Source organism: Centroberyx affinis, unplaced genomic scaffold (assembly GCF_046629955.1).
Source record: "Centroberyx affinis isolate AG114_WGS23_722 - 3 ecotype Tasmania unplaced genomic scaffold, CSIRO-AGI_Caff_v1 ptg000408l_1, whole genome shotgun sequence".
Taxonomy (NCBI): domain Eukaryota; kingdom Metazoa; phylum Chordata; class Actinopteri; order Beryciformes; family Berycidae; genus Centroberyx; species Centroberyx affinis.
This window is the reverse complement of record NW_027279075.1, coordinates 123,976-268,154: the sequence shown is the minus strand read 5'-3', so window position 1 is coordinate 268,154 and position 144,179 is coordinate 123,976. Positions and strand designations below refer to the sequence as shown.

Sequence of the window (144,179 nt, the reverse complement as noted above, 5' to 3'; positions counted from 1 at the left end):
TTGGCAGTTCTTCCCTGCCTCCATTGTCCTCTTCTTAGTGGTCTACACTAGGGGCCCCTCCCTGCTTCCTCTGTCCTTCACACCAAGAGAAAACAAAAGGCACCACTACACTGCACTACATGAGGCATGGACCAATGGTGCACCCTCTAGGTGTAAACCATGCACATTGCACACAATATACATGTTTGTGCACAAACATGTATGTGTACATATGCTCTTTCACAAATTTGATACATACAAATGCACAGCTGTACACAAACACACACACACACATGCTATTACAGCTAGATGTAGATGTGCTGTGCTAAGGGCAAGGGGAGCACTCAGGATTCAGTGTGAGTCCTAGAGACTTGCCAGCAAACGCACCAGCGGTGGAGGGACGAGTGCTGTTCCCTGGACTCCTCCCTTCTCTCTCCTCCCTTCTCTGATACTCTGATAGAAACACACACATACAGTACACACAATAAGCACACACACACACACACTCACAAATGCATAGATGACAACTCAAAAAAGACAACTCAAAAATGATTTTGATCCACTGTTAGAAGCGTATAAGCCTATTAAGGTATGCTAGCATGTGATGCATGGCATTCATTTTGTTGAAAGTTTGACAAGGATGTGGTTTGCTTTTGGTAAAGTCATGGCATTGCCTGATGTGTTGTGTGTGCCTGACTCACCCTGTGCAGCTCAATGGAGTCAATCCACTGGTGTCTGTGCTCTGGGTCCTGGGCTCTCAGGTACCACACACTGTCGTTCACACTGATGTCCATCCGGCACTCATCAAACTCATGAGGCTAAAAAAAAATATGCAAAGGATACAGGAAAAAAGGAGAGGTCAGTATGCAGAGAAAATAGAACAGCTTAAGGCAAACATGAATTACAACAAATGTAACATTCAAAGAGCAAGAATTAAAAAAACTGCATTGAATTTAAAAGGTTTTTGATTGTGTCAATGGAGATTCACAAACTTAAAACAAGTTACAGAGAAGTAGAGAGACAGATTTGAGGATGATCTGAAGCCAAAAGCTGGTATACATACAGGCACCTCTACAAGCATCAAATATCACAAGTTTTATTATTTGTTTACAGTGTGTGTCTTCATGTGGCAACATCTGTTTGATTTTAAACTGAGTTGGTGCTAGTTGGCCTAGTGGCTAGAGACCGTCTTTCAACCAAAGGAACTGGGTTCAAACCCTTGTGTCAGCAATGATCTGCTCTGCTGAAGTGTCCATGAGCAGGACACTGACTCACTACCAGCTCAAGAGGTGCTGGTCTGTAGCTGAGCCTGGCCTCTGACCTACTTGGAGGAGGAAAGTGAAAAGAGAATTTCTTTCTAGGGATTCTTAAAGTATCATATTATAATCAAATCCTCCCTTAACCCCCAAGAATTCACAGAATGTCTTTACACCAAGACATCTGTGTTAATGCTACCATAACTTTTCTCCAACAACTGCCTTAGGTTGCTGTCATGCTCATTTCATTGCAAGCGAAAAAGCAAATCTCTTTCCAAAGCAGGACGAGGAGAGAGGCAGTCGTCCATGTAAATGATTATTAAAATGACAGTGAAAAAAGCGGACTGCTAATCTCACTCCTGTGGCTTACATGGTAGGAGACAATCTTTTCCAAAATTGGCTTTGACAAGTGGAAACATGGCAATCCACCACAGTCACTACAGTGTGGATTTGAACTGAATATCTTCCATATAGGCCTATCTACAAATCTCACAGGGATAGAAGACAAAAAAGGGTGTACCAGAGATACTATAGCCTCCATTTTCAGCGACTGTCCCAAAGGAGAAGTGGCAGATAACTGGCCTTTTAAGGCAACTTGCAGGATGGAGCATATTCTTAATAGCCCTCCTGTGGACTGTCAGCACTGGAAAACTGCTGTGCTGGTACGGCCAGCATCCAGGCTTTGTGTGTGTGTGTGTGTGTGTGTGTGTATGCGTGAGTGTGTGTGTGAGGGGAGGGGGTAAGCAGCACTTACCAGCTGCATCAGACCTTCTGAAGGACAACTCTGCAGTGAAAGCTCAGGACCCCGATGCTAAATCACTCCCAAGGTCTAATCACAGTGGAAGAATGGGCAAGTATATACTGTATGTAAGGCTGCATCAGTCTAGCTTGTTCAAGGGTATTTTAGGACACAGCTAGAGAAGGACTGAGAATTGGGAAAGACTGAATAAGTGGAATGCCAGAGACACCAATGTAACTGTAAGGCAAAGGGAGACCATATCAGAGAAGAGGCCACTACATTTGCTGACCACAACTCAATTGGGATCCTTTATGTTTTGCAATACACTAAGCCAGAAATAGGCAACCATGTAGCATGGAAGGCCAAGAGTCATTTTAAACAAAACACTACAGCAGCCCATTTTACGGAGTAACACATTCAGCCAGACAGGAGGAATTAATGATTTAAATCAGCTGCTGTAGTGTTTGGTTGGAATGAAAACCTGCAGACACATGGCTCTTGATGGCACTTGGTTACCCAGCCCTGCGCTAAGCATTGCAGTTCAATACTCCTGTGCTATACTGTTTTCCTTTCATTTGGCCACAATAAAAAAGCTATCTACAAAATATCCTACAAGGTGATCTAAACCATAGTTTTGAGTAATAATGAGCATAACTGCTAGTTTTGAATAAAAAGAGTCCTGAATCAATTACTATGAAATTCAAGATCTTGCAGATTTTCCTAGCACTTTCTCTCTGGTATTTTCCCTGCTTTCTTTAACATAATTTGATAAATCATCACACAGTCTGACATTAATAGCCCTGAAATGTAAATAAAGTTATTGATACTTTGTGTCAGTGAATCAATACAATATTGTGAGGCAAAGTATTATAATTATACTGTATTGATATTTCTTGTCTGCTGACTTAATGCTATCTATGTAAGATGCAGCACTCTTAGAAAATGTTGTTGAATTTAGACAGACACACTTTAGAAGTGGGACTTTAAGACAACAGGCAAATATGATCATGAACCATTGCCAGCTGGAAATCTAGTACCACCCTATGAATGTAAGTGCCCAGAGTGACAGCCTGAGCCCACAACATTACTGAAGATTGTGTTACTTCAGTGCCTTGGCAGAGTAATAAATGGCCCACTATGGTGTCTTTAAACAGGTTTCATTGGAGGAGTGCGAGTTGGCTGTGTTGCCCGACACCTGGACAGCACTGAGGCCAAGACCAGATGCTCAATAGGGATAATACACAAGACTAGGCTGAAAGCTTTAAACACTGACTGGACTTGAATCTGCAATCAGCACACTAATTCAGAGACAAAAGTGTCACCTTTTGTCCTCTTGATTTTTTTTTATACACCAGCAAAAGTGGGTAAAAATAAAAATCTAAAAATAGCATAAAAAAGGAAAATGAAAAAACAAACTAAATTTGAGAATTCAAAGTGATTTCATAGGGCCATACAACCAAACCTAAACAATGTGAAATTACAGAGATATTATTGGAGTGTTCCTCCACACAACTTGTGTTTGGTGGGTGGATGGGAACTATTTGGGTGTGACTTGGTTGCTAGGAATGGGAGCAAATGGGTTACTGTGGAGCATCACTGGACAATGGGGTCATGGGTATACTGGTAAGCAGGGGCTAGGAATGAAAGTTGGGTTCTTCACTAAGCCTGTACTGGGTTGCGAAGGTTATTGGGACACAGGGCTAAAATAAACAAGAATCAATCATGAGAAGGGCAGCTCAGAAGCCTCACACTTGACAGTGTGGCATGACATGCTGACCATGACCTCTGCCTGGGCCCTATGTGAAAGGCAAGCACACGAGAGAACTGGAATGTATGGAGTGGTGAGTTTGTGTTTGTCTATGTGTGTGTCTGTGTATGTGTAGGCTGATGAATGAACAGCTGGGGAGATGGGTAAATGTGGGACAAAGTGGAAGGGGAGGGCTGGTGAATTTCTTTTTAAAACATTTCATGAAATTTCTGCTGCTTTACAGTGAACAGCAGAGAGAGAATCAAAAATGTGAGAAAGATAGGCCTAGGTGATGATAGGCAAAACAGATCCAAGAGCCCAATGTAAGCAAAACTTTTAAAAACATAGCTCATGATATGACACAAAAATAGAGAAAACATCTGCAATGTCTGCACTTGCACATCAAAACATAATGAATTTAGTTAGAGCAACGTTGCAGTCAAGGACCTTAATCAGGCATCAATGCCAAAAAAAGTGTGCAGGTGTTTTCTCTATTTTTGCGAACTATCATTCTTGTCTTACACACCTGTCACTAAGACTGCCTCCCAGGTGTGCAAAAGCTTTCTTTATTCACCAAGCTCATGATATGAGCTTTGCCCACTGAGCCACCAGTCTCACAGAAGATTGACTCTTGCTAGCTGATGTAACAAACTCTAAATGTAAGATGGAGCCTATTTTTGAGAAACAGAAGCAGTTAAAATTATGTTGTACCAAGGCTTTTGTACTTACTCCAGTCCCTTCGAGAAATGATCCCACCAAATAGGCTATGACTGACTGACTGACTGACTTTACAGGTCCATGAGTTGCTTCGTATACACAAACTAAAAGGGGAAACCGGAGCTGAATATTGAATGACATATCAGAGCATAATTGATATTCCATGTGTACAAGGCACAACACGGACAAATTATTGATTGTAAGTAATAATAACTATTTGTTGTAATTACAAGAGAAATAGATAAAGCATAAAAATGTAACCCCCCAGGTTGGATATCTTATATACCCAGCATATAGATATCTTTAAAGTATTTAGAGTGGAAAACACCAATAATTACAATGTGTAATGTCATAAAGTGATGCTTTATCGATCCCTGTAGGGAAATTTTCACTCAACCCCTCTGCACAGGGAGATAAGAGTCCAGGGTCAGCGACCGAACAGCACCACTGGGGCTGGTAGGGATTCAGTGTCTTGCTAAATTGACACTTGAGCTTGTCCACACAGGGGCCTGAACCCCAGTCCTCCGGCTCATGGACAGTCTGCCTACGTCACCTTGCTGCCTTGATCAACTTAATCTATACCTAGATGGACCTGTTTTGCCTCCAAAATAGCCTAAAATCTCTGAGGCATGGATCAACAAGGCGCTGGAAACATTCCATAGTGATCTTGGTCCATGCTGACTCGATAGCATCATGCAGTTCCTGCAGATTTTTTGGCGGCCTATTCATGCTGCGAACATCCCATTCCATTCGCAAAGGTGCTCTATTGGGTTACAATCTGGATATTGGAGGACACTAAAGTCATTGTCATGTTCCCAGAACCATCTTGAGACAAAGCTGCATTATCCTGCTGGAAGTATCCATTTGAGCAAGGGTAGGCTGTGGCCATGAAGGGATGCACCTGGTCAGCAACAATGTTTGGGTATGGTATGGCATTAAAGCAATACTCACTTGGTACTAAGGGGCCTAATGTGTGTCAAGAAAACGTTCCACAAACCACTACACCACCAACCGCCAGTACTGTTGACATCAGGCTGGATCGATTCATGCTGTTTATGCCAAATTCTGACCGTGCTATCAGCATGTTGCAACAGAAACTGAGAATAGTCAGACCAGGCAACGGTTTTCCATTCTTCAATTATCCAGTTTTGGTGATCCCGTACCGACTGTAGCTTCATCTTCTTGTTCTTAGCTGACAGGACGGTCAGTATGCACTTCGAAACCAAGACTATATCTGCACCAATGTCACCAAGACAAACTCTTGTACGGTTGTCTTGTCAGTTCAAGGGATTGCGTGGATTGCTGCTGTTGTAGCAGTTATGACCTTTCCAATGATCATGGGATAAAAAGGTGTCAATTAGAAAAAGTATGAGCAGTTGTAGGCCCTACTTATTGTGACAAGCATTACCTGCCAATACCTATTTCTGATATCAGTCCATCACCTCCTATCTGTTTTGTGGGGTCCAGCAGCAGCTCAACTGGTCAGAGCAGTAAATACCTCTTTATATGGTTATATCCCACATCCATCTCATCAGTGGCAAACTAATGATGCATATTTGTGCGCCTTGTTCCATTTGCGTAGTTTTCCACTGCATGGCTTGATGAGAGTACATGTTAGGGGGAGAGAATGGGATGGGGAGGGGTACCACACGATTTTATTAAATTATTTATCCATAAAAACACATGAATAGCTCCTTGCAACAGTTTAGGGATATTATACAATTTATCATGACCATACATACCAGACAAATTTGTTCTATTTTATCTGCTCAAAGTTAGAAATGTTGTCAACTGAATTTGTAGCTTCCAGCTGGATGGTACCTGGGGATGTGTTGTGCATTGTAAAACACTCAAAGGACATAGGTCACACTCACCTCTGATGTTTTCAAGCTTTTTCTGTACTTTTTCCCCACTATAGCACGTAATGAGGATGCCAAGTTAAAAATGATGAGACTAAACAGCTTACTTACTCTATTCTCTCCCAACATAAACGTCCTATCCTGCTTCAAAAAAAGATACTCCTCCCATCCTCACCCTTCCAACCCCTTTTTGAGCTGGTGTACGTGTCTGAAGTCACAAACTCCAGAACTGAGTGGAGTGGAGCCCCTCAGCTCCCTCAACAGCTTGACATTCACATCAACTCAAATATGGAGGGACAGAAACCAATATAAACATTTGCAAAAGCCTACAAAGCTGCAACAGACTATTTCATCACTTGTTTTTGCAAATCTAAACAAAACTAGTATGTGCTCTGTGCAGAGTACATTCAGAGGATTTCAGTGTCTTGTTCCTTCAACCTTACTATTGGGGGTTGGTGGCAGGAACACCTTCCTGCAGATAGTGGATCAGAATGGGATCCCTAAGGCCCTAGTATTAGTAAACACTGACTTATTGAGTGATCACAGTGAAAGAAGAGGAAAGGGCAAGATAAATCAAAAAGGCTGACAGGAAGAAGGAGATGGTAATGTCTGTCACTGCAACACACGCACACACACACACACACACAGACAGACTGGGACATGTGGCCCTTGACCTTTGCCAACCTTAATGACCCTCTACGTACAGGATGTTACATGCTATGAGGAAGAGACCCATTTCCTGGTTGAAGACATTTTGCTATTTCAACACAACCTCATGTCACCCCTAACAGACCTCAATCTGTCTATTTATCCCACCTCCTTCTCTTTTTTCGCTCTCTTTCAACACCACAAACGGTGCATTGCAACAATTATGGTGAAGAAAAGGAAACATTTGTGTAGCAATAAAGCTTCCAGTTTAACACATTTGCACTTAAGGGCACACCTCCCAACTCATACTGCTACTTCAATACAGTTGCAAAAGACAGGTGCCAGGAGCTAAATATGGAACCATTTCACTTATATAAATGAATATTGGTGATATGAATATTGGTATCAAAAGTCGAAATTATGGTGTCATGACAACACTAACATGGATATTACACCCCTCTGCCTCTGCCCCTATCAGATGTGGCCCTGAACCCTCCTCTATAGCAGGCCTCAAGAGAGGGCTGTAAATCTGGAGCTAATGCATGCTGGAGGGGTATTCAATGATGCTACAGAGAAGCACTTAGTAATTCCTAAAATACTACTGTTACACATATTAACCTATGGGCCTTTGCCAACCTCACTCATCAAAATGAATAACAGACAGCAGTGCCCTGTGAGTATAGTCCCAAACACACACACAAATCTACTGTTGGATTGGATTTCAGTGCTCAGACCACCCATAAAAAACATGGGAACACCACAAAGAGAGTAGACCACCAGGACATGTAAGCTTAGGCAAGAGCAATATAAGGATATTATCGTGCTACATGATATTGGTAGGCTACGATAATAACATTCAGTCCACTCCAATCATGAGACAATTCTTGAGACATCTTGAGACATCTTGAGACAATCTTGAGACATGATTCAGAACACTTTGGTTGTTTTGCAGTGAAAAATGACATAATGTCTAGCAGGGAAGGTCTACCCAATTTTCTGAAACTGAAATCTGTGCTGAATGCCTCAAAGTTTACAAAAGCCTCTCACTTAGGCTATTACATAAGTCCCTAATCCTAAACTGTGCAGCTCACAGGCTGCATATGGCTCTCCAAAACCATACATTACCAGATGCAGTTGACTAACTAAAAATCACATGGGCCTCTAGGTCTGTAGGCCCATCCACAAAAGGGTCTGGCTGCAGACCTCCGCTGTCAGGCCAAGGAGTCAGGCCGGCTCCACGCTCAGGTCTCTTCTTTTCTCATTCTAATGATGCAGCCCAACGTTCTTCATCCTTTTTTTAATTGCTCTTTACCTCCGCTGTCAGGACAGTGACACTACTATCTTTTTCTGATGGCTAATTTTAATGGCCCAATCCGATGTTGTTGTAGGTCGGTTAATCAATGTTTTTGTTTGCAAATTATGTGTCTAATGGGCTGCTTCAGCATTTTTTTTGTACGTGTGAATAATTAAGCATATGCATTAATGAATGAAAACAAGTAGTAAAAAAAATAATAATGAAAACATCAGGTAGAAACAGAGAGGAAGGATGAGATATCTCCTGCAACTTCTATTGTTCTGATATTTCATCTCTCCTGGTTAGCACTATCCCCAAATCATAAGACAGTCATGAAATAGCCTACACTGTCCCCTTAAACATTTTGCTAAATCATTAATTACGGAGATTTCACCACTCACAACCGTGTTTTTTTGTGGCAGCCTTGTGGGACTTTTATTTTGAAAAGAAAATGCACTTAGGCGACAATTGCCTGGAAATGTGACGAGTTTCACGGAGCTTCAGCTTGAGAGGGTACTGGGAGTTCAAAATAACTGATGAAGAGACCTGAGCGTGGAGTTGGCCTGACAGAGGAGATTGGCCTGACAGTGGAGGTCTGCAGCCAGACCCCCCTCCCCATCCATGCCAAATTCTGAAACTTCAAAAAATGCATCAAGGCAAATCAACATCAACTGATTCAAAGAGGGGCTGTGCATTTCATTATGTGAGAGGAGAAAGGATTTAGTGTGACAGATAAAACAGGATGGACAACTTGCTGAAGGGCAATAATGCAGGTAGTGTTGTGTCCGTAGGGTATTTGTATAATGGAGGAGGCATGAGAGGGCAGAAAAATTTGATATAGGAAAGTATGTGGTGCAGCTTGAGAAATTAGGCTGCCTATATTATGAAGAGACATGTTTGTACAAATGCACCTGTAAATATGATGTAAAGATAGTTCAAAAGAAAAAATGAGCTGCAGCTGCTTGGGATTTTTTTGAGTTCAAACCAATTGATAGTGCACGTGCAAATCTAGACAAAATATGCAAACCTTGTGAAAACCAAGATCACATTTAGTTGAAGCTAGGAGTGAACTGAATTGTTTTCTGGAACAGCCCTGCGACGTTGCATTTTGTGGAAGCGTCCCTGCCGGGAATCAAACACGGGTCTCCCGATTGAGAGTCTGCAATCGAACTCCCTGCGGCACACTTTCACCCACGTGACTAAAAGTGGTGAACAGAGCAATTGACCGAACGAACGACAATGCGATCCATAGAGTGATCCATAGAGTGTGCTGTCACGGGGCTAAAAAAAACCATAGTAGCGGCTGCTGGTTGTGTTTGTTCCTGTGACAATCCCCTCAAATTTTTTCTCTGTGAAATACAAAATAATTTCTCTCTGATAATTAATTGCATGAACATAACCAGATAAGCTTTGCCTTTTTTTTTTTTAACTTAGATAAAATTACAGAAAATCTTCACTTTACAACATAGTTTATTGCCTTAAAACATAAAATAAAACAATTTTTTTGTCTTTAGTAATCTCCAAGTAATTACAAATTAAAGAATCAAGATTGTTTTTTTTTTTTTAAATGGAGAATATATGTATTTGTAATCAATTTGTAATCATACTCTACTAATCATAATCAGACCCCTTTTACACATGGCATAACATGAACCTAAATGATTGTATTGTAATCGAATACTGCAAAAAACGCTTGCGTGGAGCATTTTCTTTCCAATTTGTCTTGGCATTGTTGAGAGAGAGATACAGCCGATTCAATTTGTAAAAGTTTATGTAGACTGTGTGGGCAGAACTTGAAAACAAATGGCACTTTGATGTGTAAAATCTTTTAAAAAAGTAACACAGATGACCTGCTTGGCTTTCAAAACAAGACCAAGCTCACTTACTGCTGCATCCATTGCTTGGTCCAAACGATGGGCGTCAATATTGATGTTCTCTATGTTGTTGTACATCAGGTAAATTCCAGGCACTTAGCAACTTAATGACGCTGCCTACCCTCTTGTGAGTGACATGTCATGCAACCAATAAAACTTTATGCTCAAAAGGTTGAGCGGATTCCCATTGGAGTACATTGTTCAGTGCCGTCTAAGGTTTCTAGACTGTCATATCCAGCTTCAGCTACAGCTGCATGGGAGGTCTAGTTCACTAGGCAACAAAAATGCATAAAATCTCTAATGTTGAAGAATCTTTCCAATCACCCAAAAAACCTCTGGGGGTGGTCAGAGATGCATTTGCCCACATTAACAAAGTGTAAATGCAATGCATTTCCAGTTTACATGTATCACTATACACTTTTGCACACGGATCCAACCAGGAGGTGCATGAAAATCAAACAGGTGGCAGGCAACTCAGGTTGTAACATAATCGTCAAAAAAGGATTGTTAGGATATTCATTCATGGAGAACAATTAAGATGATGTATCAGTTTTGAAGGTTGTAGAGTCTAAATATTACGAGGAAGCAACATGTGTGGCTGGCAAGTCAAGCATTTTCGCATGTAACTTTGTACGCAACTACAGGAAGGCAGCATGATGACTTTCCTTCCCTTTTGCAATAAGAAAGTCCATACGAAGATTGCTTGCAGACACCCAATTCCACTCTTAGACAACGCCCCTGTATTTTGATATCATATAGACCTACTGTGTCAATGCTACCATTTTAAAGACAACTGCAGTAATTGTAATAGTCAGTGAATCTTCTTAACCAATATAGAAACAATACCTCAAATCTAATTTATTTTTATGAAAGGCATATCATTAACAAGGGAATTTCAACACCATCCAAGCCTTTATGTATAACTTCCTACAATTTGCATAGCCGTCCTGAATGTTTGTATGGGTGCTAGTGACAATAGGACATGTGTCTTCTCCAAACATTATTTCCACACTCTGGCTGGCAGCCCATGTCAACTGTTTCAGTCTATGAAAAAGCTCACTCTTACAGAAGTCTCTCAAGCATGCTGCTTCATTCAGTCACAAGCACAAGCACAAACACAAGCACACACACACACACACACACACACACACACACACGCAGTAACATTTTATAGCATTGAGCTGACAGTTCAAATCTGAGTGAATGGCAAAGAGGCAAAGTGTCCAGGCTGCAGTTGGCAAACACAAACTCAAAAGCATCTCTCTCAGTTTCAGTTGACTTGATGCAGGGCCTCCAACACTGGAGTGTGTCAGTTAGTGAACTCGAGTTTCTCTGAGGAGTTTTGTGTGTGACTTTCTCCATTTCTTTGTGGATTGAGGATTTCTTCTGTGTCTTTTGCCAATTTCTGTTTTCTCTCATGTCTCTCTGTCTGTCTCAGAGCACTGGCACAACGCAAACAATATTTGCCTTAAATATTAGCACACAATAGGAGAATTAAACTTGACAGGTTATAGCATACTACAGTAATAACTAGTATAAATTCCATTGTTCTGTTCTAAACTTGTACAGACTCTTCTGCCCTCCGGCTTTCTGCCTTTGGGCCCTTCAGTTTCCTCTTCTGCTTTTTTAGCATCATAATTGAATGTCAAGTGGGGCTTGCACCAGGGTTGTTTTAAGATCAGTTTATCCCTGCCAAATCATAACTTTCAGGGAAGTACAAGAAAAGCCTGACGATTGTGTTTTTTGCTGACAGAGTTAGGTTTCCTCAGATAACCTCAGCGGGTGAACTGCTGCTGAAGTATTCCCTTGGTCATGGGGGGAATGCCACATAGGAACCCTCAAAAATGTAAACGTGTTGTATACCAAGTAGGCTTGTACCAAGGTCTTACAAAGCAGAGAAGTAGATTTCCATACAAATGCTATTAGCTCAGGGAAATGGTTCAGCCACTCTACTAAATGCGGTCACAATGTATGAGACTTCAAGCTGCCAGTTATTCTTTCTTGCCTTCTGAATGTTTCTCAAAAAAACACAGACATTTAATAAGCATTGTGTCTATTTGTTTTTACCATGGGTGTCGTGTGAGACTGATAGTCAGCGAGCATTTCTTTTTAAAGACAAAAAATCGTGGAGAAAAAAAATTGTTCTGTTCAAAGAAGGCAATGATTGACTGCGGATGGCTATCACCAGCCGCTACTCCTCAATATTTAGGCTACGCACGACACTTCTGAAGCATATTTCCATTGGAATGAGAAATGACTAAAGTGGTGCACAGCATGGAGGTTAATATTTACATAGGCTGGGAATGGATAAAGCTGAACAGAGTAAATAGCGAAGCCTGCTTTATGCCGCCTGGGAACAGTAACTCATTCATTCCCCTTGTTACTGTATGAGAGAGAGACAGAGACTGAGCTTCAGTCAATGACTGACCTGGGTTCCCACTGAGACATGACGAATGGTGGAACAGTGTGAACGTGTAACAGAGAATATCCATCATGAAACATTACTAGACACGTGTGTTTTCTCTGTGCTTGCCAAAGTATGACAGCTCTTTGAGTTTTTGAGATAGGGTATTATTAAAGGTCAGATAGGGGAAGAAATACACAGAATATGCTCCAATAACATGCTAATACCATCACAACATGACCTTTACCACATTTCTAATCTAGCCTGTTTATATTGATATGAAATTCTGTTGATGTGAACAATGAAGAAATAAATTATTAATACTCCACTCTAGTCCCCATAATGGCATAAAAGTGGGTCTTCATAACAGCTCTTCTAAGTGAATGATATTGTACAAAATAATAGGCTAAGCTTCATTCAGATCAGTAAATACCTAAAATCAACAATTTTGCAGATAAATTGTCATAATCTGGAGCTACCAACTGTGCGCAGTATTTCTTGGTCTAATCTATACAGTGACACAGCATTATGAGTCTCATGATGGAAGTTTCCCGTAAAGTGTTAGCACATAAGCATGTTGTTTTGTAACTAGAACAGTCACCTGACAAGCCAGCCACCCTCAAGCAAAACTTGGGACACAATCAGGAGTTCTTTCTTTGTAAAAATAGGCTACCACCTGCAGTTGAAGAATGAGCTTGAGAAACTCTAGAGTAAGGTTTCATCTGATTAGATCAGTCAACAGTGAGTCAGGGCTAACACACGGATCAAGAAAAGTCGTGGGTCCTTCTTTTTGGACTCAAAGAGAAACACATGGCGTTCTGAATCATATCTTTTAGCCTATATCATATGCCAAACTTCCCTAAAATAGGTGGCTATATTTAAAGAAAGCCAAGAGCCTGACGAGAGAGTGAGAGCGAGGTGATTTAGAAAAGTGCCCATGTTAGCAAAAACAGTAATGTCCTTAATCTACTCTCTAGATTTCTCCATATGTGATCCTCGCTTGATCAGCTTGTCCCATTCATGTCTTTCACAGAAGAGCACTCGTACTAAGTAAGCTGGCAAAGCCCACTGCAATACAGCGAATAATGGCCAATTCAGTGTGATCAAGTATCGGTTGTGAATGTCTCTTCAGCTTGGTTGTGGTGAGGAGTACAATCAAAACAGTACTCACAGTGATAACAGCCTTGCTAAGGCAGAGGGACCCCCGACAGCCATACTCTCTCTCATCCTGAGACTTGTAGTAGCTCAGCGTGTTGTTCTTCAGCACCACCCAACGGTCCTGCCAGCCGTGGATGTAGTTTGTCCACTGGAATAAAAGAACTCTTGTCAATATTTTTGCATATTACAAGCATAAAATGTATGTGCTAAATGTCGGATGCTTCTTCTGGGTAAACTTGAGAAGCAAGGACGCACGTGTGATGAGTTAGTTATGTAAAGTATACTCATTTATCCTCACAAAACTTAGCACGTGTACAGGGCTTAGTATGATTGAACAGGTGAGTTTTTTGGATCTGCATAATCTCTCACAATATGCTTGGTTAGCAGGTCAGCATGCAATCTGTTTAGAGCTAACCCTAGCAGTGTTCAGTGAGATTAATAGCCTACAACATAAGCTTGCCAACCGCTTAACTAATTAAAACTATGGTCAGTTTGGCCCAGTAAGTAAACTCATGGTAAAGTAAGAGACAGAAGCAGATGGCAAAATAAAACATCAAGACGTTTTGTAACTGTAGACTGCAATATTTGTTTACAACAGGAAATCAGAGGACAGATCAATTCCACAATAGCTTGCAATGCTTAATTATAATGTATGCCTTTCATCAACAGATACATACTCTGTAAACAGGCATAGTTAAGTTGTTACAGCACCTGGCAAAAATGCATTTTATAGTTCTGAAAGCAATAGTTACAGTGTCATTTTCAATTGGCCCATAACCTTGAGTAATACCATTTGCTGTATCCACATTCTTATCATTGTATACAGTATGTAGGAGTGTGCAGGGCTTTTTCAGCTTTTGAAATCAGTCATGAAGTAGGTAATTCAACCAAAGACCAGTCCACAGAACTCTTACTTACTTTTTGATAGGGAAACACTAATGTCTGTGCATTGTATAGACAATAATAATAACTCCCTCATTTATGCAGCCCTAGATTGACCTGTTTGATGTAAAAATATACAGGTATAAATTAAAATTTGTGTTCAGCTATATAAAGTATATTTACATTAGAATTGAAAGCTTTAGCTTAAACTTTAACCTTGCACCCTACCCATGTATCAACCAAAAAAAAAAAACACTTGACCAGCACTTAAGAGGCTTTTAGGAACTGATGTGACCATTAGGGCAGAAAACCAACCTTTCATCCACCGACCACAGTAGCAGGTCAAAGTGGCTGGGAGCGTACAATAACGTACCCGCCTGAGGCATCAACATTTGGCTCCTGGCTGGTGTTAACATTTTAGCTGAGCATTACACGTCCTTTCCTGGTCAAGGTGAAGGTGAGAGACTACAGTAAACCGGTCAAATTAGCTCTTCGTTTGGCTAAAATCAGCTTTCTCACAGCTTCAGTGGCTAATTTTGGTCTAAACAAAGATAAACTATTTGTGTAAAGAGAGACATCGATAGCACAGGTGCCATGGTTAGTCATGTTGTGAAACTGCACCAGATGTCTCACTTCACCATGACAGCCACCTGCCCAACACTGAGTGCATCCTAGTGTAGTGACTGAGTTCATATAATAGGCTAGTACTAAAGCAAGCTCGGTTGACAATGACAGTGATTGAGTTTGGTAGAGGTAATTCAGTTTGACCAAAACGTACCTTACTAAGGACTCCGCTGAGCTCGGCGATACCAACAGGATGTCCCGACTCCACTGGCTCTAAATCCTCTTCGGAACCCGAAGAGTTCCAGCTTTGATTATCTGACATCTCCTTCCCTGGCTAACGTTTGCAAGCCGAGTAGAAAAACAATATGAACTTAGCATACAACACTCAGAAGAATATGATTAAGCCGACCAGTAGCAGTTGAGCTGCATGGATGTGCGAGTCAAGCAAGTAAAGAGCAATGGTTCATTGGATCATGTTGTGTATTATCGTCTAGCTAATTGCCTTGAGAGAGCATGATGAGTTCATCCAAATAGCTGTGCGCTTGACAGTATCGATAGCTAGCTCTCGAAGCCGAAGTAACGTTAGTTAGCTAACGCGGTTAGCCCACATTACAGATTATCCAGTTTAACGTTAAGAGTGTAACGTTAGCTGTCAAGTCTACTCAACCGCCCCTTTCTTTCCAGCCTCGCCAGCGTACGTTCACAGTCCCAGAAGCAGTAGTGGATAAATCAAAATAAAATTACACGTGCGAGCTTCGACAGTCAACAGTAATCCGTCGCTAACTTTCAGAGAAGCGTTTTGGTAGGTATTGTTTTCTTCTGTACTGGTGACAGCTCTTAGCCAAACGCCATGTTCAACTGACGTCTGGAGCTGGTCGGTGAGTGAGCGCGTGTTTCAACTTGTGTGGTGCGTAGGGGCGCTGGCTCTGCGCTGACGTCACCAAATCCACTCCTAAATTGGAAACAGACTCCACCTCCTGTATTACAGCGTCCTCAAAATAGATGCCACGGAATAGATTCCCGGAGTAGAGAAGTAGAACAAGTGCGATGCTACAAAATAGCAGTGGTATACATACTGTATATATATATATATATATATATATATATATATATATATATATATATACACACATATATGTATATATGTATGTGTATATATATATATATATATATATATATAGGTATATATATATATAGGTCGGTGAACTGCGTACCCCCAAACAAAAACACATTAGTCCACAGACTCCAGATTTTGTCCCAGGGACCTCCATGTGGGAGGAGTTTTTTTTGTTTGTTTTTTTGTTATCAAGTATTGAACTGTATGACTAGTGTCTACGTCTACACTGTGTGTGGGGAGAGTGAACCCTATGATTAGAACAGAAATTCTTATACATTTTCTCACTGGAATAATTTATAGTGGATTTTGCTGGGGACCTCTGGAGCCCCCTCAACGACTCCTGGGGGTCTCCAAGATTGACTTTGAGAACCACTGATCTAAGAGAGCCACGGCAGAGCAGTTGAAGCCAGCATCAGCACTCAGTGTAGTAGACATTGATAAGGCCGATATAGTGGAGAACTATTCGTGTGAGGTTGAATTATTGGAAGGTCTCCATTGCAGAGCAAAGACACCATCCACTGAAAACACAATTATATGCATGGCCTTCATGATGGCTTTTTTCTCCATAAACCAATTATGCCCATTATTCCTGAAGGGAAGGAATTGCTAATGGAAATAAAATCATCAGAAAACCAAGTCACTCGGGAGGAAAAAATTCTCCCACAGATGGCGCTATACTCCGATTCCAATATGGCTTTAAAATGTTGAACACTAATACTCAGTGACATAACATGTTCCACATTCATTCACCAAGTATGTCCCCTCCTTCCTTCTCCCGCACAAGCTTTTACTTATGTTATGAGTCATGTGATAATCCTCGTGTAGTTTAACACACACACATTCACACACATCGCCCTTGCTATGCTAGTATGCAGTGATGGTGTGTGAGAAAAAAAAAAGGTTTAAAGGGATAGAGAGTAATGAGGAGAGGAGAGGAGAGGAGAGGAGAGGAGGAGGAGAGGAGAGGAAAAGAAATGAGAGGAAAGGGTGATCACAGCTTGTAGCCATGTCATGGGTTTTGTGGGTCTAACTTGGAATTGCAAGAAATCATGGGACACAGGAATGGAAACCACAAGACCTCTATTAGCTGAACAATTCAACTCCTGGTCTTCCCATAAAAATGCACACCGGATGAGTTTGAAGTGGAGATTTCAGAGCTAACAATTTATCTTTTTCAAATAAATGATAGAAAACGTACACAACACTTTTTGTCAATGATTAGGCCTACTTTATCCTCATGGTAAAGAGGACAAACTGCAGCCTTAGGGACAGAGGGGAAATAATGTGTCTGTTTATTGATTTGTAGTTTCATATGTGTTATTTCCAGCATATGTTTATTTTCAGTCTCCCAGGTTTGCCAAAGTAAGTAATCTGTGGACTGGCTGTGAGAAAGACATAAGGGGGAGAGGGGGGGGATAGCAGAGGACAAAGTACAGCATGCTTGTGATGCAAACACCATTAGCAGGTCAGAGAGGGGAAGAAAAATAGGTTCCCCCCTGCTCTCTCTGTCTTTACCAGGGAAGTTAGCTCTGGTTTAATCCCACAGCCAATCCCCTCATTTCACATTAATTCCCTGGGAATCGCTCGGCGGCATGGGTGTGGTGGTACGGCCTGGGATAGGCCTTGTAAATAACCTGTTGTTTGACATTAGACTGGATGGGATTAAGGAGTTGATTTAATCACAATGATATGCAATTTGTCCCTGACTTTGTGGATCTCTGATTCATTTAGAGGCCAGGAGTCAAGGGCTATGAGTCAAACTGGGCTGATCAAGTGGTAAGTTGATTAAATCACATCCTCTTTCAAACTGCATATTCCTCATCGGTCAGCTGTTGGGCTCTGAGAGGGCAAAAGGGAAGGAAGCAGCTGCTCCACCAGGATGGATGATTTTACTTCACTCTGGTGTCTATAGCTGCTGCACACTATAAGGTTGGAGTATATTTTAACAAGGATTTTTTGTTTCAAAATTGAGACATGCACCACTTGAAAAAAAGTGACCCCTGCTCTTACATAGTGATTGGAAGCAAGGGTAATTATAGTCATTTACAGTAGGTAATTTAAGTCCTTGCTTGACAAAATGAAGCTATAAGAAAAATGTATCACCAATAACAGGTGCTTGTACACCCAATCTGTGGATGGGCCTGCCAGAGGGAGTCTGACCTGCCTCACGTGCCTCTTGCGCCCTCTACTGGTGGCATTAGAAACACATATAGATTAGAATTAGAATTCAATGGGCTCACATTTTTGTTAGTGTGTGTGTATGTGTGTGTGTCTATGTCTATGTCTATGTCTATGTCTGTCTCTGTGTCTGATCTCATCAAGGTGCAACAGCTGTGGCACTAATCCTGGACAAGCACACTGACACCGTGACATCACTGAGCTGACGGCTTGGCAAGAGGGACCAGGAAGCATTATGTGTGCGCATATGAGCGTGTGCATCTGTGTGGCCTAATGGCCCAATTCGAAGGCACCAAATGCTACCCAGTGTGACTGCAAAGCGTCTCGTACACCCACAGTGACCACTGTGGTATTTAAACATTTAGATCCGTCAGCAAAACATCCTCACTGATTCTACATTGAAGGATGATTAACAATCTGCACATCATTTCTGAATGCTATAGTTGAGTTATATGACCTTCACACCACCTGAACCTATTGCAAACAATTATTCCAGTGACAAGGGAGATAATTCACACAGGCCTCTCTCCCCAAAGTCCCCATGGCTCTCATTCCTCAGGGCCATCATTTCTATCTCTTGGTGACAAAGCACCCTCTGTTGGCCTGGGCCAGTATAAACCTGCAGCAGTGACACAAATTTAATCCTACTTTAAAGCCCCTATGTGTAGAATATGTATCGGATTATATCATCCTTCAATTAATTTTGATACCATAAGAGTTTGTCAGTAGAAAAATGAGACCAGTCTATGTGTTGCTTTCAGTGTGTTCAATCTCCACAAATAATGTCTTCATATTTTTAAGTCTTCAGCATACTCTCAACTCGCAAAAAGATGACACACATAAAATGGTGCTTCCTTGATCACCAAGGTACCTCGTTTCTGATGTGGTGAGAAGTCCCAGAACACCAAAGAGCAGTGTGCAACTTGGCTCTCACTATAGAGATGAAGGTTATAATGACTGTTTACTGGCTAATGGGAAAATTCAACAGTGCACAAGTGACAACTTTGGCCCATTGCAGTCCATGATAAGCAGGGTCCTGAGTCAAATAATTGTATCCTGTCCACCACCAAATATAGTCAGACAATTTGAATCCCAAGGTAACTGATAACTGATTTATTGACCGTTCTACGACTGAAAAATACCATACATGCGGAAAGAAACTGTGCAATGCTATTGATGTCAGTCATTTTCAAGTCAAGTAATGTCTAAAAATCAGTAGAAACAATGAGTAAGCCAAAGTAACATTTATTTCTTGCTGACAGAGAAACTGTGTAGAGATATGACATTGACTTTATTTAGAAGAATGGCACTGATTTGAGTTGTGATTTGGACCTTGCATTGCAAGTGAAGATGGAATTTTCCCTAGTCATTGAAGGCATTCACAGATTCACAGAAATATCCAAACATCTAACACCCAAATTTGCTAGTTGCAGATGGTACAACCTTTATGAATATTTATTTTTTCAAATTCCATGGACTTTAGTATTGAATTCCATATATTTCTGATTAAGTCATTAATATTAGATAACAGATCAGCAAAATCTACATATATCAGGATATTTCCATCTGTCTCTAATTGATATTTTGTTCCACATAATAGACCATATAGTTAATTTTGTTACATCTCCAGAAAGCTTAGAAATCAACTTTTTTATTCGGTATACACCATGTTACCGAAGGATTAATATTGATGGTGTGAAACACAAAAAAAAGCTCATCAGAAAGCCTGAAAGAAGCTGTTGAATTGTCTCTACCTCTTCCAAGTCTCTTTATATGTTTCACAGCTTGACAAACACCGAGCGACTTATCATTCTATTCAGCAGCAGAGGAGAATAGCAGCTAAAAAAAGGTACAAATTAGTTTCTATGCTGATTATGAATAATTACTCTTCCCTGTTACCCTGACGTTTATACTGTATGTGGCTTGAGTATTGTGTTTGAAGGGGCAGTAAGATTTTTTAAAAAAGAAGAAAAAACTCACAACCACAGACACATATACGCAATCACTTCCACACACACATACACAAACGCAGTAGGCCTATTGCCTATCTTTGATGTCTCTGCAGCACAGTGAGCTGAGGATGGAGCAATATATAAGACGGTGGAGGTGGTTGGAACGGCTCGGGGGCGAGAAGCAACGAGAACACCTAAAGATTTCAATGCCTGTCCACACAGATACATCTGTGTGAGCTCATGCATTATGGATGCTGTCTAGGCGATTATTTCCTCACTGCTCCGTTGTCTAGACGGAAGAGAAATATTTGCCCAGTGTGACCCCAATTTCTTCCTCGGCAACAGGATAGGAAGCACTGCTGAATATGATTTGAATTGTAGCAGTGCGTCTCCTCAGCTCACACACATGCACACGTTAACTGTGAAGAATTCTGGCTAAATAACCAGTGTTGGGCTATATAGGCAACTCAAAAATATATATATAAATAAAATAAATACATATTACACCCCCTGGCATTAATACATTACGTTGCTTATTACTACTGCAGATTAATTAAAGGACTTGTTGTTATAGTTCTGTTGCATTTCTCTGAGTAGGCAAGTGCTCACATGACCGCTGAAAAAATAACTAATGTTTTACTTCAACTGGAACAGCAATTAGTTCTTATTTTCATAATAGTGGCATATGTTATGTTAGTAGACCTGTAGTCCTTGGAATAGGATGGTGTGGTTTTAATAATGCATAATTCCCTGTATCTGTTTATATGGCCGGTGAGGAAATAGTTTATCACTAGTATGTATTGTGGTTGTGGTTAAAGGTTTTTAAAGGAGTTGATCTGCACACCACTATGAAATGTGCACTTCTCTGAAAGGATTATGTGCTACTTGAAATTAGCAAGGTCCATTAGACTAAGAGCTTGGATTACAAAGCCTACTGAGATACTCAGTACTCATAAACCTCACAACAAAGTCCAGGCTTTTCTAGTGAAACTGACTCACTTGATGGTCAGAATAGGTCTCTCCTCGTCTTATTTCAGATAGCACTGTTCGTGGCAAAGAGTTTTATACTTATTCTTTCATGTTGTATGATAACAGCCACAAGACTTAATATCAACTCCATCCAAGTTCTAGGCAAGAGCATCAATCATGACAGTAGTCTGGGGACTCATCTCTGACTAACCAGTGTCCATGTCCTTATAGCACTCTACTCCCCTCACATTTTTTTGTTGTGTAAAGATTGCCAGATATTACTACCCTAAGTGGCAGTAGGAAAAAAATAAATGTTTTGTTTTTCCCAAAGTGAAGATTTCTCTTATTTCATCTTGGATTGCAGAATCAAACTATGTTTGTTGCTCAGCCTCCTGCATAGATAGACCACTCCTAAATGAGTTTAAATAATCTCCTTAGAACTGCTGGTCTTCTCTATTAGTTTATAGCAAAGGTCCCCATAGATCAATTTTGATAGAACTGTAGAGTACAGTATGTGAGCTCCCTTTCTAATCTGTTGTCTTTTGTCTTATTTTCTATAACAAACTAAACAATGGAAAATATACTTCTGGAGTGTGCAGAGTATATGAACCCAGACCCAGGCACAACTGTTAGTAACATTTAAAAGGCCTTTATTTCTGAGGGCAAAGAAGATAAAAACACACACCTACACATTTCAACTTACACTTTCCTCAGGGTGCTCTTAGTACAATTCTTCTGCTGATGTCTCATTTTCTATATTGGATTTTGATGCACTTGGACACATCATTAGTGACGTAACCTCGGGCCACTGGGTGTTTTGCGTCAACATCAGTCACCCTATAGTCTCTCTTGGCCAGACCACCTTGCATCCAGTCCTAACCTCTATGCCATCAAGAGAGACCTAAGGGTTGGTGTTTTTTTGGTCAGGGCAATGCTGCGAAATGCTGCTGGGACTTTATAAACTTGGAACGGCCACAAGAGAATACCATGCTGGTAAATCTAAGCCTTGTACTTTCCTGTAGCCCTGATTTGTCCACTGCTGCCAGACACGGCTCTACCTCCTGACTCTTCGCCTGGATATCCACTGTGGCTTCAGAGTGTAGGAAAACATCTTTCCCAAATTGCTTCCTAGGGAGAAATAAAACTTGTCAGCCACTTTTCCCCCTCTTCAGCACCACAAATTGTAATATACATGATGATATGGCATGCCATGCAAGAGAAACCACTTTACCATCACTGACTGACCAAAAATACAAGAACTGAACGTTTATGACATTCCACAGCAAAAGTGAATTCCTAGTTCAATGTCAGGCATTTGAAAAAATTTGGCTTTGGTGCATGAACAAAGCATTTTCTTCTTCACAATACAGCGCAATAGATTTTTTAGCAATAGCCAAATACGACACATGGCAGCAATAAATAATAAAACTAGTAAACAAATAAAAGTTTGATGTACTTTTGATGTAAGTTTGTAAAAATTGTTACCCTCTTGCAACATTGCTTCATGCTAGTCTTCTTCCAGGCTATTAATGCCAGCATTAAAATTAGCAGGTTGCATTAGGTTCGGCCTTCATTTCTGTTTAGGGCCTCTTCAAACCCTAAAAGACACATTGTGCTGAAGTGGCATGCATTTGGATATTTATGAACTATGGGCTGACTTAAATTTTCCATAAGGGATACTAAAAGCTCTTGGCGAATTAAATTCAAAATAAGATCTAATTTAACCGATTGGCAGGACATTAACGTTGCCACTGTAGGTTTGAGATTATGGATTCATTGCTTGCTCATGGCTGCATGGGTCTCTGCAGAAAACACATTAAAGCACAGGTTTTTGCTCCGTTTGACATATTTTAATGGAAAGGAAATAAGTTCACAGCATTACTTGTCATGTCACTGAATCAGCACTATAGCTTGGCCCTACTATGATCAGTGTGGTTTATCATGTTCATGTCGTGTTCCTCTGGTGATGTATGGTCTGTGTAAACCGTGACACTTCCACAGGCACAAGTCCAAGGCTGACGCATATCATGTCTGTTGTGGCATGTGATACACAATGCACAATGCAACGCAAGGCAGCTCAGTGCAACACAAGACAATAACACAACTCAACACAACGCAATGCAGCACAGGACCACCAAGGACTGAGAGTTAATATTGTGCCTGTTGACAGAGGGAAATGGTAAAAAAAAAAAGACTAAAAATACTAAATATACATTATATAAGGAAAAAGATTCAGCTTATCGTGGCATTGAATCAATTCTTGATTAATGGGCACCATAGACTCGATTAGGGTTATTTAATTAAATCACACAAATTTTATTGTGAGTGATCCTTATCATTTTTTTTGTCCTTTTGTACAGACTATTTTCATGTGAATACTATGACTATGACTCTACTAGGTGACACAGAACCTTATTACAAGTCAACAGGATGCCTGCCTACCAAACATTTTCACACACAACTAACCAATAGTCTGTAAGGTTTCCTTTAGACATTACTTTAACCCACATGAACTGCTCACATGGAAAGATGCCTGCAGACAGCATATTTATCACACAAATGCAGTTGTTCCAGCTCATTAGATTTCACTGGCTGCACTCTTTGGTTTACAGTCTCAAACATGTCAGATGAACCATCAGTTTCTCTATCACAGATGATCTTTTCTTCTCGCTTTCTTTACTGTCTGTACCACAGTGCAAAAATGAACATTTATATTGTTCCGTGGTGCTGGACTTCAATCATGTGAACTCACTGTCATTTATTTTCTTCTTTTTTTTGTGAAGGTGTTAGCTGATGTAAAGCTGCCTCTGAATTCTGTGTCAGATTTATGGCCTTTGTTGTGTTTTCAAACATCGGGGAGATGAAAAGGAAACATTAACACCAGTTGGCTCAATTATTAAAACAAGCCATTCTGACCTACCTCTGAAGTGTGATGTAAATGTGATGCAAATGAATGCTATTTCTAATCCAGAGAAAAGTGAGTGAAAGCTAGCAACCTTTATAAAACAGTCACTACCAGTAACCTTTGTTACGCCATTTAACTTTCGGACACCTGCAGTACTTATTTTCAGTCAGAAAGCCATAGGAATATATATTCCTATGGCAGTAACAATGGTGGTAGAAAGAAAAGAGAGTTAATTACTTGGGTAAGTTCATACTATAATAGAATAACTGATGACACAGGGTGGGAAACAGGTTTATGCTGTATGCAAACTTTAAACTGAAAACAACTGAACAAACGTCAGACCAAGATTCAAAACACGCAAAATATTAGATATAAAGCTAGAGTTTGGGTTTGTGTGTGTTATGCACACAAATGTACTGGTCAATGAGTATTGAGCCTCAACATTTGGTACTTGCAGATCTCAAGTTGCTTTTCTATGAAATCACATTTGGTGTATCCAGTGTGGCCAGTAGAAGGCAGTGTGGTATTTTGCCTGACCAGTTAGTGCGTCCCATCTCATCTTTTTCACCTGCTGGACATGTTGAAGTAACAACAACAAGTAAAACTCTCTAGTTAAATATATAACCTAGTGTAAAAGTAAAGAGGGTTTACTGGGGCTTGTAGTTTTATGTTCTGAACAAATGTATTTTCAGGCTCCAGTACATTTTTACATTTTGAGACAAGGCTCACATCATAACATGTACCTATATGAAACCTTATAGTTAGACCGTTTAGACTTTTATGTTTTGAATTATATTAAGGCTTTAAAAAGTCTCTCAGCATTCACTAAACTTTTGTTAGCCACTCGCTCACACAGTTGTATTGCTATGAGCTTTATGCAAGTGGGCTAATTTATGGTATATGTCAATAAATACTACAGAGATAGTTTCATTGCATTTTAATGACATAGTTTTCTAGTAGTCTCCTGACTCAATGGATGTAAAATTCAGGTTGCAAATTTAATGTAGCATTTATATAGCCAGTTGAAATACAGGGATTTACTATGTGTCCACACAACCAGTAACTGAAAACAACTAGTTTTAAACAGCCAATCATATCCTTGTAAAACAAACAGCCAAAAAAGTTAAACAATTCTGTCAAAAAATATTCAATGATCAAAATAGAGAAGTTGATCACAGCCATCCACATCTTCCTGATGCTGTATTTCTGTAATAGCTATGCATTGAGAATGATTTTGTCTGCCATTGGGGTCAAAAGTAAGTTCTGAAATACTATTTGGCAGGATAACTACCTAGGCCAGTTAATAAAAGTGATGTGTTGCAATACATACTGTATTCGATTTTCCTGGTTTGTAACATGACATGTAGGTTAGGTAAGTTATGCCTGTATGTGAATAATTTAATATTTAGTTTAGTATTCAAGGATACTGTAGAAAATAGCTGGCGGAGGCATCATGTATAAGCACACAGCTAAGAGAGGCATCGAGGTACAAAATTCAAAAGGCTAAAAAAAGAGGCTGAAAGTAATATAAAACAATATTGAGCGTCTGGTAATACCTATGGTTCTCAGACATCTAGAAGTCATTATAATTGTAGTCATTATAATACAAACAATCCGATTTACTGAATGTAATCATGTTCTGTCCAATATGTTTAGCACATTGAAAAGTTGAAGCCATGTAAAAAAGGCACTTTTAACCTTCTATTAACAGTATCATTTTATATTTAAAGTAATAATAGTATGGAACCGAAACATTACTATACTGCTGTCCAAATACTTATGAAAATATTAGGTGTTACAAGTTATATGTATAACTATTCAGTAATAGAGAGCGCAGGAAAGCTAATCACACTGGATTTAAGATGGCAAGAATGCAAATGTGTTCATCCTTCCTGCATATGAGAGGCAGTTGTACATCTCTTCGGGGTTGAGGGGTTGTGACTCAAGGTTTCATCATCATCTGATGATAAGATAATTCATTCAGATACTGTAAATTCACACAAGAATACTGATGATAAAACATGATTATCAGAAAGTTCCTCAATCTGGTTTTATGGATTTTTACCTGTTTGTCATGTTTGTCATTTTTACATGTGTGATACAGTAAGGAGGTAGAAGCATTGATGAACATGATGAATCACAATTTTCTTCAAAGCCAGAAGATTTATGGTACAGTATATGTATGAAGTTTTGTAATTTGTATGAAAACAATAAAACTGTATTATTAGACTATTAGTTATAATGTTAGTTTTGCAAACGCGTTTAGACAGCTGGGGGAATTGTTTTGACAGCATGGGCCTTGGAGAGTTTTCTGTGTATCGTTTGGAAAAATTATCTACTGTATGTAGTTTTGTATTTTGTGTGAAAAAAAAAACGTTTTGAGAGCTTCGACCATGGTTTGGAGAAATGTGTCAAATCAATTGACACATTTCTACAAGTCAGAAGACATCCTGAAGTAAAGACGATCCTTCGACAAGTCAACTGTGCCAAGAGTTGGTCATTCTCTCCCCACTGAGCAGCCCTCCATAGGCACCAACATCCACCACATAAAAGACATAGCAGGCATCTGCCACAGCCAACATCACAATGCGGAAGGAAGGACCCCTCGTAGTCCCCGGAGGCAGAGCCAGAGCCAGAGCCAGAGCCGGAGCCGGAGCCGGAGCCAGAGCCAGAGCCAGAGCCAGGTTTGGCTTGGATTTCTTGCCACCCATGGAGACAACACAGCTGGAAAAGTTCCAGCTGGGATTCCTCTGCGATGGCATGCCAGCTCTCCTCCTTCAGTACAAGTACAGTACATGTAACTGCAATTTGAGCATTTTGAAAAATGGAATCAGGCTCCTTTGATTTTACCAGTTTAAATTTGTTAAAATTGCATGACATATTATTTGCGTTGTTTGGTAATCACTTTGACTGATTAACTGAATGGACCCATTTGATCAGTCCAAGCTTGAGTCTGTATTCTACAAATGAATTCTTCGGGAACCAAGCAAATTATGTAACGTCCTTGCTATATAGTAAATATCTCCCTCCAATTCTAAAAGATTTTGGAGGGAGATAGTATAATTAGTCTACTATCATTTTTTATTCATGTTGCCTATCACTAAACTTCACTCCTCTGTAATCACAAAAATTTAATACACAACAAAATCCACTTACAGTAGGATGCATCCTGACTACCTGGAGCATGTACAATGACTCAGTGACCAAGTAGCTGGTGGTGTCTAATTGAGTTACACAATAGGCTTGTTTCTTGTACTGATCTGTTGTATTCATAAAAAGCGTGGAGTGAGATAAAATGCAGATTTGAACCTCGACATGAAATTATGAATTCTTAAAAGTGAAGCCTTACTGAAACAAAACAAGCATTTTCACATTTCATATTTTCCAGAGGAAAACATCAGTTTACATTAGAAGCATACACAGTAACTTTTACAGTTGCAGTATGTGTGTGTGCATGTGCACATGTGTGTATACACTCTTTATGTGCTTGGAATTGATGTGTATCTGAGAAAGCAGAATACTTCCTGTAGTTTTGGGAGGAGTCCTGGTTTAATTGTGCTGATTGGCTAGACCTCAACACAGCAGCTGCACTGTCAGGTAGCTGAGACAGTGCAAGAAGTAAAGATCAGTGGAGAAAAGGAAAGGGATTGAGTGAACCAGAGCCTGAAAATGAAACCATGCTAATGATATTCCCAGCATATCATAATTAATTTGGGGGAAACATGCAATTGGTGCTACACCAAGGAGATGGAGAGTGGGGCTGTCTCCATCGCCTCCTGGTTGTCATGGATACAGTTGATTTTGGCCCTGGGGTCCTTGAGTCTTTTGATGGAAGTCGAGCATGGCCAGTTTGCTCTTTGCTGCCCATTGAGAATGTGCTGAAAAGACACTGGCAGTAACATCCAGTTTAGGCCATGTTTAGCCCATGTTTTAGCACTGAGAACACCAGACACAAGCTTTACAACCTACACACTGAAACATCTCACATTTATGGTGTAATAGTTCCAAATATTTAATTTTCTCCCCAAACATCCCTGAAAATGTTGTGTAGGGGCAGAATAGTGGTATGTTAATATGTACTGTATATGTGATTATATATCAATGCACCTATGGACACAATAAGTCAACTATACTCTACCTCTTAAATTCCTGGATAAAAAACAAACTACCTTGTTTGGAAGAGGTTGTGGCTTCCCCTAGTGGACAAGAACTGGTAAAGCCTGTGATGAATTTGCTGTGCTTGGAGCTCAGTGTGACAGTGGAGGATGGTATCCACACTGAAATGATCTAGGGTTTTGCAAGAAATTGACAGTGGAGTTAGTACAGTGGGCTAGCCATGGGGAAGCTCATCAGGACTGGAGGAAGAGTACTATAGATTACAAGATACAGCCACCAAGCTTATTACACTGTGTTAGAATGTCAATAATGACAGTGACGGAAAACACAATGTATTAATTCCAGTCTATTTTTCTATTATCTGAAAATCTTGTGTTTCTGGCTTTTTACTGTTGTATTGATTTTTACTGTTGTATTGTTGTTGTATTGATAATTGTGTTTAAAGTATAACAATATGGCTTAGAATTCGAGGGAGATAGAACTGGAAATGCACAATCTTTTTTTTTCACATGGCCCATCAAATTCACTCCTCTACACACACAAAAATTAATAAACCAGAAAAACCACATAGAATGCATGCCAAACTGCCTGGAGCATGCATAAAATATCAGAGTGGGGCAACTCAGCGACCACTGGTGGTGTGTAATAGAGTTACACAGTAAAGTCTGACCTGTGTATCGATCTGTTGTATTCAAAAAAACACTTGAATGTGCAACTGTCAAGAAAAGTTCAAGTTTGTGTTTATTGGGGAATCCTGTGGTTTGGTTTATTGAGGCATGTGCTATATTCCTCTGACAACATGAGCTTGAATCTTAGCTCATGCTATGTTTTGCATGTCTTGTTACTTTGCAGACCTCCCCTGTGTTATCTGAATATCAAATCAAACCAAAAAATACAAATGGCAACGCTTGTCAGTCTGTGTACTCTATGTCTGGGGAAAAAAGGAGGATCTGGGATGGAGGAACAGAAAGAATGAGAGAGTATATTTTCCCCTGTATGCCGGTGCATGTGGGTGTCCTTCTCTCTCCCCTCTCCATCCCTGTTTTTAAACACAGCAGAGCAGAACGCGAGCGAGCAGCAGTCTGGAATACAGCTCATTTGTCAGTGACACGGGAATGCTGTGACCTTCCCAAGACAGGCGGGCCGTGCCGACTCAGCGGTTTCTCTTTCTAGCTGAATTACAGTCGTCATCCGCATGAGTGAGAATGGCTCCCCTCATACACAGCAATCAGCCACACCGGGAGGGTATAGAGGAGAGCTGAGGATGCCGGTCTAACAATGACAAGCTCACGCAAATCAAGAGGGTTTTCAAGAATGATACTTTCCATAGCAACTACTGGAAAACAAGCTAAAAGTAACTGAGAGGCAAAGTAGGTGATTAAGGTATACTGAGTGATACGCCGGTTCAAAGTGTTCATTTACACCTGTGGCAATGTGACGGACCCATTATTATGCACATCACTTATAAAATGCATAATTTGTAATTTGTTTCCAGTTGCTGTGAGTGCTGAGCAGATATGCCTGTAATGATACTGTACATGGACAACAGAAAACTTGCAATAAATTCTCACCCATCAATACCAAACAGCCGTGCAAATGAATGCATCAACATACAGTGGGTACAAAATAACAGAAACACCTAACATTATGGATATCAAGTACTTTAGTAAGGAGTACTGAACCATTCTTCAAGAAGGAAAGCCTCCAGTTCTTTGAGGGATGAAGGGAGGAAGAAAATCTACTCTGAACATCTGAAAAATGTTCAATGGTGTTTAGAGCTGATGAGTGTGAAGGCCATGCAAGGCATTTGACTTCATCCTGGTCCTCATGAAACCACTCCTGAATTTGTGCCGTTTCACTCCCTGCTCTCTTTGGCTAGCTAGGTGCACGCTCACAGGGAGCGACAGGATCAGAGCGACGCCATACTGAACTCTGTATATATATATGCATTCATTATCGTTATGTTGATATTCATTCTCGAGATACCTGAACGAATGAATGGGACAACTTTTTCTGGGGTGGTGGAACTCGGCAATGGAAACGGGCTCTCTGAAAATAAAACTTAGCCTTTCTGAGAGGTTAAGAATCCACTCTGTAGTTCAGACACTTAATTGTAACAACAATCATAAGCATAGATGGCCCTTCTGGCTTGAAATGGCCCATGCAACAGTTCATAAACTGAATCATACCAACAATTATGAGCAAAGAGATGGCTGCTTTAGTTCTACAAACATTTCTCAGAGGCAGAGCTGCTCTGGAGGGGAGAAATAATCTTATTTGTTGAGGTAACCCTCAATTTGAACCACAGGAGCACAAGTTAGCTCTAACTGTCAAACTTGAATGGCAACGAAGGATCTCTGGTCAAAATATAAATAAAAAATCATGACTTCTTTTGATCGTTGACGGTAAGCAAGCTAGCTAAGCTGTCTTTACACAGAACATTTATGCTGGGTTATTGGTGGAACTCACCTGTGTAAAGATGTCTATTTGGGGAAAAGGGGAATTAAAATAGAGAGGCCAACAACTGAAGTGACAATGAGATGAGGGAGTTATTGGTTATTAGAAATAAAAGGGGACTCAGTGGGACCGTGAGAGACTTAAAATTAAAAACTACATTTTGCAATAACAATTCTGATATATATATGACGTATATATGTAAGATCTGTGCCAAAATGTGTACCTCTAAATTGTATGCCACGTGAAAATTAGTTGTGAGCAGAATGAAATCACACAAGAATTCTTCTTCTCTTCTTATTCCTGTATGCCTGTGACCTATTTTGGGTCCTGACCCATAGCTGAAGAAACTAGGTGAAAAAGAATTTACAATATGTAAAGGTCAATAAGAGGGGAATTTGAATTTTCTAAAGTACTGCATATCTTACCATGACCACTTCATAACTTTGCCACCCTTTATCTATCCATATTCAGGGCTATATCTGCAGAGTCATATTATTAGCATAAACCATAATTTGGTAGATGGCTGCCATTACATTTAATGGGAAGCTTAGAGGGGGAAATAGGGCAACGGTAATGCCTTGGAGGTGCTGTCCGAGCTTAATGGGAGAAACACTGCAGTGGCGGGTGGAGCAATAACATTTTGTATGTGTGGAGGCAGATACTGTGGTCTGGAGGGCAGGAGAGAGGGAAAACTGATAGCAATACCAGAGTTGAAAAACATGTTAAATGTTTGCCCACTGACGCAGCCTACGACATAATTATTTTAAAGCCAAATCAGACTTCATTTCACACTAAATGATGAGTCTTCACAGAATTCCTTGCTATGCTGTCTGAGAGGTGCATACTGTACAATAGGGCAACAAGTGCGGATCACACCTTAAACAGCTGGAATGCGAGAATGGCAAATGCAACCTCCCTACATGTATATTTTTCCTTTGTGATAATGGAAAACACTCAAAAGGAGCTGGATAGCTAATATTTATTATTAAATTATTTGCAATAATCAGAGATTGACGTGATTGTAATTTAAATAGTAAGTAAGTTAGTAAAGCTTTATTTATATACCACTTTTTGAAACACAGTTATAAAGTGCTTCACATAGAAGTCTGGCAGGATACAAAAACAGTAAAAGCAAGATCAAAAACAAACAAAAAAATCTATTAAAAAAACCCCCAAAACATCTTGCCTGCTAATAAACTTGTGTGTGCACCCTTAATAGTGTATTTAACCTTCTGCCTCTGCACCTACACATACAATTTTAATTATTTAGTGAGTGCCTTGGGGATCCCCATGGACCCATTTTGTTTAATTTGTGATCCAGGCACCTTGCTTTATTGATAATTGCACACACCGGTCTGAGAGCTTGACGTGGAATTATGTAAAAATTATGTAATGACCCATTGTCTAGTGTAAAATCCTTTGTTTTCTCAAACTGTTAGGCTTTTAATAGTCTTTTAGTTTGTTGGCATCTTAATTAGAAAGAGGTAGAGGGAGACACACATGAGCAAAAGACAGACAGAGAAGATGATAGAAGCAGTTTGTTATTAGGGTTTAGCTTCTGTTGTTTTTTTCTAGTGTCATCACTGCATTTGGGTAACTCCCTGATCACCTGAATACAGGCTTCACAATCAAACTGTATACAAAAGATATTTGTATGATTTTATGCAAAAGTGGTCTCTTTAGGTGTGTGTGTGTGTGTGTGTGTGTGTGTGTGTGTGTGTGTGTGCGCGCGCGTGCACATGTCTGTGTCTGGCACACCTGGCTCTAGCTCTGACCTGTGGGTATAAACCAGTTCACTGGAACTGTATGAGTGTAGCAGGTGTTGCACCTCTCTTTCATCACATCCAGCAAATGTGTTTCCACAGTCATCAGCTTCTACTCCAAATGGACTGTGTCCTGTAAAATGGAAGTGATAACTTGATTTTTTACATTTTTTTTTTTTAATTGAAATTCTGTTCAGGAAAAGCAAAACAGCGATATTTAATGTATAACCCCTTAAAATGTTTTGTGCACTTATTTTAAATATATTTTCAGCATGTTATAACTGCTGCTCCATAAAAGCTGTAGGTTTGCTGCACACAGTTGTTTCAATAATTTGTATTTTTCATTTTTATTTTATAATGCAATGGATCATATTTATTTTTATAATGCAGCTTTTCATAATGAAATGGAGCAATGCGTTTCACATTGCTGCTTCATCAGCCTCACTGATCAGCCTGGAATAGCTGTGATAATGGTGATAACTTGTGATGTACAGGTTTTAGCAGGAAGGAAGAGGTGGTAATTGTGTATAGGACCATGGATAGAGAAATATGGCAGATTTGTACTGTCCAGTCCCAACTGTGAGCAAAGTATTGAAGTCATGGAGGGCTACAAAATATACTATGAAAGTGAAAAAGGTAGCTTTAGAGAAATGTTGTTGACATAAAAGAATTTGCCTCTAATTTCCACCAATTTGTAGCTGGGGACTGAATCCAGATCTTCTAATAAGTCAAGTCAAGTTTATATATATAGCCCTTCATCACAAAGCATGTCTCAGAGGATGTTATACATGTGTGAAGGTGCATAATTGCATATAATGTTTGTTATGCTCTCTGTCTCAGTGGGTGACATAGGCTGTGTGTGTGTGAGTGTGTGTGTGTGTGTGTGTGTGTGTGTGTGAGAGAGAGAGAGAGAGAGAGAGAGAGAGAGAGGTCATAAGGAAACTGTTGTTGAGAATGCTGACCAATGCAGACACTAAAAGGAAAGCTGACAAACAATGACCACAGTAAGCTGATTTCTGACTCTTCACATTAATGTCTCTATGCTTACCCGTTAACTCACTCACTTTCTGCTGTGCCACCCTCATTCATTCACTCAAAATCGCAGAAGTAGAAGTGTGTTGGAGAGGCCTCTAGTACAACCTCCATCTGACCTATGATGCCGTCTGTAAGAGGAGAGCAGGACATTGGAGGTGTAGAAGTCCACATTCACAGATCCACACTCGTACAGTACAGTCACAGAAAGAGAAACAAATTGGCAGAGATGCTGCAAATTTAGAGACTGACATGTAGCTCTCCTTTCACTGGTGCGTGTGTGTTTACGTGTTGTCTGGGCACATACATGTCTGTGAGTGTGTGCTGTGTTCAACAGATTACATGGGCAGTAGTCTAATGGCTAGATAAGATATCCTGTACAGGCTGAAGTCCTTGTCTTCAGTCTGCAGATAGGCCTTTTCAGTTCCAATCTTAATTAAATTACATAGAGGAGCAAGACAAATAGCCTGAGGGGCACAAGCCGACATTTTCACGACACTGTGCCAGATTGCTACCAGGATGGTCATAAATCCAGCTACTGTTTATGACCTGGGTTGATGATAACTGTCTCTGCAAAGAGACTGTGTCCTCTTGGTCTAAGGTCTGAGGGACAGGTATAATAATCAGCCCTCATCAATGTTTCCATCACATTGATACAGTAATTAGTCCTACTGTTTGGCTTGATTTCTTGATAGATTTACCTGTTGGATTCAAGTTGGTCAGGTCTGCTCTGCCTCATAACATGATGGAGGCTGGAGTGGGAAGAGCTGAAAGATGCATCATGTTGGACCTATGATGCAGATTGATCCGCTAAAGTGGAATGGCATCGGCACATGATAGAGAATGAACAGCACATAGGTAAATACAGCTAGCCCCTGAAATGTACTGGAAGAAAATCTACTCAATGTTCGATCAGACTTAGTGGAGGGATTTATCTATAGAAGCTAGGCATGCCGAACAGCACTATAAGTCTTACATTATCTCCTCAATTTGGAAAAGGAGGGTTGATCTGTACAAAATGACCTGGCAATCAGTTAGCTTTCAATGAAGAGATGAAAAGCCCCAGCAACTGCCTAGGATGAATGACACTGGGTCCACGGTTGGCATGGTCACTGGATCTTGAATCAGAAGTATTTGTCAAGCAAAGGCTATAATTGGACGCTCCTGTGCATCGAATGCTTTGCGTTAGGTATGTGGCAACAACTTTGTCCAGATGTTCAGAAGTACTGTACTGGCCAAATAGGTGCAGCAGCCTAAAGAGTGGTCAATACAACAAAAAGAAATTTCCAAAAACTTACCTGTATTTTAAATCCTCTCTCTCCTGGAACTAGTAAACACCTGGGAACCTAGCATGTATGCGATTGTCCTTTATTTAAGTTGCGTGTGGGTTGAGATGTGGAATAATAAAGTGGATAATGGCCCACTAAGGTTATGGTGGGGTCTAACTGTATTAATTTGGGCATTTTGTTTTTCTGCTTGTTGCAGGGCTTTGTTCTAGTTCACCCCGAGGAGTAGAGTTTACTTTAGAAAATGATTACGCTGCAATGGGATCGGCAGGGACTATAATGGGTTTTATGAACGTAGAGTGAGTCAGACTGGAAGAGGGTGAAAGTGAAGTGTGTTCAGCTGAGCCCACTTCACGCTCAGCGATGATGTTCTTTTCCAGTATCTAATGGATATGGTCGAAAGGATAGAAGGTACTCATGATAGGAATGGGGCTGAATAGGACTCTACTATCAGTGTCTTTTCTCCCACACTCTGCGGTAATTGAATAGAAGTGTTTGTTTGCTTATTGGAGTGGATAAAAAACGAGAGGGTCTAGACGATTATATTGGGCCAGTAATGCCTGTGGTAGGTTTGGAAGCACGGTATCTGCAGTAACTAAAAGCAGCCTTGATGGATGTGACAAAAGATAGTGTGCAAACTAATAGGACAAAGTGCTGTCCTCTCCTTGCCTTGCACAAACTGATGGCTGCTTGTCAGGGAACTGATTGAGAGAGGGATTCCTATACGGCTTCAAAACGAATCAACTCAGTCCAGATGAGAGTGCTGAGACGAGGATATACTGTAGCGGCCAGATTCGCCTCCCTAGGAATTCCCTCTCCAGGGAAGAGCTGTGAGTCATATGATGGCTCACTGTCGCCGCTGTGAGTCGTGAGCGGAGTGGGAGGGAGAATCCGCCTCGCAGGGATCATGAGGGAGAATCACACAGATTGGATCCTTTTCTAAGTCTCTCTTATGTATCACGTCTCTGCCCTCCTTCTCTCCTTCCTCCTCATCCCTCTGTTTTTTCAAAAGTGGAATCCTTAGTGTGATGCAAAGAGCCCTGATGATCTATTTCTTTCTAGTTGCTAGGAGTAGGCATACTGTACCTAACACTCGCTGCAATTTTTGCTAATACTTTGATCTCTTTGAAAGGCTCATGCTGATATTTTAATGAATGGATGGGCAGCCAACATTTTTCAGTGCATTTCTCAATATACAGTGCCCTGCAAAAGTATTCAGACCCATTTACTTTTGGCACTTTTTGTTGTGCTATTAAGTTATTTCAAAGTGCATTTATCCAGCATTTTCAGTCTGAGTTCTATGCAAATTGCTCTGTTCTATCAAAGAGAAAACGAAACTGAAGAAATGCAGCCTATGCGAATGGATAAAATTAAAATAACAGAGACATTGATTTTGTATAAGTATTCAAACCCTTTGCTTTGATGGGCAAAATTGAGTTGAGACCAGGTGGATTTTAATGGGACTTAATGGGATGCTGAACTCTCCTTCAGAATACTTGAGCACAGTATGGGATATACGGTTCAATCATGGATGAGATTCGAGTCTAGTTTTTCCTTTCCAATTTCTCCATTGACCTCCATAGTAAAAATGGACTGGAAAAACCCACTAAACTGCACCTTCTGTATTTTCAGTTATAGTGATTGGAAAGGGAATTTATATTTCCTTTTAAACCTCAAGATCTCAACTCTCTCAAACCCATCCATAAATGAACCATATGTCCCACAGTGTGCTTACGTATTCTGATGGTGAGTCCACCATTCACCCTAAAATTCCACACGTTCGTTTCAGGAGTGGTTACAGGGTCTGAAATAGCTTATTGCAGGTTTAAATGAGCTTAGTTTACATATCAGCCAAGTTGAATTGCGTAAGAATGAATATCAACATTTACCATAATCTACATCTCAGAGTTGCAATATTAGTGAGCAACCATTAAGCAACAAGTATTACAGAGACAACAAGTAGTGAAAATTCCCCTGTGACCCATTTAATCTGTTACAACACGTGTCTCAGATGTCCTTTTACAAAGCTTCATTTCACTGCTCACAACCAAGACTATGATGATGATTATGGTGATAACATTAATGACTGTGCCTTTACTCGTATTACACTTTCTGGGAAGATGACTCTGCTGCGCTCAAAGCTCCCTGTCGCCCAGTCGCCATGACAGCAGAGGTGGCCGAGCAAAATGTCTTCGACACTCACCGGGAGATTGATCAATGACACCAGCTAAGTATGGCTGCAGATTGTCTCTCCTGTCTTGTTTCTCTTGGCTGGTGCCGTATGACATTGTCAGGCCAGTGGGGTTGTTATACGGGGGCTTGAATGGCATGGTAATAGGATTATCTTTGTCATAAGTTTTTTTTTTTCTAGGAGAGCTCTGCACTCTAAACTGAGCCCTCTGCATTGGTGAATAACTAAATATACATGCAAACCCACACGTGTCTTCGTTTATGGATAGGATGCACATATACATGTAGGCAAAAACATTTACTCTCATTCTGTCTGTCTGTCTGTCTGCCTTTCTCTCTGTCTCTCTCTCTCTCTCTCTCTCTCTCTCTCTGTCTTTGACTCACACACACAACATTCACACACGGCCACTGTAACTTGTTTAAGAGGGGAGTGGCTGACAGGAGGATGTAAGTAATGGATTGACAAGGGCCTGTCCTTTCCATTGGCTTTCAAGCTTAATGTTATATATTGCTCTGGTTTCTACCCCCACTTTGTTTACCTTCCTCCCTATCAGCCATCTCTGTTTCTAGTCTCTTCTTTCCCTCGCATCCTCCATCCATCTGTACCACCTTCTTGTCTCCCTTAGTCAGTAAATCAAGGGCGAGTCCCTGTGAGCAGTGGTCAATACTTCATAGAGCTGCTGTCACCCTGTGGTCCATATTTCACCCTGGGGTGTGCTGTTTTTTGATCGAGCCAAGCTTCCCGAATAAAATCCAGCCAAAGATTTTCTATTCAATTGTTGAAAATGCTACACAATTATTATTGACATTCCATACAGTAATAGTATAAACTGAATCTCTGGTGTTTCGTGAGTTGAGTGCAGAGGAAATAGAGGTTAATACAGAAGGAATGAGAGGTGAAGGTATCCAAGCAGTTATAGTGTATTCTCAAGGAGGAAATATTTTCTATAAGTGTACAGTATGTGATGGTCTGTCTTCATACACTCCATCTGATAACTCCCAGCCACTATGGAGGAGGAATACCCCCCCCCCACCCCAAAGGTTTTCCACTTTTATTCCTGTCAGGAAGATAGAAAGAGCCACTGAGAAGCTGCCACAGTCATCACCAGTTCTATGACAGTTAAAAAAGGCTGCAGCGCTCCAGCAGGCTTTGAAACACATCCCATAAAAGACAACAGCCCGATTTTTTTTTTTGTCACGGACTATGCAGTTTTGCTATCTTACTCAAATCTAACACATGGTTTTCTCACATTCACTGGTTAAACTTGCAACAGATTGCTTCGTCTCTTTAATAAAATACAACCTTCCCTTTTGTAACAAGAAAACACCCGTATATCCCCCCCAACATTACTGTCTCTATCTATAGCCTTCGTTTTAGATTATTTTCCTTGGTCCATTGTTCAAATTAACCATGTCTTTACAGAGGCTCATTATAAATAAAAGTAAAATATTTAGTATTTCACTCAGTGTGACATTCTTCAGCAAAATTATGGCATTGCTGAACTTTTATTTTACGATTAAATCCATATAAATGTATCCATCATAATAGTTCCACTTTTTTATCCAAGAGGAATTACTTGTAAAAGTCTTCTACATAGTTGTAGGGTGGGGTGACTTGGCCAAGTCACCAATGGCCTCCACAGTGGGGGGTATTTCCCATGCATTTCCCATTCCCATGGCTTTGGATGTCTTGATAAGGTCATCTGTCCCCTCTATTTCAAAATAATTTGATTGATGGTTTTTCCCCCTGCCTTCAATGCTATAAGGAGGATAATAGGTAAGGAGAATGAAAGGATTTGTAATTTGATGTGTCTTGGAGTGAGGGACAAGGACTATATTCTCTCCCCGGGATAGAAAATGCAGAGGAGCAGTAATAAAATAAAGAGATTAGATACACAGGTACACACTGATGTAAGATTCATTTGGCTGGCCATGCACAACTGAGATGGACAGGGAGCGGAAGGGATGGAGATAAAAAGAGAATGTGGGAAAAAAAAAAAAATTAAGGTAAAGAAAGGCTCATGGAAAAGGGCAGATACGGTAGGGAGAGACAGAAAAATGGGGCATGCAACAAAGACTAAACATGACTCCTGGAACAGAGAGAGAAGTGGAGTGGACTGTTGTCCTTCCCCCGCAGTACAGAAGAAACACCGGGTTCTGTTATCCATCCCTACTATTCTCTCTTTTGTCTTTCCATCTCTCCTTCTCTCTCTTCACCCAACCTCTGGCTGACAGGGAGGGGGAAAAGCAATTAACATCACTGTCACTATCCATCTATTATCCTCCATCCTAATGGAAGATGACAAATTATGGAGTGCAGTATGGGACGCCGTGGCCCACCTCCTACACTTCCTTCTCCTGTGTGCGTGTGTGTGTGTATGTGTGTGTGTGTGCGCGCGTGTGTGTGTTTGTGTGTGTGTGTGTGTGTGTGTGTCTGCGAGTGATAGCGAAAGAGAATGGGGGAGAGTGGCTGTGTAGTTTGAGTTTCCACATTTCCCTTCAGTATCTAGAGTGGTTCAACTCTTGCATCCTTTCCTTTCATCCTATCACAAATGCCTGCAGTAAACATGGGGAGTTTACAGCTCGCACTCAGAAACTAGGCCTATAAAATATATAGTGCACTGTATAAGGCATCACAAGGGATTGAGCGAAACATCAGCTTTGACATGACATGACATGTCATCTGTAACATAAACTCACAATTGCCTCAAACATGAGTTTGCCAGGGAATAACTGTCATAAATGGCAGCTGGAGTGATGCTACTGTGAGGTCTTTGTGCGAGGTACTTCCAAAATGTGTTCAGGGTAACTGCTTTCATTATAAACTATGTATTATATTCTCATATTCAATCTACTTTCCCCATATTATTGTACATTTTATGCACAGCTCTCTAAGCCAGTATTTCCCCCCAGTGGGCAAATTGGTAACATCCAGTCATCCACTTTCCCCATTTATCACCAAGTACGCACCTTTCTACCTCAGCTTGCTTTCACACAGTATTCTCTACGGATCCACAGATGAACCTTCTCTCCTCTGGCCCAACCACTTCCCGCAGAACAGGCAGCTTTGCCCTCTTCCTCACCCGGTAGCGCTTGCTCCTCCTCCCATCCTCTAGTTGTCACCCTTGGGTTCTGTATCTCCATACCCTGACATCAGCGACTGGATAGGTTCAGCACCTAAGGGATCAACTGAATCAGTGCGAGGTGCATTTCTCTCCCGATGGAACCGCCTACCTGTGTAGCTTCACCTTAGGCACCCTGTGGTTCCTGGTGAGACCACAGATGCTGTTTCTCACCCACTTTCCCCTCCTATCCCCTTCTTTTTTACCATCGGAAGGGGGAAGCATTCCTTTTATCTATACTTTATCTTGTATTCTTCACTTCAATATTAATGTGAAAAATCTCAAACTAGTTGTCTAATAACTAATTGTCCATAGTTAATGCTTTTTGTAGGGGTGCATCCCAGTGACCCAGTTGTGTATCCTCTGTGGTGGGAATACAGTATTGTACTTGTAAAGGCATGCTCTTAATTCCCTGTCCTTGCTCTACTGTTGCACTCCTTCATTTCTTCCTTTCCTTGCTGTTCAGCATTGGTTAAGGATGCTGCTCCTAAGTCTTATGAATTACCGTGTGTATGTTATTTACCTCTTGTCTGTTCCCACACAAAACCCATAGTTGTCCATTGGTCAAGTGACTAAATTGAGTGTGATCATATCCTGCCATGATTGATGTGCCCTAGCCATTGCCGCCCACTCGTGCCTCATTGCATTAAGTTTCACATGACAACACTCACTCACGCCTGCATCTGACGCCGGCTATACACCCACACACATGCAGACATCATTTTTCAGTGCTTAGGGCTTGAGATGTAGCACACAAGCAACCTCTCACACACAAGCACACACACACACACACACACACACACACACACACACACACAGAGTGTTACAGTAGCTTTGTTCCTGGAGGATACACATTAAGCTAAGAGACTCCTTGGTTCTTTGTAAAGAAAGAGTGGAGAGCCCCCAAGGATGGGATTTCTCCTCTTTTCTCCCTTCTCTCATCTCCTGTCTTCCATTTGCTCCTGTGACAGGGAGAGAGGGCAGAGGAAGAGAGGGAGGTTACAGCCCTACAGCGTTTTTCCAACATCATCAGGCTCATGTCATCAGAGGGAGATGGTCCTTTCACTGCTCAGAAAATAGGCTGCTGCATTGTGATGCTGTATTTGCACCTGCAGAGAGAGGATACACTCGAATTCCTGAGGAGAATTATTATGTAATAGGACTATGTTATAACAGGATGAAGATGATTAGTGAATAATGAAATGAATAAAATTAATTTCTTATACTCCCACTATTATATATTATATTATATAATAAAACATTAGTTTTTTACATTAGTTAGTAGGTTGAAAGTAGAATGTTATAATAAAAAAAGAAGTGAAATACGCTTTAATCATCCAGTCTTTACCTATTGCCTCTAAACCAGTGCTTGCATATATTTTTTGGTCCTCTATGGAGTAAAACAACTTGACATTTTGGCATTTGCAGAAGGTTTGTAGACAAAAGTATCTGTTCTCCTTGGGGTTTAGAAATGTGACGACATAAAAGATCAAGGGGTGAAGACCAATCAGACTGTTGTCATGGAACTTTCCAGGTTAGAGGACATGAACATCAAAAATAACATTTCCACCGGCTCATTGACTGCATTTATTTTATCCTCCACTATGGTTGATGCAACTCAAGTGTGACCGCTGATTAAAAGCATTCACTAGTGCATTGCTAGACTTTGATCACAGACATAGAACCAAACAGTGCCGTAGTTAGATGTTGAAGAGCCGTATTAAAGCTGCTATTATAAGGATTGTGGTGGCGCTACTCTAGAAAAATATCAAGACATATTCACAAGATGGCTTTCACAGCTTGGAGAGACAGAGTTGGAGAATCATTCCTGGTGGCACAGGACAAAAAGAAAATAATACAGATGTTAAGGACGATGTTGATCAGGATCATGGCGATCGTGATCACCGTGACGACGACAACACCCATTGCTCCCTGCGACCTTTTCAGAAAGGCGTTTGACTCTTCAGACTCCTCCCCCTCTCTCTCTCTCTCTCTGCTCCCTCCCTCCTCTCCTCCTTCTTCTTCCACAGCCTCCTCCTCTGCGACCCTTCACCCCTGTGTGTGTTAAGAGATGTAATTAACCTTGCTTTAACCTGCCAGGCTATTCCAGAGGGCTGTTTGTCTCGTTGCTTAACGCAGCGCACCGATACCTCAACCCTCACCAGCTCTTTCATGTAGCTTTACGAGAGACTTGGTGAAGTGAAAAGGAAGTCGTGGATTAATCCGCTGTTGTGTGTGTTGCTCTGAATAAGCTGTTGATTTCTAGCTATTCCTGTCTGAAGGTTTAAATGACTTATGTTTAGTGTTCAGTAAGTAAAAAAGATCAAATACCAGATAGAATTGCTGTTCAAAAAAGAGAAAAAAAAAATCTATCAATGTTGATATCATCATAGAAAAATCAATCTAGCTAATGCGTAAAGTATAGTAATGCTTAGAGCTTACCTGGAAGATAGTTGGTGTCTCAATTTGTGTGAGTTTAAAATAGTTGGGGTTGATCTTTTTCAGTGAGGGAAAGCGGTTTGGAAGTTTTGGTGAAAACAAGTAATTATCTTACTCTTAAGATACATTCTTCACAGGTGTGTGTGTGTGTGTGTGTGTGTGTGCGTGCGTGTGTGTGCAACGTATGAACAGAAAGATGAGTGGAGTGTGTAATTATAGGGAAAACAAAGCAATGCATTCGGATGCATTCTAAAGCAGACCTTGCTAACAACCCCCTTTGTTTTTTACGCCTATTTGCATGAAATTATGTGCCCACCAAGGCGTATAATTAGAAATCAATTAAACTCCATATCACACATCCACCTAAATTGCTGAAACAACGTTTGAGTCTATCATCTCAATATCCTGCCTCACGGCCACAATATTGAGAGGTTTGGAGAGGATTGCAAAAAATGTCAAGTTCATTCTTAAGTATTGAAGTATTGGTTTATGGAAAAACATGCAGATTAAGGATGTGAGTAATATCTGTGTGCATGTATAGCATGTATAAAGGTTTCCAGCTGCCCCTCTTAAGGCCCTGTTTCACACGGGACGCAAGCACACACTCATCTCCTCATCGTTTCATCTTCTCTCTCTTACTCTCTGTCTCCAGGCTTTTTTCTCTGCATCCGCCCACTCACCTACCCCGATCCTGCATGTGTGTACACATTTTTGCTTGTGAGCATGAGTGTGGGTGAAAGTTCAAGGGAGAGAGAGAGAGAGAGAGAGGGAGTTAGAGACAGAGAGAGAGAGAGAGAGAGAGAGATGTTAATTATATGACATTTTATGAGGATGCAGTCTCTGACCAGATGCCCAGAGCCTGATTTCTGACATCGAGAACAGAGCTCATATTATTTTACTGCTGGAGCAATTAGTGCCAGTGGAGTACTTTTTGTGTGTGTGTGTGTGTGTGTGTGTGTGTATCGGCTTATACGCGGGTATGTGTCGACATGTATACTGTGTGTGTGTTTGGTTTTATTCATTTCAGCCCTAAAATTAAACAGCAGCTGCTGGATAGAAATGCAAATTTATTTGCATTTTTATTTGATTTAGTAAAAGGGACGTCCTTCCAGGCTTCCTTCCTCACTCCTTGAGATTCCTCCCGTATTGGTTATTTCTGAGAGCAGAGGAGAAGAGTGCTCATTCACTGGAGTTTATAATGGCCCTTCTCTAGCCATGCAGAATAGGATGGCTTTTTGGGGGATTGGTTTTTCTGCCCAGAAGTCCCCATGGAACTCTTCTAGCCTCAAACTTTTTTTGTGATTAATTCGGCGCTGACTGGCAGCCTCCGAATGGTACGAACACAAAGACACATGGTGCACACATGCACAGGAACTTACACACACACACACACTCACCCACTCACACACATGCATGCCTGCACACAAGCATGTACTGTACACAGACATTTGCAGTCATGCTCAAGTGCACGCGCGCGCACACACACACACACACACACACACAATGCTGTGATGGCTAGGCTTTTTTTTTTTTTATTATTAATGATGCAGATGACATTTGTTTACCAAGTGTAGTTGTAGTCCACAGTTCTATATATAAACCCCCCCCCAAAAAAACAGTTAATTAACTAGACAATGAAAGGCAATTAAGGCCGGCAATGGTTGATAGCAACTGAGATAACAATATATATACTGTATATATGTATATATATATATCATCATAAGTATTTCATCATCAGATGCCCTCAGTGTTTTGTTGTTTCTGATCGTTTCCTTTTCTTGAAGACGTATCGGCTCTTAGTGAGAATGCCCTCCTGCCTTGATTTGTTGTTGTTGTTGTTGTTGTTGTTGTTGTTGCTTTTGTTGCAGCAACAACAAGTAGCATCGTATGAGAGAAGCTATCTCACATTGGAGACATTCCTCACGGCTCTAAGTTGACAAGTCAAATCGAGGAACTGTCCGCGGTGCTGAATCATCCCTCACTAAACTTTGTAGCGAGGAGCCACAGTTCAAACCTCGCTCCGGCTCCTCTTTGTTCTTCAGCGGCTCCTCATTCTCAGCATATGAACGCTGCGGTCTGTGACTCTGGCAAACCATCCTGCATCACACGCGCCCGCTAGATTGTTCCATTATACGGAATTGCACACTGTTGTCCGTAGGATATAGGCCTACGATTGATTTACCATAACCGCACACACACACACACATACACACACACACACACACACACACACACACACACACACACACACACACACACATACGCACGCACGCACGCACGCACGCACACACTTCCCACCTCCCTCGGTCTCTCAGCCTCTCTCTCTCTCTCCTCTTTCTTGGACTGCTGCAGAGGAACCGCTGCATCGAGGAAGACGAGGGAAAGAAATCTCGGCGCGATGCCTGCTGCCTCTGTCGCCGTGTAGGGAAGACCGGGGAACCGCCGCTCCACACACAGCGAGCTCGCTACGATGCGATTCGTCCTCTCCAGACGGTGAGTTGTAATTAAAAAAAAAAAAAAAAATCACGCCTAACTAAAAGTCAACTTGATCTGCCTCCGCAAACCGCGTTGCTGTAACATAGATCGCCTCGTTATCTGCGGATCCCCATCTTTTTTTTTGTTGTTGCTTCATTTAATCCAAATGGAAATATGGGATGACGAATAAATCTGATACAGAGGCATTATGCGGCTGGTAATTCAAATGTTCTTTTTGTACCGAGTGGCAGTAAAATGATGAATAACCGCCCCGTGCGCATGATTGAAGTAAAAGTTTGTGCATTGGGGAACTTTCTAAGTTGTCCAGCTGTGCGTTGAATGACAAATCGACAGCCCTAACACTACATGTGAGTCCAGATGTCTTTAATTAGTGCACGTCCTAGGTTTCTTGCATACAGGTAAGATATAGACCTGAATAATTAGCACTTGCTTTGAGCAGAAGTTTTTATGGAATGCAGAAGGAGGTTCCTGCAGAGAGGAGAGGACACGACTAGTGCACAGTTTAACTACAATCTATTGACTTCATCCGGAGGGGATGGGGGTGGATCAGAGCGAACCTTTGGGCTTTTTAATCCGAGGTGATCAATCATCGCGGGAGAGTCGGTATACGCACAGATCGGAGGCTATACCCCGAGCTTTCCCGTCAGCTCTCCGCCTACCGCGCACATACAGGCGGAGGGAGTCTGCAGCAAGCTGCGCAGAAAGAACAGATCCATCCATTAACCCTGGAGTCGATGCTCGATGCTGTGTGGATAGTCATCACTGTGAGTCTGCTGTATGTGCTGCCGCTTCACAGGAAAAGGATTGATTCCCGGGCAGCAGGACAGCCCGAAATCTCATTACGGGACGCGACTTGCGTCAGAAGACTTAACTGGTGATGGATGTTCCTTCCCGTACGTGGTCTGCGGACTGTGCTCAGGCTGAGCGGCTGTGTGGACCGAGAGCAGCAGCAGTGCAGGGTGCAATCATGGTGCATGGAGAGGGGGGAAAGCGAGAGATGACTTTTGCATAACACTGTTCCAGGATGTTGAATGGGAAATTCTGGCCAGGTGTCAGCTTAGATGCGATTCTCTGACTGAATACGTTATGCTTTAGTTTGGACACTTGTGTTTGTCAAACATCCAAGTCATTTACTTAATGTTTGCCTTGGGTCTGTATACCTCAATATTTGCTTTAGCTTAATAGAGTGATACGAATAGGCAGTCCAGATATCTGTTTGGTCCATGTACCTGTTTTCTATTGTTGTTGCTATCTCAGATTCATTTATATGTGATGGGAAACTAAAGAGACAAAACAGTATTTGTGAGCGGTTGAACATTTCTGAATGGGCTACAGTTTGCACCACATGTCACCATCCCAGGATCAGCTGCAAGAGATTGCACACATATAGACTCTTGATTGCATTATGCCAGGCTTGCAATCACAATTGTATAGTTGGATCGTCTTTTCAATCATTTTCCAAGGCTGAGCTATAGGATGGAGCCAGGATGTTCACCTGTAGAGATGAATCCTGGGATACACAGACATACTCACTGTGTGCTCAGTTCTCCACTGATGCAGTTTTATTATTACCACCTCTCCCCTACCACCACCCCAGACAGGCACATTTTGTGTCTTGCAATAGATTTCACATGTTTACAGGGAGGCATGCAAAATGCATTCTGCAAAACGTCTGCAGATTTCATCAAATTAAGTTCCAGACAGTAAGGAAGTCTTCACATAACCTACGCAGACTTCCTACATATTGATCAATGCGGTGTTCACTGCATCACCACAGGTCTCTCGGTCAGGACATCAAAAAGGAGGTGATCGAGGCTTCATTAGCTTAATGTCGGTGGACCCCAATAAGAGTAAGAAAATGCAGTAGGCTACACCATGGTTTCCCAGCGACACCAATAATCCATTTTCCATTTTACAACAAGTAAGACAAAAATCACACTCATCTCTTGAATGATCTGATGGAAGTCTAACTGAGGATTAAACAATCAATATTAAAAAATTGGAGTTCTATTTTTACATTAAACATTATGCTGATTGTGCAGATACATACGCACACATACACACACTTTTACACACACACACACACACATACGGAGGTTCCATCAAACCAAGGTTTGGGCCTCCACAGAGGGACTCCTGCAGCTGTTGGCCAAGCTCCAGCAGTCAGTGAACCCTCACAGCCATCATCACATTAGAGCAAACAGCCAGGCAGCTGTGTGTGTGTGTGTGTGTGTACGTGTGTGTACATGCACACACATCAGCAGGAGAATCCAAATGATGTGCTTTATATGTTAGTTCCCTCTCCAGCAGGGTGGTGCATTTGTGAATATAGGAGTTTATGTTTTTTCTACTATTCATTTGTGTTCAACGGCTCTCTGTGCTTTAAGGCATGATGTGTAATATACTCTCTGTTCATTACTTTAATCCAAACCTCCACTCCACTGCACCCGCCGGCAGTCACGCAACTTCAACAGCCTCTAGAGGCCGCTTGTTCAAAGCGCCCGTTCGTCAGCCTGTTTCTTTTTTAGGGAAAGCTGAGCACAAGATTTCCAGTGGCTAAAAAAGTGGTTTCTGCTAATGTGTGCTTGCAAAGTCTTGATTTATTTTTTTAGGATCCTGATCAAGCTTTTCATCTCAGAAGTCAACTTGAGGTTGCTTGCAAAGTCTCCAGACCAGCAAGCATTTGTGACAAGCTGTCGCTCACTGGGTTTTGGCCATGAAAACCTCCAGAGAAAGTTAAGGGACCGAGCTCAAATAGGACGATTAAATCTAACATATTGTATTGACTCAGTGAGAAATGTACGCTACTTGAAATTGTAATTTTAATAACATTGCTCAGTTTTAAAAGTAGTGTATTATATTATTCTATTACTCATGAAACTAATAATAATAATATTATTTAACGCATTACTCCAAACACTGCTTCGGACATTTAATTAAGCTTAAGAATCGTATTACTAGGGTGAAAAAATAATGGCCCAAACCCTTTCACACTCTACATTTATTTATTGTTAAGCTAGTTTCACTGTCTGGTGCATGGGCATTCTGTCAGCTACCTCACCTGCATAGGTCTGTCATAGTAATATGTTATATTTGGAGAGCATGTACTTTACCCCTTATCAGAGAGCTCAAGGATCATAAACAACTTCTAATAGATGGAAACATGAAAAAAGAAAAACAAGGAAAGAAAGAGAGACAATTATGATTACGGGCCTGTTCTCTCCTACCAGCACTCCTGCTGCTTTTGCAAGCTTGATTATCTTTTACTTGAAAGTATCTGTCTCAAACACTCTTCCATTTCAAAATCAGTCTCATAAAAAATACGCTCAGTGTACAAGAATTAAGAATTCCATACAGTCTTTTGAGAATAGTTAATGCAGGTTTGGGACTTGCCTCAACAGACTTAAAACGGATCTATTTTGGTTTTGGTGGGCAGAACTGATATGAAGTCGTGTGATTGCATGGGAAGTTCTGCCTCATTTCTGTCAAAGCCCAATCCACGCTCGTGTAGCATCTGCAGTGCCTGGCGCGTAGTTGTGTTTTTTCACAAGGTGCACGATGCATTAGCACAACGCTCTCTGCAGCCATCTGTGGGCACCGCAGAAGGCCTGTAGGGCTCTGCACACACCGCTTCATCTCGCCTTTACACGTCAAACAGCCACATGCATCTCCAGCATCTTATCCTTCTAACCGTGTGACACTTGTATGTAGTATTTATTGTTTAGATCGTCATTCCCCTAACTTCTGTCCTGCAGAAAATATTCTTTCCATTTTATTTTATCGTGCCAAGTATGTATGCATGTATACTGGGGGTCCCAGAGTGTGCACCTGCAATTGTGTTAGAGAGCGAGTGAGTGTGTGTGTGTGTGTGTGTGTGTGTATGTGTGTGTGTGTGTGATTAATGAAGGTGGTTGGATGGCGTCAGCGGGCCATGACAGCACGACTGGGAGGAAATCATTTCTTCTCTCCCAGTGGACTGCTGATTCAGAGCTATAGCAGGAATTTTGCTGATTGCTTAAATCACATCATAAGGGTGCTGTTATAATAACCCCAATCACAGCATCACAGCACAGGGCATCAAAAAATAAATAGGAGGAGGCATAAGATATATTAGGTTGCCTGTTTATGGGGGAAAGGGCAAGGTTGTGGTGTGAGAATATGTTCTTTGGTCTGTTTTTGTGTCTAGGTGTGATATTGCCATGTGTATCCCTTACATCAGCAGCGTGTGTGTTTGTGTGTGTGAATGTGAATGTATAGCGTGTCGGTTACTTAAAACAGGGACTGGACATAGTTTGACTTTGAGTTTGAGAATTATCTCTATAGCTCAAAGTGCATGGAGAGACTTATAAATGTCAGCGTTAATGACCATTTGCATATGGAGGAGGAGAATGGTTAGCCTATCATGAATAATGAAATGTCAACAGGAGAGGGATATCTCCCGTATTCGGCGTTGCCGTCAAGAAGACGACTTTGAAATTCTTGCCGCACGAGGATGAGAGAGGCGGCGGGACGAGTATAGAGGGAAGAAAGGAGGAGAAGGAAGAAGGGAAGAGAGATTGACAGTCATAGAGAGGGGGAGACCGTAGATCAGCATGTAGGTGAGTTGGGTGTTATACGCAGACGTGGCTGGCTGTGCTGCACCAGTACTCGTGTCTATTACAAAATCTCTCTCAGTGTCTGGAAGTGAAGGAGTCGAGTAGCTATTTTCTCCTTGGCCACTTGGTGCAGAAACTCTCATAGCTTATCATGAGGTCGATCGTCAAGTCTGACCCCTGCTCTCACACGTCAAGCACTCCGTTCAGAGAGCCGCAACACTGTAAATGGGTAAATGAGTTGGGGGGGGGGGGAGTTTGCAAAGAGGAGAGGACATTAAAGGACTGTCTGCTCTCAGTGGCTCAGAGTATGTGTGTTATCCTATCCTGTGCTTCTTTTAGACTCGTTTCAGCATGTATTTAAAGACATAACCAGCATTCTTGTGTGTGGATATTAGGAGATACATGTACAGGAATCATGGACGCCCCCTCTCCCCTCTCCTCAACAAAGACATGGGGCAAATTATGGAACAGGCAGAGTAGGCAGAGGCTCAAGGACACACAGATCAGTGGGATCCCCAAGTGACCCCCAAATATCACACCTAACAAGCTCCATCTTGCAGTGTCCGTTTTAAATCATGAGGTCCTGTATATCCTCGTCAAATCCCTTGTACAGGTCATGTTCAACACTGACCCTGAAGGTTTCTCGAGGCCTTTATAGGTTATCAAGGGATCTGAAAGTCTGAAGATCCGAAGATCTGCCTACTTATCTCTGCATTCCTCTGCAAGGGTTATAATATTATAATGGCTGAAGTAAAGAAATAAGCTTGGGGATTGGATATGTGTGGCAAGAACAATTATATGTTTTATCTTGCTGTATATTGTTTTGAATTTTACAATGCTAATGAAGATCAGACAGATCATGTGAGGAATCGAAATTAAATGCACACATCCAGTCCACCAAGTAGCACTTATTTCAATAAAATGTCGACTTTTAAAACTTTTAAAACTGCTTGCTAAAGTAAATGAATGTATCCTACTGCAACATGTGTTGATGCAGTGTAAATCCTGATAGCTACAGGTGTTTGATTTATGGACCCGGAGGCGCAGATTGGTGGGATTGCCTGCTGCTTTTGTTGGTTGGCTGGGTGCTTAGAGGCATCCAGGCCCAGAGGCCCTCGGTCTCATCATCTGGCCATGCAGAAAGACAAAGTTAGTTAGAGCTCCATTTTCTAGTTCATTTCATTGCTGCATTGCACCAAAATCTCCTGGGCTGCTTTAGGTTGATGTGGAGCCCTAGTGCTTATGTTCACATGACGGATCCCTCCTGATGTTTTATCTCATCCCGGAGAGCAAAGGTGAGCAGAAACACCATACATCAACCTGCCACAGTCTTGGGCACTCAACCCAGTCCCAACACCCCTGCATACACTTTTCACTCCTGGGACACACACTTAGCAGATACTAATAGCATGTTTAACCTAGAAAAGATGCAGCTGCTCTTTATTTTATTTTACTCCTTATAGACATGATATATCACATCGCTGTATGACTGCATTGTGGCATGATACCGCAGTGTTGTCACCATGATATTTGATGTTACTAGAATAATGACATTTCAGTGGCTATTATACACACTTCTCTGCCTAGGCTAATCTCAACCAGATACAAAAATTGGCTGATTATGGCAGGCCTTTGTATCTGAATATGTTCACAGATTATGTTATTATTGTTTCTGGTTGTGTAACTGTGGTGTTATTGTTATGTATTTTTTATTCTTTATTAGGATCCCCATTTGTGGATGCCAGTGATTGCTATTCTTCTTGGGGTTAAAAAAAACCAAGAGTTGACATCACATCATGTGTAACATGATTAACATTCATAAACACTCACATTACAACCCAGAGTGTGTCTGAGATGCTTTTTGACTGTATATTTATTCGTATTAGTGTGATTTAGATAACTCCACTCTTTAATTGCTCTGTGCAACTAAGGAGATTTGGAGGGTTACTGTTGTGTGAAGGCCCAGGCCTTCGCTGGTGTTGCCCCTGCACCATTGACTGGGCTTGGTGGCTTGGTGGCTTGGTGTTTTGGTGGCTTGGTGGCTGCTGTCAGCGGTCTGTGGTGTGGCAGACAGGCGGCTGAGGCCTGATGTGTTGACAGGTCTTCTGAGAGGCCATGCCAGTGTCACAGCAGAGAGCCTTTAGGGGAGCCAGTCATACAGGGTGACATGTACTCCAAGCCTAGAAACATAATACACAAACCCTGAAAGAAAACACGGTCAGAAATGTACAAATTGCTAAGCACATTTGTGAATGAACGATATGCTATAATAAATGATTTCTAGAAATAATTATATTAAGTTATTATATTTAGTTATAATTTGATCTTAATATGCATTGTTTTGTTGGTGTTGGCAATACAAAACAAAACACTGCAACAGGACAACATGCAATGGTAGGTCAAGTATGACATATAGCAGTAATCAGAATTGGGGATTTAAGTATTGCAATATTAACAAAGTAATACATGTGAGGCAAAGACAGTATTTCAGCATTAACCAAATTAGTAATAAAGTGACTGGTGCATAGTATTCAAGTATTACAATATAAATACAGTCCAGGATTTAGTGTGTTTAGTGTTACCAAATTAACAGAGTTGCAGTTAATAAAGTGACCGGTGCGTGGTACTGTAAAGTTTGCAGTGACTGTTGCATCATACAGAAATTATACTGTCGGAAGATGCTAATGCTCAGTAAAGTTAAATAAAGATCACTGGGGTGTGTTTGTGAGAATCCTGTTAAGCATGTGGTTTGGGGGTAAAACTGTTCCTACCAAATACCATTTGTCAGATTGCAAAGGAGCAAACTAGTCCCTGGTCGGGATGGGTGGGGTCACTGATGTCTCGCTGACTGAGAGACAGACTGCTGCCTACACACCACGCTTCAAGGTGTTTCACCACAGAGACATGCAAGACAGTTGTGGGTGTAAAAAGCACAGCAGTGGGCCGAGTACAAAATCCTGGAGAACCCCATTTGGACTTTATGTGTAGTCGCCGATCCCAACAGTGTTTCAAAAGTTCAAAGGACGTTAAATATGGCGCGGTTCTGGAAATATTTGCCATAGCCACTTCTATCCATAAAATACAAAAAAAAAAGCCTTTTTTTTGTCGAACAGTATTTTATTAGCAATTATTCTACATAAAAAGTTGCATAGGATTCTCATTGTGGTTTGGTTCTCTATAACTTTCACAAGATTTTCAATTGGATTTTATTCGTGGATGCATTTTCATGGTTGTGTTTTCTCAACATATTTCATTTAATTCCATTAAAATGCATTTTATCCTTCAACCCAATAACCCAATTTATTTTTCAGGTTTTCTTTATTTTTCAGCAGTTGAGTTGTGATGTATTTGAGCTTGCAAACCATTGTTAGTTCTTCCCAAAATGAAATTATTGTATTAATATTTCATTTTATTTTATTTTATTATTTATTACAGCAATGAATCTTCAACCTTGAAATCATCAGGCAGTTTGCAGTCTGATAATACATTATGGCAATACACAATGATAATTTGTTCACAGTAAACAGTCTTTTTAGATTCCCTTCCCATTTGAGAAGATTTCATTTGTATTGGTTTCAGTGGAAAGTTTTGGTGTTGCAGTGTCAAAATACTCTTTTGGAGTACTTTCCACTGTGACAAAAAATACTGCATACTATAAAAGCTAACCATCCCTTTCTTTTTCTGTCTCCACAGGCAGATGATCTCTCCTTGAGTTCAGACAGTGTTGTTGATCATCCACCTTGAGGTCAGCTGTCTCCGGTTCATCACTTGCCGGCTGGTCCCATCCAACTGCTCCAGAGATCATTACTTAATCAATCTTCCCCTGGCAGCTGACTGGCCTTTCCACATTGATTGTGTGAACTAATAAACTGCCTTACATCTTGATGTGAAGAGGAATAGAGAGAAAGAAACATAGTAGCTTACTCTTTCGTCTTGCTGTAACTACAAATGACAATTAGTTTACATCTGTTGGACCTGGTGAAATAAGGACTCAACAGAGCTGCATTAAAGAGAAACAGTGTCAGTTATCCCTTTGTCAAGATGGACGAAACACAGAACAACAGGACTTCCTTGGTCAAAGGCGCCAAGGACATCGCTAAGGAAGCCAAGAGACACGCTGCCAAAAAGGTCAGCAAAGCTGTTGATCGTGCCTCAGATGAGTACTCAGCTCATCGCAGCTACAACCGCTTCCAGAACGAGGACGAAGAGGAGGATGACCGCAACGTTTATACCCAGCAAGACGGCCACTACGGCGGCAACGCGGCCAACGACGACGAGGGGGCCTCCAGCGACGCCACGGAGGGCCACGACGACGAAGACGAGATCTACGAGGGCGAGTACCAGGGGGTGCCGGCCTACAGCGACGGAAAGACGAAGGACGGACAGGTGTCTCTGGGCCAGCCGGTCTCGGACAGCGCGAAGGGCCGCAAGGAGCTGGAAAACGAGAGGCAAGCGGACGAGGAGGAGCTGGCCCAGCAGTACGAGCTCATCATGCAGGAGTGCGGCCACGGGAGGTTCCAGTGGCAGCTGTTCTTCGTGCTCGGGCTGGCGCTCATGTCCGACGGCGTGGAGGTGTTCGTGGTGGGCTTCGTCCTGCCCAGCGCCGAGACAGACATGTGCGTGCCCAACTCTGGTGCTGGATGGCTGGGTAAGGAGTGTGGAGAGGGAAGACATGCATGATCAGTTACTTTGTGTGTGCCACCACTTAGGTCTCCAACTTTGACTCAGTAGTCAGTGAGTTCTTACTGTAGGTTCAGATTTGCATTAGAGTGGAAAATCCTCCTTGTGCTTCAAATTCTGTTTAATGTTAAGCTGAGAAAATAAGCACATCCTTATGGAAAGCACTGTTTGTTTCTTGTCAACCAATTTCCAGTCTCACTACTATATCTACATCAACATACATGTAGAAAATCCACACTCTTCAGTGTATTTTGTATTGTATTATTGTTATAATGTGTCCCCCCTCTCGGTATTGATACCCCTCCAGCACTGGACAGTTATGAGTATCATTAAGATTAAACATTTCTGGTTTAGTTTAGTTTAGTTTAGTTTAGTTCAGTTTGGTTCAGTTTGGTTTAATTTAAATTCAATGATACAAAAAGTAAAAAGAACCAAAGACAAAAAATTACAAATTTGTGCAGGTGAGATAAAAAAACAGAAGGAGCTTATGAAAGCATCTAATTTGAAAAAAAAAAAAAAAAAGTAAAAGTCACAATAAGATAGAAGAACAAAGAAATAAACAAAGACATAAAAAAAAACATCAAGATGATAGAAAAGACACAACTGAATTGGATAACAGGCTCTAAGTGACAACCATGCAAAATATGGTGCAAAACAACAACAAAAGACAAGTAAAATAAAATTCATTAAAATAGCCCAGATAAACAAACCGAGTGAGCGAGTGTGTATGTGTGTGTGTGTGTGTGTGGAAAAGTAGGACGAGGGGAAGAGCAGATTTTTATAATGACTTACTGAGGGAAACCTTAAAGCAGTTTGGTTCATCAGATACTGCATGTTTTGAGTGTTTTGAAAGTGTCGAGAGATCTAGATTCGTTGCCAAGAATATTGTAACTATAACCCTGTCAAGATCCTGTGAATCTTCTGGAGGTCTGACAGCGAGTAGTCCTGAATTCGGGAAGGTGCAGCTTGTCACCCTACGTTCAAATGAAATTTCACCTCTCTTTACTCGCATGAGTTTGACGGCTTGACATGAGAAATAGGAAAGCAAAATCGGTGTCACGACATGCAGACGTGTTTGATGGCACCAGCTGACACCACAGAAAGCAGCAAGGCGACAGTCACAACCATTATGACTGGTGCTTTTGGTTGACATCTTTCTATTATATGTTTTTTATTGTCTCTTGCATTTATTTTATATACATCAATGAACAGAGATCCATACATCTACTGATTTCTACTTTTTGTCTACTTTATGTTATATCCTTTATGGTTGAGGCATTGATAGAGGATGAAAGAGAGTGATCAGGCAGGCTTTGATGTGCTTAGACTGGCTATAGTATTCATCTTATTTGATGGATCTAGCTTTTATTGGTCACAATTGCACAATACACACACTTTTTCGGCCTCCTTGTTAGTCTTTTTGATGTTAAGTAGCGTGCGGATTGCCTTTTCTCATGAAGTTTCTACTAATTGGAACCTATGCACCTGCTGCCAATCACACTAAAGGACTAACCATAGGCGCAACAATTTCCTGAATAGTTTTTGGATTCACAATCACACAAAAGACATTTTTACCACAACACTAAAGTCAACAATAAAGTCCTGCTCGAAGCTGATTGGCTTTCACTTCCCTACTGCGTCAGATGAATTTCTTGCCACAGCAAAGTTGCATCCATCTCGTTCCATTCGTCTCTTTCCATTTACTCACCTGTGTTTTTTTGTTTTGTTCTTTTTTCATGAACCGAACGAACATAGGGTTTGAATGTGTGGTTTTAGTACGAACTTTTCGAATTCAGATGACAGTAAACTCTGCAGGGCACGGGAAAGGATCCTGGTTCATGTGTGTAGGTGTAAAAAACAAAGACCGATATAATTAGACTGCTGCTGCATGTTCATTCCTACTCCTCATAGTGACTAATCTAACAAAATCTCTTCTATAAAGTGTGGATCTTGTGGAGATTGGTAGCAAATGTTCAGGCATTGATAAGCTAGTGCATCTACTTTTAGCTCCCTGTTGGCTCGCTGATGATGACAGTTGTTGTTTTTGAGATGGAGGGTTGCGCATGGAGCTCAGTGGAGGGTGACATTTTCAACTGTAATCTCATTGCATTTGGAGCCACCAGTGGGTTGTCATGGTACCAGGTATTTGGATACATGAGTAGGAGGTGTTTTAAGCTAGATGGATCTCTCCCACACTAGGGAGAAGTGTGTGTGTGTGTGTGTGTGTGTAATGTCTCATTGTGTTTGCATGTTTTATTGTGTGTTGTGTGTGACTTGATTTCATTACTTCTCTCATTATAGCACTGGTCTTTTCTCTCACTTATACTGTATCTACGCTTAGTGTTGCCAATTCTAATTACTATACAAAGAACATATCCCAGAGTTCTTCTTTGCATGTTATCATTGCTTGTTTTTATGTACCAAAAGCAGAATGCTAATCTTCTGACTTTGGGAGAGCGCTGTGTTTTGTTATTCACCTAGATTTCACCCATATTCTGACTCATCTCTCAGAGGGAGAAAGGAGGGAGAGAATAGAAAGTCTGACGCCTGGACCAGAGCTCAGTCACACACATACTATAAATAAAGGGTGTGCATATATGCTACCTTGTGCATGTCCATATGGCGGAAGTGCAGAAATAGCCCTATTGCACCAGGGTCATGATTGGTGCTTCACCATGGTTTCTCCACAAAGGTCAGTGACTCTAATTGGTTGAGGGCCTCTTTAGTGGACAGCTGCGAGAGAGAGAGAGAGAGAAAGAGAGACAGAAGAGAGGGAATAAGGAGATCATCCAGTAGGGGAAGATTTTGGCTTAGGTTAAATTGGATTGCATAACCTAATATTTTGAAGCTGACTGTTATGGATACTGAGGACATGGAGGCAATTATGAGCGTCAATATCGTGCGTCTTAATTGCATCACATATTCACATAATAAATGTTAGCTACTGTAAATGTATTGTCAATCATTTCAGAATATACATGGGAAAAAAGTTAAACAACAGGATAAGAAACCATTAGATAACATCCATCCTGACTCCTGACTTGAGCCTGTATTGTGACCTGGTTAATATTAAATAAGTTATATTAAGTTAATTAATATTAACTTACACAAAAGCAGTTATTGATTAGTCACAAACAGGCCTATAGTGCATGTAAAATGAAACATAGAAAAGGATTCAAGGAATCAAACTATAGCCAGTCTAAGAACATCAAAGCCTGCCTGATCACTCTCTTTCATCCTCCATCAATGCCTCAACCATAAAGGATTTAACATAAAGTAGAAATCAGTAGATGTATGAATCCAGCACTCTAGAGAAAATAGTCGGTGCCAGAAAACTGCATACTACGACAGAGGCATCACTATACCCAAAATGTTCATCTCACTGCCCACAGAATCAGATAATTATTGATGGTTGAATGTATAAGCAGGGAAAGGGATGTGAAGTGGAGGAGTCTGATGGACAAGAGAGGGAAGAGACAAAAATTTGGCCAGGCTTTTAATTAACAGTAAGCATGTCTATGCTATATTTCCATTTTTAGTGAGGGGAATGTTTGAGCAACCTACAGTTACACAATTATTATTTTTTTTACACCTATTTAATATTATTTAGAGAGCCAGTAACCTTGTCGCCTAGTTTTTTGAACGTGCGCATGCATGCAACACTTTGTCAATCACCTCATCTGCGGGATGACCAAGTGTTGGTGGTGTGATGTTAATGTACAGTAAACACAGCCGTGTGAGATTTAAATGACGCAGCCCTCTCCAAGTTAAAGATAACTGTTGATATTGGTCACTTGGTCTTTTCTATAGTACGTTCCCTAGCTGCCATGATTGATTTTGAGAAGATATGTGAAAAAAAATAGGATCTATATCTTCAAATCTCCCTACTGGGTCCTGCAGAAACTAAAATGCTCCGGTGTGATATCTTGTAACTAGTTTCCCTGTACATGATAGTTCCTGATTTATTCCTAAGTACTTATTAATTCATTCATTAGTATGCAATTTTAAAGTATCTCTCCCCAGTCTATTCCAAATGCAATGTCTCTCTCCCAAAAGGGGTTTTCTTACTAGGAATGAAAGGCATGATGCTATCCAGATATGGGATGTTGCTGTTTTTTCCTCTACCTGCTCCCTTTTCTCCTCTCTATTACCCCCCCCCCCCCCCCCGCTTTAATCCCTCTCTTACACTCTCTCTGTGTCTCATAGCCATGCAGGCGATCTGAAGATAGGACTGGAGTTAATCTCTGCAGCATTGTGCTTCACTGCAGTTTAGCCATGCTAGGCTGGCTCACGTACTTCCCCAGAGAGAGGGAGGGAGGGAGAGAGGAAGAAAGAGAGAGAGAGAGAGTACTTTCATGCACGTCTGTCAGCACTTCCTATCGACGCCTCCGCCGCCCCCCCCCCCCCCCCTTCTCCCTCCACCACATTTGTCTTTAATTTGTTTGAGGGTGTTCTCCTGCGACACAGTCTGAGTTTTTAGGGTGCTTGGTAAAAATGCGTGTGTGCATGAATATGTTTCGCAGGTGTAGGGTGGTGTGTGGTGTGTTTGTGCGTGAATGCGTGTACGGTATGTGTGATCAAGCTTAATCAACACAATGGAGTGATGAATAGGCCCTGCTGGAGCCTGATGTTAGCTAATTAAAATGTCCAGGGACAGTGACACTCACCTCAGCGACCACCACCTCTCCACTCCCCGCCCCTCTCTCTCTCTCTTTACCTCACAACAAAGCACCATCACAGGCCATATTCACCCATAAAGGGCCCACGGAGGTCACGATTCAATGCAGATTTACCCTACAACTTGATTGTATGAGCCGGAGTATTAATTATCCTGGTTGGAGGTCATGACCTCGGAGCAACATACATCTTGTAAGCTCTCTCTCTGTATGATGATGATGATGGATCTAAAACCTTGCAAGTTTTTGGGGAGATTGATCCCTTGATTAACTGATGAAAAGTCAGATCAGACACCAAAATCATTATGTGTCCCCAGCAAATTGCTTGCTCTGATGCTCCATGCCGACTATGTTGAGTGATCGTAGGCAGCTAGCATTATCTCAAAAGTGAGACAAGGTGCAGCTTTTCAATGATATGCAGCTAAGTCTGTCAGATTTTTGTAGAAGATTGATAAAAAATTTACGCAGAATTGTTTTGAACCAGCAGGACTACTTTTTCTGTGAAAAAAGGTCTCTATTCCCACAAGACTTGGAGTGTGACTTGTTTTGTTTGCAGAGAAAGTGAAGGTGGAGGGTGATGGGAGCCTCTACAGCTAAAAAAATCACTCTCATCTGAAATAGTTTAAAAAAATAAGCCCCGGCTACATCAGCTATATTGAGTTAGTAAAATGTATGAAACTATAGGCTATATAGCAAAAAGCACTGACAAGCCGGACTGTCGCGTCTTGTTAGTTGTTGTCTTCACCAAATCGCAAGACGGATCGACTGTTTCTAACCCGAAAACAAACAAAACATTGGCTCCTCTGACCTCAGACCCCGAGGCCCCTGAGGCTCTAAAATGCTTGTTGATTGGTTGAGGTTAGGATGCAGAGAGGAGAACACTAAAAGTAATGTCTGCCTCTACATGATAATTGACTACAACTCTCCTGCAGGGCTCTATTTATCTGCCCCATACATTATGTGTGTGTGTGTGTGTGTGTGTGGATCTGTGGGTGCAAAGGTGAGATGTTTTCAACCTATATGTCCTAATAGTATGCTGAGGACAAGTACAGTAGGTGCAACAGGGCTGAGCATTTTGAGTGAACAGACACATGCATATATGCTTATAAAAACAGATCAGCAGGTGTAGATGTAATTAATACCAGAGAAAAGCACTTTGCTCCCAGGGCTGCACTCGTCCTCCCTCCCTCCCCACCTCCTCCTCCTCTTCCTCTTCTGCTCTCTTTCTCTGCCGTAACCCATCTGTCAATCACACACGGACCTCTGGGAAACCCCTCGTCTGGGGAAATCCTGCGGCTCTCGCAGAGTGTCCCGAAACGTTCTGGCTGAGAGAAAATGAGTCAGTGGATTCTTCTGACTGTCGTCTGTCAGCCGGCGCTCTCCTCTCATCCGTGCCAGGACGCTCGCGACGGGACGAGAAAATAGAGCGGAAAAGGTGTCGAGAGGGAATTACACTTACACATAAGAGCTAATTACTATGGTGAGAGAGAGAAAAAAAAAAAAACAGCATGCCTGGAGACTGCTGGAGACAACTTAGAGTGAGCTCCGGTAATCCCTCTGGACGCAGAGGGAAAGCTGCACAGTGTACCGTTGAAAGGAGCACACACACACACACCGTCTGCCCAGAGCTCTCGCTTAAGAATAAGATTAGCTCTCGTCCAATTCAGCTGGAGTCAGTGCAACTTTATTTTCATTCATTCATTATGGAGGGGCTGTCTTCAAACTGCATCTATTCTGTAGGACAGATTCTACAGGAGTGTTCGAAGTGTTTAAGAAACATGTTACATAATGGATGCCCTTCAGTTGGAGCCTTTAAGCAAAGAAGCATATATGTCTTTTAAATTTCTTTTTAGTATTGTGCAAATTTATAGCTAGAAACAGTAGCTGACAAGAGACGCTTATATACTTGCATACATTTTTGGATTTTTTGGATTGAGTACAGCTGAATGCAGTTCAGAAATTCAAAACAGAACACTGTCTGATGATGAAATGACAGCCTCTTCTCTTCTCTTCTCTTCTCAAAACTATAAGCCCCTAACAGAGACCCTTGCTAATTTACATAGATTTCAACAGTATATGTATCATATGAGACGAGGCCTGCGATCTTGAGGCAAGTAGAGGGTGTACGCTCTGACCTCCGTTTGAACCCTGCAGGAAATCACAAATCCAATCTCAGAAAGGCTCATACGGCCTCCACTCAAAAACCCTCCCCCTTTATTACAGACACAAGCCCAGTGTGAGAGCAGCCATAAAATAAATGAGCTGGTGGCAGCAGATACCATCTCCTCCAGCGCATGTGTTCATATGCATTATTTGTCTGTACACCACTCACAGGATGTCACCGGTTCTGCAGATTGCGGTAGTTTTAATATTCTGTTGGATTTGTATTTTTTTAATTTATTTTTTTATTTTTTTAATGTGCTCTTTACACAGCGCAGCCTATAGGAGCGCCTCCTCTGCAGTCGCCGTGCATAGATAGATCCGGCCGGTTGTCACCTGTAATGAATCACCGGCTCTCGGCATCATGTCTGCGCAGCTTGATAAGACCCACTTACTTTCAGCATATCTGTCCCATCACCTCAAACAGCAGTGGGGGGAGGAAAAAAAAACAAAAACGAAAGAGCAAGAAAAAAGAGAAGGCTTCCTCTTCTCTCTCTCTCTGTCTCGGCTTTCTTTGCTGGCGCCGCCTCGTCAAATAATCGCCTCTCTCCCGTCCCACCACACACACACATTAGCATTTTTATTAGCACGTAGAGAGTAAAGTGGATTATTTACTGGCCTGACCCCCCCCCCCCCCCACACACACACACACACACACACACTCACACTCCTTTTGCTGCATGTTTCCAGGGACAGGAAGAGAAATGACCCCGGCTTCCCATGGACAGGCGGCAGCATAAGAGAGAATGCCTGGACTCTAAAAGCAGCAGTGAGGTCAACTGCTGCTCCCTTTCCCTGCAGTCACTTTAAGAGAGACTGAGTCATTTCCATCATGCAGAATTTAATTCAATTCAAATCTTTATTACATTTGGTTTAGAGACACAAAAGGCATATCAAATTACCACATCATATACCAGGGAATAGGTACACAGGATGCAAAAACATCACTCATCAGTGCAAAATATAATATAAAGTTCTTATTGAAGCACATGAGGCTAACCTGGACAAATAAAGGTTAAATAAAATAAATAAATAAATAAATAAAAATGAGTTCAGGCATACTAAGTGGTGCCAAGAGGTTAAACATTATCATCACATACTGTCTGACATGGATTGTGGAGCTAATCCAAGCCCAGACATATTGACTATCATTTTTACAAGTGCAATACTATATCCTCAGCACAGTCAAAACACAGTGGAGCTGTTGTGCAGTGTTGTGGCCTCATGGTCTTGTGTGTTGTCTCTATCAGGTTTGTCTGCAGTGCTTCAAGCCGAGCTCAATCCCATCGATCTGAACGCTGCCACATGTGACCTCTCAGTGTTCTGTCGATAGCTGGGAAATAACAGACCCAATTTCAGCCCGAGCTCTGTTACTCCACTGATGCACTTAGAAACCACCACTTAATACTAGCGCTGATATTTAGCAGCTGTGTGTGTGTGTGTGTGTGTGTGTGCGTATATAACAGTCAAAAACGGACAATACTCTAGAAATAATAAACAATCCCTGCAACATCTACCTTTCATTTAGGTGTGGTGTACATGTAGCGTTCACATATTGTTGGCTGACAGTGTAAATAACACTGCACTAGCTTTATTTTGTGGACGTTCATGTGTTTGCACATTTAGACGATCTCCTTTAAAATGCCCTGCCTTGAAGAGAAGGCTAACCCCAGGTTCAATAACAGAATTTTCAAATACACTCAGTAAGCATTCACCTAGCTTGCCAAGACCCTAAGGGAAGTTTCTGTATCTCAATATATAATTTAACTTTATTTCTAAATAAGTTATTAGCTGATTATCATGCTATGGAAGGCACGGTGTGGTGAACAGATCCCTCAAGTGGACACACATGTGAATTGCAAAAAAATAACTTGACAAATGTATGAATATGTTTAAACAAACATAATCTACACTGCTAAGTATTCGTACATTGAGCGATCGATATTGGAGATATCTTCTAATGCATAAATGCATGAATGTATGTCAAATGTAGCACAGAGGAATTTGAATGTCTTTAGAAACATCTGCGTGTGTGTGTGTGTGTGTGTGTGAGTGTGTGAGTATGAGTGCACATGCATGTGTCTCTCTTTTTCTAGAAGTAGTCTGTATTTTATCCAGTCAGCAGATTCACTTACAAACTAGCATTTGCATCCAGATGGTTGAGATAATTTCACAGCAGCTTCTCTCTCTCTCTCTCTCTCTCTCTCTCTCTCTCTGTATCTCTCTCTGTCCCTTCCTTGCTCTCTCTCTCTCTCTGTCTCCAGGTAGCATTGTGTATCTGGGGATGATGTTTGGAGCCTTTTTTTGGGGGGGTCTGTCAGACAAGGTGGGCCGTAAACAGTGCCTGCTGATTGCCATGTCTGTCAATGGCTTCTTCGCCTTCCTGTCCTCCTTCGTCCAAGGCTACAGCATGTTCCTCCTCTGCCGCATGGTGTCTGGCTTTGGGTGAGTCTGCTCTATTCTATTCTATTCTATTCCATTCTATTCTATTCTATTCTATTCTATTCTATTTTATTCTATTCTATTCTATTCTATTCTATTCTATTCTATTCCAATCTCTTCTCTTCTCTTCTCTTCTCTTCTCTTCTCTTCTCTTCTCTTCTCTTCTCTTCTCTTCACTGCAAGCCCCTAAACAGTAATCACAATGTGTGCAACATCCGCCCCCCCCCTCCCCCCGCCTGTCCTCCTCTGTGTGGCTGAGAGACTGAAGCTCCTCTGAGGAGTTCTCCCTCTCCAGCCCGGGCCTGTCCTCCCACCGCGGCCGGTGTCTCGGGCCGTCTCCACTCCTCCAAAGTCAAAGTACATGACAAGAGGTTATTCTAGCTGCCAGGCACCAGCCCGTCCCCCGAGTGGGAGGAGAAGCGCAGCAAAAACTGAAACGTTTGCGAAATCGTGCCGAGCGCGGCGAATGAACATCTGTGCCAGTGTGGTCTGCTCGGCCGCCCGCGTCCTTGATGAGTGACGTCTCATCTGTTCATATACGGTTTATAAAGGTCACGCTCAGTTCAGAGGTCACTGCAAGATACTGTGACAAATATAACCTCAATGAAATACTAAACTAAACTGGTGCAGTATTTGCAGTTTGACCAGTGTTAAACACAATGGTGACTACGGCTGATGCAGCTATTCATAGTTTGACCCAGGGTCTATGATGAGCCTCACATTAATAAGAGCAAATGTAATTTAAATCGAGACCCGAGGACATTCATATATCATGTGATTGTTTCAAAAAACATTGCATCTATCCGGGAGAGCTGTCGAAATCAAGCAGCAATAAGAAAATGGATTTAGAGGCTGGGCTTTTTTTTACTAGTAATCGTGTTTGTGTGGTTGTGTGCGTGTGTGTGTGTGTGTGTGTGCATCATGAGTCATACAGTCTACTGTCACGATTATTACAACCCACACGTCCTGCCTGTTGCCAGCACACTTGGTCTAATTGTCCTATTGCTGTCCAGGTTTTATATATATATATATATATATTTTTTTTTAAAGACGTCTCTGTTTATTTCCTAATCTCGTTAAAGGTAGTCATGAAAAATGTCCTTTTGTCTGGCGGTAATGTTACATATATAATCTGATTTGCACTCCCCAGTGACACTGACTCTCTTTTTAATAATAATTGAATAAGCAACAATACACCCTTTCTTTGCCCCTCATTATTTTAGTCTTAACAAAACACAGCCAGTACAGTAGTAGTTATTTTTGGCTCACATGGTTAATGTGGCCATTAGTCTCTTTTGGTCGGATATGCAGTTTTACTTACTATTGATTTTGTTATCTGGTAAACATTTGTTTTTCAATCCAGGCTAACACCTAGCGTCAGTAAAACTAAATCTGATACTTACTTTCATTCTTATCTGTTAGGTCTGTTGGTGTTGGTGTTTAGCTGATGGTTTAATTCATAACAGCTTACAATGACTATATTCGTCAACTGCAAACATGCAGAAAAACAAAGTACAAGTAGATGCACATTTGTGAATGGGTAAAAGAGATTTGTGAATGTACATATACTTTTGGCATTATGTACAGTTGCTTTATGGAATTCAATGTAAATGTGTGACTGTGTAAAAAATATCTGAACAAACAGATCCACCCCATTTACAAGTGCGGTGGGATTTACAAGTATAACAAAGAGCTAAAAGGGATGCTGGATTATTTTCTTTTTACAACCCAATCTGGGAGACATATGGTCTTAGTTTTAGTTTACTAAGATTTGCCTTACTTTCTTAACTTTGCTACCATAAACTGTCTCACCATCTACTGAAGGAGAAAAAGGAATCATGTGGTTAAATTTGTCTTCAATGGAGGCATTTAGTGCTAGTACATTTTAATAGGCATTTTGCTTAAGAAATAAAAGGAATGGAGTGAGAATGAGTGATCAGGACCGTTTGTGTGGCTCAAAAGGTGAGAGTTGCATGGCAGCTCTATTGTTAGCATTAACACTAGTGAGCCAGCTGAGCTATAACATTAGGTTAATAGGCTATAATAGATGATAGTATGCATGATAATAACCTACTATTCCATTACACTTTCTGTTCATATAGACAATATTCTATGGAAATTTGAGCTGAAGTTAATTTCAAGTTGTTGATTTAAGTCACTAATACAATCAAACAATACTTATTGTGAATGCTGAATACTGAGTATTGAATGGTGGTGGTCAGACTAGTTGCAAGGTAATTTCTGGTCAGGTGCTAGTCATTTACATTATAACACCAAAAAGTTTTCAGTTGACATTGATGTTGTCCATGGACAGAAAATGGAATAATTGACCAGTACAAAGCAATTAGCAGTGTGATCAGAGCCAATTCTAAAGTGTTTTCCTGCTGTTGAATAAATGGCCAGCGCAATGAAACAACTGCCTAAATCAGTTTGATTAAATCTGTATCACAAAATTGGCAAGCAAAGAGGTAGCAAACGTCACCTTAACATTGTGATAAATTGAAAATTACATCTGCAACAAATTTTATTGCAATTTGTCTGGAGGGCAGTGTGAATGAAATGAATGACTGAGACTGAGCCAGCTACAGTGTTGGGCGTCAGGTCTGCATCTGAAGCTGTTTCACCAACGATGCCTGGAGCCGACAGCAGTTGCAGTGCGTAAGACACTAGGCACCAGGCAAACACTGCATTGTTGGAGCTACACTTCTCTCTGCATGCTGATAATACACATTGAAAAGGAGATTAAAGGAAAATACTGGTGTTTTCAGTGTGTGTTTTAACTCAGACTGCCCACCTATATTTTACAAAAGATGTGGGTAGGTTAACAAAAAGCCATCAGTGTAATTGTATAATATGTGTAGGTATATGTATATGGAGTTATCATAATTGTATATACCAAATCTGGCTGTTACTTTCTTTTCCAATTCCTAAATTCATCAGTGTTATCTATTATGTATTTCCTCAATCACACACTAGAGAGGAGATAGACACGTTCTCCCCCACATTATAGAAGTTTCTCTCATGCATGCAGAGGACATGCCACTACAAAGAATGCATTAAGAAATATGAGACGTCAAATATATGTCTTCCACTCCACAAAGTCCATTGTACTGTACTGCAGTCCTTGTCAAAACTTCCTGAAAGACTTTGGCGACTAGCAAAGTTGAAGACAAAGATGAACATGTAGGATGTAGGAAAGCAGCGTAATTTTTTAAAACTGCCTGTTGAAACTGAACATTTGATAAATTGCTATTCAATCTGAGATGCAGCTTGAGTCTAAAATATAGTTTTTACCTGGCACTAAATTACTCTGGCAGGAAGGCAGTAAGCAATACATGTTTGAGATAAATGAGAAAAAAACTAAACAAGAGTCAGAGCTACAGTATCAAGCCAGTTGTGAATCAGCATCATGCTCCTGCTGCAGCATGAGATGTGGAAAGTAGCAGTATTTTTTTGCCTACTACCTGTCTATTGAACAACATGGGGAAAAGTAAAGGTAGAGGGGGAGACATGCAGCAGTGTTACATCCTAATCTTGAAGCTGTGGCAGCAGGAGAGTGGTGAGTCAACGCTGAACTGATGACTCAGACCCTCGTTTACTTGTTTATTTGTTCCTCATTTTCCTCAAACAAGTGCTGTTTACCGCCTCAGAGTGATTTAGTGCCAAATGGGGTCACAGCTGAATTGTCATAGAGATATGTTGAAATAGGAAATGATGCAGCATCTGGTGCAGTGGCATGCACAGACTGAGAACAGGGCAGTGGCTCTGCTTTTAAAGACTCATTTCTGCTGAGTTGTGTACAGTGGCATGTACATATCCTTTCAAGGGAGAAAATACAGTACTTGCATTTCTGACCTGTCACCAAGATTAATACATAATCCAGTCTAAAAATGTCAGGTATAAAATGAAATGCAATATCAAATAGAACAACTTGGACATATCAAATAGGATATTTATTTATTTATTTAGATATGTTAGTTTCTTTGTTTAGCAAGATTTCCATTTCCCAGAAACTAAGAAAAAATAGATTTCCATACAAGATAAGAAACCACTCAACCAATATTAGTATTTCTAGATTATGTCACTTGGTTTATACAAAATAGCTTGGCATTCAGTAATTGGAATCTCCACCTTCTTCCACAAGTTGCACTATTCTATCAACAGGAGTCAATGCACAATTCTTTATGGGGTCTGCAGGTCCAGGTGAAACTGCACCAGTCAGTGGAAAGTGAAGAGGCATTTTGAGAATCACTTTATTGTTGGCATGCTACTTGAAAAATATGACCCATATTCAGACCAATAATCATACAGGTAATGGTGTGAAAATTAGACAAGTAGTTGTAGGCCTAGGTTTATCTCTCAAAATGTTGGTAGTTTTTCATCCAAACGAGCTCCAGACATTTTATCTGCACAGATTGGATAAGAGGAGCCGTGTCTTATGATTCTATGATTCTAAAACATGCATGAGGGCTTGAATGATCACTGCTGATCAACGTAAGAGAGGTAAGGCATGTGTGCCACGTTAGAGGAGCCTGTATATAGTGGAAATACTGTGGTATAAATGTTCTTCAGACTGGTTATCTACCCTTTTTGCTCATAGGTCCTCAGATGATCAGTGTTAGTGGTGCCTGTTTAGAAACTCTATCTCGTCGTTTCAATCTGAAAAGGGCACCTGGGGCAAAAGGGCAGGGACAGTCACCCCCCCCCCCCCCCCCCCCCTATGTACGCCTATGGTCTAGTGAGATTTATGGGTTTCAGAAATCAAGAAATCTTTTTGATAAGCCTGAAAAAAACAGTATTACAGTTGAAATACACAGTACATGTTACATGCAATCCAAAAGATTGGAGATCTTTGGAAGTATGGATTTTCCTATGATACCTCATATTTTGGGACCAACAGGTGAAAAACGTTCCAAGGACATGCAGGTCAGAATTGAAGACTCTAAATTGCCCATAGGAGTGAGCGTGTTTGTATGTGGTATGGTATATGATGTAGTATATGATATATAGTATGTACAGTACATGATGTAGTAAATGATGGATATGAAGAAGCAACCAAAAGAACAACAGACCAGACTTTGAGAAAAAAAAAATCTGTTTTTCTTCTGAATGGCAGTCTGAAAATGTCAGAGCATTCCTGACTAATGTCACAGTGTGACCTAGATGATACGTCATCTCAAGAGACCGCCACCAAAAAATGCTTTTAACAGAAATAATGTTAACACACCTTAAACAACAACAACAACATAAACAAAGAAGCATGAAGCAGAAGACATGTGTAGCTCAGGCTCTATAGGTGTGAATGTGAGTGTGTTTGTCTGTGTGTGTTTTTCTGTCTGTGTGTTCGCCCTGTGATTGACTGTCAAACTGTCCATGGTGCTTCTGTGCCTTCTGCCCAATGCATGCTGGGATAGGCTCCAGCCCCCTTGTCACACTGATCTGTTTTGACTTAAAAAAAGAGGAACATTAAATATTATGGCCAACTACAAGCTACATGAACTGTGTCTTTATTTACACTACAAGTGAACTACATGATGCAGTCACAGTATCACCTTCTGTACTGCAGTTCACCCATTTGTCAGATAGTTTGCCATTCGGTTCTTCTCTGCCAATTTATTTTTGAAACTTTGAAAGTGTGAAACAAACCCTGGCGAGCACTGAAGTCTGGGTCACTGGGGACACAGACGGGCTCCTGCTCCTCCTCCACACCTCACTGGTGATCCAGCTCTTCCAACAACATGTTGTTGTTGAACAAGTGTTCTGCAGCTAGACATCAGTCTTTTAAGTTGTTCAGTTAAATGGAACAGAATGGCAGAAATTATAACAGATATTATGTAATTAAATTAGTATGACGCAATGTTATGTAATATGAAACATTTGTATTGTGATGGAACCATTCTGATTTACACAATAATATAACAAGGAGGTTTAAAGAGAAATGATAGTAATTGTAATACATTAGCTAACATTATTGATCGTGAATCTACACAAGATGCATCCAAGATTAAATTACACACTTGCAAGATCCTGTGTGATGTTGTTCAGGAGACAGCAACATGTTTTCTTCTGTCGCTGTTTCCAGAAGATATGCATTTGGACATAGGCCAAAACATTGTAGCTTCAGTTATCAATTTTTCAAGTGTCATGATACAACTTCAGAATTATATATGATCTTACACACTGTAGCTTGCTACCCAAGGCAAGCTCATTAAGTAAGCTCAAATAAGTATCAATAAGAAAGTAAATTCAATTTCAGGGAACAGGCAACTACACCATCTGGATCATATTGCTCCCTGATGGTCAAAATTAGTTAAAATCAAACATCCCTGCTGGCTATAATCATACTTAGATACTGTGTCACATGTGGAATTGAGTTGTGTGTGTATTTATTTTAGATTCACGAGAGCTGATATGCAGCTACAGATCTTTTTTTCACTTTGACAAATGTGAAACTGTTTTCACACATTAGCATCTATACAATATGTGCAAAACGTCTTTACATATTCCCAAATGGACAATTCACAACCACAAATCTGTTTCGCACATTCAAAAATGTCCGTCATCATACGCCGGGAAATGTATTTGAGCAAAATCTTTATATAAGACAAAAATAAGGCCCACTGCTGTGCTATAGCTGGACGATTAACAGATACTGTTGTTGCAGGATTGGTGGAGCAGTACCGATTGTGTTCTCCTACTTTGCCGAGGTCTTGGCCCGGGAGAAGAGGGGAGAGCACCTGAGCTGGCTCTGCATGTTCTGGATGATAGGAGGAATCTATGCCTCAGCCATGGCCTGGGCCATCATCCCACACTATGGTGAGTGACAGCTCCGCCCTCCTCAGACCTCATGCACCCATAATAATTATACCACCCTGACACCAGTAGAACACCACTTTTGAAGTATTAGTGACAGTCTGACAGTGAACTGGACCGTATCTGGCTGTCAGTGGCTTATAAATCCAGGACCTGTCTCCCAAAAGTTTGTGAAATGAGCACGGTGTCTTAAAATGCAAATACATGCTCCATGCATGATAAGTGATAAGCGACCCAGGTTCAATTTCCAACTCCCATTAAGTTTTCTACTGTGAGTTTTCATTTGCTGCGAAAGTTTTTCTTATTTAACAATGACCAAAACCTTAACCAAAGTGTTAGTTGCCTCTAATAAGGTATAGTGGGGGAGAGTTGGAGGACAAAAAGGAAAGAAAGAATAACAAGAGAGGGGATGAGGTGAGTGTCAAAGGATAGGAACAAAATGAATGAAATGAAATCAATCTAGTATGAAGGAGTGTGGATGAGGATAGAAGAGCGGAGGAAGAGATTAGGAGGACACGGGAGAGGGAGAGGTGGAGGAGTGCATATCATTTACGTGGGCTGTGTCAGGGATAACGGAAAGGTGGAGGAATACAGCAGGGGGGTGAAGAGAGGCAGAGGGGAAGATGATGGAGAGAAAGAAAGAGTGAGAGAGGAGGAGGGATCTCTGGTCCGTGAGTGTGTTTACCGTTTTGAGGGCCGTGTTGATCAGACATAATGAGGTTTGCTCTTGAACCCAGGCCAGCAGGACAGTCTGCCAGAGACAAAACCTTGAGTGTACAGCTCAGTAAGTCCTGGGTCCCAGATTGATGAAGTATCTGGATCAAGAGATGTACTCATCTACAACATGAGAGGCAAACTAGCTGCAGAACACCACACCTGCTCTAAGATTTTTAGACTAAATACAAGGCAGAGAGACGTGATGCCGTACTGCTAGACTGAAGATGTCATTCATTTGCATGTACTTTTCAGAACCTTGAAGGAAATCTTTACCACAAGTCGGTCAAAGACAGGATCTGATGAAATGGCTTCCTCCGGGAGTATATTCAGAATAGTTACATATGAAAAATATACGCTCAAAAGTTCGATTGTGTTGTTAAAATCCACTTTGAACATCTCAGAAACAGAAAAGTCCATGCCCAAGTCCGCCATTTACCCTAATACGAACATTGCCTCTAGTACGCACAGATCAGAGTGATGCGTGGACCAGACAAATCCTAACATACAAAGCCATATTGCGGTTTCATACAAAGGTATTTATTGGGTTTGTTGGGTTTGTTTGGGACGTGTTTGGAGTCAAGATACAAGTAAATGCAAATGAATGACAGTGACATCTTGAGGCTGTTCGGGCTGCCATGAAAAACTCTGACAAGATGATGGTACCTGCAGTGGAAGAGTCCTCTACCTCTTCCACCACCATCTGATCTTGTTCTTTGTCCCAAATTGTTTGTCATTTTCAAAAGCGAGAAAAGAAAAGGTTGAAGGGGGGCTCAGGTTTAAGTAAGGCAGTAACGGAGCATTACTGGGATTAGTAACTGTAATGTAATTACTGAATTTGAAACTGTAATCCCTTACACTGCTTACTGCCCAACACTGCCCATTTCAAAGAACTATATATTTGCCTTGTACATGAAACATGAATGACGGTAGATTCTGCTCTTTTCTAAGATAGTTTGATGAATGAGGGCCAATGATTGGAACCAACCACGAAATCTTAAACTGTGACACCAAGCAATTTTCTATTTTTGTTTTCATTTTTATTTTATTTCACTCCAATATTGGAGGGAAAACAATAATTTATTGTGTGTGTGTGTGCCTGCTCACATGCGTGTGGGGGCAGGCATAGTTGTTTCAGCAGCAATGAATGCTACTGTATGATGTGGCTCTGAAGCACAAAAGATAAAAGTCCCTGTCATAAAGCTCTCTGTCTCTCTTCACAAACTTGTTTTGTGTGAATGAGTGTGTGAGTGCCAGCCAAGGCTCATAATTGAGGTCAATTGATTAGGAGCTGGTGTTTTGACACATTTTTTCTCCAAGATGCAGTGGTGTGTGTGTAATAGGTTCCGCCGCAGTGCTCTTTTCATTGACTGGTGAGCAAAGGCCAGATGACTGTGTGTGTGTGTGTGTGTGTGTGTGTGTGTGTGGGTGGGTGTGCATGTGCGTGTGTGTGTCTGTTTTAGAACCTCTGAATATTTGACATTATTTTACTATAAGTGGTGGATTCAAATAAAGCATTAGTTATAGATTTGGAAAGATTTTTAAATGTGATATGTCTTCTATTTCCAAACACAATAAGAATTGTACATTTTAAGAGAAGAAAACCATCAACCTTGCTCTGTAAAGACCAGCTTTACACGTGCTGTGTGTATATCACTGGAGGTGTAAGGTGGATTTGTCTGTGTACTTTCATTGTGTGTGTGTGTGCATCTATGTTTTAGAATGTGTGTCATAGGCACTGAATGATGACCAAGGACATCGTGTGAGCGTGTGTGTGTGTGTGTGTGTGTGTTTGTGCTGTGTATGCGTGTGTGTGTGTGTGTGCTGTGTATGCGTGTCTTTGCGTTGCTCTCTTACTGTAGAGTATGCACATAAATCTTGCTGAGTGTCTGAATCAGTCAGCCATCCCCTCCAGTCCATTATAGCTATAATCCCCCTAATGAGGTTTGTACTGGTACAGGCTGGAGCAGCCCCACGGGCCACACACAGGCACACACACACACACACACACACACACACACACACACACTCACACACACTGATGTCTCCAATCTATAACATACTCCCCTGATGCTGATTCCCATACAGGCTGTATAAGTGTAATTCAGACTGGCTGGATTCAAAACATGCTGTCACATATCTTTTCTGTTGTAATTAATAAAGAATACATGTGAGAGACAGCGAGTGAGAGAAAGAGAGAGAGAGAGAGAGAGAGAGAGAGAGAGAGAGAGAGAGAGAGAGAGAGAGAGGGACAAATACAGAAGAGATAGAGAAATGTAGGACTACATATCTATAAATGTCAGCGTGTGTGCAGTGTGTTCTCTCTGGGGATGTCTTGTTGACCTGCAGGTTAAGTAATTGTATTAGCCTGTGGGAGGACAACATTACAGCTGTAACATCCATGTATGTGTGTGTACCTGTGTGGGGGAGAGAGAGAGAGAGAGAGCGAGAGAGCGAGAGAGAGAAATGACAAGGAGGTTTTATATGTTTTCTATTCAAGTTTTATATCTTTTCAGGTAATGCTGGTTGTAGGATAAAAGTCTGGCTTGATTCCGTGCCCCATTATATCTGATCATTTGTTGTGTGTGTGTGTGTGTGTGTGTGTCCTTCTGTGTGACTGCCTGTTTGTGCAGGCTGGAGTTTCAGCATGGGTTCAGCCTACCAGTTCCACAGCTGGAGAGTGTTTGTGGTGGTGTGTGCTCTGCCGTGTGTCTCTGCAGTAGTGGCCCTTACCTTTATGCCTGAGAGCCCCCGCTTCTTCCTAGAGGTAAGAGTGTGTGTGTGCGTGTGTGTGTGTCACTATATTGGGTTACTGGAAGCCCTATTGTGTTTTTTATGGCTATGCTGACCTTATTTATGTTTAGATATCAGAGAATCCCAATTTATATGCAGAATATCTTTTAGACCCTAGTTGGGTTCTTGGTGTGATTCCCTGCTTCATACTTTATAATATAATTAGTTTGCATCATATGAAATGAATAGACAGAAGCCCAACTTCATAAAATGACCACAAATTCAAACTGAGAGCGAAATGAGATGGAGAATTGTCTAATTTTCTGGCAGTAAATAATAATAACAAGTTTGTCCTTTTCCCAAATTATGATCCAGATTGGCTGTTACTCACTCGGCAGTATTCCATATATTTTTCTAGCCCATATCGCACCTTAAGTTTGACCACAAAAAGGAACACAGAAGAAACACACCATGCAGTCCAAGAGCATAATGTGATGCAGAACTCACCAGTACAAATTAAGTTAAATATCAGTGAGAAATGCTCTGAAAAACTGAAGATTAACCTAAATAAGGGCAGAAGCGACAATCCAGCAGTTACATTAAAAAACACCAGCCTTATCTTTTAAGGTGTCACCTGTGTAGTCAGACCACTGGAGGATAATAGTGGAAGCCCTGATGTGCCTGCATGTGTGTGCATATGCATAGCTCACCTGTCTCCCTCTCTAGATGGGTAAACATGACGAGGCCTGGATGGTGCTCAAACACATCCATGACACCAACATGCGCGCCCGTGGAGAGCCTGAGAGAGTGTTCACTGTGAGTACGCCGCCGCCTCTGCCTCTGCCTCTGCACTTTCATCCTGCCCATATCGCTGCGGTGTGATCAGCGGGTGACAGATCAGTGTCTCCCCCTGCAGGTGAACAGGATAAAAATCCCCAAACAGCTGGATGAGCTGGTGGAGATGCAGAATGAGTCGGCCAACCCGGCCGCCAAGGTCCTCTTCAGGATCAAGGCTGAGCTCAGAGGAGTATGTTGTTTTATTGTGTTTTGGCTTGGTTTGATTTACGCTGAATTCAAAGGGCTATTACAGTGCTATCAAAGCTTTATTTCTGGTACTTCAGATTGTCATCATGCAAATATATTTCCCCCCCTCTCATAGATCTGGTTGACTTTTATGAGATGCTTCAACTACCCAGTGAAAGACAACACTGTGAAGCTGGCTGCAGTCTGGTTCACTCTGTCTTTTGGGTAAGCCACAGTCTTCTCTAATCATCTGTTCTCCCCTTCCTCTTCTATCCTCCTCCTCCTCTATACTTTTCCCTCCTCTGACATCCCCGTGCACCATTATATTCCCTCCATTTCCAGTTCTACACCTCATAGCGTTACGGTACACTCCCCTCATGTGAAGTGATGCCATATTCCCGTCGGTGATACTTAGCTGAGTCACCACTGCTTTCCAGCTTAATCACAATTTCAGTGAACTGCTTAACACCGAGGCAGATGCTCTTTCATTTATAGCCCCTTGATGAATGCTGACAGGGTAAATTGGAAAGAGAGAACCTACATAAGTGAAGGAGCCATTTAGCGCTGATGCATTTTCTGCTGGCTGCTTTAATGAATTACATGTCAGAAATTTTCAGCCCTAAGGAAAATCACTTCGCCTCTTAAAATTACAAGAGAGAAAGGTAGACTAGTGTTCTATTCTATTGTAGTCTACTTTTATAGTTGTGTGGTGTCATGTCTTGTCTTTTTTGTCTTGTCTTATCATTCGTTATCTTGTTGTTTTCTTTTTTTCTTGTCTTGTCTTGTTTTTTTTCTATTTTTTTGTCTTGTCTTTTTTAAATTTGTCTTTTTTCTCCTTTTTCTTTGTCTTTTTTGTCCTGTCTTGTCTCATCTTGTTATTTTATTTAGTCTTGTCTTGTGTTTTTTATTTTTTGTTTTTTGTCTTGTTGTGTCACCTTTTTTGTATCGTCTTTTCTTTTCTTTTTTACTCTTATGTGGTCTTGTCTTTTTTCTCTTTTTGTCTTGTCTTTTTTTATCTTGTTTTTTTGTCGTCTTGTCTTGTCTTGTCTCGTCTTTTTTGTCTCGTCTTTTTTGTCTCGCCGTGCCTTCTCTTTTGTCTTTTTTGTCTTGTCTTGTGTAGTTTTTCCTAGTCTAGTCCGGTCTTTCGCTGGTCTTGTCTGGCCTGCTCTGTTGTAACAGACTGAGCAGGTCATCAGCGACCCTGCAGAGTGGGTTGCTTCTCTGTCTGTTGTGGAGATGAAATGTGCCAAGTTCACTCCTCTCTGAGACGCACTAATGAAGCAGCATTACTCAGTAATTACAGTCGGGGCTGGTGTGTCTTTGTTCATGTCTGTCTGTGTGTATTCCAGCCTGCTTGTGTGTTTTGAGTACAAGCAGGACACCAGTGAGGCTGGCTGTGAGATGAAAGGAGATAAATGTACAGTAGCAGCAGCTCAGAGAGCCAGCAGGCCTGCAGGACCGTCTGTCACATGTCAGCATCCAACGAGGGGTTGTCGAAATGTTACCCTGTGCTGCTAATAACACATCAGTGTCTTTCAGACTATAGGCACAGATCAGTGGGTTAGCGCTAGTTCTGCCCTCTGGCTCTGGATCAGTGCTTAGGAGAGAGAGAGAGAGAGAGAGAGAGAGAGAGAGACTGCCTGAGCCACCTCGTCTTGCTGTCCTCTGGAGACACTCAACACAGGCAATTACACCATGAGCAGATGTCTTTTTCTCTGGCCCATGTAATCCTCTGTTCACATACACACATGTGGAGACACATACACACACACACACACACACACACACACACACACACACACACACACACACACACACACACACACACACACACAAACCACACTGAAAGTCTACCTAGCTGTTTTGCAGACTATATCAGTAGGGTTAACAAAGTCGATGCAAAATGCAGCCACAAAGTCAATATTTAGTAGTGCTGCAATAAACCTCCTGGGACACAGACTTTGTTTAACACTTTACGACTGTGTAACTCAAATCCATCACAGGCAACATAGAAGACTGGAACTCTAGTCGTGAATTCAAAGAGCGTCTAGTGTGTCGAGTGTCATAAATTCAAAGTTCAACTTTTACCCAAAGTGGCCTATGTGGACGATGATGTAAAGCACTTTACTGTAGAAGCTGTTGCTGTCTCCAGGTACTATGGGCTGTCTGTGTGGTTCCCCGATGTCATCAAGCACCTCCAGGCTGACGAGTACGCCTCCAGAGTGAAGATCCACAACAACGAGCGCATCGAAGACTTTACCTTCAACTTCACCCTGGAGAACCAGATCCACAGAAACGGAGTGTTTCAAAATGACAGGTGTGCCGGTCCAGCCCCCAATTTCCCTTCCCAGCGACACAAACCGACAGGCACATGACTCAGACAATGGAAAGATTGATTATTTCGAAATATACTGTACGTAGATATGAGAAAGGATTAAAAACAGCTGTGATACGACACATTTTGATCCAAACCTGTGAGCTTCCCTGCACTTAGTGGATATGGTCAAAGCCGCTTGTCCCGTTGTGGGATAGCAGCACTATTTGTCATTCCCGCAAACAGCACACCAGTGCCGGTAATATTAATCCTGTTTCCTTTATCTCCACCGCCACCAGGAAATTAAAAGGCTTATCTCTCTCTCTCTCTCTCTCTCTCTCTCTCTCTCTCTCTCTCTCTCTCTCTCTCTCCCTCTCTCTCTCTCTCTCTCACACACACACACACACACACACACTTTTTTCTTCTCCTTCTGGTTATGATTCTCACTTACACAAAGGCCAGAGTACAGACACATCAATATGCTGTTTCTGTTCTTTCCTGTCCCTACTGGAGACCAGAGCGCACATTTATTAAGAGATTAAATCAAAGCCAATATCATAATGCTGTGTACAGCAGCAACAGCGGCACTCGTCTGGATCAATAAGAGACAGGGAAGCCCTGTCATACTAGACATGATACAGGAGGAGCATGTTGGTGCAAGGCCAATCTTTCTTTATGTCAGAAAATACAAATACAACAGAATTCAGCACCATCTGTTTCATGATTAAAAGAGATTTAAAGTTATTTAGTGAAGATATTTAATGTGGGTGTGTATGTGTCAAAACTGCACTGTCTGTTGTCTGGGTGCAAATGGTGACTCAGCACATTCAATGATAGAGAGTAACACACACGTGCCTACATCTTTAATAATTGGACTCACTCAGTATCAGTACCCGTTGCTAGAAATATGTTTTGAATTTGAATCCTGCCTTGTTGGGTTGTTTCTGTTGATCTTTCCCTCACTCTTTTCCTCTCCTGTCTTCCCCCTCTCCTCCTCCTCCCTCGCTTCTCTCCTCCCCTCTCCCAGGTTCATCAGTATGAAGTTCAAGGCGGTCACCTTTATCGACTCCTCGTTCCTGAACTGTTTTTTTGAAGATGTCTCCTCGGTGGGATCCTTCTTCAACAACTGCACCTTTGTAGACTCCTTCTTCTACAACACGGGTCAGCCTACTCATAATTTCTCTTTCCACATAGCCCTAATTATCGGATGACCCTTCTAATTACACTGTGCATCAATCATGAATGAACGGTGTGTCAGTGTGAAGTAAATGTCAAACTCTGTATCTGTGAAGGAATCCTTATTTCCAACAAGTGGGATACATTCAGACTATTCCTCTCCTGCACAGAGTGAGGTATTTCCTTCCATCCCTCTGCCCAGAAAATCCCATTATACCCTAGACATAACTCTCTCTCTCTTTCTCTCTCTCTCTCTCTCTCTCTCTCTCTCTCTCTCTCTCTCTTTCTCCTCCTGACAGTTCATTTTGGGTCTGTTGTCCCAGCTCCTGCATTAAAGAATAAAGAGTGGCACTGAGCATGTATAGCTCTGCTCTAAATAGCTACATTGCTGTGCTATAAAAGTGCAATCCAATCATTTCGGGGCTGACAAAAACACAGACGGGATGAAAGGAAAGGCAGAAAGGGGTTTCAAATGTTCGGAGAGAACTTTAGCTGAATCAGACCTTGTGGGAGCGCAGGTTGGAAAATAGTTCCCTCCCCGCACTTAGGAAACAGCTGAACATGAAAACAGTAAGGGCATGCCGGGTTGCTGGTACAGCCCCACGGGAAATGAAGTCTCTTTGCCCCCAGCAATGTGTCCCTAGAGAGCAGAGAACAAAGGGAAAGGAGGAGGGAGGGAGAGTGGTGAGAGCAGAGAGTGTTTGCTCATTGCTGCGTCTGCTGAAATGCATTAATAACATTTCCATTTGGGGTGAGAGGCCAGAGACATTTAAAATATATACATATATATATATATATAATGCATAGGATCCGCGTATTGGCCCCATCCCGTTACATGGAAAAAATGCAGTACATATTACAAAAAAACACCATAGTACTAGATTAATACAAATAAAATAACTCTTTTAATGTTCATGTATCTTACACAGTAAACACATTTGTAAAGACTGTAACTATCATGTGGTAATGAATATTTAAATTTGAATTGTACTTAATACATTTATTTGAAAATTTAGATATTCAACAAATAACAAAGATATTCAAATATTTTGACTGAAATGGAAAAGTTTTACCCGTTATAATCCAATCTGTCGGTCTGTTTGTTCATTGTTGAAGTCAATAAATAATCAAGAATGTTTCAGATATTCTTGAATATTCAAAGACTTTGAGAGATTAAGTAGTTCAGTAGGGTTATATTAAATGTGAATCAATTTGAAAATGCAAATACATTAGCCCGGGTACATATACATATACATACTGTATACATTAGCCCTGATCCTAATATTAATGAGGTAAACCCGCAATGGAAACAGTGCTCAGTAACTGCTCCTGTCTCTCACATTTCTAGATATTGACGACTCCAAGCTATTGAACTCAAGGGTGATCAACAGCTCCTTCCACCACAACAAGACCGGCTGCCAGATGACGTTTGATGACGATTACAGCGCCTACTGGGTCTACTTTGTCAACTTCCTGGGAACGCTCGCTGTGTTGCCCGGAAACATCGTCTCTGCCCTGCTCATGGACAAAATCGGGCGGCTTAGCATGTTAGGTACGACTTAATACTCTCTGGTCTTGCAAAATGTCTTGATGTCTTGTGATTTAGGCCTTTGTATTGCAGTGATGTTCATGTAGGCCGTCCTGCACTGACATCAGGCTAGACGTGTGTCTGAGATGTAAGAGATTCCAGATTACTATTGTGTTGTGTCCTGCAGGAGGCTCCATGGTGCTGTCAGGCATCAGCTGTTTCTTCCTTTGGTTTGGCACCAGTGAGTCCATGATGATCTTCATGCTGTGTCTCTACAACGGCCTCAGCATCTCCGCCTGGAACTCCCTGGACGTCGTCACCGCCGAGCTCTACCCAACAGACAGGAGGTGTGTGCCGTGCCACTGTGTGAATGGCTTAGTAATGCAATACTATATCACAATGCATTTTAAAGTGTAAATGGAAATTTATGAGACGGTAAAACAGAGCGCGTCCTTGTTTTATGCTTGACCAAACCATTCATGTCTGTTCACAACAAAAGGTGGAGATTGGAGTCAAGGGTAAAAGAAGCCTTGGAAAACAGAAGCCAAGGCACGTTTATTTTATGTGCAAAAGTTCAAAAACTTAACTGAAAGATGGTTAATGAAGGCATTGATCGCAACAACATTTGAAATATTGAGACCCTTAGTAATAATCAGGTGCAATGTATGCCCTCCACTGTGGGTCGGTCCAAAGGTGTCCAATATGGCAAAAAGATCTTTAGCACTCTTGGTGTTGGAATTATCGATATGAATGTTAAAGTCACCAAGACTAAACAGTCAAAGTCAGTGGAAATAATGGAGATTAACAGCAGAACTCGTATAGCAGAAAAGTATTCAAAGGATGTAAAATCTCCAAATGATGTCTGCTTGCACTGAAATGCATATTTAAATAAAGCAGCTGCACTGACTCCTTTCTTACAAGCTCTAACAACATCCATACAACTGAAGTTAGGGGGGCTGACTGGCCATTTTTATCTAACCAGGTTTCAGTTAAAAACATAAAATCAAGTTTATAAGTGATAATAAGATTATTGATAATTTGTTTACTAGAGATCTAACATTAAACAAGGTTAGTTTTAGATTATTAGTGACAGGCAATTAGTCAGGTTGTCTCCAATTGTCAAGTTGTTTCACACCCATGGAGAGAGTACATTTTGTTACTCCACTACTAGTCAAAACAGGAAAGGGGAAAGTTACAGGCACTGACGTAAAATCTCTTGGTGGTGGTTGTGATCCAGCGATATGTGCATTGGGTCCCAGCTTGATATGGGAAATCTCACGAGTGCCAGCTATAATGCAGCAGGGACCCCCAAGGCCATCAGCTGTTTGCCTCTCCGGTGTTGATATCAGCAGTGCTGGTGTGACACAGTGTGCTTGCCGCACCCAGCGCGGATGAAGGTCGAGGGGGGCGGGGAGCGGGGAGCGGGCGGACATCTGGGAGTTTAAGAGGGGGGGCATGGGTGAGAGGGATTGATGAGCGGGGCTTTGGGAGTGATGAGTTTAACACCAGCATTCACCAGTTCTTCCAGGGAGGATGAGGGCGACCTGGAGGAACAGAGAGCTAGCTGAGGCTGGGACAGAGACTGGGGCTGTAGTGAATGTGACTGGTCATCTATAGATTCCTGCTGAAGTTGTGGACTGTGTCAGAGTTGAGTGCATCCAGGAAGGGGGCAGATGGGTGATGAAGGGAGTGGAGGAGATTGTCCGTTAGTAGTTTCACTCCGGACCCATTCAGATGGAGACCATCTGCATTGGTGTCTACACCCCCAGAAGAGATCAATCCTTTCAATCCTTTTAAATTGCAGGTTGTGGACAGCCATGGATTCAATCCAAGTATCCTGCTAAACTTATTGATTCCCCTGCCAACTGTTGGTAATGGCCCACTGATAAAGGATTGAATCTCTAGTTTGCCAAATCTGTTTAATGAAGTCCAGCTTTAGCAGTTCCGACTGCTCTCTGTGAATATAATTTGTCCCCACATGTACATTGATTTGATTCATTTCTGGGTGGTCAGACAGTACTTTGTCTGATTTGTTCATTGATGTCACAGACCACTACACTTGGAAAACAACATGTTTCGATCATCTTACCGCTTATGTTTCTGATAGCGGCATCTCCAATAATGAGAGTGTCCAGCACAGGTGTCTGCTCCACTGGAGGTCCAGGCTTCTTGTCCGTCCAAGCCTTTGACTTTAACCCTTTATCTGTCCGTCGTCGTTCTTCCTTGTGCAAATGATACAACTCTATTCTCCAGCTGTAGTGTAGGCGATGACTGCAGTCTATTAGTGCTTTTATGTTTGGGCTTTGTGCCGAGTGTATGCCAGTGACTCAGTCTGCTTAGTTTTTTTGGTAATGGTTCAGATTTACCAAGTTTTGGGAAGGTTATGGAATCATTCAATGTTGGCACTTCATTAGCTCTCTGAGCCTGAGTTCTAGGCTGTTGAAGTTATTAAAGCAATCCTCTGTAGCAGTTTGTGGCAGTCTGAGCAATTCAAAGATTCCAAAGCGTGAGGAGGCATTGTGTAATCCAGAGTGGTAAAAAAGTTTAAAACAAGTGATCATGACCTCTTATCACTTTAATCCTGTAGAATCAGTAGTTAACAGGTACTCCCACTCATAGTTTTGAGCATTGCAGCAGGAAAAACATAATTATATAAATATTGCTAAAAATAGATAAGCAGGCAAGGAGCAAAGCAGAGAACATCTGGAGTGTCGGAGAGGTGGAAGTGAACATACATAAAGCATACATAAACTAACCCTAAATTGATGAGGGATGAACAACAGATCCATTCTGCAAGGGCCATGTGAATATGTTTGTGAAAGTAAATAAAAAGATATATACCTAGTAACCATAATACCATGATGTTTCAGAGAAAGTGACATGATCTAGTAAAGGGGAGTATGTCATATGTAAGGCAGTATATTACTCTTTCAGGTTCTCTAGCACTGTTTCAGACAGACATAGGCCTGTACTCTCTCTCACTCCCTGCTGTCCGTCTTTGTTTTCAGGGGCACAGGCTTCGGCTTCTGTAATGCCATGTGTAAGCTGGCAGCGGTGCTGGGCAACCTGATCTTTGGCTCGTTGGTCGGCATCACCAAGGCGATCCCCATCCTGCTGGCGTCGGCCGTGCTGGTTGGCGGGGGGCTGGTGGGGCTCCGGCTGCCGGACACACGCGCCAACGTTCTCATGTAAACCTCACTGTGCGTGTTGTTTACTTGGTATTTGCTCAGTTTATTCAATAATAATTCATTTGTGCACTATTTGAATAGCGTTGAAGCGAGCACCGCTTTCACCGTTTCTGTATCATTTGGTCATAAGAGTGTGATTCTGTTATTTCTGAGTAAATACCAGGTAAAATAGGATTACGAAATGCAGTTTAACTTTACGCAGAGCTGTAGATATACAGAGTTTGACGATTAGCACTTTGAATATTAAGGTACCACAGTGGTTAGAAATATACCTGATATCAGTGGCTGGTTGCCACAGCCTGGGGCATTCTTGGAACAATTCTGATAAAAAAGGCTGTTAAGAGACGAGCTAGATTCAGCAGTGGTGGTGCGACTCTGTATATCAACAGCTCAGATTCTACCATGGGCTGTTCCTCACATGCAACCCATGAACACATGTGTCAAGGCTGCAAAAGGTTTGGACTTCCAACAACCTTCAATCTTTCTCGATTTCACTCAGTTTCAGTACAAATCATGGTATATAGATGTGTATTTATTTGTGGGTATATTTATTTATTTATTTACATTATTTATTGTTTTCTTTGTTTCTAAACTCATAATCAGTTTCCCACTGATGGTTGATGACGTTCAAGCCTTTTGCGCCTGCTCCAATTGCAAGAATGACAAGGCCATAGAGAAAAAAAAAATAGAACTAGTAATAATTCTACAGTAGTATAGTCGAAACAGGCGAATTCAGCAGCTACATTTCTAAAGTAAAAAGAAGTTTACATTTTCTGCTTTTTACAGTAAGAGACTTTTGAGATTGGAAACCTTTTTGTCTGAATGCTCTCTCTCTCTCTCTCTCTCTCTTGTGTCTGTGTTTTGTGTCGTGGCACTAAGCTCACCGTTAAGGGCTTTGCTCTCTGTTGCAATCTGATCTGTCAAGAGGAATTTATACTGTATGAAACCTCTGCTGCTAAAAACAAATGTCTGCTGTTCTGGTTTTTTTTTCCCTCTCTGCTCCCTCCCTCTCTATCTTTTCACCCTGGTTTCCTCATAGTGTCTCTTGCCCCTCCTTGTCCTCTCGCTCTGTTTATCTCCCTCTACCTTGCTGCTGCTCTCATAGCTGCTCCCCCCAAAACTCAAAGGCCTTTTTGCAAATGTCGTGCCTCTCTCCATTGAACCTGTCTCTCCTTCAAAACCTGAGCTGGAAGCTTTGCCCCGTTTTGATTTCTTTTCTCGTCTCTAAGATAGCGCCGTTTCTGCGCGTGCGTGTGTGTGTGTGTGTGTGTGTGCGTGGCAGTGTGTGTGTCCAGACAAACCCTTGTGAGGTATGGTAGCTGATTCACCATCTTGTCTTGTGAACCCTTGAAATCATATGCTGAAAGTTATTTTTTCCCATCTGTTTTTTCGTACTAGGGAGTTGAGGGCCTTCATTGTCTACGCAGATTTTTGAGGATTTAAACTACATGTATTACATGATGGAGTGAAATTAAAAGCCATGCTTAACAACTTTAACCAAGGATACTCTATTGCTGCTACAATGCCAATGCATTGATGTCTAAAATGCATTAAAGTTACAGAAGGTAATTTGTTTAAAAAAAACAAAAAAACTCTGAACATTATTCTCTTCTGGGTTTGAATCAGTGAACAAGTTGAATTTGATGAGCTTAAGTATTTTCTAATCAACTATTATGCTAGGAGACTATTTAATTCAGCTGTCCTGTTTAATTCAGCTTAATTCAATTTAAATAATTATGTTGCTCCTATCATTTTTCTTGCTCTGAAGCAAATGTGTGCTGTATGTGCCCCGTTCCCTTTTAACATATGCGTAACTGATATGTTGCAGAAGAGTTTATTTTATTTTTTTAATGTGTATGACTGAAAATGTGACTGTTTCAGGATATGAATCCGGTTTATTGATGAGTTTGTTTGAGGTTTCTGATGGTTTGTCAGTTTCAGCGTCAGATTGTCCGCATCGTTCCCCTCCCAACACCATCCTCCTGTGTGCTGAGCAAACTCACTGCACATCACTGTTGGAAAAAGAAATCTTGCATGTTTGTTACTGAAGTCCTTCTGTTGTGTGTGTGTATGCTTTCTTCTGTTCTTGTGTCTTCGCTGATCCTCCGAGGGGGAAACAACATGTGATTCTGGGTCAAAGGTGAATGTATCATTCTTGTGCGCTCTGTGTTGTCAGGTTTGTTGTGGACAGGTGTTCATTATCTTGAGTTGACTTCTGGATCGTTGTGAAAGGGCATGCTAGTGGTAAGATGACTGTATGTACTACAAGATGTTATCAAGCAGGGGTGGTCAAATCTGGTTTTTGGGGCGGGGGGGGGGGGGTCACCAGTTCCTTACCTTAAGTCATTGACAAGCCAGACTCCACTCACCCAGTTTCAGATTTGAAAACCTCTGCCACTAAACAATATGTGGAGGTGTGTGTAAAAAAAAAAATTAACTGTCCTCGATATGATTTATTTTGATGAGGAAGGTTCAACAGAATGCAATGTAACAGTGCAATGTGAAGGTGGATTCCTCTGGCATCTACATGCTGAATAAAGAGTTTCATTTGAACAGCTATGGTGCTTCGTTCAGTTTGTTCAGTGTCTAAATTTGGATGCACCCAGCTACACCAGCAGATGGCGCCATTTAGGGACTGGTCACAATAGACATGAGTTATTCAAAGCTTTTTCAGGAGCCTTATTGTTTTATTAGGACTTATCTCTGAAGTGTTCCTGTTCGTTTTGCATGTGTTTGGGAAGAAAGGTCACACTAAGATTATCTATGCTGGGTTTTTTGGAAAATCCTGGATATGAGAATTAATAGTCATAATAGTGAATAGTCAGGGAAACTCTCTTTTCTCTTGCCTCCTCCACATGCAGGTCAGAGGTCGGGCTCAGCTACAGAGCAGCAGTCTGGAGCTGGTAGGGGTTCAGTGTCTTGCTCAAGGACACTTCGGCAGGGCGGATGCCACCCAACATGGGACTTGATTTCCGTAAACACAGGCCAAGATGTTTAATATAGTCTTTATTACAATATTTACAAAATCTTACCACTATTAAATGCTGCTGTAACAAAGCCAACAGATTTTAGCCACAGACTTCACATTTGTATATATACATGAATATGAATGGTGTTTTTCTAGTATGTGTGTGTGTGTTACAGATGCTTGTCAGAGAGCTGCATCCTGTCCCAGACTTGGCAGGAAATACCAACACACTGACAGAGGGATAGCAGAGTGACGTCTTGTACTTAAACACTCAAAAAGACAATTTAAACTATACCACAAACTGCTAAAACCAGAAGGTACATCTGATAAAAATGTGAAATGAGGTAAGCTGTCTACAGCTTTCTTTTTTTGTGTTATCAGGGAATGGGATAAATGATGATTGTTAGTACCATATATTCACTGGATCGAGAAGATATAGTTTTCTTGAACAATACCTAGGATAAATAATCTTTATAAAACAAATAGTAAACATTAAACACAAAATAGCTTTGATCTAGTTCACATTAAGCTCAACAAATATTATATCCCCAAAACAAGAATACATGAAGGTTTCAGAGGGTTATTTTCAGAAGTCATTCCATTACCGATAACTCATCACCTGCTATAAATCACAAGCACCAACACACAGAGTATCTGCAGAGTATACAAAGTCCAATTCAGTACTGGTAACGCAGAATGCATTGCGTGTGGGCCACATATAGAGGTGCTTTTTTCTGCTCTTTGGTCTCCAACCACAGAGAAAAACTCTTCCACCACATCAGGTGACCTACATGTGACCAACCTGTTGGTCAACATGTAGATCTGTCTCAGGTGGATATGCTCAGGGTCTTGCCCTTGAAGGTCATGAAGTAAAGCCTGGAGCCCGCAGACTTAGACATGAGGAGGAAGAGGAAGGGGTCTAGACAGGAATGGAGGCAGCACAGGCACACCGCCATGTTAAAGTACGCGTAGAAACTCTCCTTTCCGTCCACAGATAGACGCACGTAATGGAGGAAGTGCAGGACTCCGGCGGGGGCGAAGCACAGCAGGAAGATAACGAACACGAGCGAGCTGGCCTTGATGTACATGGCCCAGTCGTGGTGCGAGCGGTTGAGCTCGCGGACGATTCGGACGTAGCACACGGCCGTCACCGCCAACGGCAGCAGCAGGCCCAAGAAGGTCAGGCCCAGGTTGTAGTAGAGCAGGGGCATGTGGGAGCTGTAGTCCAGCGGCAGGACGTCGTGGCAGGTGGTGAGGCCCAGCTGAGGGAGCCGGTAGCTCTGCCGGACCAGCAGCTCAGGAACCGCCGCCGCCCCGAACACTCCCCACACAGCCAGGCTGGCCCAGGCGGCGCAGGCCCTCTTCGGGAGCCGTTTGTACAGGAACGGGTGCACCACAGCCAGGTAGCGCTTGACGCTGATGCAGGCCAGCGTCTGGGCCGAGCAGTAGAGGTTGCCATAGAAACAAGCCGTGACCATTCGACAGGCGGTCTCTCCGAGCCCCCAGTGGTTGCCATGGAGATGGTAGCGAGCCTTGAAGATGAGGGAGAGGAGGAGGAGGAGGTCGGAGAGAGCCAGGCTGCAGTAGAGGATGGCAGAGGACACCTTCCTAATTTTAGTGGCCAGTGCGCACAAGATGGCGGCGTTGGCGGGGATCCCAACGGCAACAACCAGAATATAAATAGTGGGGATGACCCGCGTGCTCAGGCGACCGCGGAGGTATCCTGCTGTGCTGTTGCTTAGTAACCGTAGGGCTGGAGGGGCGTGATCGCTGGGGAGAGATGAATGGGGAGCCTGTGTCCCGTTTAAGGGAGAGGCGAACTTGGTCTGAATAACTTCTGGTTCGCCTTTAAATGTCCGAGGCCCAGGGAAGGCCACTTCAGAGATGTTCCTCCTGCCTCTCCCTCTCCCTTTCCCTGTTTCCAACACAGGATAAAAGAGTTAATATTTATGTTAGAGTGTACTACAGTATATTTTATCACAATCAATTTAGAATTATTGGACCACCATTATTATAAACCATACAATAATACACTAATATACAGATATCATCCTGCATCCATAATGTTGACAGGTTTTTTTGGAACTACTAGCTAGACAATAGCATACAAAGGTGGTTTGACACGGAAGAGGAACTGTCTCATTTGACATCTCATTTGAGTAGAAACATACAACAAAATGTCAAAAAAATGCACTACTGTCCTTGTATCACAACTCTATATTCAGCTGAACCTGAAATTGAAACTGAAACATTTTTTGGGGTTCTATTTATTCATAAATAGTGTCTGAGTTGTCAGCAAATTGCTTTCATAAAATATTACAGTTTGGTGAAAAAGTTGGTGGACACTGCAAACATCCAACATTTTTATTTTTGAATAAGCTAAGTAAAAAGTAGAGTTGTGATAAAAAGTGGTTGTGATAAAAAAAACAACAATTTAAACATTTAACATATCATGCTACTCTTAAGCTTAACTTCAGAAACTAAGTATCACTTACCTTGTGTGACATCTAGAAAGAGAAAGGAGAGTAGGAAAAAGAGAACGAGCTTTCCCATTTTTTTTCCCAATTGTCCAACAGCACTCAACGCTAAGAGGCAAATCAGTCTGGTGTGTGATCAGCTTCACATGTCTTGACTGTTCGGCGTCACCTCTGTCCGGTGCTGGGGTCGCAAACACCTCCCCTTCTTCTCTAATGCCTCCAATCAGCCCAAGCTGGAACAGAAAAAAACTTGACATCATACCCACATCGGTTCAACAGGAATGTGCTTAGGCGTTTGTTTCTGTTGTAACATGCACACAGTGTTTCAACATTCAGTAATCTACCTTTTTATTTATGTTGTGACAGGTGACAGTGCTATAACATAGTGAAGCACATTTTATTTTTTATATCTTTAGCATAACCTATTGACTGTACTGTTACTTGACTTAGAAAAACTAGATTTTTTTATGTAAGATCTGCATAATTGAGCAATTTGCCTATGCAACATTGTCAAGTAAATGACTCCATTAATATACATCACTATTATAACCAAATGTAAGGCTTTCTTTATTTCTGTGGTTACAGTTTATCTGTCCCTTTTGTCCCAGCGATGTGATGTCTACAGGCAAGTGGAGTGACACACAACACACACTCAAGGGAGCCGCAACAGAGGAAATGTCTGACTGCAGTTGATAAGCTTGTCTGAACTTGAGCAGTTTTGTTTAGTCTTCTCTTCCGCTCAGTTTTTTTTTTACAGAGGAAACTTTTTTCATTAAAGACCTTTTACTGTCTTATTTTGTTTTATACACAAACTACGAAACCTGTGATGCTTCAGCTGTCCAAACTTCTCAAAGAATAACAAGTGAAATAAAAGCCTCTCGGTCTATCTGTCACTGTCCTCTAACCACAGTTCATTTGGGATGAGTCATATCTGAACGACGTTTGTCCTATTTCTAAAACTGTCTGAGGCTTTGCAAATGTTTCATAGATGCGTTTTGATGATAAGCTCCCCTCAGGTTTGCTCCTTTCCTGTGTCTCATTGTCATGTTTAGAGGAAACTTCAACCACTTTTGTTTTCGACAACATAAAAAAAACTCTCTTATTGGCTATAGCACTATAACCTTTTGGACAAGGGATCAAGGGATGCTATTTATTTTTCATTTCATGCTGTATGATTATCATTCATGATTATTTAAGTTTCCCCATCTGCACGTGCTGATAACCATTTTATAACTTATCACTAATGTCCAGCTGATCACAGGTGTGACCTTTGACACACTGTCTTGTTTCACCTCTTGTGTTTATGCGGCATGCGGAGAGAGATGTAGCTAGCATCAACATCTGTGTGAACCCAGCTTCGCCACAGGCAGAGACCCTCGCAGTGCGTGAGACGGCCACTTCTCGCCCGTGACGTCACTGCTGACATGCAGCTGAAAACAACAGGGATGACTCATAGTGAGGATAAAGAAATGTAATAATCTATTCCTGCAGTCCACTCGGTCATAAACAAAAATGTCATGTTGCTTCCTTATTTGACCGGAAAAAAAAGACAGTGATGTTATTGTTTACTGTAACATTCACAAATGGCCAACAGTCTGTGAACACATGCCAGACACAAGCAATTTGTTATAAGTCAAACTTCAGCAAACTTCCACAAAAACATACACTATGAATAACTGTTTTTCCAACACACCATTAGACTTAATAGTCTAAATACACTTATTATGAGAGAAAGGTATTATTTTAGTGCATAAAACGTATCCAGCATTTCTGTCACCAGTTATTCAATGCCACTAGATGAACAAAATCACACGTGAAAACAATTGTAACACACACAGAAATCACACAGATCTATTTCAGAGCTTTCTACAGACAAAGGACTGTGCATGAGAAACAGATGTTTCATGTTTCAACAACATTTAAAGCTGCAAACATCTGTCTCCTCTAGTACCTTGCGTGGGGCAAGGTACTGTAATAATGCTATCTGCTTCTTATTTTCCAAGCAGGCAATAGATAAATTGTAGATAGAAGTATTTTGAATATTCAAATGTGGGATATTAATTTTACCTGATGCTTTCCCCTTCTTTAAAGCATTAATAATTTTGAGTCTGAGAGAACACATTTGTATTAAACCATAAAAGCAGGGTTCATATTAATTAATTATGAATTACTCAAAATCAGCCCAAACATGGAGAGATATAACTGATATATAGGAGACTACATGCTGGGCATGGCCTTGCTCTGTTTCTAGTTAAGACTGACCCAGTTCTAGTTATAAAAATATCTAAAGGGGAGCAGAATGGGTCTTCCCTGGCAGACTTTGGTTCCAGTGAATCTGTGAGTCATTAGAAGGGATTAAATCTTTGTGACTATTCATCACAACTCACAACACTCTTTGCCAGTCTTGCCAGAGAGCACTGACAATTTTCCCCACCAGAGGGCAATATTTCCTTTTTTTACAGCTTTTTTGATAGCTTCATCTTTTTCATTTCAAAGTTTTTTCATGTATTTTGTGATTCTAGGAGCCACGTTATGTCTTCACCATCTCTCTTCTTATAGATCCTATAGTTCTTATGAATTAATTTCTGGACCTAACTGCCCCAAGTCCCCCAGTATACACCTGTTGTTGCTACAGAAATCAGATGTGGAATAAACCTAGCAAGTACTAACTCCCCATTTAGCCTCATTAATCAAGACTGGGTTGTCAGGGTCATTGCCAGTTCTCACAGATAAAGGATAATAGCTCACATAATTGGTCCAGTTGGATGTTTTCCTGTACTGCTCTTTCTTTCTTGGCCTCTGCACCAGTTACATAAACTTCCTTCAACCATTTTGTGAAACTGGGCCGTATTTTAGTTAAAAAAAAAAAAAAAAAGAAGCAAAACATATAAACATATTGCTCCTTCTCTGCCCTTGGCCAGCCTGTTTTTTTTTAACTAAAGTTTACTAAAGTCACATTTATTTATAGATCACTGTTACCAAACATGTCCATGTCTGTCACAAATTGCATTAAAGAAATAAATAACCGTAACAAGAGATATTAAAAAGAAAGAACAAACATATGTCTCAACTTTTATGATATGATTTTAACAATTTAAATATATGTTGCTGATGCTTTTGACACTTAATTATTCTACAATCAAAATGATCTCACTTTGGCTTTCACAAACAAACATAAAGCTAAGTTCCATTTCTAGCAGTCTTGCAGTGAAAAAGAGCAGTAAATACCATATTTGTCTGCAATAAAAGTACATCACCAGCAAAAGCAGTGTTTAGTCCATTCTCTTACCAATATATTATAATTTGATTTTCCTCATATGCAGCAATATTGCTTGAGGTTTAATTTTTGCTGGCAATTTTTCAAAATACACACATGGCAGAAATGATTGTTAGCTTCGCCACTTTCAGCAGCTGGACTCAACATTCAGCACCACTCTTTTTTCCATTCTATCTTCAACATAAACACACAAACATGTACCTTTGTTTATGAATGCATCGCCCTGCAAAGTTTACTTTCTATTGAATTCATAAGTTTATATATTTTTTTATCCCAGACACTCACATAGCATGCACCTTCCCCTGTCTGATGAACCAAATGCATGAAGTTCCTCTCTCAATAACCCAGCATTCTTTCTCTCTTTTTACACACACACACACACACGCACGCACGCACACACACACACACACACACACACACACACACACACACACACACACACACACAGCTAAATGAGATCTCCTATACTAAGCACACCCATAATACGTTTTTGAGAGGTATCTCTTTGTCTCCTGCAAATCTTTTCTGTTTTTTAGTTGTTGTTTTCAACTCCCAATCTCTATGTATTATATTCCATCTACCTACCTACCTGTTACATAATGTTGCTTTTTTCGCTTAATATGTGTCCTAAACTAAACTAAACTAAACTAAACTAAACTAAACTAAACCCTACCACTTTATTTTCTGGGTCAACAATTTCCTAATAATTTCCTAGAAAGGAACTGTTCATTTCTTAGGAGGTTTCCTGGAAAGAAGCATGAAATGATGTAGTAGTTTTAGAAAATGTCAACAGTCTGGTGGAATCAACGCTTTTAAAAGAATTTCCTGGAAAGAACTGCAAAACTATAAACTATTTATTGGAAAAATAATAGGCAGAGGTCAATTTGGTAACCAAAGTCATTATTCATATAATTATATAATATAGTTATTTGTTGAATTCCTTCCTCTAATTTCTAATTTTCTACATAACTACTACATAATTGCATGGTTCCAGGGGCGGACTGGGGCAAAAAAAATGGCCCGGGAATTTGTCCCTGGTCAGCCCACTCTCTGGACAAAGCATTTGTCGGGGGGTCTGGGTCTTTAGAGACCTGTATTCCTGCATTCTTGAGAATTTCACTATCACTAAACGAGCCATTAAAATACATTTTCAAAACTAGAAACACCTATCTAGCTCTCCTCAAGTAAGGTAATCACCTCACCTGAGCCCTTGAGTACAACAAATAAATGATAGTGTACATGTAACATACAAGCCTAGTGGCTGTACAGACCATGCATCTGTGATTTTTTTTCGATTCGTGTCATCTTTGCAAAAAAAAAAAAGCTCTCTGCACTATAGACTTGTCTGTCTTTTGCTGGGGGTGAAAACTGAAAAAGCGGTCTAAGGCCTCTGATTTTGGCCTTGTAAAAAAAAAATCAACATTTGAAGGGGCACTGACTTCCTGGCCCTGGCTATCTCTGTCAACAGCAGCTGGATTATCCTCAGCCTAGATGAGTAATGATTATTATGTTAGTATACCACTTAAACATAACACTATCAGTATAATATTAAAATGGTAGTATTTAATATTAGTACATAATGTTAGGATGTTAATATACCTTTATTAGTATACTAGACCTAGTAGTACTAGTGGTAGCAGCAGTCATTGTAGTAACAGGCTAATTTCAACTAGACAGTACAGCAGGTTGAGAAATACAGAGCCCACATTTATCATTTTAGTAGTTTTTGTTTCATTAAACCCGGAAAAAAGATCCGATTTGTGGTTAGTGTAAGCTAATCGAACAAAAAACAGTAAGCCATCATATTAGAATGTCTCATTGATACCTGTGTAGCTACCTCATTTGCGACTGATATGGCTAAAAAGCAAGCTAGGCAAATAAGCCTTATCATTCATCAACCTTACCATGTCACTGGTGCTTTGCCTGGGCTCTGGGGGCTGTGCTGGCTCTGACTCTGACTCTGCTGTTTGCCCTTGCCCTCATCTCTGCTGTCTGTCTCATTGCTGGGCTCACTATGTTCACCCTTGGACGTATTGTGTTGTTCACCGCTAGTACTGGGGCCATCCTCACTGCCGTCTCCACTGGTGGTGGTAGAACTAGCACCAAACGAATAGGCAGTAATTTTGAGGCACTTTGCTGCATCTGCCTCGAGTGACTTCTTTTTTTCCCCCTCAGCTTTTCAGCACCACCCTTACGTTTGGTAGCATGTTTTTTTTTATCCGTTTTAACGCACCGATACACGGGCTAGGGGTTAGGTTCACGTTGTGATGTGTAGTGTCTGATTGACAACAGCGATGGGAAAGCGGTGGGAGAGACCCACGTGGACCAAAGTTAACTGGCTACGAGGTAGGGATATGTGAAACTAGGCTATTTGGTAGACAACAGCCCAGTGGGCACAACACTATGGGCCAGTCGATCTAGGCACATACCAATCGATTTTCAGCTGCAGGTTTTTTGGTCTCTATTTTAATACTATGTGGTTTATCGGCCCAATTGTCCAGCGGCCCACCGGGAAAACTCCCGGTACTCCCGATGGCCAGTCCGCCTCTGCATGGTTCTATCTCGGAAACTTCTACCACCAACTACCAACTATCAACAACCATTGAACTCTTTCTCTGTTTTCCCTATAATTAGAACATAATGTAATGGTTCTTTCCAGGCAACTTCCAAAGAAATGAACAGTTCCTTTCTAGGAAATTATTATATTGACAGACCCTGTTGTCTAACCCGTACCCATTGGTGAAGCACCAGTCAGTCACCCAACAGTTTGACAAAGTGAGTCTATAGACTTTACCACTTGCTCTGACTGGGAGAGGCCTTGAGAAGATTAACACTTGTTTAAATGGACACAGAAAACAAAAAGGCATTGAGGGTAAATGTACAAAACAATCTGTCTGTGTGAAACACCGCCCTGGACCCGTGCCAGTGGCTGCACTTTGTATCTAAACTCTCTCAGGCAGTATCCTGCCACCTCCCTGGAGCAGGAATGGGCTGTTGTTAGTTTAGGAAGGCCCGGCCCAGCAGGAAGGAGGAGCAGCATGACCTCTGCAGTGGACGTTATGTTCAGCTGCACCATACTGTAGAGTGAGTCCAATGGCAGAGTACAATGGCTTTACATCTCAAATGTTCATATTTATAATTGGGTTGAGAGATATTGTGTTGCAATGCTCTGAGATGGTAAGACAGCTGTTCTGAATTGATCAGAGAAGCTGTTTTGGATTGTAAAAATCCAAAACAGGTTGCTGTCGTAAAGTTTTTCTGTTTGTGAGGAAATGGACTTAGTCTGGCAGTCTGTGAATTCAGAGATTGTGTCCCCATGGGTCCTTACAAGCTAACACAGTCAGGATGAATGAGTCAGACTACACCCCCCCTCCCCCCACCGCTCCACCGCCCACATTATCTACCTCTTTCACACACTCTCTTGACACCTAACGGGAAGAATATAACAAACACATTTCCCTCTCTCTCTCTCTCTGTCCCACACTTTTTGTTGAAAATATTATTGTACTCTGTTCTCAGTTCAGTGTTTGATCATGATAAACCTCCCAGTTGCAGACACTGTACCACATAAAGGTAACTATATCTATTATCATACTTACATGAGTTCAGATTTTTGATCTTGTGGTTTTGAAGCCTATGGAGCAATGAAAACTGCGTTGTCATATATACAACATCATGTGATCTCCAGGAAAGAGAAGCCATTAGGATCTGAATGGCTCGTTTACATGATCCAGGAAACAAAGACATCCGCTATACACAGAGAAAAAAAGGAGAGAAGACTACAGAGAGAACTTCTTGTAGGCTATATGCATTTGTTGGTGTCTAATCAAACTAATCAATGTCTAATCTGTCACTCAGGGTCAGAGTGAATGTGCCCCTATCCATGTTTGGAAGGCTGACAAAGAGATGGAGCAGAAATGGCAAACATCGTTGGAGGTCGTTGGAGTTGCAACAGCTGTATCTTAAATTATTCAAAGTCTATTCCTTTATCAGCCAAAAGTGTGTTCAGTTCTATAATCTGTGATATTTTCCAGCAACTGACCTCCCAGCGATTCACTGTCCATCTGGTGTGGCTTGAACTGACTGTCCTACAAACAGAGGAAGCAGTTAAGCATCTCAAGGGGGATGTTGTCTAATAATGTTATGTTTATTTTACACAATCTGAACTCAGTCAAGCCTTGAAAATGCACTGGTGGATGTTTTCATCCAATTTACCCACTCCTTTTCAACAGTAGCCTACTCTGTCTTCTCTTATTCAAGTAACAACAGCAGCAACAACAACACCAACAAAAACTATTTTATTTATCCTTTACATAGTAATAACCTATAGTCCTGTTTAGGGTTGCAAAATTCCGGGAATTTTCAAAGTTGGAAACTTTCCATGGGAATTAACGGGAATTTATGGGAATTAACGGGAATAAACCAGGAATTTACTAAATTGAAGGTATGCTCTTAATAGGGAACTTAAATATAGTTGGGGAAAATATATTTTAGCATAATCCTGACTAAAACAACCAGGTATCATGCAAGTACAGTTGAATATCTATGCTATTCCTCAATCACATGCACATAGCACACTGCTTACTGCAGGGCTATTGAGACCACGCCCCCTACATGCACTGTGCATTCCTGTGCATTTTTGTTAATTTTTGAATGGGTTGGGTCGGGGGGATGAGTAATATTTAACTCAACATTCATGTTTTTGTTCTTCAATGAAAGAATTGATTGTTCAATAAAATATTTAACACTTGATAAAGTTCTACTTACAAATAAATCTGTTTTAATTGTATTATTTTGGATGGATGTCTGCTTATAACAAAACAAATATTTATGCTTGGATATGATACCTTTCCATTAAATTACCCTCAATTCCCAGTTAGTTCCCATATATTCCCATTAATTCCCATAAATTCCCATAAATTCCCATAAATTCCCATAATTCCCATGGAAAGTTTCCAATTTGGAATATTTCCAAAATTCCCCAGCTTAACTTCCCATGGAAATTTACCGGAAACTTTCTGGAAATTTACCGGAAATTTTCCACCCCTTTGCAACCCTAGTCCTGTTGATCTGGGTAGGCAATCTATTTTCTGGTTTGCATTATAAATACAAGTTCTAGGCTAATGTGTTTAGAATATAAATGTCCTAGTTAATCTTTAATTTCTGTTTCTCAAATCAGACAAACTAGGTGGCAAGTTAAATAAGATGAAACTTGAATGATTCATGTGGGGAAATTGAGCAATGGTAAGGTAATTTTGCTTTTTCATAGTAAATGATGAAAAATTAAAAGAGTAAAAACAGAGTAAGGCCAAAATCTGCAGCATACATTTCCCCTGCCAGAATGGCCTTGCTACTGTTGATCCATACTGGTGAAGTTACTCACAAAATGTAATCCATTAGATTACTGATTACTTGATTAAAACTGTAAACATAATGTACTGAATAATTCACACATGGCTTGCTTTCAGTACTTTTTGTTTTACTGTGTCTAAAATAGAATAGAATATAAACTGTGAGGTTTCCCATTTCTAGACTGGATTTTAATTTTCCATTTAATTTCTATTTGTCATTTTATTGTTATATCATAGGGATCACAATCAATAAAAAAAAATCTTCTTTCTTAAGGATATGGTTCCTTAAGAAAAGAAAGTAAAGTAATTAAATATAAAGTAGCCTACTAATTCTACAATATATATTATTTACATTATAGTGAATCCATAGGAGATAAAAAATAAATCAATAAAAAATACCGTTAAGTATAAGCTTACTATTGAGTACTATAAGTACACTATAAGCTATAGCCTACCCATTGGAATATTATATAATTATTAGAATGATGCCATAGGAGACAAAAAAAAAAGAAGAAAAAAAGCAGCCTACATTAAGGTCACCATAAACATCTTTGAGTACCACAGGCAGACTATAAGTTCCAGCTGGAATATTACAGGAATATTACACTGTTTAGGAGGGGGAAAAAAGAATAATCAGTTTGGCCGAGCTTTGGCAGATCATGGACTAAAAACAGCTTATCTTCTCTTATCCATGTCCACTTATAATAAACGGGCCTTCTTGTAAGCCCAAAACATGGTAGATGGTATCTGGGTGTTGTGTTTGATGGGAGGAATGACATCAGCCGATAGGAACTCGTTGCTCAGCTCTGCGTCAGAGGCGGCTGGGGCGCAGACAGGGGGCGTTCCGGTCCGGACCGACCGGACCGTGGCCAGAGAAAACAGCTTTACACTGAGTGGACGAGCACGAGCGGGGCTGTGAAGAGAAAAGACAGAAACAAAATACGCCGCCAAACGACATTCAAAGACCAGTTTTAGGAGTTTGCCTAATACAACGTGTTTGCTGCAATGTTTTCCAAAACTTTTCTGCTGTTTCTGGTATCTGCGCATGCTGCCTCGGCTGCAGTATATAACGGTAAGAAGGCTTGTCTAGGCCTATCCCAAGGTACTGCTTAATGATTTACTTCATTTAATCATTACTGAACGATGTAGCTGTTTCATGCACATAGCTAAAATAGATGGTTTCATTGGTGGATTCTTAAATCTCAAATAGATTGCCACAGATATCTAGGCATATTTAAAACCGTGTAGACATTTATCAATGAAAAGAAAAATACATTAGATGAAAAAAAAATGAGAAGAAAGAAAGTACACAATAGCCTACTCTTCATATGATAGTTATTTCTCAGATTGCTCTGACTCATTCTGGATTTGATTTCTCTCCCCAGGCACCTCAATTGTGAGGACCTTTGCCATAATTCACAAGGCAGTCACAGATGAACCTCTAGACCTGGAGAAACTTCTCCGAGATGATGATGTTGTTACCATCATGGATGGCTCCAGAAGTGGCCTGCCGGTCAGAGTTGTTAATGGAACAGCCAAGGTTAGGACCAACAGCAGCAGGCAGGTGATCTCAGATGAGGCGCAACTGTTCCTCACTGGCCCTATGTCCACCATCTTCATTCCCTCCTTCTATACACTTGTCTGCCTTATCAGTGTGCCTCTCAACGCCATTGCCGTGGTAACCTTCACTCGGCAGATCCGACCCATGAAGCCAGCAGTGATCTATATGCTTAATCTAGCCTGCGCCGACTTGCTCTTTGCCCTGCTACTCCCCTTCAAGATCTCCTACCACTTCAGTGGCAACAACTGGACATTTGGCCCGGTGATGTGCCGTGTGGTCACTGCAGCCTTCTACTGCAACATGTATTGCTCCGTTCTCCTCATAACTTGCATCAGTGTTGACCGACTGCTGGCTGTAGTCTATCCCATCAACTCTCTGGCATGGCGGAGGCCCCGGGGCGCAGTCATAGCCTGTCTAGCCATGTGGATATTGGCCTTGGCTGGCTCTGTGCCCCTAGTCGTCTCCGAGCAGACTGTTCACTTAAAAGAGATGGGCATCACCACCTGCCATGATGTCCAGGACCTGGCTGTGCTACAGTGGCACTACAAGATCTATTTTTCCACCATCTGCTGCACCCTCTTCTTCCTGCCTCTGCTCATCACGATGGTGTGCTACAGTCGGGTGATCTGGACACTTACCAGGGTCCCACACGGGGTTGCGGGACGTTCACGCAGAAAAGCAAGAGCAGTGGTGATGGCGCTAACAGTGCTGGTGCTATTTGTGGTGTGTTTCACCCCTACCAACTGTGTACTGTTGGCACACTACCTGCAGTTTAGCCACGGAGCCGGAGAGGTCCCTGACGGCACCTACGCAGCCTATCTGGTGTTTATGTGTTTGGGGAGTCTCAGCTGCTGCCTGGATCCCCTGGTCTACTACTTTGGATCGTCCCAGTGCCAGAGACAACTGTCCAGCGTGCTGGGATGTCGCAAGGGTATGGAGGGAAGAATTCATTCATCTTCTGGTTCATCTAGGTCCACCACTAGAACGAGTCTTAAATCCAGCCTTAAGAAAAGCAAAACAAACACTCCAATCACCAAGATGGACTCCTTCCAAGCGAACCTCAACAGCCAATACAAGAAGCTACTGGTCTGAGGGATTGACATGTTGAGTAGCATGGATCAAAATTACTTACTGACTGTTACCTGTGACCACATTTTACAGTGCTATGAAACAACTCCTTTAATATGAAGTTCAAGGCACATAATAGATAGCAAAGATATCTCTGAGCACAAAGAAAGCTGTTTAGGGTTTAGTCTATATAACAGTTTTTCTTTCAAGATTATAAAGGCATAATAAATGAACCTATCATGCTGACAGAAACAGCACGCTTCAACTGTAATTGAAAGTTGGAATGAGAAATCATGCTTTCATAACAGTGAATATTTACTGAGAAACCTGCCTTTTGAAGTGAGCACAACAGACACTATGAGGAAATAATTGAAGAAGTTGGATGAGAACAAACTTCTTCTGAAACTTCTCATGCTTTCATCATTGCGCTTACGTACATGAGCTTCAAGTGAATCAATGTGTATTACAATTAAGCCAAATGGCAGAGACCATTTACTATTATGTCTCGTTTGTCTTGTATTATTTTCAACAGTTGTTTACTAAAAAGAATATTTTCATGCACTTGAGCTTAACTGCATGCACTTGTGTAAAGCAACGTTACAACACTACTTATTTTGTACTTTCTTTAAATATATATTATGTAGCACTTTTGTCTCTGACTACTATGAGTGTCCATGTGATAGTGTTTGAAAGATAACCCGAGAAAGTGACAGTAATATGATGAGCAAACATATGAAGAGAGTCTATGCTGCTGTAGTTTGTTTCATGCTGCTCCCTGCTGGTGGAAAATGTATATGTGTCCTATGTAACAGGCTTTTCACTTTAAACTCTGCAGGGTCTTTTTCCCTCCAGTAGGTAGTGCTACATTACCATTTACACAAAAACAGTAACTCTCTCTCTCTCTCTCTCTCTCTCTTCAGAGTTATATACAGGTGTGGAGGGAATGGAACTAATAACTGAGGAAATACTTTTTGAATCCTTTTATCCACGCTAGACCAACTAGCTGCCCTATAGTCACTCTACTACTTACTCAATAAACATTTGCAATGGGTAGCAATTTCCTTTTCTAAGATTTAAGGGTTAAGGGAGAGTCAGCTATGAGGGAATCACCACTTCCCTTCTTTTTAAAATATTTTATTTGGTCTGTAATGCAATGTTTACTCAACAATTAAACACATCCTATGCAGGAGTAGGCAGAGGCTAGACCTGTGTACCAACAACAGCTAGTTTCTGGGTTCTAGCAGTCCACATGCAGTGTGGCCTATACGTCTGTCCAATAGGACAGAGTAAACTAAATGTTTGCTTGAAGCGCACACTGAGAAAAGAAACTGAAAAGGAAGGTTCTGCATTCCACTCAAATCAGTTGTCATTACCATACTTTAGTTTGCCCACATGATTTTTTATTTATATGTTCAGCAACAGTTTTTAAGAAGATCTTCGAGAATATGTATACACTCTATTTTTCATTCAAACTATGACCTTGATCATAATAAACCAAAAACCATGTGTCACTAAGATATTTTTGTTAGGCTATAAGGAGGGTAAACTCTTCTGCAAATAAAGAGGTGAATAAAGTCAGTTTAGATGGGTTTACCCTCGTGGGTGACAGTTGGACATGGCCAGATGACACTTGCCACACCTTAGCCTAAGTGTGTCCAATTCTCACCTTGTGTAGAGAGCAACAATAAAGCAAGAACTGCTGATTCGTCAGGAAGTGGAAGCCATATAAACACAGGGGTAGCGTTCAAGTTACCTCTAAACTGTGTAAACTGTTGGCAAACAATAATTTATTCATATAATGTGTCACATTGAACAAATAATAATCAGTCATCGGTGATTGCTCCCTTGCCCCCAGACATGTAATCGTTATAAGCGGGTTTGCCACAACAGGTTTTGCTGAATCGACGCTCCTGTTTACACTCCACTGTCCCTAAAAGTCTAACAAGAACAGAAATACGATCTGTTTCCGATACGTACTATGGACAGTCAGGGCGAAACAAGGTAAAGTCTGATCTCAGATCAGATCAGGGGCTGTGGATGACTTCCTACCTAATACCGAAATCAACCGGAGGGTGGAACGCGTGGTCACCTGACTGAGTGACATCACATAGGTAACAAAACCAGTTATTTGAGAAGTGAGTGGCATTTCGACAACGGCGGTGACAAGAGGAAACATAACCACACCCGTGGACACTATACTAGACTTTTTTAAAACCTTGAATTTCACAATGACTTTGACGACACGTTTGTTTCTCCTGGTCCTCATTTTGTCTTGCGTAAAGACTTGCCTGTCTGAGAGCGGTAAGGTTTGTCTCTGTTAAGTCATTTCCACTGCAGATTGTTAGAAGCCTAATCTCCTGAACAAAGAAAACGATCACTTAAGGAAGATTATAATCTATTTATAATGACTGTACTATATTCCATAATTCAAACATGTTTAAGTTGCATATTTTGATCTTAATTGCTGTTGTGAATCAAACAACCAAACAATTTGACTATATGTAAAGTGGATCATTCCTCATGCCAACAACTCATGTAATTGACATGTAAGCCATAGAGCCGCGTAGGAAGCAAGCCAAAGAGCTCACAGATGAAGGGATAATACATAGTCTAACTCATATTTAATTCTCAAATTTAGGCAAAATACAGTATGTTCCTCACAGTAAACCTAATGTACTTCTGCTTTTCTTATGAACCTGTCTGACATTGAAGATCTCAGAGGCTTTACTGGTACAGAGACAAAAGATGGGGTGTGGGTCACCCTCGCAGCCAAGAAGGTCTTGGAGAGTCGTCTTACCACAGTCTTCCTGCCTGTCATCTACATCATTGTGTTTGCTGTGGGGCTGCCCACCAACGCCATGGCCATCTGGGTGTTTCTCTTCAGGACCAAGAAAAAGCACCCGGCATCCATCTACATGGCCAACCTGGCTCTGTCTGACTTGCTCTTTGTCATCTGGACCCCCCTTAAGATTGCCTATCACTTCAACGGCAACGACTGGATCTACGGAGAAGGGCTGTGCAAAGTCATGATAGCTTTTTTCTATGGCAACATGTACTGCTCCATTATCTTTATTGCCTGCATAAGTGTCCAGCGTTACTGGGCCATAGTCCACCCCCTGTCCCAGCAGAGACGGGACAATTGTGTGGCCATTGCTGTCTCCGTGACAGTCTGGGTGGTGGTATGGCTCGTCACGACGCCTCTCTACCTGTATGATCAAACGGTCAAGGCAACGAACCTCAACATCATTACCTGCCATGATGTCACCAGGCCCAGTCAGAGGACGACAGCAGCAGCCTACTTCCTGACCATGGGGACACTGGGATTTGTTGTCCCCACCGTTGTGTGCATTGTGTCCTACGTCCTCATGCTCAAGTCTCTACGGAGCTCCATGGCAGACCCCAATATTGCCAAAAAGAGACGAAAAGCCGTGGTTTTGATCGTCACGGTCCTGGTCATGTTTCTGGTGTGCTTCACCCCCAGCAACATCATGCTGCTGGTGCACTACACCCTCCTGCTGCGCGAAACGGTGAACAACGGCTACGGCTTCTACATCACCACCCTGTGCTTGGCGAGCCTCAACAGCTGCGTGGACCCGTTCGTGTACTACTTCATCTCAGAGGAGTTCAGGGATCACGTGAAGAACACGCTGATCTGCCGGAGCGAGAGGACGGTGGAGAGGATGAGGGTCTCGTTCAGCGCTCTGAAGTACTCCAAGAAGAGCAACACCTATACCTCTGACTCGGGGAACACGCAGAGCAGCAGCTGCTAGTGGGGGTGTTGGTTTTGGGGGTGAAATTGTTTCTGAGTACCCCCGGTTTTGAAATGATAGTATGATGAAATGTTTCATTGTTATTGTACTGATTGTACTTGTATTGTTATTGACTTCTTCCATCTCAGGAGTAGTTTGAGGAGTTTGAGTTTGAGTTTGTATGAGGAAACAGAGGAGGAGAGTAACCTCTGGAAATTACCACCTATTTAGGGCACACCACAAGCCCTTGGTCTGTATGAAACCTGTGGCTTTTTTTCTATATCTAAATGAGGACAGCAATATTTATATTATAACAAGAGCTTTTCTCACACTTTGCTTGATGCAGTCTGCCTCATGCCATTTTAACTGATTTTTATTGACTGATATGGTTGCTACAGGTCAGTTGTCTTATAGCCCATCGCCATAGTTTTGTAGCACTTTGTAACTTCTGACATGCCATACGGGTTTGAGACTGTCCTGAAACTGCAGGCAAAGGCCTGTGGTTCAGCAAGTGAAAGCTAAACTTTTATTTAAATTATTTTAATCACCTAAGCATGTTGTAACACCTATCTGATGGCTTTCACTGTTATGTATATATCTTGTACATATGTTTTTTTTTAACATAACTTTACAACCATCTGATATGGTAGAATTATGTACATTTTACAGTTTTTCAATAAAAGTAAATGCTCAACAATTCATTGTCTTTTGTTCACTGGATGGTCATTGACATTTTATGCTTTGGGGGTTATTCTTTTTTAATATAATTGTTCTATTTAACCTTTATTAAGTTTGGTATTGTTTGTCTTTCAATACTACACAAACACATTTTTTTAAAATCCCTTTTATGCTCCATGACACCCAGAATGTCACATTATTTGTTCCCAATGTTAGATCTATGTCACTGGGTGTCTTTTCATCGGAAAGTTTTTCATATTTCAACAAGGTCATTTTTACCTTGGACCTGGCTGGTATGATTTCAGAAATGTCTCCTTCTCATTCCAAGAGTAGCAAATACCTTTAAAAGGTTGAACTGGAGATGGGAGCCTCCTGAGTTGATGTCATTACATAATAGTGCAAAGTGTCCAAACATGAAAATCCACTCATTAATCGAGACAGCGAGGAAGAGAGGGCATGCCCTGACTCATGGCTGTTTGGTTGGTCCTCTAAACTAGTAAACAGGTTCATTTATCACATGACCAACTTATGTTTATGAGGTGCATTTGAGTACTTGTTTAGGTGGGAAAAGCCAGATTCCATGAGCTTCTACATAACAAGATGTAGTTGGGCGTGTCTAATTTCAGCTTTGACAAAATTGTTCAAACTTGTCTCTTTCAATGGAAGAACATTTTCCAAAATTAACCAGTTTAATACTTCAGTGTTTTGGAAAAAGTAACCCATGCTTATATCTTGCTTTGACGACTGCAATTCTGTATTCCTGCCTCAGTCAAAAGTATCTTGTCTCCGACTTGTATCACTGGGATCTTTGCATCTTTCCATTAGTTATTTTGTCCTTTCAGAATTGATTTTAAGATTTTACTGATCACTTCAAGGCATAGGTAAGTCTGGCACCGAGCTCTATCACACACCTTTTAACGACAAATGTGCAGGATCACAGCCTGAGGTCCTTGGGCAGGTTCCTATTGATCCTAACAGATTATAAACAAGAGCTGATCAGGCCAGGCCATGCTAGACTTTGAGGATCTTGTTAAATCTGTATCATCACTTCTCAAAACTCATTTTTATAGACTTGCTTTGATGCAATGACCTTTTTCATGATTGTTTTTGACCTCCCTTTTATGGCTCTTGCCTGGCTTTATATTTCTTACCTTGCATTTATTGCCTTTGCTGGTGATTATATCTATCTTTTTTTTTTTTTTTACTCCTTTGCAAAACACTTTGTAACTGTGTTTTGAACAGTGCCAGCCCATGGCATAAACATGCTATGCCATCGTTTAGGGCCACATAGTGGAATTATTATTATTGTTTGGTGGTTATGATTGGAGTGTATTGGGGCCACAAACACAATCTTGTTCAGGGCCACCAAAAGCCCAAGGCCAGCTCTGTAAAACTGCTATATAAATAAAGATTATTATTATGATTATTATGTGGATTGGTCCTCTTTTTTGAACACTTGTAAGCCAATTATGTTCAATGAATATTTTTATATGCCTCTATTTTAGACAGACATTACTCTCAATCAATCATTTTCTTGACCATTTAAATATAAAGCCTTATATGATTTCAGAAATTGTATTGTAAAATTTGCGTTCCTGGTGAAATTAAGGGGAAAGAATCTACTAATTTCTGATATAAATCAAGTGAAGTGAAATCTGACCATTTTGACTACTGATTCTGTTACTCATGCAATGCTCAAACAAATACGAGCCTATACATCTGGGAGTAACATCTTTGTTTTCCATATTTTTGTGTCGACTTGACATTAGAAACATTGCACTCTGCATTTTGATCCACTCCAAATTCTCACTGACAATGACAACATTGTCTCGCATCTTCCTTTTACATGTCAGATTACATGCTGCACAGTGGGATGCACTAAAAGGACAATATGATGTCCTGCTATCATGCTGCCATCTTTGTGCATCCAATCCATTCACACAGAGAGACCATAAAGTACGATAAGGTCACTATTGAGTACCACTAATATTATAGGAATATTCTAGTGGTATCACAGGAGGTTAACAAAATACCATAAAGTAAGATAAGGTAACTAAGGTCACGATTTAATATCACAGACACAATTTGAGTCACTATAAGAATACTGTAGGAATATTGTACTTACGCGAGGCAAAGTTGAGGGAAAGTGATAAGGCTACTACAACTATTACAACTCCTGGAATGCATTGATCATCATAGATTGATGGTATTGAACAGTGTACGAATAGCCTGGGGGGGGGGGGGGGGTTCTTTTGGCTGAACTTACTAACTAAATACTAAATACTAAACCTGGAATCAGGTGATTTCACATTATAGTTAAAGTGATACCATAGGAGAAGCAATAAACCTACTTTGAGTCCATGTATATTGACGGGATCTATAATATATTAAAAGTGTATAGTTTGCACGTCAACACAACACTATGTACATACAGTATGTATGATTTTCTGTAGACTTGATAATGTGAATACGATATGCACATATAAATCATGTAGCCTATATTGCAGTAAATTAACACATCTACTACTTTACTCCCCATGTATTGTTATATTTATATGCTGCATAATGATATTTTCAGAATGTTTCCACTATTTAATAAGGTTCTTCTTATTTTATCTCATCGGAATATAATCGTGGAATCACAGGAGATTAAAAATACCATTGAGTACGATAAAGTCATTATAAACTTACAACTGAGTAGCCTACCAGACACGCTATAAGCCCCTATAGGAATATTACAGAAGTATTACAGTGATTCATCGTTGGGGCTATCTCTGTAAAATGCGGGTCTTCTCCATGACTCAAGTTAACCTTTATCCTCACAGACGGGGAGGCGGGCCAGGTATGACGTAGACAGGTAGTCTCAGGGTGTGCCCTTCACATGAGTTTTTATCCAACATTTAACGAAACTCCTGCGGAGAGAATAACGTTCACAGACATGGCCTTAACACGATCAGCGGGATCGCTCCTGTTAATACTCAGTTGGATTTATAGCTCAAATGCTATTCCAGGTAAGGTCCGAGGAGCCTTTGATCGCTTTGTTTTTAATAGGAAGTAGGCCTATATCTATATCGCATACCCGTGTACTAGTTACTCTGCTACATTTACTCTCGCACCACGGGATTAAGGATAGGCTATTAAATGTTTGATGCATGTTATGGGGAATAAAGTGGGTGTTTGGTTGAGTTGAAAAACCTTTTTCAATGAACCGCGTTTGTTCAGCTTCACACGACAAACCAGAGATCAAGGGTCCGATAACGTATCCAGCCTAGTAACTGGGATATTTAACCCATTACTCCTTTTAAATACCGAACTCGACATTGAACAAAATGTTTAGCTGACTTCATTCTATTTGATTATCTAGAGAATGGCTACAATAAATTGTTGTTTTTGTTTATTTAAGGGAAAGGACGGGGGTTCATTGGGGTTGTGGACCCGCAGGATTCAGACCAAGTAATTGTGGACAAGGCGACGTCCGACACGCTGAAGAGTGGCTTGACCACAGTCTTCCTCCCAGTCGTCTACATCATTGTGTTTGCTGTGGGGCTGCCCACCAACGCCATGGCCATCTGGGTGTTTCTCTTCAGGACCAAGAAAAAGCATCCGGCATCCATCTACATGGCCAACCTGGCTCTGTCTGACTTGCTCTTTGTCATCTGGACCCCCCTTAAGATTGCCTATCACTTCAACGGCAACAACTGGATCTACGGAGAAGGGCTGTGCAAAGTCCTAGTGGGCTTCTTCTATGGGAACATGTATTGCTCCATCCTCTTCATTGCCTGCCTTAGTGTGCAGAGGTATTGGGTTGTGGCCCACCCTCTTTCCCAGCAGAGGAAGAACAACAAAGTGGCCATTGCTGTCTCTGTGTCCATCTGGGCTTTCATCTGGCTTACCACCACACCTCTCTACCTCTATGACCAGACTGCCAGGATCAAAGACCCCAACATTACCACCTGCCATGACGTCAACGTCATCCGTGACCTAGACAACCCATTCCCTGATGTCCAGCTCCCCTACTACTACTTCATCTTGATGGCTATGATTGTGTTCCTCGTCCCTTGTATAGTGATCACTGTGGCCTACGTCCTTTTACTCCGGGCCCTGGGGAACAGCATGGTGGACAGCACAGCAGCAAAGAACCGTCAGAAAGCGGTGGTGTTGATTGTGACTGTGCTGGTGACATTCCTAGTGTGTTTCATCCCCAGCAACATAATGCTGGTGGTGCATTACTCTCTGCTAAAGGACGGGGTGATAAATAACGGCTATGGCTTCTACATCACCACGCTGTGCCTGGCCAGCCTTAACAGCTGCCTGGACCCCTTCATCTACTACTATGTGTCAGAGGACTTCAGGGACCATGTGAAGAACACTCTGCTGTGCAGGAGCAGTAGGACTGTGGAGAGGATGAGGGTCTCGTTCAGTTCCATGAAGTACTCCAAGAAGAGCAAGTCCTACATGTCGGGGTCGGAGCGCACAGAGAGCAGCACCTGCTAGTCAAAAGGGAGGAGAGCAAGGACTCTGAGAGGATATCAAGGATCCTGCCTGTGCTTGTGTTCTGGTGCACTGAACACGGCATCGTACACACCTTGTAACACTGGGACAGCATAAATAGGTCTCTAATGATGGACATACAGTGACACTCGGTCCACACTGCATGTACTGGACACCGGTCATAAACAGGTGACCGCAAAGCATCAGATAACCACCAAAGATCCTCATCCCCAGCTGTGTAAGTTACAAAAAGTGTGGTCATATAGAGTTTTTAGAAGGCTGAGTTTGTTGTGAGGATGACTGAAGCAGGATGATAGCAGAATGATTTGTGGAATTCATATTACTTCATTGTGAGCTGCTGTATAGAGTTTTGAATTGTGAAACATGAACATACATTATAACGTTTGAATTTGATGAGAAAAAGATGTTTCTCATTTGTTACATGCTTTCTTAAATAAATGATAGCAACAGGTTGTAGTTTCTGTGAAACTCCTTCATTCTTGCGTAACATCAAACAACATCAAATTCCTGCCGGAGTGAGTCACTGATCTCATTTTCATCATACTGCTGGGGAATGATGTAGAGACAAGATTCATTGTCTGTGGTCATTTTCTATGCCTTGTGGAAATACAAGTTGTTAGGAATTCTTGGAATGTGTGGTGGTGGTTTTTAGTGTCAGAAAACTATTTATTATTGCTATGTATTTTAATGTTCGCTCATCTCAACACAAGTGAAAATTAAGGGATTTTGGTGTATTCCTCATACCATTTACTAGAGGAACCCCCAGACACTGAATGCTTGTCCTAAAAATATGGATAGGGTGAAAGAGGTTAAAGAATGCCAAAGTGCGTGATGAGGCATGTTTTCCTTTCCACTGACACATCCATCCTCACAGGTAGCAATGACTGAACTGGCAAGTCCTGGATTGATGCTATTGCCTAAAAAACAGTGTCTTGTCCCACTAGTTTCAGTGATACTTGAACCCATCACACAAGCAGTTTAGTTTAAATTAGATTTGTATTTTTCAATGACAACGAAGACTTAACTGAAGTTCTTCTGCTTACAATACCTATTCTCTTTTCTAAAAGACAATAAATGTAGATAAGGGCGTATTGTGAACTAGAGTGAATGGATCTGGTCTTTTATCTCTAGATAAGGAATAGGTAAAGTTATCTGTTATCCAAGCAATGCTACGCCCCCAGCCATCAACCCCCTCCCCCCTCTATACACACATGCATACACACACATTGTGAATGGTGATAGTCTCCTGTTCAATGACTGGCTGAGGCAGTGCTCTAGGCTCTTTAAGAGGTGAATGATTGTTGTGGAGTGTCATCTAACCTTTTGTTGGCGTCCTGTGAGAAGAATACCTTCTTTCTACACATTAGGGACAGAACCACCCCCAAGGCATGTTACATTTATTCAGCCCCTTTCAAATGTGTTATATAGTCTCACAATACAGACTCTGTGGCATATTTATAACTATCCAAAAAAACGTATGCTGCACACATGCATGCACAAACCTGTACAGCACACATACACACCAGGCATATAAACATACAATTAACATTGGCCTGCACAACTCAACTCAGCTATGTCAGCCATGAGAGGCAGGGTTGGTATGCAAAGTATGGAAAGACTACCAACACTATTGGGTTATCGGAGTCTTACATGTAAAGGCACATAGAACTGCATCACAAATAACTTAATGCATCAGATAGTTGAAATGTTTCAAAGATTCAGTGTGAAACCAAATGTTATTGTGATTCAGCCAATTTTATTATGCACAATGTTATTTCATGTACATGGCTGTGAACCCATTTGAATAAAATGGAGGATATTAAGAAAAAAAACATGTCACATTTACCTGTGCTGTTGCTTTAGCTTGTGCTAATTGTACCTTCAGGATAACTGGTAACTGAGGAAATGTCAGTGTTGTTATGTTGTTATGTATGTAAACTGGAGGATAGAAAACCTACGCAGTATGAATTTGACGATGACAACACCGTCCTCTCCTGAGTTATCTTCCTATCATGGTGGTCAGACAGTTCCCTATTCTCACACACTTTGGCCGGACTATAAATTGGCAGGTATCACGTGTCTCAATGAATAACATTCATTTGCATTTTATTTGTAAGTTTGGCTCAGTACTGTGGCACCAGAGGAGCTTCAGTTTCAGTACAGTGGGTAGATCTACATTTTGTGGGTGTGCGAGACAGCAAAAAAAGTTCAGGAGTAGTAAAGGAGAAAAATAATAGTGTGGCAAGTTTGTTAGAATCATCTAGATTACTTTGCTATTGCCACAGCACTTAAGCTTCTGGCACAGGGGCTGACACCATTTTATAAACTGATTTTGAAAAGAACAGAGGCCATACTCTATATTTTTACAATATTTTTCTTGATTTTATTGTTTGGTAATACTGTACTGTTTGGTAAAGATGCAGATACCACAAACCCTCCTAGGTTTTGTCACTCATACTGAACCAAATGTAAGATAAAAAGATTAGGTCTCTAATCCTGAAACTACATGCACATTGTAGATCCATTAGTCTCCAGTGGATAAAGTCAGTTTATTTTATTTATATTGAAGATCCCGATACTAGAATACACATATAACATATACACACACAGGCGCACACACAGATATGAGCAAGTAATGTTTCTAAAGTAGGCATGGCTTGTTGCAACAGTCAATTCCCTCTGCAAGCAACAACCTGCCAAACCAGTTCTGCAAATGTTGTCACCTAGTGAATAACAACAATGGAATGTGAGCCACAGAGAGTTAGGGCCTAAATCAGGGTTCCCTTTGTAGTACTGTGGAACATTGCATTTCCTCTGTGATAACATTAAACATGCTATTGCACAAAAGGAGAAGTGTCTGCATTTATGTCATACTGGAAAATAACATGTCAAAAAGTACTTTAAGGAATATGTCCAAATCACATTTGCAGATGATGCACTGAAACAATCCCTTCAGAAACTGATCTCCATCTCTTTTTACGTGAGATGTAGATGTTCTGCTTTCTGATTCATGTTGGGATCAAAAATTGTTGTATTCATAGCGACCTCTGCTGGTTTGTTTGTTGAAGTGTAAGCACTTTTAAATATGTGTAGGTGAATGACTCAAGATTCTCTGCAAACAAAATCAACTAGTAAGTAAATATTTTAATACGTCATTCACTGGATCTCATTTGATTGACATTTGATAAGACGACAAGAAGGCTTGAGGAATAACAAATATTGCTGGTAAGAAGGCACAGACGTGTTTAAGACAAAAAAAATAGATTTTTGTTTCCACCACAGTTGTAGACAATATATCACAAATATTCTGTTTTGGGAGTTTGATTAAGAACTCTGCCAATAAGAGCATTTTGTGTGAAAGAGAGGATGATAAATTAGTATTGCCCCCACGCATCATACTGGGATGCAGCTAAAAGACTGCCATTCATGTGTGTGAGTGAGAGGGAGAGAGAGAGAGAGAGACATCTAGGTCCCCTCAGCTTTCCTAATGACTGAGTCTGTAATCACTTTGACAAATAACACATATCTACCATCAACAAATGCTCACTTAACATGGCAATTTAGTGAATTAGGCCTATAACAAAAACGACACTGAATTCAGTATTCCTCAACCAGGTAAGTGGCATTGTTTTTTCCCTTTTTTTTTTAAAGGTAGTTTAGACAACATGTTACACATGTTCGGAAACCTGACCTGAGAATGCCATGGAGACCAAATAAAAGTACATGAAACTGAGGAAATACAGCATAAATGGAAAATCTCTATGAATAAGAGATAAATGTATACACTACAACGGTACAGCATAATCTATACTAGCATTGCATATGAAAGAAACATAAAATATAATCCTTTTTAGGGACTTACCAGACACAATCAAAAAAGGTTAGATTGATAATCAACTGCTAAAGTGTGAAGAATACCCATGTTCTGTTAGAGAGCAATAGAAAACATCTAAATGGGATGAGTCGGTATAATCACATCAAAAATCACATCAAAATAGCAGAGGCGTAAGAGAGAGAGTAAGAGAGGAGAAGACATGAGAGAGAAAACTGTTCTGAAGAAAGGAGAGTGGAGAGAGAAACTGGGTGTTGCAGAGGAGAGATAGAAAGGGGCAGTATGAGAGAAAGAGAGACCTTCAAGGCAAGCCCTTTAGTCTTTCCTCCCTTTCACATCCTCTGGCTCTGCAGGGGCAGCGTGGCTGGAGGGAGGTGGCATGGTGTGGGTGCCCCCTAGCCAGTCCCAATGGGAGAAGAACGGGGCAAAGTTAGTGCCAGGGCGCTGATGGTGTGCATCATGCTTGGGTGCGCCACCCCAAAGGCCAAAGGGTACCAGGTGATGCATGGACCATGGGAAGTCGTAGCCACAGTGGTCTTCGGTGGAGACGTAGATGTTGAAGATCATGAAGCCCCATGTAGTGACGCAGTGGCACTGAAGCAGAATGGGGTCTACTGTGGCCCAAAATCCCACGCTGAATAGCTCCCAGCCAGACAGGTATTGGGTGACCAGGCTGAAGGGTTGGTTGTATTGGTGGTGCACTGCGTGGAAGGTCCGGTACAACCAGGGAACCCGGTGGTGCAACAGGTGCCAGAGGTAGTACTGGAAGTCAAAGACCACCGTGCAGCCCAGGATCCCCAGGAAGAAGCCCCAGAGAGTGGGTGCATCGCGGGGCAGAGGGGTGGGCGGCCTCCACAGCCACTGGGCTACTGCAGCAGGAAAGATGTAAAGCAGGTGGTTATATATGGTGACACCCAAGGTAGTCCAGATGTTTGCCCAGGTGACAGGTCTGTCTGGATGGAGCTTGCAGCGGTTGATGCAGGGCCAGGTGGGAGCCAGCAGGTCCAGCACCGTGTAAAGGCCCACCAGGAGGAAGTAGGTGGAGACGGAGAGGACCACAGGGAAGAGAGGGCTCCTCAGGAGGTCGTGGTGGTTCTGGTGGAGGTAGTCCCAGGCAGGCTGCAGGACCGAGCCCTCAGACAGACCCAGTGTCACGTTGCCCACATCCGACATCCAGGATAAAGCCTCAGTGCTGAGTAACCTGCCTGTGCTCATTACTAACGGCTGTTATTGCAGAGTCTCTCTTTCAAAAGAAGGTTGATCCAAGAGGATTATTTTCTAACAAGCTACAGGAGAGGATAAATAGGGTCTAAATGAATTGATAGATCCTGTCAGCTACCTCGTATATGTTAAGCAAAAGCAAATTGTCTGGTGATGTTGTGCCAAATTGGACTGGCAGTTCGTCTTAGCCTCTTATGTATGTTTGAAGCCCCACCTCCACCCCCACCCTCTGTGCTTTAAAAGAAGGCACTCTGTAAAGGACCTTTTTCATGGGCACAAGGACCGTAGCCAGGACTCAGGAGCCGGGCCACAACAGCTCTCATTTTTGACCCAAATCATGGAGAGAGAGCTTCCGTTACTTGTGAATGTGACTTCACGTCAACAACAACATAAGGAGTAGTGTCTTTTATGTGTAACATTGTTATGTAATGTTATGTAAATGATAACATTTGGTAGATTAAGGCTAAAAAATACATGTTAGATGTGTTTTAATCATTCTGTCCTCTCTCTTTCTCTCTCACAAACACACACACACGCACACACACACACACACACACACACATACACACATACACACACCACTGGCCCAAACGAGTAATTAATCATAGAAAAACTGTCAGAGGAGACATGGATTCAAAAGCACTGCCTTATTGATGCTGAATTAGTTGGCTTATTGCTCAGTTTGTTTGCATAAGCATAAAAAGATTTCATTGTTGAAAACTGAAAAAGCTAAGGGGCTACCACAGTTCTTGTTTCTATGGTGTGACTACAATAATTCTGTTCACAAGGGAAATTTTTATGGTTGTCATATGCTTTATAGTCAACCATTGATTTGGTTTAACTATTAATTTCCTTGGTGTAACAAAACTGTTTTAGTTTCACTATTTGTTTTATTTTATGATTATTTTTTTTAATAGCACCAGAATAAACACAATGTAGGCATGGCTTTCTCCAGAGAACCAGGAAATAGGCCAGTGTGAGAAAAACTAAATGTTTCACTGTACCAGATACAAAAAAAAGAAAGAAAAGAAAAAAATAATCCAAGTGGTTTAAATAATAAATGGATACTATTACTCTTCAAGTTTTAGTTGTTTTTCTTCCTCAGACATTTGTCACATGTATGTGAAATATCTACATGTGACTTAATTCCACTAACTCTGAATCAAAGCCTAAGTTTGCAACTGAGCCCTGTTTCTAGTCAGATGTAGCTGTCAAACTGCACAACTGTAACTCCATATGGGTCAAGTGAAAATGCGTAACGATCAAAGAGAAACAATCAGCAATACTTTGTTTTCTGGTTTATTTTTCAGCACTTTGTATATTTGGCATCAGATTTATGCCTGCATTTATGAACACACATGATGTCCATATAATAACTTGTCTTATTGACTTAACTTGTGCAGTTAACGTAAAAAGATGGTGAAATCGTACTAGCTGCTGCTGCGTTATTAGTAAAACGCATTGGTTTTACTAATAAACGTTTGTTCCCAGTACTGCAAGTGTTGCTGTAGCCTAATCTATTCATTTCCAGCGATAGAAGCCTGTAAGTGACCCAAGGATGGGTGAAGCACAATTTGTTTTGCTAGTTGATGAATATCGGGGGTTTTTTTTTGTGTGTTGTATGCTAGCTTGAATGGTATAACTACAGAAAAACAAAATCAGAGGGACATAAAAAGGAACAAGGCCAGTGTTCTTAACACTCAAACAGTGACACACAGTGAGAGTCCAAAGTTGACAAAAGGAAGTACAAAGCCTCAGTGTATATTTTGTCAGAGCAATAATCATCAGCTCTACACCTGTTCTGAGTTCATAACAAAGACTCTATAGGAGCGACGATGATATGTGAAAGAAGAAATGCTGTGCTACGGATGCATGAAAATCGGCCACAATGCAAAGGACTGCCTTCATTGCCATTCCTGTGACAGGCCATAATTCCACAATCCTAATTGACCTTCATCATGCCTACACAAAGGACTGTATACCAGTAAATCGTGCCCACACATAACCTCATATTTGACGACTTGCCATTAGAAAGAACACCAGGAATTCAATGGCACATAGAATCTGACTGCTTCAGTTTCAGTATCAGTCTCAAAGACCAGCCAGCTACTCGTTGTGGTATCCTATCCACAGTTGCATCCTTGTATGATCCATTGGGGCTTGTTGCTCCATTCCTGCTGATAGGAAAAAGAGTGCTCCAGGAAATGTGCAGAAATGGCACAGGTTGGGATGACCCTCTACCTGACTAAGTTCAGCCACGGTGGGAGCAATGGAAAGGTGATCTTACCAACTTGGAGAAAGTGAGCATAACCCACTGTTATGCACCCCCTGGATTTGGAAAGATTATCAAAACAGAGTTGCCTAATTTTTTCCGTTTGCCAGCACAAGCAGATATGGCCAATGTTCATACCTGAGACTCAGAAATGAAGATGGAGACGTTCACTGCGCTTTAGTCATGGGAAAATCATGCGTCTCTCCCACTGAGGTCACAACCATTTCCAGGTTAGAACTAACAGCAGCTGTTGTCTCAGTTACAGTAAGCAGGATGCTCAGGGAGGAGCTTGGACGTGCTGATGTTGAGGAATTTTTCTGGACTGACTCCATGGTGGTTCTGGGATACATCAACAATCAAGCACGACGATTCCACACATTTGTGGCCAACAGGGTGCAGAAGATACATCTCAGCACAACTCCTAAACAAAGGAGATATATCTTGACTGATGAAAACCCTGCAGACCACGCATCGAGAGGCTTAACGGCAAGTGCGCTACTGTCATCTAGTTGACCCAAATTCTTATGGGAAAAAGAAATTGTGCCCCCATCAGACAAGATACCAGAGCTATCAATCGGAGACCCGGAGGTCAAAAGGGCTCAAACACTAAACACAGGAACCACAGAGCAAGTAAGCCTTGCAGATTTTCTATCTAACTTCTCTTCCTGGCCTAGTGCGATTTGAGCTGTCGCACGCATTCAGCGACGAATTAACAAGGACAAATCAGGTGGCCACTCTACAGTAGTGGAGCGAGAGAAAGCTGAGTGCTTCATAATTAAGGATCTACAAAGTCATATTTATAAAGATGACTGGAAGTCACTGAGCAAGGGAACCAAACTCCAAGCCCACAGGGAATTGTACAAATTTGATGCCTTCATAGACAAAGACGGTGTGCTGAAGGTGGGAGGAAGGCTGTGTGACTCGTCTCTTCCTAATTCATTCAAACATCCTGCAATCATTCAAAGGATCACCACATCACAAAACTGATAATTGCACACTGTCATGAAAAAGTTAGGCACCAATGTAAAGGCCTTACAGTTAATGAAATACGGTCAAATGGCTACTGGATCCCAGGGATTAACTGAGCAGTAGCGTCCTATATTCGGCAATGTGTGACATGTAGGAGGCTGAGGAGACCTGCAGAGAAGCAAAGAATGGCTGATCTTCTGCCAGAGCATGTACACCCATCATCACTGTTTACATACTGTGGAATGGACTGTTTTGGCCCATTTTTTACCAGGCAAGGAAGAAAGGAGCACAAAAGATACGGTCTTCTCTTCATCTGCTTTTGCTCTCGAGCTATCCATATTGAGATGTTTGATGACATGTCTATAGATTCCTTCATCAGTGGCCTGTGATGTTTCATTGCAATACGCGGCACAGTTTGACAAATCAAATCAGATCAAGGAACCAACTTTGTAGGAGCCAAAATCAGTTTAATGAAGCTCTAAAGGATGTTGATACGGACCAACTGACTGCTTCAGCATGAATGTACCAATTCAAGTCATGTTGGTGGCGTGTGGGAAAGACAAAACAGTCAGAAGTATCCTCAACTCCACTCTCTCACTCTCTACTGGCAGGCTAGATGATGCTTCTCTAAGAACCTTCTTCTATGAAACAATGGCAATTGTAAACAGCTGCCCACTAACTGTTGATAACCTCAATGACCCAAAAAGCCTACAGCCACTCACACCCAATCACCTGTTCACCATGAAGTCTGTCATCGCCCTACCACCACCTGGCAAGTTCATAAGGGAGGATATGTATGCTCGGAAAAGGTGGCACCACATTCAATACCTTACAGAGCAGGTATTGAATGCAGCTGTTGGCGCAAGGAATAGCCTACCTTTCCAACATAGCTGTCAGACAGCGTTGGCATGATCCAAAGAGAAACTTGCAATTTGATGATATAGTGTTAGAGAGGAGTGATGATCTGCTCAGAAATGAGTGGAGGTTAGGTAGAGTTACAGAGACCACTAGTGATAAAGATGAACTTGTAAAGAAAGTCAAACTGTGTATTGGTGATTGCAACCTTAAGAAGGGTGAACTCTGCAATAAGGTTACTGTAATAGTGCCCAGTTCAGAAACTGGTACTGTTGTTGGAGGCTTCTTAAAGTGTCTTCTTTGTTCTTTTAACAATCAAACACTAATGCTATAATGGCCTGTAGTATGATTTCATACATTTCATAGATTGGTATATGTAGGCTATACTGTTTTGTTGCACTATCTTTACCTGTCAATTTCATCTCAGGTGTAGAAATCATTTGTAATTTAATGAATGAACAGAATGTTGTTCTGTTAAGCACTCATGATTTGGTGGGAGTGTAAGTGACCCCAGGATGGGTGAAGCACATTTTGTTTTGCACCTTGTACGTATTTTGTGTGTAATAGCTCCTTTATTTAGTTTTAGGCTTTTATTTTGTCAATGTCCTGTCTTAACGGAAATGGTTTTATTTTGAAATGTAGGTGTAGTTTCTAGCGAAGATGAACTATTTTTGGTTTTGACATGGTAGAAACCAAGGAGAAACACACGGAGAATCAATGAAAGCTGTTTAATGTATTATACTTAAGGTTAGCACCCGCTGATGAGTGTGTAAGCACCTTACCTTACGCACCGTATGGTTGAAGATGACAGTTAAGAAAAGTTTGAGTGATTTTTTTTCTGAATTTGTCAATTTGTTTTGCTAATTGATGAATATAGTTTTCTTTTGTGTTGTATGCTAGCTTGAATGGTAAGATACTAATTAAGGTTATTAATAATCTTTATCATATAATTTTTGTCATTTATTTTATCTCATTACAGCTCTTACGTTGGTTTGGTAAGGTTCTGTTTCATGCAACGAAATGGCAACCATGAAACAAATCCTTGCAAACTATCAGTAAGCGTTGACCATCATTCGGTTGGGTATGCTAACTTACAAAGCCTAAATCCCATCTAATAACCAGTCCTAATTTGTGAGCTGGCAGAGAAAAGTCACTTTCTTTCTACATCAGTTCATCATGTAGGCTATTTGGCAGTATGGGGATTGATCGATACATTGATCTTTGGTAGGTTAAATGCTTCTACTGTGAGAAAAGTTATTAAATATGTCACATTTCAGGTAGGGAAGTTTTCAGGTTTAAGTGATATAATCCATTGAGTGACATGACTCCTACATTGATTAAACGCTATTTTAATAAGTCAATATGAACACATTGGATTCACGGCGGCTCCGTTGCCATGGTGACAGAAGCAGCTACCCCAAGGACCCACCGCTGAATTGTGACGCAAAGCGCATTTGTGACGCAAACCCACAGTTTGGAGTTGAGGGAAACTTTCCTCTGTTTAGTCCGTTTCTACATTTCTACATTTCTACATGATCTGCACAGGTGAGTTTTATAGGATTTACTGCCAAGAACAATAATATTCACCTCTAGAACACATTAGTCTTCGAATGTAGTCTTGTTATATTGGAGTCTCAGCAGTAAGTAGCCTGCTATGAGTCAATAAAATGTCTCTAGCTAATGCTTTCTGTATGTTAACTGCATGAAGTCTGGTTTGACACCTGAACTTGATCCTGTGGCAGATGGAACAATCACAAACTGACATTTAACCCTTTCTTTTTAACATTTAACCCCATTTTCTCAAATATAGTGATTTCTCTCGTACTTGCTGTCTTGCAAGCTGTTTATGAGTGCCTTTGTGTTTATGCGTGTGTGTGTGTGTGTGTGTGTGTGTGTGTTTTTCAGACCCAGAGACAGAAGATGGAGAACTATTTAAAACTGAATGTGCTCGGCGAAGGCAGCTATGGCCGAGTTTACAAGTGTCAAGACAGGAAGTCCGGACACATTGTGGCCATCAAGAAGTATCTAGATACGTCTGACCACATCGTGAACAGGACTATAGACAGGGAATTCAAGCTGCTGGTGGTAAGCTTTTCTTCAGCTATGGCTCAGGACCCAAAAGCGGCCACAGGCCTGTTTCTGATTCTGATAAAACACATTTTAACAGATAGGTTTGTGTATTTGATGTATTATTCTGCTTTATGCTCATGTCACCCTGTTTTTGAGTAATCTGCTTTAATGTATTATCATGTTGTTGAGTCCTATATTAGTGTAGAAATATGGTTTAATGTGTCACAATGAGACCAAATTTTTCATTTGTATCCTGAGCTGAGAAAGTCAAAGAGCTTTAACCTGGTCTAGCCTAACAGACAGGCATCAGGCTGCTATGATTGACAGATCAACTGTTGGTTCAGTCAGGCAAAGTCTCACTGGCACACTGTCTGTTAAATGGTGTGATTATTAGATGTATGTATGATGATGTATAAAACTTGAACTGTTGTTGTATCATCAGTGACAGTTTTGAGGAGAATTAGGAAAGAGTACAGGGTGACATCACCTTGTTGTCCACTTTTGAACCTCACAGCTAAATTTATCCAAACTCAGCAGTAGTTCATCATGAAGCCCCTTTGTTGTAGCAGTTTTGAAGCACAGTGAATTGTTGCTGAAAGTTGAAACAGTATGTTGGTGGTTCAACTTGAGCTTCTTCCTGTTGAACAGCAATTCCGCCATGAGAACATTGTGCAGCTGCTGGACGTCTTCAGGCACAGTGGTCATCTGCATGCGGTGTTTGAATTCGTGGAGCGCTCCCTTCTGGACGAGGTGCAGGGGAAGCGTCACGGTCTGCAGGCGGCACGGCTCAGGAGGCACATCTTCCAGATCCTGAGAGCCGTCGACTTCCTGCACACCAACAATGTAAATATTACTGAAAACAACTGGACACTGCTGTGCTTTCATGAAGCAGAAACTGTTGTGATTTGGTGAATGTGTTACTGCTAAAGGAGTTGTTTTGTCGGTCTGCTCTGAAACCGTTTTGTCCACCTCCAGATCATCCACAGAGACATCAAGCCAGACAACATGCTGGTCTCCAGCTCAGGTGTCGTCAAGCTGTGCGACTTTGGCTTCGCTCGCACGCTGCCGGAGGCCGGAGCTCCTCTCAGCGGCGATGTGGTCACTCTCTGGTACAGAGCCCCAGAGCTGCTGGTGGGAGACGCAATGTACAGCAAGTGGGTATCTTCAAATCAAAACTCATAGGAGATGTACAGAGGCCTGTCACAGTGTTTGGAGAGCGGTTACCAATGGCTGCAAGGGACAAGCCACCATGCTGCTGGAGTGACAAGTGAAAGCTTGTAACCTTATTGCCTCTTTTATAATGTCAGTTCAACACCCTGCTGAGAAATTAGGCTTTTTTATTGTTAGAGAGAAAGAGGTGATAACGTTACATTATTTCCTTTTGTTGTCACTTGTTTCAACATGGTAGACTTAGATTAGATGCTAGATTTAGTCTTTTTGTAATAGGTTGTAGATTGGTCAGCAATGTAATCTAAAGATTGCATTGAAAAATAAGTCCGTAATCAAAATACACACAGTGTCAGGGTGGGATTAGTAACAATGTCAAGCACTTCATTCTAGGTTTTGACACAGAGACACTTGACTGAACAGCACGTCAGTGTAATCCTATCTGTGTTCTTATGGTGTTTCTCTGTCTGCTCTCTCCTCTCTCCAGACCCGTGGATGTGTGGGCCATCGGCTGCACCATCCTGATCATGGCCAAAAGTGCGGCCTTCCTGCGTGGAGATTCAGAGCTCGATCAGCTGCATCAGATCGTCGGGAAAGTGGGTAAGTAGTCCTTCACCTCAGGAGTGTGTGCATGGAAACGTGTGCAGATGTATGGGTAGGTGAGTGTGTTCATCAGTGGTGGGAAATGGACTTGGATAATAAAGATCACTGATGTAACAGCAGTAGATAACTTTATTATCCCCAGTACAGCGACACACTACTCCTTCTTTTGTAAATGCTCTGTCCCTCTTCTTTAAGATAGAGGGACTGCTGGATTTCCTAATCAGCTTCAGTGTTTTTCTCTATCATGAAAGTCTCTGTCTTGTGGTGAGGCTGATGGCTGAGCATCACTGCCAGTGGGCATTTATTAGGCCAGTGGACTTAATATGGGGACCAATGTATATGTGCCTACTGTATATCTCAGCTGATAAGTCATCTATGGTGCTCAACCGATGAGGAGGAAAGGTGTTTTCTCTGACTTTCTGTTCTTCTGCTGCAACGATGTGCAAATCAAATAAACAGTCCACTATCCTGGAGTGAAGGGTTCTAGTCCACTTTCAATATGACATTATGTGTTAAAGAAGTGTTCAGTGAGTTTATTTGATCATTGCTGGGATTTTCTTTCTTGTCATGGCCAGGTCCGCTGACCCCACACCAAATGCAGCTGTATATGGATGACGCCAAATATTCCTCGTTCGGCCTGCCTGAGGTGAAGCTGCCCAAAGACCCCAGGAAGAAGTACGGCCTGTACGACTCCCTGTTGGCTGACCTGGTGGAAGTAAGTCTGCTCTCTTCTGCACAACTGGGGCTGTACAGCCACTGAACACACAGTGTGGCCCTGCAACTGTTTCATTTGAGTTTCAGTATAACATGGTCTAGATGCTGTTTTCATTGGCTTTTCTACCATGCAGTCAAAGAAGCACTGCTGTACATTCACTAACCTCAGGATTATCAGTGTCTGTCTTTTACCATGGGTTCTCCTAGGTGAATACAGCAGTTGTAGGTTATTATTAAAGTAATTTCATTACAGAATCTTGTGGTAGGGGTGCAAACAAGCTGACCAACCTCTAGTGCATCTTTCTGGTGCTGTGTAATGCATCTGTCTCGGTGAGTTATATCTTTCTTTTTTTGAATAATGTGAAGAGTTAAAAGAGTTGTGCTGTTTTTCAGTCAAGTCTCCAGATGGATCCTGCTAACAGATCAAGCTGCTCTGGGATGATGAACCATCAATATTTCACCAGAGACCGGTTCCCTGAAATGTGAGTGGACTGTGACATGGGGCTCTGTGGGGACGGAGGGGGAGGAGAGAGTTGGTGTGTAATTAGTGTCTTTCTGACCTTTAGTCAGTCAGATGTGTCAGCTGTAACTGGTAACCAGCCCCTGCAAAAACAAAACAACAATAGTCTGACCAAGATGTAAAACACTGCAAATCATATTTGGGGAAATTCAGTGGACCAGGTGTATAAAGATGGTTACCTCCTAAAGTGACATCATTTGGTCCTCCAGGCCAATCCCACAATGCAAAGGGCACGCATTGTTTCCAATTATTTCCACACAGCTAAGGGTGGATATCATCATTCATACACTTTATACTATGAGGCAAACCAGGAGGCAGTCATCTTTGTACATCACGTTTTCCATTGGTTGTTCCAGACAAACTGTAATGCAGCTCTGGTCCGGTACAATTTGCTTGTTGTTACCAGGGTTAAAGAGAAAGTGGAGGAGAAGACCATCTCCTTTCTTCAACTGGAACAAATGAGTCACTTGCTGTTCTGCTTTCTCCATATAGATTCATCCCAGAGATCCAGGAGATGGTCCAAAAGGATGCCAAGGCCTACATGGCGTCCCTACATGACACTCCTGATGTGGCCTTGGTGGACGAGCGGCTTGGAAGAGAAAAAGTAGCTCTTTCCTCTCCCTCACCCATCGATTCATCTGACACATCAGACTCGGTGGTGATGGAGGCCGTCAGTGATTTTCCCTCCGTCCTGCGGGCAGACCGACCGCTATCTGCAGCGGTCAAACAGCCCGACTCCTCCCAGCAGATGCAGATGCCTCCTGGCAGGTTTGTGGTGGAAAAAGTGATTCAAGTGTCAGAACTGGAACCTTACGGCTACCAGATCATCAACACCATCTTCCACCACATGACAAAGAGGAGCCCCTCTGGCTGGATGGCCTCGTCCTCATCGTCGTTCTCCTCCCTGGAGAACAGCGTCCTGCGTGCGACCACGGTGAGCAGTGACAACGAGCCGCTCTCGGGGAGCCTGGATACACCTGAGTCGGCACGAGACAGCGTCAGGAAGCAGGATCCACACGTGAAGAAGCTGTCTCGGCACTTCTCCTCTGCCTTAGTGCCTTCCTGCGTCCAGCCTGTGTTGGACCTCATTAACAAAGCCAGGTCCGACCTCTTCGGTGCAGATGAGAGCATGGTAGGTTGAAGCAGTAGGGCTAGAGCCAACAGTTTTTCCATAATTCTTTGGGTTTGCTGTATATTCAGAAGGTCTTTTCAACATGGCACCAGAATCAGCTGTTGTAATAAATGATAAAATAAAATCTGACCTCAAAAGTGTCAAAATCTCATCGCTCCACTTGCTGTTTCCTACATGCCAAACAATGTCACGGTTTTGTTGTTGTTATTATTGAAGGTGCGTGTGACCGACCAGGCCGATTCGGAGACACCTAAAAGGCTGTCGACCAGCTCGCCCTCAGCTTTGGCGATGGAAATGGTGGACAGTACCTTCCTGAAATTGGCCTGGATATCACAATGCGGGGGTGCTGACGCACCAGGCACTGAGGTGGAGAAGTGCATATCTTTGGCCAACGTTCTGTCGTTGTCGACACTCCTGAGCTTGGATCCTAAAAACAGCAACGTCCAGGGAATCCTGAGCGTCAGGAAGGACATGGCCGCAGCTGTGACCAAGCAGCTGCACAGCTTTCTGTGCCGGGAACAGAGAGACAGAGTCGGTGCGGTGCCACCAGCACCCAGTGACGGAGAGGGAGTGGCCGTGACATCATCAGCCACGCACAAGGAAGATGCAGCAGTGGCCTCCTCCAACAGAAGCCCACAGCCGGATGAGCATGGAGCTCCAGACTCTACTGATCGACCGGTGGAGAAACCTGCTGAGCCACTGGCCGACAGTGGTGAGAACTCTTGATGTTTGATAGATTTATATCAACAGTTTAGACTGACATTACGTGAAAGGATTCTTACCGTGAAAGTGAACATTTACAAAATCACATGCACAACATATTCATATATTACATTTTTCCTTTTGTCAGGAAATGAGGTGGAGCCTGTGGTGGAGAAGAAGAAGAAGAAGAAAAAGAAGGGAATCAAACGTTTCTTCAGCAGAGCTCTGAAGGCCATCAGGCGCTGCTTCACCTGCTGTATCTTCCCGACGGAGGAGGAGGAGGAGGAGATATGAAGACTCTCCACCTGTCCTCACAAGCAGGCGGTGGGGGTAAGTGCACACTCAGCTGATATTGCGTCCGTAGTCCAGACTTACTTTTCCAGGTCCTGTGGATGTCCAAAGATGTCTGTCTTGGACCAAAACTTCAGCCTCCCCACCCACTCTGATTGATCAGAAATGTTGCGAAAATGCTAATGATCGATTACGGCAGCGTATTGAATTCACAGTGGAAAAAAATATATATGCAGTAGTTCATCATGAAGCCCCTTTGTTGTAGCAGTTTTGAAGCACAGTGAATTGTTGCTGAAAGTTGAAACAGTGTGTTGGTGGTTCAACTTGAGCTTCTTCCTGTTGAACAGCAATTCCGCCATGAGAACATTGTGCAGCTGCTGGACGTCTTCAGGCACAGTGGTCATCTGCATGCGGTGTTTGAATTCGTGGAGCGCTCCCTTCTGGACGAGGTGCAGGGGAAGCGTCACGGTCTGCAGGCGTCACGGCTCAGGAGGCACATCTTCCAGATCCTGAGAGCCGTCGACTTCCTGCACACCAACAATGTAAATATTACTGAAAACAACTGGACACTGCTGTGCTTTCATGAAGCAGAAACTGTTGTGATTCGGTGAATGTGTTACTGCTAAAGGAGTTGTTTTGTCGGTCTGCTCTGAAACCGTTTTGTCCACCTCCAGATCATCCACAGAGACATCAAGCCAGACAACATGCTGGTCTCCAGCTCAGGTGTCGTCAAGCTGTGCGACTTTGGCTTCGCTCGCACGCTGCCGGAGGCCGGAGCTCCTCTCAGCGGCGATGTGGTCACTCTCTGGTACAGAGCCCCAGAGCTGCTGGTGGGAGACGCAATGTACAGCAAGTGGGTATCTTCAAATCAAAACTCATAGGAGATGTACAGAGGCCTGTCACAGTGTTTGGAGAGTGGTTACCAATGGCTGCAAGGGACAAGCCACCATGCTGCTGGAGTGACAAGTGAAAGCTTGTAACCTTATTGCCTCTTTTATAATGTCAGTTCAACACCCTGCTGAGAAATTAGGCTTTTTTATTGTTAGAGAGAAAGAGGTGATAACGTTACATTATTTCCTTTTGTTGTCACTTGTTTCAACATGGTAGACTTAGATTAGATGCTAGATTTAGTCTTTTTGTAGTAGGTTGTAAAGATTGCATTGAAAAATAAGTCTGTAATCAAAATACACACAGTGTCAGGGTGGGATTAGTAACAATGTCAAGCACTTCATTCTAGGTTTTGACACCGAGACACTTGACTGAACAGCACGTCAGTGTAATCCTATCTGTGTTCTTATGGTGTTTCTCTGTCTGCTCTCTCCTCTCTCCAGACCCGTGGATGTGTGGGCCATCGGCTGCACCATCCTGATCATGGCCAAAAGTGCGGCCTTCCTGCGTGGAGATTCAGAGCTCGATCAGCTGCATCAGATCGTCGGGAAAGTGGGTAAGTAGTCCTTCACCTCAGGAGTGTGTGCATGGAAACGTGTGCAGATGTATGGGTAGGTGAGTGTGTTCATCAGTGGTGGGAAATGGACTTGGATAATAAAGATCACTGATGTAACAGCAGTAGATAACTTTATTATCCCCAGTACAGCGACACACTACTCCTTCTTTTGTAAATGCTCTGTCCCTCTTCTTTAAGATAGAGGGACTGCTGGATTTCCTAATCAGCTTTAGTGTTTTTCTCTATCATGAAAGTCTCTGTCTTGTGGTGAGGCTGATGGCTGAGCATCACTGCCAGTGGGCATTTATTAGGCCAGTGGACTTAATATGGGGACCAATGTATATGTGCCTACTGTATATCTCAGCTGATAAGTCATCTATGGTGCTCAACCGATGAGGAGGAAAGGTGTTTTCTCTGACTTTCTGTTCTTCTGCTGCAACGATGTGCAAATCAAATAAACAGTCCACTATCCTGGAGTGAAGGGTTCTAGTCCACTTTCAATATGACATTATGTGTTAAAGAAGTGTTCAGTGAGTTTATTTGATCATTGCTGGGATTTTCTTTCTTGTCATGGCCAGGTCCGCTGACCCCACACCAAATGCAGCTGTATATGGATGACGCCAAATATTCCTCGTTCGGCCTGCCTGAGGTGAAGCTGCCCAAAGACCCCAGGAAGAAGTACGGCCTGTACGACTCCCTGTTGGCTGACCTGGTGGAAGTAAGTCTGCTCTCTTCTGCACAACTGGGGCTGTACAGCCACTGAACACACAGTGTGGCCCTGCAACTGTTTCATTTGAGTTTCAGTATAACATGGTCTAGATGCTGTTTTCATTGGCTTTTCTACCATGCAGTCAAAGAAGCACTGCTGTACATTCACTAACCTTAGGATTATCAGTGTCTGTCTTTTACCATGGGTTCTCCTAGGTGAATACAGCAGTTGTAGGTTATTATTAAAATAATTTCATTACAGAATCTTGTGGTAGGGGTGCAAACAAGCTGACCAACCTCTAGTGCATCTTTCTGGTGCTGCGTAATGCATCTGTCTCTAATGTGAAGAGTTAAAAGAGTTGTGTTGTTTTTCAGTCAAGTCTCCAGATGGATCCTGCTAACAGATCAAGCTGCTCTGCAATGATGAACCATCAATATTTCACCAGAGACCAGTTCCCTGAAATGTGAGTAGACATGGGGCTCTGTGGGGACAGAGGGGGAGGAAAGAGTTGGTGTGTATTAGTGTCTTTTTGGAGAGACATCCTGAACTGAGGGATGTATCACTGTATTATCACTGTGTCTCACAGCTGATGGACCTTCACTACCAATGCTACTGTTTAGTGTTGTCTTAGTACTAGACAGGACATGGTGCAAACATCAAGTTAACTGGTGGTTCAACTGTTTGCACCAATCTTGACTTTCATGTCCTTTCCTTTAAACCTTTAGTCAGTCAGATGTGTCAGCTGTAACTGGTAACCAGCCTCTGTAAAAACAAAACAACAGTCTGGCCAAGATGTAAAACACTGCAAATCATATATGGGGAAATTCAGTGGACCAGGTGTATAAAGATGGTTACCTCCTGAAGTGACATCATTTGGTCCTCCAGGCCAATCCCACAATGCAAAGGGCACACATTGTTTCCAATTATTTCCACACAGCTAAGGGTGGATATCATCATTCATACACTTTATACTATGAGGCAAACCAGGAGGCAGTCATCTTTGTACATCACGTTTTCCATTGGTTGTTCCAGACAAGATCAGGCAATCCCAGAAAAAACAATAAACAGAGTCATGATTTTCCCTCCGTCCTGCGGGCAGACCGACCGCTATCTGCAGCGGTCAAACAGCCCGACTCCTCCCAGCAGATGCAGATGCCTCCTGGCAGGTTTGTGGTGGAAAAAGTGATTGAAGTGTCAGAACTGGAACCTTACGGCTACCAGATCATCAACACCATCTTCCACCACATGACAAAGAGGAGCCCCTCTGGCTGGATGGCCTCGTCCTCATCGTCGTTCTCCTCCCTGGAGAACAGCGTCCTGCGTGCGACCACGGTGAGCGGTGACAACGAGCCGCTCTCGGGGAGCCTGGATACACCTGAGTCGGCACGAGACGGCGTCAGGAAGCAGGATCCACACGTGAAGAAGCTGTCTCGGCACTTCTCCTCTGCCTTAGTGCCTTCCTGCGTCCAGCCTGTGTTGGACCTCATTAACAAAGCCAGGTCCGACCTCTTCGGTGCAGATGAGAGCATGGTAGGTTGAAGCAGTAGGGCTAGAGCCAACAGTTTTTCCATAATTCTTTGGGTTTGCTGTATATTCAGAAGGTCTTTTCAACATGGCACCAGAATCAGCTGTTGTAATAAATGATAAAATAAAATCTGACCTCAAAAGTGTCAAAATCTCATCGCTCCACTTGCTGTTTCCTACATGCCAAACAATGTCACGGTTTTGTTGTTGTTATTATTGAAGGTGCGTGTGACCGACCAGGCCGATTCGGAGACACCTAAAAGGCTGTCGACCAGCTCGCCCTCAGCTTTGGCGATGGAAATGGTGGACAGTACCTTCCTGAAATTGGCCTGGATATCACAATACGGGGGTGCTAATGCACCAGGCACTGAGTTGGAGAAGTGCATATCTTTGGCCAACGTTCTGTCGTTGTCGACACTCCTGAGCTTGGATCCTAAAAACAGCAACGTCCAGGGAATCCTGAGCGTCAGGAAGGACATGGCCGCAGCTGTGACCAAGCAGCTGCACAGCTTTCTGTGCCGGGAACAGAGAGACAGAGTCGGTGCGGTGCCACCAGCACCCAGTGACGGAGAGGGAGTGGCCGTGACATCATCAGCCACGCACAAGGAAGATGCAGCAGTGGCCTCCTCCAACAGAAGCCCACAGCCGGATGAGCATGGAGCTCCAGACTCTACTGATCGACCGGTGGAGAAACCTGCTGAGCCACTGGCCGACAGTGGTGAGAACTCTTGATGTTTGATAGATTTATATCAACAGTTTAGACTGACATTACGTGAAAGGATTCTTACCGTGAAAGTGAACATTTACAAAATCACATGCACAACATATTCATATATTACATTTTTCCTTTTGTCAGGAAATGAGGTGGAGCCTGTGGTGGAGAAGAAGAAGAAGAAGAAAAAGAAGGGAATCAAACGTTTCTTCAGCAGAGCTCTGAAGGCCATCAGGCGCTGCTTCACCTGCTGTATCTTCCCGACGGAGGAGGAGGAGGAGGAGAAGATATGAAGACTCTCCACCTGTCCTCACAAGCAGGCGGTGGGGGTAAGTGCACACTCAGCTGATATTGCGTCCGTAGTCCAGACTCACTTTTCCAGGTCCTGTGGATGTCCAAAGATGTCTGTCTTGGACCAAAACTTCAGCCTCCCCACCCACTCTGATTGATCAGAAATGTTGCGAAAATGCTAATGATCGATTACGGCAACGTATTGAATTCACAGTGGGAAAAAATATATATGCAGTAGTTCATCATGAAGCCCCTTTGTTGAAGCAGTTTTGAAGCACAGTGAATTGTTGCTGAAAGTTGAAACAGTGTGTTGGTGGTTCAACTTGAGCTTCTTCCTGTTGAACAGCAATTCCGCCATGAGAACATTGTGCAGCTGCTGGACGTCTTCAGGCACAGTGGTCATCTGCATGCGGTGTTTGAATTCGTGGAGCGCTCCCTTCTGGACGAGGTGCAGGGGAAGCGTCACGGTCTGCAGGCGTCACGGCTCAGGAGGCACATCTTCCAGATCCTGAGAGCCGTCGACTTCCTGCACACCAACAATGTAAATATTACTGAAAACAACTGGACACTGCTGTGCTTTCATGAAGCAGAAACTGTTGTGATTCGGTGAATGTGTTACTGCTAAAGGAGTTGTTTTGTCGGTCTGCTCTGAAACCGTTTTGTCCACCTCCAGATCATCCACAGAGACATCAAGCCAGACAACATGCTGGTCTCCAGCTCAGGTGTCGTCAAGCTGTGCGACTTTGGCTTCGCTCGCACGCTGCCGGAGGCCGGAGCTCCTCTCAGCGGCGATGTGGTCACTCTCTGGTACAGAGCCCCAGAGCTGCTGGTGGGAGACGCAATGTACAGCAAGTGGGTATCTTCAAATCAAAACTCATAGGAGATGTACAGAGGCCTGTCACAGTGTTTGGAGAGCGGTTACCAATGGCTGCAAGGGACAAGCCACCATGCTGCTGGAGTGACAAGTGAAAGCTTGTAACCTTATTGCCTCTTTTATAATGTCAGTTCAACACCCTGCTGAGAAATTAGGCTTTTTTATTGTTAGAGAGAAAGAGGTGATAACGTTACATTATTTCCTTTTGTTGTCACTTGTTTCAACATGGTAGACTTAGATTAGATGCTAGATTTAGTCTTTTTGTAGTAGGTTGTAGATTGGTCAGCAATGTAATCTAAAGATTGCATTGAAAAATAAGTCCGTAATCAAAATACACACAGTGTCAGGGTGGGATTAGTAACAATGTCAAGCACTTCATTCTAGGTTTTGACACAGAGACACTTGACTGAACAGCACGTCAGTGTAATCCTATCTGTGTTCTTATGGTGTTTCTCTGTCTGCTCTCTCCTCTCTCCAGACCCGTGGATGTGTGGGCCATCGGCTGCACCATCCTGATCATGGCCAAAAGTGCGGCCTTCCTGCGTGGAGATTCAGAGCTCGATCAGCTGCATCAGATCGTCGGGAAAGTGGGTAAGTAGTCCTTCACCTCAGGAGTGTGTGCATGGAAACGTGTGCAGATGTATGGGTAGGTGAGTGTGTTCATCAGTGGTGGGAAATGGACTTGGATAATAAAGATCACTGATGTAACAGCAGTAGATAACTTTATTATCCCCAGTACAGCGACGCACTACTCCTTCTTTTGTAAATGCTCTGTCCCTCTTCTTTAAGATAGAGGGACTGCTGGATTTCCTAATCAGCTTCAGTGTTTTTCTCTATCATGAAAGTCTCTGTCTTGTGGTGAGGCTGATGGCTGAGCATCACTGCCAGTGGGCATTTATTAGGCCAGTGGACTTAATATGGGGACCAATGTATATGTGCCTACTGTATATCTCAGCTGATAAGTCATCTATGGTGCTCAACTGATGAGGAGGAAAGGTGTTTTCTCTGACTTTCTGTTCTTCTGCTGCAACGATGTGCAAATCAAATAAACAGTCCACTATCCTGGAGTGAAGGGTTCTAGTCCACTTTCAATATGACATTATGTGTTAGAGAAGTGTTCAGTGAGTTTATTTGATCATTGTTGGGATTTTCTTTCTTGTCATGGCCAGGTCCACTGACCCCACACCAAATGCAGCTGTATATGGATGACGCCAAATATTCCTCGTTCACCCTGCCTGAGGTGAAGCTGCCCAAAGACCCCAGGAAGAAGTACGGCCTGTACGACTCCCTGTTGGCTGACCTGGTGGAAGTAAGTCTGCTCTCTTCTGCACAACTGGGGCTGTACAGCCACTGAACACACAGTGTGGCCCTGCAACTGTTTCATTTGAGTTTCAGTATAACATGGTCTAGATGCTGTTTTCATTGGCTTTTCTACCATGCAGTCAAAGAAGCACTGCTGTACATTCACTAACCTTAGGATTATCAGTGTCTGTCTTTTACCATGGGTTCTCCTAGGTGAATACAGCAGTTGTAGGTTATTATTAAAATAATTTCATTACAGAATCTTGTGGTAGGGGTGCAAACAAGCTGACCAACCTCTAGTGCATCTTTCTGGTGCTGCGTAATGCATCTGTCTCTAATGTGAAGAGTTAAAAGAGTTGTGTTGTTTTTCAGTCAAGTCTCCAGATGGATCCTGCTAACAGATCAAGCTGCTCTGCGATGATGAACCATCAATATTTCACCAGAGACCGGTTCCCTGAAATGTGAGTAGACATGGGGCTCTGTGGGGACAGAGGGGGAGGAAAGAGTTGGTGTGTATTAGTGTCTTTTTGGAGAGACATCCTGAACTGAGGGATGTATCACTGTATTATCACTGTGTCTCACAGCCGATGGACCTTCACTACCAATGCTACTGTTTAGTGTTGTCTTAGTACTAGACAAGACATGGTGCAAACATCAAGTTAACTGGTGGTTCAACTGTTTGCACCAATCTTGACTTTCATGTCCTTTCCTTTAAACCTTTAGTCAGTCAGATGTGTCAGCTGTAACTGGTAACCAGCCTCTGTAAAAACAAAACAACAGTCTGGCCAAGATGTAAAACACTGCAAATCATATATGGGGAAATTCAGTGGACCAGGTGTATAAAGATGGTTACCTCCTGAAGTGACATCATTTGGTCCTCCAGGCCAATCCCACAATGCAAAGGGCACACATTGTTTCCAATTATTTCCACACAGCTAAGGGTGGATATCATCATTCATACACTTTATACTATGAGGCAAACCAGGAGGCAGTCATCTTTGTACATCACGTTTTCCATTGGTTGTTCCAGACAAGATCAGGCAATCCCAGAAAAAACAATAAACAGAGTCATTTGAAACTGTAATGCAGCTCTGGTCCGGTACAATTTGCTTGTTGTTACCAGGGTTAAAGAGAAAGTGGAGGAGAAGACCATCTCCTTTCTTCAACTGGAACAAATGAGTCACTTGCTGTTCTGCTTTCTCCATATAGATTCATCCCAGAGATCCAGGAGATGGTCCAAAAGGATGCCAAGGCCTACATGGCGTCCCTACATGACACTCCTGATGTGGCCTTGGTGGACGAGCGGCTTGGAAGAGAAAAAGTAGCTCTTTCCTCTCCCTCACCCATCGATTCATCTGACACATCAGACTCGGTGGTGATGGAGGCCGTCAGTGATTTTCCCTCCGTCCTGCGGGCAGACCGACCGCTATCTGCAGCGGTCAAACAGCCCGACTCCTCCCAGCAGATGCAGATGCCTCCTGGCAGGTTTGTGGTGGAAAAAGTGATTGAAGTGTCAGAACTGGAACCTTACGGCTACCAGATCATCAACACCATCTTCCACCACATGACAAAGAGGAGCCCCTCTGGCTGGATGGCCTCGTCCTCATCGTCGTTCTCCTCCCTGGAGAACAGCGTCCTGCGTGCGACCACGGTGAGCGGTGACAACGAGCCGCTCTCGGGGAGCCTGGATACACCTGAGTCGGCACGAGACGGCGTCAGGAAGCAGGATCCACGCGTGAAGAAGCTGTCTCGGCACTTCTCCTCTGCCTTAGTGCCTTCCTGCGTCCAGCCTGTGTTGGACCTCATTAACAAAGCCAGGTCCGACCTCTTCGGTGCAGATGAGAGCATGGTAGGTTGAAGCAGTAGGGCTAGAGCCAACAGTTTTTCCATAATTCTTTGGGTTTGCTGTATATTCAGAAGGTCTTTTCAGCATGGCACCAGAATCAGCTGTTGTAATAAATGATAAAATAAAATCTGACCTCAAAAGTGTCAAAATCTCATCGCTCCACTTGCTGTTTCCTACATGCCAAACAATGTCACGGTTTTGTTGTTGTTATTATTGAAGGTGCGTGTGACCGACCAGGCCGATTCGGAGACACCTAAAAGGCTGTCGACCAGCTCGCCCTCAGCTTTGGCGATGGAAATGGTGGACAGTACCTTCCTGAAATTGGCCTGGATATCACAATGCGGGGGTGCTGACGCACCAGGCACTGAGGTGGAGAAGTGCATATCTTTGGCCAACGTTCTGTCGTTGTCGACACTCCTGAGCTTGGATCCAAAAAACAGCAACGTCCAGGGAATCCTGAGCGTCAGGAAGGACATGGCCGCAGCTGTGACCAAGCAGCTGCACAGCTTTCTGTGCCGGGAACAGAGAGACAGAGTCGGTGCGGTGCCACCAGCACCCAGTGACGGAGAGGGAGTGGCCGTGACATCATCAGCCACGCACAAGGAAGATGCAGCAGTGGCCTCCTCCAACAGAAGCCCACAGCCGGATGAGCATGGAGCTCCAGACTCTACTGATCGACCGGTGGAGAAACCTGCTGAGCCACTGGCCGACAGTGGTGAGAACTCTTGATGTTTGATAGATTTATATCAACAGTTTAGACTGACATTACGTGAAAGGATTCTTACCGTGAAAGTGAACATTTACAAAATCACATGCACAACATATTCATATATTACATTTTTCCTTTTGTCAGGAAATGAGGTGGAGCCTGTGGAGGAGAAGAAGAAGAAGAAGAAAAAGAAGGGAATCAAACGTTTCTTCAGCAGAGCTCTGAAGGCCATCAGGCGCTGCTTCACCTGCTGTATCTTCCCGACGGAGGAGGAGGAGGAGGAGATATGAAGACTCTCCACCTGTCCTCACAAGCAGGCGGTGGGGGTAAGTGCACACTCAGCTGATATTGCGTCCGTAGTCCAGACTCACTTTTCCAGGTCCTGTGGATGTCCAAAGATGTTTGTCTTGGACCAAAACTTCAGCCTCCCCACCCACTCTGATTGATCAGAAATGTTGCGAAAATGCTAATGATCAATTACGGCAGCGTATTGAATTCACAGTGGGAAAAAATATATATGCTCAGTATCTCGTTATCGATATCTTTTTTCTTGTTATAACAAGATATTTTCACAATATCTTTTCTCGTTATTACGACATACCAACTTATCTCATTATAATGAGAAACTTTTCCCGTTATAATGACATACCAACATATCTCGTTATAACGAGAATGTTTTCTTGTTATAACGAGATACCAACTTGACTGTCTGAGTCAGGGTGAGTTGAGTGAGTCATTGTTGTTTCTGAGTTGTCTCATTCCATGAGTCTGTGTCAACTTGATTAAACCATTTAAACAACATTCTCAATTTCTCTGGTGTCCATAGTCTGTTTTTTCATTATAACATTTGAAAGTTTCTTGGTATCTCGTTATAATGAGAAAAGTTTCTCGTTATAACGAGATATGTTGGTATGTCATTATAACGAGAAACGTTTCTCGTTATAATGAGATAAGTTGGTATGTCGTAATAATGAGAAAAGATGTCATTATAATGAGAAAAAAATCTACTGAGCTGATTTTTTTTTCCTCACTGTGTTATCAATACGCTGCCGTAATCGATAAATAGGCAATAGACGCTCTTTGATACGTTTTCCAATCATACTATCATTTTAAAGATTTTACAGTCACGTGAAATGTGATTGTGTGAATTCATGTCAAAGAGTGTCTGTTGGATTTGAGAACTGGCCATCGGTGGGTGGGAGGGGGAGGAAGGGGAGGAGGGGGAGGAGGGGCGCATGCTGTGTGTGTGTGTGTGCGCGCGCGCGCAACATGAATTTAGCTTCCAGGTCATGGACATGCTGGAAGAACACATCCATGGGGGAGGTCCTGTTCCCGTGGAAGAGACAGTCCAACATCTGTATCACTAGATGTGGAGAGAGAGTCGTCACCCAATGTGAAGTGTAAGTCTCATTTTTATCCAGCGATCCCGCAGCTAAATGGAAACAAGAGAGAAAATGAATGTTACTCTGGAAGTGATTCATGTTAAAGAGACTGCATGCAGGTTCAGTAACTATGTTCACATTCACAGACAAGTCTGTCTGTTGATTCATGACAGTAACGATAGATCCTTCATATCATCAGCTGAATTTGTTACTGTCGAGAGAGAGAGAGAGTGAGAGACATCTAGGTCCCCTCGGCTTTCCTAATGATTGCCTGATCACAAGTCATGGCAGAAAAGTCCTAAACAAATAAATGTGACTGCTTTGATACAGGAGTCTGTGAAGAAAGGGAGAAAGTGAAGGAGACAGACGATATAAAGTTAATCCCTGATGTGGAAAAGTACAGTGAGCTGTCAGCGTGGTGTCAGCATTGTGTCTACAGCCTGTTTCCACGGTGTATTTCTCCTCCTCTAGTGCAGGAGAGATGCTGACTGGGCGCAGAGAAATACACTTCTGGTGTGAAGAGTCCAGCCGGGCGACATCGTTCTACACAGCCACCAGACATCCAGTCTGAACCGAGAGAGACAGAGAGAGAGAGAGAGAGAGAGAGAGAGAGAGAGAGAGAGAGAGAGAGAGAGAGAGAGGTGAGTGTGCCCCACACGTGGTGTTTGTGTATTAAAATGGTAGCTAAACATTATGATGAATTTTATCTTGAAAGCTGGCTAATGTTAACAACAATGTAGCAAACTCAGTCCAGAGTAACATTATTAACCAAGCTGCTGATTCAGCATTCTAGATGGAGACACTGTAATTACCAGGAGACTGTTCACTTCACTCCCATAGCTTTGACAGGGACAAGCTGCGACATTCGTAGAAGCTCAAAATAAGTCAAAATAAGCGCCCGATGGTATAATACAACATTACTTATATTTTATGTCTTGTAGTTATGTAGCTCGCCAAAGATCTAAACTGTTTCACGCTTTATTTTACAACGATGATAGCTTTCAGACACATAGAGTGGGAGCCAATGTTAGCTAGCACATACAAGTGTAGTAAGGGGTAAAAGCTAACTTTGTACATTTGTTGTGTTTGACCCTCACAAATTCTTAATCTCTTGACCAGGGTCAGCTAAGTCCAGCATCTGCAGAGCAGCACAGCATAGCAGTCAGTGAGAGACAGGAGGACAGAGCCAGGGTGCGTCAGCAACAGGAGGAGAACCCCCCTGTTGATATTAATTACTTCACTCGTCCCACGCCAGACCACTTAAAGTTGTTTTTCAAGGACCACCCTCAACAAAAGGCAACTAACCTAGTTGAAAACTTTCTGGTGCAAGGATGGCACCAATAGAAACTGGCTGCAAACAGAAGGGATGGACATTCTATCTGCCCATAGAATGGTTGTGGCTACACAGGAACATCTGAAAAACATGGCAAGAGACTTTCACACAGTCAAGGCAGCAGCAGGCAAATTTGTCGAGTGGACAAATGTGAAAATACAGGAGCAGGACCAGTAGACAGAACTCGTAGTGGAGGTCACACTGCCGCAGAAAAGGTCAAGGAAGAAGATAAACATGTCAGGACAGATGGCCCACAACGAGAGAATAGCAGATGCAGAGAAAGCTTATGAGGTCGCTGCCACAATCAAATTATGGACACAGTTATTGAGACCATCCACAGAAGATTTCTCACTCATGGCACTCTGTATGTAGATCTAGCTGTTCCTAGAAACTTCTCCCAACTATCAACTGCTCTTCCACAGTCAGCTCAGCAAGTGTTTCCTGAAGTCTGACAACAGGGCAACAGTTGAAAACTTACATTATGCGCTGAAAAGTCTAGCTGTGCAGTGGCGCAGATTGAAAATGTCATGACTGCTCACTCTGTCCATCACCCAAGTGGCCTGTGAGCATACATTTTCAACGCTGAAGTTCATCAAAAACACTCAGGAGACTCAGGACTCAGGAGCAAGCTTTCACAGGACCACCTGGAGGCCTTTATGCAGTTGCAGAGAAGAGTGACCTGCTGAGAAAGCTGCTCCTGTAATAAGGTACACTACATTTTGCTGTCATATTAAGGGATAGTTGTGATTATTTTCCTCTAAGTATTCTCTAACACATTGGGAGGATAGTTGCCCTCCAGTTAACACTTGTTGCAACAAGCAACCTAACAGTACCTTGTCAACTAAACTACTGTATACTCAAATGGGGAATTAAACTACACTCATTACTGCTGTTAAGGGGTTTGCTTGGTCGCCATGACAACTCAACTGGTTACACTTTGTAGTAATGCACCAGACATTTTTAAGAATCAATACTGACAAGCTAGCTCATCATTTTCCTAGCACTATGCAAAGCAGGTGAGTAGGTGAGGAGGAGGCATTGTCAACAAAAACAAACATGGCGGGCAATGCTGTACAGCCTGGAGTTACTGTTCTCCTACCTTAGCTTAGACAGCATTAGCAGAGAAACCAGTGTAGTGCTGCCTCTCTACACTTGCTCTCTGTCTGCTGTCTGTGTGTGTTTGTGGCTCATTGTCTCTCTGAGTGTGTGTGTCTGACTGCTTCTCTCTCGTCTCTTTCAGACCCACGCTGTGTTTCTACCTGCCGGTGGATGTGGGTGCTGCTCTAGTTCCTGCAGACGTTTCCATCTCTCCTCCCTCTGCCTCATTGTCATCGTCCATATTGCTGTTCACTTGGCTGTTTGTCCCGGCAGCTGTTGCACACTCACGCTCAATATATGACATCATTTTGTTGTGCAATTAATAAATGGACTTGAAATTAACTTGAACTAGAAAGGGTCATCTTTTACGACAACGTAAATGACAACAGTAGTGTTTGCAGTTGCTGTGAGCACTAAAACATGTTTTTTGAGATATTAACATATCTAGATAATAAAACAAATGTTAGTTCCTAATCTTCGCCTGGAGAAAAAAAAACAAAAAAACATCTGCAGGTGATGTAGGGGTCACAAAGCAAGCAGATTCAAATGAATATATAACGGTTCAAACCCAAACTTTTTTTTTTTCAAATGTTCCATGCTTTTCAGCAGTGACATATTCATATCACTTACATGCGTCTAGGGTTGCAAAATTCCGGGAATTTTCAAAGTTGGAAACTTTCCATGGGAATTAACGGGAATTTATGGGAATTAACGGGAATTTATGGGAATAAACGGGAATAAACCAGGAATTTACAAAATTGAAGGTATGCTCTTAATAGGGAACTTAAATATAGTTGGGGAAAATATATTTTAGCATAATCCTGACTAAAACAACCAGATATCATGCAAGTACAGTTGAATATCTATGCTATTCCTCAATCACATGCACACATAGCACACTGCTTACTGCAGGGCTATTGAGACCACGCCCCCTACATGCACTGTGCATTCCTGTGCATTTTTGTTAATTTTTGAATGGGTTGGGTCGGGGGGATGAGTAATATTTAACTCAACATTCATGTTTTTGTTCTTCAATGAAAGAATTGATTGTTCAATAAAATATTTAACACTTGATAAAGTTCTACTTACAAATAAATCTGTTTTAATTGTATTATTTTGGATGGATGTCTGCTTATAACAAAACAAATATTTATGCTTGGATATGATACCTTTCCATTAAATTACCCTCAATTCCCAGTTAATTCCCATAAATTCCCATAAATTCCCATTAATTCCCATAAATTCCCATAAATTCCCATAATTCCCATGGAAAGTTTCCAATTTGGAATATTTCCAAAATTCCCCAGCTTAACTTCCCATGGAAATTAACCGGAAACTTTCCGGAAATTTACCGGAAATTTTCCACCCCTTTGCAACCCTACATGCGTCCAACTATGGGATTACAATGCATTGAATGGTAAATATGTGCAAAGAAAGCAAACTTTTATCTTAGTGAGGAGGTGGTTGACCCCGTTGCTAGGTATGACGCTCTCTTTTAGATGCTGTCATTGGTTGATCAAGAAAAATCTCAACACGCCTCTTTTAGTCATCCAGAATGCACACAAGGAATCACACAAGATAATCACACACTATATTAAAGTGTGGTTTACTTGTACTGTCAAAAATGAAAATCTCTGTTATTATGACTTTACCAATTTGATGTTAAGATTTGGTGAAAATGGCTCAAGACTTAGTTGTATTAGTATGATTTATGGACTATATTGGCAAGCTTATATAAATAGGGTTGTTGAACAAGAGTATATTGTCGATGATGCAGACGCCTGTCCCATCAGTGAACCTGACAATACTGTGAAAATCTGCTATATCCATAAATGCTGTTTTGTTGGCTCACATCCAGTGGGAATTAAATAAATTGCATCACAATATGAGGCTGTGAAAGAGCTGTAACTGTTTGTGTGATTATTCTGCCATGCGGTTGCATAGACCTAAATCATCACTGCTGTGCTGTTGCATTTTGCCTGTTGCCAAATATCTTAACATTGTGTTAACTTTCATAATAATAATAGCATTAATGGTGTAATAGTGGTACTTTCTTGAGTGGGAGATGTGAGTGCATCTTAATGAGATCAAGCGTTTAGAGTTTAACTAACTCACTGTCATTCAGTGTTTGGATTACATTTCTCCTGCCTCTGCCTCTTTCAGCCATTGCTTACTGTAAGAAACTCATAAGCCTCCTAAAACTTAACAGTTTTTCACTCTAGGAGCTCTCTCAAGGGCTAAGATGCTTTGTGAATAGCTTTTATATTTACGAGGATTTTACTTTTAAAGGGAAATTCTTAGAAAACGTCATCATTCTAAGTATTTTCGTAGAATTTCACCGCTAGGACCAACTCTTAGCACTAGGAAGCTTTGTGAGTACGGCCCAAGGTTTCTAGACTGTCACTTTCCAGCTACAGCTGGATGAGAGGTCTAGCTCGCTAGGCTAGTAGTTACTACCCCCACCTCTAAATGATCTGTACCCCTGTTGCCCTGTGATCAAATCCTGCTGGCCATTTTCCCCCATATCTCCCCTACTTTGTATTGTTCTGCTACTTTCTCAATAGAGAAAAAAACTCTGTCCTTTGAAAAACAAGGTTATTTCAATAAATTATGGGTTGGGGGGGGATTCATTCTACTGTATGTAGTAGCCTTCTCGACTTCCAAAGAATAACCAAGAACCCTCTCTTAGAAAAATAGGGTTTTTCAAGTGAAAAAAAAATAGATAGTTCTTGGTAGAACAATTTTCCTCTGCAAAGATCCCATTTGGAACCCTTTTCTGTACCAGTGAAAAATGATTCTACCTCAACACAACCAAAATAGTTAAAAGTTGATCACACCTGCTGTGTCTTTCTATTTCTATTTAAAAGAGTACAACAATAAACACATGAGAAATAGAGAAGTGGAGAAAGGGCAGCATTCACTGGCAGAATAGCTAGCTAGTGATAAATATGGAACATGCACACCTCAAAATGGTTCTGTGAAAGATCCAGATCTCTGTCAAGTCACCCATAGAAAACATGAAGATTTCCACACACAAAATTCACCTCTGCTGTGTCTTTTCTTGACTGTCTGACGTTTCGGTACATCATCTTTATCAGCACGTTTCTCATGGTACAATGGCTAGCTAATGTCAAATTTAATCAGAGCTATACAACAAAGTTGCAGGATAGATGTTGTTTTTTGTTAGTACACTGTGGCTACACCCATATGTGAATGAGTTCATATTTACTATTGTATTCCAGAATTCAATCTGTTAAGATTTGCTTATTTGCACTACCAAAAATGTATAGCCCGTTCAAAGATATCATTCATTCAGACCCCATAAAATATTATTGCTGGCCTGAGTGACACAGCGTTTTCGGTTTAAGATTGGACCAATGAATCCTGCCCTCCTGCCCCACCTCACCAATGCTTCCAATACTGCGATCCAAAGGAAGATACAATATAGAATTCCCTGTTTGTTCTACTGTAAAAGTAAGAATAATTACATTTCAAAATCTTTTCTTAAGTCGATGTATGCAGATATGACAGTTTATGGACATGGAATAAAGGTTTGTTTTTTAGTTTTTTCAACTAAACAAAATATTTACATGTTACTTCACAGTTAGCAGGAATAACTGAATAACTGTCTGTTATCCACTTCTCCCTCCAAAGTGTAATCAGTATCCATTACAAATAAAGTTTATTATTAAGACAGGAGGAATGATTTTAGATGTGAGACACTTTTAGAATTAGAATGAAAACCGAAAGTAAAAATATTTGGCCTTTTTGATCTTTAGGACTGCAGGAGGTCACTAAGCTCTTCATCTCTGAATAATCAACATTTTCATCTTCCAGAAAGATGGTTGCTGTTTATATCTATTCACTGCTGCTTTTTAACCTCTAGAGGGTGGACAAGTATCACTCAGATAAAGTGTGTAAGCGTCCCAGCAACAGCCTCTACTTGAATGTGAGACTGACCTCTGCTTTTGATGAAAAATTCTATTTAACAGATATGGAACCACTTCATAGTCAGACAGAAATTAAGATACCTTTGGATGTGGGACACAATTTGCAATTTCAGAGTTGTGAGCTCAGACTCAGACCCGTTCCACACACTCGAGGGACGTTGTTGAAATTTGGTATTATGCACTGCTAACACTCAAACCCCATGCTGAAATCTAAAATAGATCTATACCTCACTGAGTTATGGATTCTGTGGTAATTTAGTAATTTTAAAACATCTCATTGGGTATTTGAGGTGGGGGGTGGGGGGGGGGGGTTGAGGGGTTGTTGCCAGTGGGTCACCTTCCACAGCATGTGGTATTAGCAGCTGTGAGGGAAACAATTTCATCACCTTAATAGATGGAAAATAATTTTCTCTTTGGCAGTGGCTCGGAGTGAAGGAAAAGTTATGGGCACACCTGATAACCAAGATCCCTCAGGTGTGGTCTTCGGGGGCCGGGGCTAAATAAAGCCTCGTTCTCCACTGTTAGTTATGACACAAAGCCACTGGAGACAGAATCACATTTGAGAAGAATAGCACTGTTGGGTTCAAAATGACAAAGGATTTTATTTATGTAACTTTGCTGATGCTAAACCCTAAAAATTGCACGTGACAATTTCCAAGCACATGGTGAAATATATAGAACTTAAACTCAGCGTGAAAATATATGAATGTCTACACTAACAAGCAAGTACATGTATGCACAGTTTGAGGTGATGTTGTGGGTTATCACATAATGGTGAATGGATAGAAGGGTAATTATGTGCAAAAGTGAGCTATGATGTGCAATATCTAAAATAAGATCTAGTCTATTTGGAATTTACTTTTCAGAACTGGCATGATCAAAAGCTACCAATTAAAAAAAAAAAAAAAAAAAAAAATCTGCTTCAGTATATCCTCATATCTTACATAGACATGGGATGTTTCTACACACTCAAGATTTGGGGTGGCAAGCTAATGCTCATGTTGAGGGGTAAGGAAATGCGTTTGGGGTGGTTGTTGCCATGGGATCCTTTAGGTGCTGCAAGGTATTGTCTCATATGGTGCTGGTTAGCCCTCCTCTTGCTGTGTGTGTGTGTGTGTGTGTGTGTGTGTGTGTGTGTGCTCTTGAGTGAATATCTGTGTTAATGTTAAAAAATCTATGCTCTCCTCTGCTTTTTCCTTTGAATAGCAGGATTACAGCACTTCAATGCACTCATTAATTTTCCTTCCCTCTACATATAATTGAAAACTAATGTCCGGTTGTTTTTATTATCCCAAAATATGAGGTAAAATTCTACCAGGAAAACAAGTCAGCCTGGTGTCTTGTTTTTACTGCCTGAATCCCTCAAAGGAAAAACGAAACTACAGAAAACTGTAATATTTCTATTGTTTTCACACATCAGATGTTGAGTTGTTGACTATTTGGAGGCCTCACTGGCCTGTTGCTGACCAATCAGAAACCAATCATCAGAGCCAAACAGAATGTGTGGACGGTTGCAGTTGAGAGGAGTGAAGGAGTAGTGAGTCAACAGGAAATTGTTACAGCTGTATTTTTAAGTGTGTAGAATGTTTCAGCCAGTTATAGTAAACAAACTTTTGAAAATGGGTTTTGAATCTGGGGTTGGCTTTCACCTTTTACACGATACACACTAACTCTGAGTTACTCTGTATTAGAGTTCCAACATGATTAGAGTTCGGACCGCTACCGTAGCCGGCGTGGCTTTTAGATATAAAACGATTTAGCAGTGGTTTTGGTTGCAGCCACACACACCTGCTGCCAAAAGGTCGACGCCCAGAAACGTCCCGAAGAGTCA

General features: G+C 41.8%; 7 protein-coding genes across 13 annotated transcripts in view; 4 read left to right on the top strand and 3 right to left on the bottom strand.

Moving 5' to 3' along the window:
- The window catches only part of LOC139641888 (ceramide transfer protein), a 26,272-nt gene extending 10,463 nt beyond the window's left edge, over positions 1-15,809 (bottom strand). Inside the window, exons 1-4 of one of the 6 annotated variants that reach the window (XM_071516513.1) lie at positions 15,336-15,809; positions 13,689-13,823; positions 681-797; positions 355-432 (exon numbers count right to left, since the gene is read on the bottom strand). In XM_071516513.1, coding sequence (XP_071372614.1) covers positions 355-432; positions 681-797; positions 13,689-13,823; positions 15,336-15,443 — 438 coding nt within the window. In that variant the 5' untranslated portion in view covers positions 15,444-15,809. The remainder of the gene's footprint in view (positions 1-354; positions 433-680; positions 798-13,688; positions 13,824-15,335) is intronic. The other 5 variants (XM_071516515.1, XM_071516514.1, XM_071516517.1 and 2 more) reach the window with 5 other exon arrangements.
- Positions 15,810-53,779: 37,970 nt separating this feature from the next.
- Positions 53,780-83,189, top strand: LOC139641879 (synaptic vesicle glycoprotein 2C-like). 2 transcript variants are annotated; one of them, XM_071516500.1, is made up of 12 exons: positions 53,780-54,386; positions 63,519-63,699; positions 70,361-70,512; positions 73,857-73,990; positions 74,683-74,772; positions 74,873-74,983; positions 75,116-75,204; positions 77,132-77,296; positions 78,321-78,454; positions 79,818-80,021; positions 80,185-80,344; positions 83,006-83,189. In XM_071516500.1, the coding sequence occupies exons 1-12, from the start codon at positions 53,780-53,782 to the stop codon at positions 83,187-83,189; spliced, it is 2,211 nt and encodes a 736-aa protein (XP_071372601.1). The 2 variants fall into 2 exon arrangements, with proteins under 2 accessions (XP_071372601.1, XP_071372602.1); XM_071516501.1 differs by lacking the exon at positions 79,818-80,021.
- A 2,836-nt stretch (positions 83,190-86,025) lies between these two features.
- LOC139641881 (proteinase-activated receptor 3) lies at positions 86,026-88,798 on the bottom strand. The gene is made up of 2 exons (XM_071516502.1): positions 88,649-88,798; positions 86,026-88,068 (listed from the first exon to the last, which is right to left on the bottom strand). Exons 1-2 carry the CDS (start codon positions 88,704-88,706, stop codon positions 86,981-86,983), a joined length of 1,146 nt encoding a protein of 381 aa, XP_071372603.1. The 5' UTR covers positions 88,707-88,798; the 3' UTR covers positions 86,026-86,980.
- Positions 88,799-98,132: 9,334 nt separating this feature from the next.
- Positions 98,133-100,533, top strand: LOC139641885 (proteinase-activated receptor 1-like). Its single transcript, XM_071516511.1, has 2 exons — positions 98,133-98,330; positions 98,644-100,533. Exons 1-2 carry the CDS (start codon positions 98,264-98,266, stop codon positions 99,909-99,911), a joined length of 1,335 nt encoding a protein of 444 aa, XP_071372612.1. The 5' UTR covers positions 98,133-98,263; the 3' UTR covers positions 99,912-100,533.
- Positions 100,534-101,994: 1,461 nt separating this feature from the next.
- Positions 101,995-103,944, top strand: f2rl1.1 (coagulation factor II (thrombin) receptor-like 1, tandem duplicate 1). Its single transcript, XM_071516510.1, has 2 exons — positions 101,995-102,188; positions 102,600-103,944. Exons 1-2 carry the CDS (start codon positions 102,116-102,118, stop codon positions 103,655-103,657), a joined length of 1,131 nt encoding a protein of 376 aa, XP_071372611.1. The 5' UTR covers positions 101,995-102,115; the 3' UTR covers positions 103,658-103,944.
- A 3,250-nt stretch (positions 103,945-107,194) lies between these two features.
- On the top strand, positions 107,195-111,564 carry f2rl1.2 (coagulation factor II (thrombin) receptor-like 1, tandem duplicate 2). Its single transcript, XM_071516520.1, has 2 exons — positions 107,195-107,325; positions 107,718-111,564. Exons 1-2 carry the CDS (start codon positions 107,196-107,198, stop codon positions 108,806-108,808), a joined length of 1,221 nt encoding a protein of 406 aa, XP_071372621.1. The 5' UTR covers position 107,195; the 3' UTR covers positions 108,809-111,564.
- Positions 111,565-112,973: 1,409 nt separating this feature from the next.
- ch25hl2 (cholesterol 25-hydroxylase like 2) lies at positions 112,974-113,873 on the bottom strand. The gene has a single exon (XM_071516525.1). The coding sequence runs from the start codon at positions 113,871-113,873 to the stop codon at positions 112,974-112,976; it is 900 nt and encodes a 299-aa protein (XP_071372626.1).
- Between the last annotated feature and the right edge of the window lie 30,306 nt (positions 113,874-144,179).

Coding starts and splice junctions, on each gene's coding strand:
- f2rl1.1 (XM_071516510.1), top strand. CDS start 102,116: ATGACTTTGACGACACGTTTGTTTCTCCTGGTCCTCATTTTGTCTTGC. Junction 102,189..102,599: donor GACTTGCCTGTCTGAGAGCG/GTAAGGTTTGTC, acceptor CTGACATTGAAG/ATCTCAGAGGCTTTACTGGT.
- LOC139641879 (XM_071516500.1), top strand. CDS start 53,780: ATGGACGAAACACAGAACAACAGGACTTCCTTGGTCAAAGGCGCCAAG. Junction 63,700..70,360: donor CGCATGGTGTCTGGCTTTGG/GTGAGTCTGCTC, acceptor CTGTTGTTGCAG/GATTGGTGGAGCAGTACCGA. Junction 80,022..80,184: donor CGGGCGGCTTAGCATGTTAG/GTACGACTTAAT, acceptor TGTGTCCTGCAG/GAGGCTCCATGGTGCTGTCA.
- ch25hl2 (XM_071516525.1), bottom strand. CDS start 113,873: ATGAGCACAGGCAGGTTACTCAGCACTGAGGCTTTATCCTGGATGTCG.
- LOC139641881 (XM_071516502.1), bottom strand. CDS start 88,706: ATGGGAAAGCTCGTTCTCTTTTTCCTACTCTCCTTTCTCTTTCTAGAT. Junction 88,069..88,648: donor CTTTCTAGATGTCACACAAG/GTAAGTGATACT, acceptor TGTTGGAAACAG/GGAAAGGGAGAGGGAGAGGC.
- LOC139641885 (XM_071516511.1), top strand. CDS start 98,264: ATGTTTTCCAAAACTTTTCTGCTGTTTCTGGTATCTGCGCATGCTGCC. Junction 98,331..98,643: donor CTCGGCTGCAGTATATAACG/GTAAGAAGGCTT, acceptor TTCTCTCCCCAG/GCACCTCAATTGTGAGGACC.
- f2rl1.2 (XM_071516520.1), top strand. CDS start 107,196: ATGAGTTTTTATCCAACATTTAACGAAACTCCTGCGGAGAGAATAACG. Junction 107,326..107,717: donor TAGCTCAAATGCTATTCCAG/GTAAGGTCCGAG, acceptor TGTTTATTTAAG/GGAAAGGACGGGGGTTCATT.